The sequence below is a fragment of the Taudactylus pleione genome, unplaced genomic scaffold (assembly GCF_031769625.1).
Source record: "Taudactylus pleione unplaced genomic scaffold, aTauple2 ptg000341l, whole genome shotgun sequence".
In the NCBI taxonomy this organism is placed as follows: Eukaryota; Metazoa; Chordata; class Amphibia; order Anura; family Myobatrachidae; genus Taudactylus; species Taudactylus pleione.
The window spans coordinates 2878833-3023011 of NW_028284742.1; the positions used below are offsets into that span (position 1 = coordinate 2878833).

At 44.9% G+C, this 144179-nt stretch overlaps 2 protein-coding genes, 1 long non-coding RNA gene and 1 other non-coding gene across 5 annotated transcripts; 1 reads left to right on the forward strand and 3 right to left on the reverse strand.

Annotated features, from left to right (window-relative positions):
- The first annotated feature begins 20740 nt into the window (after positions 1-20740).
- GCLM (glutamate-cysteine ligase modifier subunit) lies at positions 20741-40643 on the forward strand. Its single transcript, XM_088443971.1, has 7 exons — positions 20741-21018; positions 26331-26396; positions 31374-31458; positions 34168-34224; positions 36476-36678; positions 37210-37324; positions 40052-40643. The coding sequence occupies exons 1-7, from the start codon at positions 20890-20892 to the stop codon at positions 40222-40224; spliced, it is 828 nt and encodes a 275-aa protein (XP_088300097.1). The 5' UTR covers positions 20741-20889; the 3' UTR covers positions 40225-40643.
- Positions 31126-54696, reverse strand: LOC148508848 (uncharacterized). Of its 2 annotated transcripts, none has more exons than XR_015869537.1 (4): positions 54448-54696; positions 52379-52548; positions 36555-36732; positions 31126-31428 (listed from the first exon to the last, which is right to left on the reverse strand). It is a non-coding gene; the product is annotated as an uncharacterized LOC148508848 (long non-coding RNA). The 2 variants fall into 2 exon arrangements; XR_015869536.1 differs by having other exon boundaries at positions 53135-54696.
- Positions 54468-54551, reverse strand: TRNAR-UCU (transfer RNA arginine (anticodon UCU)). The gene is given in 2 exon segments: positions 54468-54503; positions 54515-54551. It is a non-coding gene; the product is annotated as a tRNA-Arg (tRNA).
- A 37918-nt stretch (positions 54697-92614) lies between the features above and the next one.
- Positions 92615-105847, reverse strand: LOC148508850 (solute carrier family 2, facilitated glucose transporter member 1-like). Its single transcript, XM_088443945.1, has 9 exons — positions 105806-105847; positions 104866-104957; positions 99691-99931; positions 99292-99454; positions 97234-97415; positions 96386-96490; positions 95720-95821; positions 93586-93789; positions 92615-92656 (listed from the first exon to the last, which is right to left on the reverse strand). Exons 1-9 carry the CDS (start codon positions 105845-105847, stop codon positions 92615-92617), a joined length of 1173 nt encoding a protein of 390 aa, XP_088300071.1.
- Between the last annotated feature and the right edge of the window lie 38332 nt (positions 105848-144179).

Genomic DNA, 144179 nt, shown 5'->3' on the forward strand with positions numbered 1-144179 from the left:
AACGTACATTGTTGACAAGAGCTCTGACATGCCTGGGTATGGGGAGGCGGTGTGACCAAATCCGGAATGTGTGGCCATGCCCCCTCCCAAGAAAAACTTGAGAAACTGCTATGCACAGTGCACTAGTGGTTGGCTCCAGGAGATGGGAGGGACAATCAGTGCAATTGCCCCCACCTGTAACACTTATCTCTGCACACTACCGCTGACTGTGCCTATATCGGAGTGATCTCTCACTGCCCGATGTGCTGCTGCAGCGATAGTAGGCAGAACAGTAGAGGCGGTCACAGACCCAAGCCCCTTGTCAGGGTTCAGCCTAGGATCGGCCCTCTCTCACCTCCGTGCCGGCTTCCCCTGACTTCCTTGTGGTCAGACATCTGGTGCAATGAGGGGCGAGAGAGTATTCTGCCTTAGGTGCTTTTTGCGGACTCCCATGGTCGGCTGTGGTGTGTTGGGGATCGGAATTCTCATCTTGGGCGCCGCCATGACAGTTCCTATCATGTGACAGTCCTCCTAACCTGTAGTAGAATGATCTTCAGTCAGCTGACGCTGTGCACCAATCATCTGCTACACCTGGGTATAAATCCGCCTCCAGAACTCCAGGAAGTTGCCTGATCAACAGTTGTCACTCCTAGTTTACTAGTTGAGCTTTGTTCCAGGTTCCTTTGGATTCCAAGCCTTTGTTCCAGAGTTTCCCAGCGAGCAGGAGTGCGATCTACATCTCTGCCTGTGTGCCTAATAGCAGTGTTTTCCAGTGAGCAGCAGTGCTATTACATCTCTATGTGTGTAGGAGTTCCAGTCTCTCCTTTCAGCACCAGTGTGATTATTTTCTCTGCCTGTGCATGCTGTTTCTGTGATTTCAAGCCACAAGCTTATCCTGAGTATCTCACAGCTGCATCCCTTCTCTGTGATTACCAGCTACAAGTGTTCCATGTGAGCAGCAGTGTTAATTACATCTCAGCCTAGAGCTTCACTTTCAGTGACAGTGCTATAACATCTCTACCTATGTATTACTGCCAGTGTTTTCCAGTGAGCAGCAGTGCGACCAACATCACTGCCTGTGCATTAAGTTATCAGTGCCTCCTGTGAGCTACAGTGCAATACTTCTCAACCTGTGTATATATTACCTGTGCCACCCCGTGCTGCAAAAGTGCATCCACACGCCATCTTCCTGTGTATCCCTTGTGTTCTACTTGTGGTGCTAAAGTGTGTCAGCACGCCATCTCCCTGTGTATCCTTTGTGTTTCTCTCGTGTGCCACTCCACGGCGCAAAGGTGCATCAGCATGCTTTCTCCTGTGCATTTCTTCAAGTATCCTTCTAGTGCCATTCCACACGTTACTCCCTGTATCCTCTCAAGTGCCACCCAGTTGTGCTAAGTGTGTCAGTACTGTTTTCCTGGAATACTTTCAAGTATTATTTCTCTGTGTACTCTTAATGTCCACGGGTCTTGGATACCTGGTCAAAGGACCGCGACCTGCTTGCAGGGTGCAGCTAAGCCCATATCCCGCTCAGAGGGGTCACTGGTGAACACCTCCCTGCAGGTTAGATTCCGCACCTTTGACCAGGTCTCGCCAACGTCCAAGATCTGTGGACGAGGAGCTCTTGTATCCAGGCCTTCCACCCCGAAGCCTTCCAGAACTAGATCACGACCCCTCAGTAGGGGATTCTACCCCTGCAAACCTGATACCCCTAATGGACTTTTCAACCAGCCCGGGCCCTGGTAAGTAGTACCCACCCCCCCTCTCTGCATCCCTGTGCGTGTATCTATATATATTTGAGATTGCTGGTATACTATGTCATACATGTCGTTTAGGGATCATACAGAAAATGCTGTGCATACGAAAATTTACCCAATTTCTAGTGTGACATTGTCGGCAAGACAATTTGGAATCAAACAATTATTGGGTAGTGTATACGCTGTACATCGCCCATTTTTTGGATCCTTTTGGTCGGTCTGAATCATTCTACGTTGGGCATAATCTTGTAGTATGTACCTAGCTTTACTCTCTAGCTGTGTTTAACTCTCGGCCTGATGGTTCGTGAAACTTCATTGTGGCTGGAGGAATGATGTGGTTGGCGTCCCATTGCTGTGGAAAGTGTTGAATGTTAAACATGTCATTACTCCATGTCACCTTCTCATGGCTGCCGCTCCCTGCAGTTAAATCTGGTCATGGAGGTGTTGGGGGGGGGGATGACACTGAATCCGCCCCTTCCCCTGCCTACTCTTTGTTCAGGCAACCAGATATCACAGACACTCAGCTTGGTTGTGTCCCCTATCATCTTCACCATTTCTCTTATACCATATGTTACATTTACTCATTTTTCACAACTCGACCTTAGCTCAGATCACTCACTTAGTTTTTCATTCCTTTTTTCTTATCATGTAATCTATTAAATAATTCTTCTCCAGATATTATATTAATATCCATTCATCTACTATTATCAATACTATTTTTATATTCATTTTTTATCATTATGACATTTATCATCATTATTCTATCTATCATTTATATCTTTTATTTTTCCTCTTTTCTGTTGATCCTCATCGATATATATATATATATATATCTATGTAATCCAGTGTTTTCTTTCCCTTTCAGTTTCTTTGCACTAACTATACAGTTTGTGTCTTTGATATACATCAAATTATCCATAGTAGACCTAGGTGGTAATTTCCCCCCCCTTTTTTTACATATACTTTATCTCTGAACATCATTTTATGTTCGATTATTTCGGCTCCGATGGTTTCACAAATAAATATTTATTAATTATTGATTCCGATTGAGACTGATTATGTAATAATTTCCCCTTTCTGTTAGGCTATATTAGCTCATGTATATCTGCAGTTTAACGTAACCTTTCCCTTTATGTATATAACTTTACAAACATGATGCGTTGTTTACATATGCAAATGTTTCTGCTATTGACCTGGGTGGTATTTGTGATTGGATATGCTGCCTCCACCTAGGATTGGATCCCTCCCTTGTCAATCTCAAACATACCTTACTGATTGGGAGAGCGCACTTTATCTTCCAGCAAGCACGAGCAATCTCCGATGATCAGGTGATCAAGCTCCGTCTGCGAAACGCGCATCCTTCCTCCCGGCCGCACACCACTGCAGCAGCGGGATCTCCACTCCACAGTTACCAACTGCAGCTCCGTGCACATTTGGATTCTTCCTTCCGGCCGCACACCACTGCGGCAGCGGGATCTCCACTCCACAGTTACCAACTGCAGCTCCGTGCACATTTGGATTGCTTCTCCTGGTTACAGACAGCAGCGGCAGCGGGACCTCCACCCTACACTCACCACACTGCAGTGCCCAATACCTCTGTATTATTGACTATCAGGTACTTTTACTTACTCTCAGGGCACTCTCTCATCTGAGCTCCTGTCTGATTACTCCTCCTGCAATGCCCCTTTGGTAACAGGTGTGAGAATCGGCCACTTCTCAGACAGCAGAAGCGCTGGCTGTTGTTTCTTCTGGGGTAACGGTGTACACGCACTCTCTCATCCCCCGTTTGATTGACGGGCGACAGCAGAAGTGCGAGGGCACTTGTCTATATCCCAGACTTGCTTCCTTCATTTGGGTATTTATGCCCTTGCTTTAATTTGACTTATTTCAGAGCGACCACTATATTTTGTACAATGGTACATCAGTACAAGTGATTACTATTTACACCTTATCTGTGCACTGAATTATTGTTTTTACTATGCTCATTTAAACATAGAATTTGCACTTGTCACTTTGTAGAGCTTGTCATTTTTTGACTTTCGCTTTGTACATTTGTGTTACACAATCTAGGTCTGTATCGCTCTGTACTTTGGTGCATCAAATATCAGTCCAAAAGCTCAGATATCAAGCACATTGAATATGAAATTAACATATGTCACCTTATAAGCACAAGTCACTTTATATGTGATGTTGGGTTCTTCTCAAATTTTTGTATTTATTGTAAATTATTTATTATTTATTTTTCCATTCTTTCCTTTGAAGCTGCACCTGGTTACTATTTTCCCAGATAATTATTAATCAACATCTTAATTCTTAATGAAATAATATTGTTTATGATTTATGATATTCAAATAACTCATCTCTGGGATTTTTCTAGATGAACTGCAGTGTGAGATCCACGATATTTATATTTTCGCCATTAAATTTATGTTATGTGGATCAGCAATCTATTAATTAAGCTAACTTTACAACTTACTGTCTATTGATTACTATTATTACCTGTATTTTGCAGATGATCCGCAATTCTTTCAATATATTGACTAAAGTACATATATTGTTTTTTATTATTTATCTCTATTCTCATATATTTAAGAGAGAACTTATCTTATCTGAGGTTTCTTATTAAATGTTAAGTTTTATCGCATTTTTCATTTTTCATACATTTATCAATTAATTATTTATTGACTAAGAGTGCCCCAACAAAGGCATATTTGTCTTTAAAAAAATCCTTTTTGTTTCTTTGCAAAAAAAATTTTTTTTTTACTTCTACAAAGAAAATGTAACAACGAACCATTTTACAATGTTACTTACATTTACAAATCCTTATATTGCCTTTTTCTTTTCCCTTCAAAGCTTTATTTGGTACTTTTCTTTCTATATACTGCTTGCAGGCTTCCTCTTTGCAGTATCCAACAGTAGTTTCTCATCCTGTTTACGTTCCATCTCCCTTGGTATCGTTGTTCCATCTCCTTTAAGTCTTGGTGGATTCCTTCCCCTTGCTCCTCACTAATGTCTCCAAGGTTTTCAGGATGGAATTTCAAATGATCGTTCAGAAAGTGTACTTTCAAGCTTTCTATTTTTCTAGCATATTTTCCACTATTTGCTTGTAGTTGGGATTTTTAAAGTTCCCAAAGAACTTATTTACAATTTCCTTAAAAGCATTCCATGTCTCTCTTTTAACAGTTTCTTTTTTTTTTTTTTAATTGAAACATATTTTTTGTTATTAGTTTTCGAATGTCTGGGCCAACAAAAATGCCTTCTTGTAATTTGGTATCTCAGTATCTTGGAAACATCTTACACAGATACATAAAAAAAACTGCTTCACAAGTCCTTGTTTGATGTGAAGAGCGAGTAGGAGGGCTTTTTTTGGCAACCACCAAACTTTCCTGAATAGTATTTTTGCATCCATGTTAAATATCAGCCCTGCTTGGCCACTGGTTTTTGATCCAGTGTTGTTCCTTCACTCGACTGTCCCATTTGCACAATAAGCATGGGTACTTTGTGTATGTATAGTCATTTAAAATCACCACATATCATCCATCCATGACCGTAGCTTCACGAGAACTCAAGCAAAGGTTTTTTTCAGGTGCACATTGTCATTTACCGACCCTGTCTACTTTTTGTTCCAAAAAATGATCCCTTTACAGTACAGTAGATTTGTCAAATGATACAAAATTTTGTAAACAAAGGGACTAAAATTAAAACAATAGGTTTTAATTTGATCAATTTTGTGGAAAATGGTTTGGGATGGATTTAAAAAAAAGTGATTCCCAAACTAGGTGCAGTCCCAAATCCAATAGTTATACATAAATGCCTACTCTCTGGAATCTCGGGTGCTGCTCCTGGCCGGGTGTTAGAGCTTTCAAATCTCCCGGAGGCTGACACATGATAATGCGATTCACAGTGAATCATGTCATTGTAGCCAAACAGAAGTGCAACCGTGTCTACCACTACATAACTGAACCTAATGACAGGAGAACACAATTTATAATTTGCTATCTCAGTAAGAAACTTTTGGTTTGGGATATCCCAAAACAGAATCTAGGGCCCCATGCATGGGCGTAACTACCGTAGGTGCCAGGGGTTCAGCTGCTATGGGGCCCAGAGCTTTGGGGGGCCATCTTCCTTGTCAAAGTTATGGTGCATACACACAGTCAGATTTCTTGGTTGATTGAAACGATAACGATATCGTTTGATCATTTAAATCAACCTTTTTTTGCTCCCTCAAACGATGCGCGGGCACGGATGGTCGATATCGAACATTGCCCGTGCATGCAGGCCAACCTGGTCGATATCGACCAGGTTAGCCTGGCTACTATAGGGACCCTCGATCATTGATCGAGGGTCGTTATAGTAGTTGGGGGAATGGAGCATGTGCTGGATGTTCAATAACGATCATCCAGCAAATGCTGGTCGATCAGACAACGATATCTGATCGTTGTCTGATCTGACTGTGGGCCTGATTCAGATCCGGTCGCAAGCACTGAACGCTCGCAACCGGGTTGATGGTGACCCACAGCGCATGATGGAGCCGGCTCCGTCGTGCGCATGCACGAGACCTGGCTAGCGACGGGCACTCCGTCGCTCCGGGTCTCGCACCGAAAGCTCTCTGGGGCTTGCGATGGGCGAGACCCTACCACAAGGGTCCCTAACATACTAAGGCTCAAATCCAGAGCGCAGGACACTCCTAAACTAGCCCACCAAACCACCCCAAGGCACCGCTCTAATAAGAAAAGTGAAGTGTTAAGAACAGCCGTTGGCTGCATATAAAGCATAAAAATAAAAAAGTGAAATACATGTATGTAAAAGAAACAGACAGTGAGGTATTAAAATGTGTTAAAAGAAAATGTGTTATATTGCGGTGCCCTGAAGCAGATCAGCAAAGCAATCTAGGGGGACCCACACCCCAAAAATGAACCAAAGCTGCACTACACAGTCTAAATATTAGCAGGAGTTACCTATTATTGTGCCTCTGACTGGTGTGCATATTACATTGCCAGACTCCATGCTGTAACCAATGTAGTAGAGGTGCTAGTCTGAGTGGGAAGTGGCTCAGGCTTCCCAGGTGTGCAAATCAATGCACTAATTAGTTTACAAAGAAAATGGATCTCAGACTGCACATTCTGGACATATATATATATAATTGGAGGTGCTACCTGTGGAGACCATTGATATATACACAAAGAAGAAATACAGGTGCACAACTCCAAATTAACTGATTATATATAAATAAATACATTTTGCAGTAAATACAATAGAGGTTTTTGGCATAATCTTGGCCAAGGTTATGGGCCTGCCCACCATATTCGGGTAACCTCTTGTCGGGCAGGTCCCTAACATACTAAGGCTCAAATCCAAAGCGCAGGACACCTCCAAACTAGCCCAGCCAAACCACCCCAAGGCACCGCTCTAATAAGAAAAGTGAAGTGTTAAGAGCAATAGGTTTGCAGACTATGATGGTGAGAGATCGGCACTTGGCACAGATGTCGCACTGCTGTGTAGATTGTGTTCTCACATGTCCCCTCTACAGCAGATTCTTCTCATGTCCATCTGTGTGCCCTACATACCAACAGCTTTTTCCTCAAATGCCGTCACCTCAGCATGAGCTTATTCCCTACACTGCACAGGCTCCGTACCCTAGCCTCCTTCATTGCAGGGCCTGATTCAGAAGTGCGCGTTATTGTAGCCGCGTCTGCGTATTGTTACTCAGCAGAAATGCATCTTTATGCTAAATGCCGCAGCCGATGGGTTTCCTACTGAGACACCTATCGGCTGCGGTGCTAATCCTCCACTGTGAGCATTAAGACACACCATTGGTGGCACCATGAGAGATTGCACCAGCCCTATGGAGGTGCAATTTCTTCTTCTGAACATGGCTGCCTTGGTAAGTGCAGCTGTGTCTGGCTAGCCACCCCCGTTACCTCCCTGACATGCTCATATCACTGCATACAATCATGATTAGCATCTTAGAGTGGTAAATCATTGGGACAAACGCACACTGGGCCTGATTCAGAGCCGAACGCTCTGACCAGAGCGCTCGCTCTGAATCAGCGCCCTCCTCCCTAAAAATGGAGCGGCCTCTTTGACGCTCGCATAGCTGTGGGTTACCACCCACAGCTATAGCGAGTGTCCATGATGATGGTCGCGATGGTCAAGACCATCGCGACCATAGGGCTTGCGACGAGACCCCGCGGTAGGGTCTCGGTGACCGCAAATCCTGGAGTGATTTTGGCTCTATCAGAGCCAAAATCACTCCCACTGACATCACTAGTGATGTCAGTGGGGCCGGACCCAGACGGTAGGCGTTCCCATGGGAACGCCTCCGTCTGGCAGCCACGCCCCCAGCACGCCCACCAAAGGGGGCGTGCTGTCACTCACCATCGACAGCACGCCCCCTTTGGTGCGGGACACGGAGTGACGACTTCGTCGCTCGTCGGGTCTCGCGCATGTGCACGACGGAGCTCCCTCCGTCGTGCGCATGCGCACTTCGGCACCATCGACCTGCTTGCAAGCGAACAGCGCTCGCGAGCAGGTCAGAATCAGGCCCACAGTGATAATATCGTCCAACGTGGTCATCAGCAGTGTGCACCTGTGACACAAGCCCTGAAAAACAGACAAAATGGTTGTTCAGACAAATTGGTTAAAACACACAAATGTAACCAATTTGAACAATTTTTTTTTGTCCTTTTTTCAGTGTTCAAAACCATATGATCGACTGTCATTTGCTCCCATACATTACCAGGTTTTCATTCCAACCAGCCAGCTTGGACAGATATCTGACAGATAATTGGATGGCCAGCATTAGTGTAAGGTATGCTAGCCCTGTCGGAATGCCAGCGATTCCGTGCACCGGCATCCCATACCCAACCCCTCCTAAATGTCTCTCTGCACATTTTAAATCAGCCACACCTGCAGTGCAGCATGGTGTTAGCAAGATACTCAGTTACTGCTCTATCTTATTCTATTGGCAACTCTGTATCAGGCCCATAATTAGGTCATTCTGTTGGGGCTGGTGTCACCCCCCATCACAGCTCCTCTTCCTTGCAGTCAGCAATGACTTGGAGGCGGCCTCTGCACACGAACTCTCTGGGAGGTGAGCAGCATGTGGTAGAGTGGCAGCCGGATGTGCTGGCCTAGTGGTCTTACTTTGCGATGGAGGCCCCTCTCATGAAGTTCAAAGTTGATAATTGTGAAGGACTACAACTACCATCATGCACTGCACCAGCAGCATGTTATATGTAGGCGGGTATTTAAATATTGCTGATAGTAGGATCCTGTGGGAGATATATTCCACCACTGGGCCAGTACTTTTGTACCTGTGCTGTGCCTGTTATGTGGTGAGTGGTGGAGAATGCAAAGAGACATTGGACCTCATTCAGAGTCGGTCGTAAGCGGCCACTCAGTTGTACGCCTAACGACCGAGAAACTGAAAAAGGAAGCAATCGCATGGCCAGTCGGTCGCAACCAAAGTGACGCCCATTCCTGAACAATGCACCTCCTCTAGCTAGTGAGTGATAGCAGCTAGCGATCGAGTCAATCGTTGTCAGTCGCTGTATGTTAATTTTCTTCTGATGGTTGCGGCCACTTGTCTTGTATTGTTCAAATGTCATTTAGTTCATGCTGAGATTTTACTTGTAGTGCGTTTGTAAATAAAAAAGATTTTAAACCCGGATTCTGGAATAATAATGTTGTGTTGTTGTTAAATGCATGTTAAAATTAACAAAAAACGCATAGAATACGCCATCCCCATGAAATTTATTTATTCTTATTATTCACTAATGCTAACGCAGCTGAATCAATTACAAGCCAATTAGCAGTGTTATTAGCTTCAACAAACGATTATTAGCTGCTTGCATTGTGTGGCTCAAAATAGAAACATCAATCCTAACATCAGTAACATTCGATAGTATCGATTGTACTCTGAGGCTTGCGAGAGCACGTACCCAACCTAAAGCTGGACGACCAGCCAGGCCTCGTACCTGCGTCTTCAGACCACCAGCCCCGTCAACACCCACAAACGGCCTTTCATGTCAATCAACTCTCGGAAGCCGTACGATCTACAGCATTTTGGAACGCAAAGCCTCGTACGCACATGCGCACAACTAACCGTGCACATGCATGGTTTGCAAACATCGGATGCGTACCGAGTGGCCGCTTACGACCGACTCTGAATGAGGTCCATTGTGCTCTGTATATGTGAATGAGACCTATGGAAAGGTTACACCTACAGTATACAGACTGGTCCTTCCCGTGCTCTGTCCGGGTGGTGTGTTATATTCTTGGCTTTAGCGAGGAGAATGTATTGTACAGTGACACCACCTGTGCTAAGCTGGATAATAATGTGCAAAGCTGATTACACTTCCAGGTTTCAGACTCAGGGGCCTATCATGATGTTAATTATCGGTGTCCAAAGGGACCCCGATAATTAACATTCTAACTTGCCGCGGAATCCGGAGCAATTCATCATTACTCATGCGCGGTGACAGCTGATGCAAAATCAGCTGTCCCCCGCGAGCAGCTTCACTGCTCCTCTTTCGGCACGGGAGTGCGCATGTGTGACCTACAGGTCACGCATGTGCACAAGAGCCCCGACGTCCATGGGAAGGAGCCGGACAGGGGCAGAGGGACCCAAAAGGATCCCTCTTCGCAACATGGATCTCTTTCCCATAGCGAAGGAGTGGGTTGCGATCCACAAACGGGATGCATTCACCATTTGAAGATGGCGAATGCTCCCGCAGTTAAGCTCCAAAAATATAATACTTTCGGAGCTTGATGAATTCTGTCCCCATACTAGTGTACTAATGGGGACTAGGGCCATTCTGCAAGAGGAAGGTAAGTAGGAGATATCTGTGATACTAGTGTATGGGGACAGCGGGCCATTCAGGGAGAGGAAAGTAAGCAGGAGATATCTGTGATACTAGTGTATGGGGACAGCGGGCCATTCAGGGAGAGGAAGGTAAACAGGAGATATCTGTGATACTAGTGTATGGGGACAGCGGGCCACTCAGGGAGAGAAAGGTAAGCAGGAGATATCTGTGATACTAGTGAATGGGGACAGCGCGCCATTCCGGGAGAGGAAGGTAAGCAGGAAATATGTGATACTAGTGTATGGGGACAGCGGGCCACTCAGGGAGAGAAAGGTAAGCAGGAGATATCTGTGATACTAGTGAGTGGGGACAGCGCGCCATTCCGGGAGAGGAAGGTAAGCAGGAAATATGTGATACTAGTGTATGGGGACAGTGGGCAATTCCTGGGAGAGGAAGGTAAACAGGAGATATCTGTGATACTAGTGTATAGGGACAGCGGGCCAATCCGGGACAGAAAGGTAAGCAGGAGATATCTGTGATACTAGTGTATGGGGACAGCGGGCCATTCCGCTAGAGTAAGGTAAGCTGGAGATATCTGTGATACTAGTGTATGGGGACAGCGGGCCATTCTGCAAGAGAAAGGTAAGCAGGAGATACAGTATCTGTGATATCTCCTACTTTACCTCATTGAGGAATGGCCCGAAAACGTAATTTTTACAATTACAGGTGAAAATTTACATTTTCACCTGCTTTTGTAAAAATTAAGTGATGATGAATAGGCCCCTCAGTCTGGATGCATTAGCAGTGAGGGTAGAGAGGTGCAGTGTTAGACCTGGCCTCCAGAAGAAGTGAAATCTTACTATATGCACATCTTCTATCGAACTTGCTGTAATCTGGTTAAGGAGTATGCTATGTACTATAAAACAGTTTGTATGTAGGATGACCGGCGATTTTGCTTGGGTGTGGATCATTAGATCGGACATAACTTGTTCGACCATTAAATGGTCGACCACGTTAGTTCGACACGTAGTTTAGATAGACAAAGTATAGATCGACAGTAATAATAGTCAGACAGTAATATAGTCGAACGGGACATTAGATCGATATGTAATACAACGTAACACAACGTAGACTCCCCACTCCAGGCTGTACCCCAGTGGAGGAAGAAAAAAATAAAATAAAAATTATATATATATATATATTCCAAAAGGTGCGGCACTCATGGACAAAACTTCCAGACACTGGTAGTGAAATATTAACATTTCAGTTTATGTTACGGTCTTCTCCGCAGTTACATAAACTGAAACGTTAAAATTTCACTACCAGTGTCTGGAAGTTTTGACCGTGAGTGCCGCACCTTTTGGAACTTTTTCTACGCTATGCTGTGGGGGCACCCAGTAAAATTGATTTATTTGACCTAAGTGCCAGTCCTTTGTTATATATATATATATATATATATATATATATATAATAGATATATATATATACACAGAGGTGGGAGGGCAAAGTACACAGGAGAGCAGAAGGGGTACAGACATAGGGAGAGGGGAACAGGGGGCACAAGATAAGAGTACAATATATTTAATAAACATGTGCTAGCTGTGTAACAATACACCACAGCCTGCAACATCAGTATTATAACAGAATACCAGGGTTTGCTTCCTTAACAGGAAACTAGAGCCTGTCCCACCTGTATGATAGTTTTCTCCACTATTATTATAAGAGGACACAAGTCAGTCTCAGGGGCGTATCTTCGTATTGGCTAGGATGGCACTCGCCAGGGGCGCCGGCCGGTGGGGGGCGCCACCCGGCAGTGCCAGTCCAGGGCAGTAACTAGGGTGGTGCGGCTGCCACAACCGCTCATGCCCTGTGGGCGAAACCGGCCGCCACAACCCCCGATCACAGGCACTAGTTTTTTACATGTATACTGGTAGCGGTGTGCCCGGTTCCTCTGCTGCCGGACGCACCGCTACTAATACACTTTACATTTACAGCAACGGCACTGGCTGGGCAGCGCTGCGCTGTCTGTCCCATGTGCTCCGCCCCCTCCCCGGCTCGTTTCCTGTCTCTCCCATCCATTCCTGACCCACAGTGCCCTGCACCGCCGAGCAAGACCATGGTGCTCGGCGGGTGACTGCTCCTCCTACCTCCAGGACTGTCGGGACATCACGTCACACTTTGTGCCTGGAAGAGCTTTTGGCCCCATACAGGCTACAGAGGACCATGCAGGCTGCAGACAGAAAGAGGAGGCAGGTAAGACGGCGCGGGGCGAGGGGGTCTTGAAATTACAGAGGGGAGCAGGAGGTGGTGGAGGCAAGATTGACAGAGGGCGGCAAGAGGCTGGAAATACAAAGGGGGCAGGAGGCTGGAAATACAGAGGGGGCAGGAGGCTGGAAATACAGAGGGAGCAGGAGGCTGTAAATACGGAGGGGGCAGGAGGCTGTAAATACAGAGGGGGCAGGAGGCTGGAAATATAGTGGGGGCAGGGGGCTGGAAATATAGTGGGGGCAGGAGGCTGGAAATACAGATTGGAGGCTTGAAAAATAGGACAGAGCCTTGCCAGATAGGTGGCAGGGGCAGGAAAGACAGTAGGGGGCAGGGGTTGGAAATACAGAGGGGGGAGAAGACTTGAAAGACAGGTAGCAGAGGAAGGAAAGAGTGGGACAGGAAGCTCAAGTGACATGGGGCAGGAGGTGACACAGGGAGCAGGAGGCTGGAATGATATGAAGTAGGAAGCTGGGGGGGGTCATGGGGCAGAACATGATACAGAAAGCAGGAGGCTGGAGATGACACAGAAAGCTGGAAGGGACATGGGGCAGGAAGTTGGAGATGACAGAGCTGGAGGCGACATTGGGCAGGAGGTTGTGGAGACACAGAACGTTGGCGGGAACTTGGAGCAGGAGGTAACACGGAGCAGGAGGCTGGAGGTGACACGGGGCACAAGACTTGAGAGACACAGGGCATGTAGCTTGAAAGACACATGGATGAATTGGACACAGAGCAGGAGGCTGGAGTGACATGGGTAGGAGGCTGGAGGGGACATGAGGCACGAGTTTGGTTGAACCTCTGTTGTATGATAATGACATTGGTTATATTCCTACACAAACAGGCATCTTCCGGTACATGGGATTTCCTACATTAAAAGTGAATACCGACTGTCTGCCCAAGGAGGATCAATTTCTTCAGAGGTTCCCCATCGTAGAGAAACCACCATATAGGTAAGGTGTATTTTTAGTTAGTACACACATACACACTGTTCTGTCTGTCAAATCTGCTGCTGATCTCTCAGTCAGAAGCATCACTGCTGGACGATGAAGGAGGGGAGAGGGGGTGATCGCCACCCATACAGCCAACATGGTGTCACTTTACTAACTGCTAGCAGGGGGGGCGCGCCAGTCCCTTACTCTGCCAGGGGCTTTCGGAACCCTAGATACACCCCTGGTCAGTCTCCCCAAATAATCATAACAGGGCACTAGTGGGGGATGCAGTCAGGAAGCCGACGGCCGAAATGCCGACCGCTGGCTTCCAGACTGTCAAATCCCGGGAAAGTACTAATGACAGGCGTTGAAATCCTGATGCCTGTCATTAGACCTACGCTGGGAGCCCGATGCCCTGCATACCGAACGAAGGTAAGCCGGGCGCGGACAGCCCCGCGGGAGGGGGGGGCTTAGGTTTTAGGCTTAGGCACCCACCCCCTGGGTGGGTTAGGTTTAGGCTAGGGGGAAGGGGGAGATAGGCATCCCTCCCCGGGAGGAGGTTGGGCGCACCACCAGAGACTTAGGTTTAAGCTGCGGGGAAGGGGGGGTTAGGTTTAGGCACTTAGAGGGGGGTTAGGCACTAGGGGGAGAGGTTAGGGTTAGGCACCCCTAAGGGAGGGTTAGGGGTACTTACCAAAATCAGCTATCGGGATCTTCACCCCTGCCGGGCTTCCGCTGTCGGGAATTGAACCATGCGGCTGGTGGTATTACATACTGATTCCACTAGTGGGTACTGCAGCTGTATTATAACAGGGCACTTGAGATTCTCCCCTGTATAACAATAACATTAGGACACCAGGCTCTGCCAATGTGCTATAATAAAATGAGAGATATGGCAAGAACTTACCTTTGTTATCTCTCTTTCTTCGAGAGATAGGGCCCACTGGGAGACCTAGGGGGTTTAGGTGATTGCAAGAACAATCTGGGCACCACACAGTTAATTTTTTCTCCCAGGATGCAATCGGCCTCTCCCTATACCCCGCCCCCGGGCCAGAGGCATCTCAGTTCGTAAAAAGCTAAAGGCCCGGATAGAAGAAAGTCTGGAACACTCAATCACATTCTCACATATAGGGAGATGAAAAACCGGTGACCAGAGCGAAGCCCATCTGACGCAAGGAGTGTCAGGGTGGTTGCCCTGTGGACCCTATGGACTTCGAAGAAAGAGAGATAAAGGTAAGTTCTTACCATATCTCTCATTTTCTTCTTCAGGGTCCCTAGGCTTCACAGGGAGACCTAGGGGATGTCCCAAAGCCTTCCTTCAAGAGTGGGGACGCTCCTAATCTGACAGGAGAATCTGGCGCCTAAAAGGAAGCACCCTGAAAGGCGAAGGTATCAAATGCATAGAACCCGAGAAGGGTCTTAATGGAAGACCACGTGGCCGCCTTACAAAGCTGAACAGCCGAGGTGCCACAGCAAGCTGCCCACGGTGGACTCACAGACCGAGTAGAATGAGCAGTAACAGAAGGCGGTACAAGAAGGCCCTCCTGAGTGTAAGCCTCAGATATTGTCATACGAATCCACCTGGCCAATGTCTGTTTATTGGCTGGCCATAACTTCTTGTGAAAACCATAGAGGACAAACAAGGAGTCTGATTTCCGAAGGGAACTGGTACGGTCCACATAAATCCTGAGAGCAGGTACCACATCCAATGAGGCCTCACCTGCCAAGAGGTCTGGGGATTGAAAGGCCGAAACAATAATTTCCTCATTAATGTGGAAAGTAGAGACCACCTTAGGAAGGAACCTAGGGCGAGTCCTGGTGAAAAATCAGAAATGGGGAACGACAGGAAAGCGCCCCTAAGTCTGACACGCTTCTGGCTGAAGCAATGGCCAGAACAAAAACTGTCTTAGTTGTCAACCACTTGAGATCCACTGAGGCCAGTGGTTCAAATGGAGGTCTTTAGAGAGCCTTAAGGACAACAGCCAAATCCCAAGGAGCCACAGGAGGGACAAAGGGAGGCTGAATCCGCAGGACACCCTGCAGGAAAGTACGAATGTCCGGTAAAGGAGCAATCCTGCGTTGAAACCAAACTGATTGCCTTGCTGAAGGTGCATGTTTTGGCTCTAAGCGGAGACCAAGGTCCAAACCCGCTTGAAGTTCTAGGTATCTTTAATACCAGAGTGTCATAACCCCTGGGACAACACCACTGAAAATAAGTATGCCACATTCGGTGATATATACGAGCAGAGGCTGGTTTACGGGCTCCGAGCATGGTACTGACCAGAGAGCTGGAAAAACCTTTGGACCTTAAGAGGGATGTCTCAAGAGCCATGCTGACAAAGACAGATGACCCAGGTCCGGACATTGAGGCAACAGCAACAGAGTGTCAATGGAGAGACTTCAAAGATCTGAGTACCAATGTCTTCTGGTCCACGTTGAAGCCACCAGCAGGACCATTCCTCCCTCTTCCTTGAACTTTGGAATGACCAGAGGAAGAAGGGAGACTGGAGGAAACAGGTACGCAAACTGGAAGGTCTACTTTACTGACAGAGCGTAAACCAGGAGTGTCCCAGCATCTCTTGTTCTGGACCCGTAACTTGGCAGCTTGTGGTTGAGTCTGGAGGCCAAGAGTCCACTTCTGGAAGGCCCCACTTGTCCACTAGGAGTTTAAACACCTCTTGGTGAAGAGACCATTTCCCTGAAAGCACATTGTGACAGCTGAAAAAGTCTGCTTCCCAATTGAGGACCCCCAAAAGAACACTGCCGATATGGGTGGAAGAGGGCCTTCCGCTATCATCGCTGCCTGACTTCGAGTTGCTCCTTGATGATTGATGTAAGCCACTGTTGTGGCGTTGACTGACTGAACTTGCACAGGCTTTCCGTGAAGTACGAGTTTGGCTTGCTGAAGGGCCCCGAAGCTCCAATATGTTGATTGGTAGAGCCGACTCTGCTGTCCACCACCCGTAAAAGGAGTGTGGACCAGTCATTGTGCTCTAACCCCGGAGACTGGCGTCCGTTGTCAGGAGGACCCAATCTGGAATCCAAAAGGGGCGCCCCTTGGTGAGGTGACACGTCTGCAGCCACCAGGCAAGGGACAGATGCACCCATTGAGAGAGCACTATCGGTTGTGCCTTTTTCTGATGGGGTAATCAGTTCCACCTGGAGAGGATCAATTTCTTCAGAGGCCTGAAATTAAACTGGGAATATTCTACTACATCGAACGTTGATACCATGGACCCCAGTACTTGCATTGCTGAGTGGATTGACACTCGGCGACTGTGGAGGTGTCTGCGTACTTGCATCTGCAAAGTGGAGATCTTTTCTGCGGTCAGAAAGATTCTCTGCTGTTGGGAATCCAACAGAGCTCCCAGATGGAGCATCCTCTGAGATGGAGTCAGGGAGGACTTTGTCCAATTGATCAACCATCCATGAGCCTGAATCACAGACACTATCAGCTGTAGGTGGTGTTGACGTACTTCTGGAGACCCAGCCAACAATAAGAGGTTGTCCAGGTAAGGCAACAGTCGAACCCCTTGATGACGTAGATGGGCTGCCATGACAGCCATAACCTTGGTAAACACTCGAGGAGCTGTGGAGAGACCAAACGGCAGCGCCCGAAACTGGAAATGTTGATGCTGTATAGCAAAACGGAGGAAAAGCTGGTGAGGTGAAGCAATTGGAATATGCTAGTATGGATCCTGAATATCCAGCAATACCATAAAATACCCATGTTCCATAGCCAGTATAATTGAATAGAGGGTTTCCATCCTGAACCGAGGTACCCTGAGGAATCTGTTCAGGGACTTGAGATTGAGGATAGGCCGATAAGACCCGTTCGGTTTCTGGACCAGAAAGAGATTGGAGTAATAACTTGTTTCTTTTTGAGGAAACGGGACCAGGATGGCAACTCCTGCTTGAAGCAAGGATTGTATTGCTTTCTGGATTTGTAATGCCTTGTCTTTGTAATGCCTTGGCTTGTGCAGAAGAATTGCAGGGGAGGCCTTCTGCGGAAGGCAAAGGCGTACCCATGAGAGACCACTTCTCTTACCCAAGTGTCTGTTGTGGTCTGGCACCAGCACTGGGTGAACTGAAGAAGTCGGCCTCCCACCTTGGGATCACCCAAGGGGAGGGCCTTCCCATCAGGCTGAGGACTTGTCATCAGACTTGGCGGCAGGACATCTGGTACTCCAGGCCTGCTTCTTGGGCTTGGTAGTCTTTTTGAGGGCTGACTGTCTAGGAAAGGACTGACCCTTAGACTTACCCTGGGGCCGAAAGGACGAGGTCCGATATCCTGAGGTAGATGCCGAAGGCAGACACGCAGACTTAGTTGCTGCCAACGTATCCACAATCTTGTCCAGGTCTGGACCAAACAAGATCTTACCATTATGAGGCAAAAACTCTAATCCTTTCTTAGGGTCCGCGTCTGCTCTCCAAGAGTAACGGCTCGCCATAAGGAACGGCGAGCTTACACCGCAGTAGCCAAAATCCTGGTGGATAAAAGGGTGACGTCCAAAGCAGCCTCATTGATATATGTAGCCAAATCACGGAGGTTACCCACTAGAGTCACTTGATCTGTGGTAGCATCTGACGGAAAAGACTCCTCTAGGGAGTCTGCCCAGAACTCAATAGCCTTGGCCACCCAGGAGACCGCCATAGCTGGTCTGGAAACTGCTCCTGAAAGAAAATACATTGACTTTAAACACACCTCTACCTTCCTATCCGTGGTATCCTTTAAGGAAGAAATGGATGGCATAGGTAGAGTAGCACTTTTTATTAAGCGTGTCACATGAGAGTTCACCGCCGGAGGTGATTCCCATTTAGTACAATGTTCCTCAGGAAAAGGATAGGCATAAGCCAGGCATCTCTGAGGCTGAAATGGCTTCCCAGGCGATTTCCACGCCACTTCCATATGCTCCACTAGCTGATCAGATAAAAGAAATACTGCAGAAGTAGTCCTTATTTCTTTGAACAGAGCATGTTTGGACCAGGGAGCAGGAAGTTCATCCTCCTCTATGACTAGGGCTGAATAGATGTGATGGTATGAGCTTGTTTAGCCGACTTGAAAGCTGGTAAATAAGCAGCATATGTAGCGACAAACCAGGTGGTGAACAGGATGATAGAGAAGCACTTGCATGCAAAATCCTTGACGCGTTTCTCCGGGTTCAAGCGTCCCGGTTTCCTTCAGCCTCCGGTGCCGGCAGCTGTGTGTTTGTTTCAGCAGCTGATGAGAGTCTGTCAGACTCTCATCGGCTGCTGCTGTTGCTCCCACTGCGGGAGCCATCTTCCGGCTCTCACAGTGGGTAATGGGAAAGACTTCATGACGTCATGAAGTCTCTCCCATGATGCAAAGCGGCCCTGGAGAATGGTCAGGAGTAGCTGATAGCGGCAGCGGGAGCAGGAGCGGGGGGTTCAGGTAAGTGTTTTTTTTATTTTTATTATGTGTGTCTCTACTGGGGGGGGGGTGCAAGGGGTGATTACTACTGGGGGTACTTGAAGGGGGGATTACTACTGGGAGTACTTGAAGGGAGGATTACTACTGGGGGCACTTGAAGAGGGGATTACTACTGGGGGTACTTGAAGGGGGGATTACTACTGGGGGTACTTGAAGGGAGGATTACTACTGGGGGTACTTGAAGGGGGGATTACTACTGGGAGTACTTGAAGGGAGGATTACTACTGGGGGTACTTGAAGGGGGGATTACTACTGGGAGTACTTGAAGGGAGGATTACTACTGGGGGCACTTGAAGAGGGGATTACTACTGGGGGTACTTGAAGGGGGGATTACTACTGGGGGTACTTGAAGGGAGGATTACTACTGGGGGTACTTGAAGGGAGGATTACTACTGGGGGCACTTGAAGGGGGGATTACTACTGGGGGCACTAGAAGGGAGGATTACTACTGGGGGCACTTGAAGGGAGGATTACTACTGGGGGCACTTGAAGGGGGGATTACTACTGGGGGCACTAGAAGGGAGGATTACTACTGGGGGCACTAGAAGGGAGGATTACTACTGGGGGCACTTGAAGGGAGGATTACTACTGGGGGCACTTGAAGGGATTACTACTGGTGGCACTAGAAGGGAGGATTACTACTGGGGGCACTTGAAGAGAGGATTACTATTGGGGGCACTTGAAGGGAGGATTACTACTGGGGGCACTAGAATAGAGGATTACTACTGGGGGCACTAGAATAGGGGATTACTACTGGGGGCACTAGAATAGGGGATTACTACTGGGGGTACTTGAAGGGAGGATTACTACTGGGGGGGACTACTACTGGGGGCACAACAATGGGGGGGACTACTACAAGGGGGGACTACTAGGGGCACTACAAGTGGGGGGATTACTACTAGGGGCACTACAAGGGGGGACCACTACTGGGGCACTGCATGGGGGGGGACTACTACTGGGGGCACTATATAAGCTTACTAATGGGGGCACAAGGGGCACTGCACAGGGGGGACCACTACCGCCGGCACTGCATAGGGGGGGCGCCAGAAAACCTACTCGCTTACCAAAAAATTGGGGCTAGGGCCGGCCCTACATGAGTGTTACCATATGGGATGTTCAGTGAACTATTTATTATTCATAGCATATGATATATGTCAACTAATATATTTGAGAAAGCACTGCATGTTATTTCAGCACTGAAATTTTATATGTTGAATCATTTGTTGTTTTAATAAATTTTTAATATATATCAATATTGTGTGTTATTTCAAACATAGCGCTTCAATTTCATTTTTTATATCAGGGATCTGTACCTGATAATATGCAGCTCCTGTATGTGTGCAGCCTGTGTCACACAGCTCCTCCATGCTGCTCATCACTGCTGCAGCGGCACTGACTTTGACTCTGTCACTGGCTCCGCCCCAGCCGGTCACATGCTGCTGACTTCATCAAAGGTCCTTGCACATGCTGCGGTGCCCGGCGCCGGCAGCAGTCCCAGACAGCATCAGCGGCAGTGTTAGCAATGTGCGGGGGCCGGGGATGAGTCACCGTTACTCAGCACTTCTGCTGTGTGTGTAGCGCTGGGCTTGTGCCGAGTCATCGTGCTGCAGCTTTATAGCAGATCCCGGCAGCTGCTGCCGCTTCAGTAGCTGCTTCTCGTCCGCTGAGCGAGGAGGTGTATCCCCATCATCTGCCGGGACATGAGCACCACCGACAGCGGCGCGGCCATGACTCTGCTGGGTAAAGCCCACACTCTCAACCTGCACACCGGCAACCTCATGAACTGGGGTCGCCTGAAGAAGCGGTGCCCAATCTCCCCCAGTGAGGAGGTGAGTGCTGTACTCCAGGCAGTTGTAATGTATACTGACTACATCATCACAGTGTGTGGCCTTTAGCATTGCAATATAATTCTAGTTATTCATGTCTGTTTATTAATGTCATTGATAATCAATACGATTATATAGGGATAAGAACTAGGTTGCATGCCAGTGATACTTTGTAGGACAGTGGGTCATCTCCCTGCTGTGGGCTGATTTGCTTGTTACTTTTAGTTGGTAGAGATTTGTATGTCACTGGAGCATTCTACCACCTTCTGTTCTCTCTGCACATGTTACTATAATTATTTCCAGTCATAGTGATCACTACCTGAAGCGAACTGGTATGAAGTGCAGCCACATGTGCTGCAGTGTCATATAGCTATGTGCTGTAAAGAGCCATGCAAGAGAGCGAGGAGCCATGTACATGTTATATAATATGTACACATTAGCATAAGGATGATGCCATCTGCCAGGGAACACACACTGCGGTCTCTCCCTGTGCATGCCTGGTACAGTAACCACTGTGGTGGGTGGCTCCTGGTAAATTGATCCTAAACTTTAGTTTTTATAGGCAGGACTGAGCTCATTACATAGCACATTGCAACAAAATTATGTTTACTGGTGGGAGCCCCCATAAAGCAGAGACTCGGCAATAGGCATAATCACTGTATCCAAGATGTGTAGCCATTGGTGGAATTTCAGTACTGGAAACTTTATCATGGGGGAAAAAAAAAAAATATATATATATATATATATATATATATATATATATATATATATATATATATATATATATATATCTCCAGTCATGTCACCTAAAGATTGAATGTTGTTTTTTAGTTCATAATGTAAGTAGTCTGTGTTAGTGTTATTTGTCCGGCATGTATACAGTGTATATTTTAGAAACGGGAAGTAAATAGTTATCGATATAATTAAATTCTAAGTATTTGCAAGCTGTAAAACCCAACTAACAAAAGTGCATATCTGGTTTTATCAATACTTTCATAATGTCCTGGTGATTATATCATTTATTGGAATGTATCAGGTACTATTGTACTGTTTTTACAAAGGTCTTCTATTAACAAAAGCCTGTTACCTTGAGGGCACTAGTTTACACTTTGAATGTCTTATTCATACTGTGTTTATTAATTTACTGTATAATGAACTGGCTTTGCTGCATTTTAAAGGGAAATTATAGCACTTCCTGATCTTGTGCCTTCAGAAATGTCAGTAATCAGCAGAGTTAAAAATGCAAAAAATCCTGCTATGTAGGAATACTTGCCCCAGGAACCTGTGACATAAGCATAAACACTGTAAACTGATATACAGCAAGTGGAATGGGTCAGGTATGAAATGCAACGTCTGGAAAGCTGTCTGACTAAATACTGACACCGCGAGCCCGAACGCTGAAAATCCCGACTGGGGCCGGTAAGTACCCTAACCCTCACCTCTTCCCCCCCCCCCCCCCAACCCTAATCCTCCCTTAGTGGTGCCCAAACCTAACCGCCCTCCCCGCACCCTAAACCTAACCCTCCCACGGTGGTGCCTAACCTTAACCTCCACCCGCACCCTACACGTAACCCTAAGTCCCCCCTGGGGGTGCCTAACCCTCTCACCCCTCTCAACACCAACCCCCCCCCCACGGCTAAGCGCTAACAGTGGCCGGCTTTCCTTCATTCGGGAAGCACTCTGTCTAGATTCCGGTGTTGGGATCTAGACGGCCATCGTGATTTCGACGCCTGTTAGATTCCGGTGTTGGGATCTAGACGGCCATCGTGATTTCGACGCCTGTCTTTAGTCCCGCGTTGTGAATTTAGACGCCGGGATTTAGTCACAGCTTCCCGGCCGTCAGCATTTTGACCGCAATTCCTGTGGAATATGCAGTATAACATGTAGGCAGCATTTGATAGCGTACAATGTTTATTTTCACTCCCTTCATTACTTTGTCAATCCAGGATGACTTGCTGCTTTTAGACTTCTGAGTCACATCTGTTAGGCTGTTAATATTATCAGCGTTTCTAGACTGGATTTATCATTTATGATTCTGATCTTACCCATTAGTGTACTGTATATACAATTGCTAACAAAAATCAATACAAGAGTCCCAGACCTTATTCGCAAATAATTGTGCAAGTCAATACAGGGTCAGCTCTTGTGATTTTCTGAAAAACAATTTTTGTTGTATTGTATTTCTAACTAGGAATGTTAGAGGTTTACACAAATATTACGTCCGTGTATTATTAGAGCATCATTTCTGCAAGTCACTTGTATAGAAACTTTCCCACAAAGCGACAGTCGGCAATATTTCTATTTTCTAGCAAATTCTGAGGCCTCCTGGGTTATAATTTTCGCAAGGATGCCTGGCAACAAAAGGGCTATTGTTTGCCCAAATAATCAATTTATTTACTATTAAATTAGCAATTAGACTTTTATTTAAATGTTTTTTTGGTGGATTTTTTTAAATCAACTAATGTTAACACATACTTTTGACTTAAATAACAAAATTTTGAAGTGTTTCATGTATTGTGTGAAAACTTTTTGTTTTTTGTTAAATAGTACATTTTTAGATACCTCTTCCAATCATGTGGCTACCCGTATCCTACTCTTGACAATGTTTGCACAAAACAAATAAAAACTTCTCTATATGAGGCAGACATAGGCAGCCTATGTTCTCCTTTGACAACCTCTGGCCTCCTTCCTCTTATTTCTGAGGAAGTCCTTAGATCACAAGTAGGTAGGCTACATAAACTAAGGGATACTGTAACTGTGCAATAAGTTGTTGTTCTCCGTTACTTACATAGCACCAGCATATTCTGTAGCACTAAAATATACAAAAATAGTATGTACCTCCATGTTGTGTTGATTTTCATAGTAACTAGAATCCTTCCTAGCATAACATGTAAAGAAAATAGGCATAATTCCTGCAGAATATATAAACCAAGATATATTGCTTGTTGGCATATACTGCACAATCCAAGACCATTATTCAGGCGTTTCAGCGTCTGCTTACTTACAATCTAATATACTGTCTGGCGGCACACCCATATCCTCTGGCCCGATTAGTCAGACTAGTAGTCTCTGGTTTGTGGAAGGATATAGTAATTTGGGGGGAAGCCCACTTGGGCTCAAAGAAAATAGTCCGTGTAGGTGGCACCCTTAGCAGCCTCAATTATATTTCTTGACTGAATTCGTATAAGGTGCACCATAACCTAACATTTAACTTTGTTCAAAATTACAAATGAACAAAAGCTTGTATTTGTAAGGTATCCAGTTAAAAAAAGAACACTCAGAATCATTTGGTATGTTGCCCAGTGACTTATCATGAGCTGTGGTGTCTTTTCTTGAGAAATCTAAATTTACAGAATTGTTTTTAGAAGTTGCACGCTGCCATGTTTTCAGGAGGTCCTCCCACGTGCTCCGCCAACCTATAAATCAGTATTAAATGTAGGCTAGCACCAAAAAAAAATGGTCTTGTTGCTGCAGTCTGTTTATCAATCTATCGCTGTACTGTACAAGAGTATCATCCACATTAACAAACAAACTGACAAATGGTAATGAGTATATAGTAATAATTGATGTTATTGTTTATATATCAGTGTTCCAGCAATGTTTCATGTACAACATTTTAAAGTGGATCTGTTACCAACATAATAGTAGATGCAGCCGATGTGTTTGACCAATGGAGCATACTAATTTGCTAGAACTGGAAACATTACTGAGGCATGAGGCACTATGTGCCTCAGTGATATAGTCAGCAGTTAGTGAATTCCATTGTATGAATGGAGATATTATTTTTAGTTCTTATGAGATTACAGATTCCTTTCTCAAACTGTCTTGAGCCTCAGAGAAGTCAGGTTCTTTGTGTACTTTACCCCTGTGTTTACCGTCCATGTGATGTAGTCTATGCCAACATAAATTATAAACCCTGTTACACAACAAGAGGTAAAATATCTAGGCAAACATATGGGTGTCCAAAGACTTAAAATTACTCAATATTTTCAGTTCCCTGTTTCATATACAACTTTCAAAAAAAAGTGAACACAAAGCAGCATGTAAAAATGTGTTGCAAACTGGGTGGTAGATTACTGTGCATATTTGTATTTATCATTTAGGACATGTGTTTTATTTATGAGGTAGTAGTGTAATCGGCCATATGTTTTATTTTGGGCTTCAGTTATTTCTGAATGAAGGCGTTTAGCGTTACATTAGTCATCGATGCCTCATTCTCTTGTTTTGTATGTTTACCAGATACAAGAAGCAAAAACTATGGGATGAATGTTCAGCGTGACCCTCATTTCTTACCATCTTGCCTACTAAGACACTTCTATTTGCACAGTACAGTGAAGATAATTATATAACTTTGAGGCACTTGGTTTCTAAATATAATAACAAATATTTAGAATTTCAAGATAAAGGGGAAAAAATTCTGGCCACCACTGTAGTTAAAATATACCTGGCAGTCTTTCTTATTTGGCAAAGGCAGGAGCATGCACCGTTTTCTGCTCCTTGGCACGTGGGAGCTCTCCCATGAATTCTTACTATAGTATTAGAGGAGTACTTTCTCTTATTACCACAGATAAGTGGTGCTTAATCGCTGCCATTTCCTGTCCATAAATTCAGTAATGATCCCAATAATCATGCTTCCATAGCATGTGAGTGTTTATGTGATAGTAACTAGCAACCTGCATTACTCCATTCTAGTTAAGGAGTGATTAAATGTAAATAATGTGACTTGTATTGAATTGTGCTTTGAACTTTTGCAATCTGAAGCCCCTCCAACCAGTATCTTGCCCTTGACCTTAGACGAGCTATGGTTTGGACTCCCTTCAAGTGATCCTTTTGTAATCAAAAATGAAAGCAAGTGGTCACAAGGGGGAAGCTTAATTTCAAAGTGATGTGCCTCTGAGCCTCGCGGCAATGCCTGGCTGCGCACATATTGGGCCATATACACTAGTGCTGAAAGCGCAAGTTTCCCTCGCTTCTCCCGTGGCTGGACGGGAAAACTTGTGATTCTGTCAGGACGCGATGTGTTGTTCCGCTATGGCACAGCACGTCAATGTTGGGAATTGAATACCCTGAAAAGAGTGGGATCATATTGTCAATATTCAAATATATTACTCTCGCTTTTCACCATATACCGGATGTGTATAACCACCCTCTCTATATATCCTGTTTTGAGGTTTTCAGTTTGTTGTTGCAGGGATGTTACAGCAAAAGATTATTACGATGATAAGTGGATTGCATTCACCACATGTGCTGATTAAGCTGTCTAAGTTGATAACTGATATCATGTTTTGATTGTAATAAAATATATTTCTTTACAGTTGGGTGATTGCATAAGAACAACTCTAAATGAATGGAGCTTGAAGATTAACCCGGAGCTTGTACAGGTAATTATTGATTATCTTTAATCCCTTTTGCATGTATAAAATCTAGGACAATGTCTGCTTTTATTCAAAGTCATAGTGACCAAACTCTGAGATGTAGAAGTTAGAGGCTTTAATGTTATTTTTTTTCCTGCTGGTTATATTCGGGTATACCATAATCTGCCACTGTAGCACTCTTGCTCGTGAAGGTTTACCAGAGCTCTATACAACATAGTAGATAACATGCATGCACCATCGTCATAGTTGGGTTGCTCCTGTGCGATTTGGGGAGGAGCATTTTACCCTTCACCTTAACCCACCGCAGTGACACAGTGCTTATAAACATTGCCCTTATCTGGAAACATTCTACCATATGATGCCCCCTTCAGCAGTAATTCCAGACTGCTTATTCTCACTGGTGCTGCAATGTCTCCTGGCATTTTAACAACAAATGTTTAATTCATACATCCTATTTTTAGTGCAGTTTTCATTGACCTACAGTATAACGTAGTGCTGGACCAATTCAAGACCGAGAAAAATGCTTATGCTGACTGGGACATGTCCTGTACATGACAGAGTGCTGTTAATGCATCGTCCGGGAACTGTTAGGATTAGCTGGTAGAGCTCACACACAGCGTTTAATAACGCTGTGTCCTGAGTCGAGCACGATCAGTCACCAGATGCCATGGTGACAACATAATGGAGGATATATTGTGGCTCTTATCACAGTTGGGAATTATAAAACGCTGTGCCAGCAAATTCTACACAACAAGAACCAGTTCTAAAGATTTCCGACTGATGCAATGCAAGGGAGGGAGACAGTGCCATGATGTGAGGAGGAGAATGGAGACAAGTGATCAGCCATAGACCAAGAGTCAAGGTGCCTACACACATAGCGATGTGCTCACAATCCCACGATGTGTACGATTTCTCCTTGAACTCTCCCTGGGAGCTCCCCGGCAGTCGTGGGCACAATTTGGCCTGAAAAGCTGCCATGTGACACACGATCTATCGTGCCTCCTAAACTATCCAGTGCATCGTGACTGGAGATTGTCAGATCTGCTCTACAGCACGACAGATCTGAAGATGCGATGTGCGACCTGCGGGGACTCGCATCGGGAGTGGGGACTCACGATTTGGGCATATTTTTACACGATCTGCCGTTCCAATGTGTTGGAATCGGCCAGATCGGGTAAAATATCGCCATGTGTGTAGGCACCTTACAGTGCAACGAGCAGGGTCCCCAATAGCACTGATAGTGATGATAGGCTTCAAATCTAAATACAAAGACCACATATAGAGAGGATCCTCCACTCAAATGCCTACATGGTATTGTTGCATTTGATCACTGACTCGCCCTGTTCATTCCCTCCATGTCTTTACAAGTCAGTTACAGTTCATCAAATGTGCATTTAAAGTCTTCTCCCCTAGTTTCATTTAAAAAAAGAAAGTCCCTTTTTTAGCATCACTCTGAGATGAAACAGTTTTGTAGCACTATGGGCCATATTCAATTTGAGGCGAAAACGTAATTTTCAACTGTTTCAATTATCCCCATATTCAATTACAAAGACTTTTCGCCGGTGGGAAAAGTCTTTGTAAAAAAAAAACAGGGATATGTTTTCACCACTGCTTAGGTGGCGAAAAAAAATAGCGGAATTGGGGTTTAGGGGTGCAGAATAAAAAAACATAGCCTGCAGCCTTCGGAATGTCCCCTGAATGTAATGTGTGTCAACTTCTTTTTAAAAAAAAAAATCCTTAGGGCACTCCAAAAAAGGTACTTTCTTTTTGGGGACGAAAAATAAAAATTGGGGGACACACTTCAAAACTAGCGAAATAGCTTCAGGTCGGGTCCCCGAGTATACAGCAGGTGTTTTCTAGAATACGGGAGGTTACGGCAGGTGGATTTTTGAAGAATTCTAAAAAAAATAATTTTAGGGACTTAATATGCTCGCACCCATTTTCATGTACCCCAAATTTGATGGGACTAGTTATTTTTTCCCAAAAAAAAAACCCCTAAGTGCTACTCTTCACAACTTATTTTAAAGCCACATTTATGCAATTGCCATGCCTATTTAAAAACCATGACTACCTTCAGCAGACCAAATCGGGGGTACCCATAGTGATTCCCCATGTCAGGACATCTTTTGGGGGGTGATAGCATGATTTCCCCAAAAACTGACAGGACTTTTCGCTACTTACCTTTCCGCCGGGTCCCGTTTTTGCCAGATCCTAATCGAATTCGGGGATAAGTGGGCACGCGTCCGATACTTTATCCCCTCGTTAAACGGCGATGAGGGCGAAAAGTCAGACCTCGGACTTTTCACCTCAAATTGAAAATGCCCCTATGTGTAGAAGGAACTTGAGGTTTTCATGCCAACCCTGCTGGATGTATGGGTACCAAAATAAGGGTTTGATGATAGAAGTTGTAGTGGACCTGGGTTAGTGCAAATAGAGCACACTGTGGGCTGGGTCATTGGCTTTCTGAGGGGCACCTGTATTGCTTTGAGGGCGATGGAGTAGGTTGGAAAAAGGTGTTTGGGGAAATGAAGTGCTGGGGTGGTGAATTGTTTGCTAGTTAGCCTGCACACCCTTGCTAGCAGCACAGATCCTGGCTGTACCTTCCTTCTAGCCATAATTGGCAGGATAGCATAGAGCCAGCTTAGATCAATTCTATTTGAAGGTACGGTAAGTTAATTGCAAACTCGTTCTGTGTGTCCCTTCTGCTGTACATGGATAGATCTGCAGTATTCAAGGACAGCTCCTTCTAACATTTGCATGGCTTTGGTTGCTCTTATGCAAGAATTCTGGACCACATATTTGTTTTACCACACCTGTGGCCAGAATGTTGTGGAGCTTATTTCCTTTGAAGATAATCACATTATTTTTGCTGTAGATTGGAGAATTCTACAAATAACAACCTTTTCCTTTATTAAATACTTGTGACTGAAACTGCACCTTACTCCCAGGAAAGCACTTTATCAAGATTCTGCTTTACCACATGTCTAGACTGACTTTCTGCAATGTGTCTGTAATCACTGCCCACATCAGCCTTTGTACAATGTATTGAATTGTATAATGAAATTATTTATTACATTAACTTGAGTGAATGAACCCTGTATAGCGACACTTTACTTAGTATTCACCTCTATATGTGACATTCACTAGTGGGGAAAAGAAACTAATATGCTATGTGGCTTAAATGGAGAAATGTAGACTGAGCAATGCTAATACTTCATTATATTCTGCTCAGAACATCAACATTATATGAAAAATACTCTCGACTTTATATGCATGTGTAGAAGTGGTAACACACAGGCATCACTGAGGGAATCTAAAGTATAGGTAGAAATTGGAGTTGGCTTATCACTAACCAACTACTGTGGTCATGCAATCAGATTCTATCTGACTGTTTCATAATTGCTGGAAGAGTGCGACATAATATTGTAATAATTATTAGTGTGCACCTGCTCACTTTTTTTTTTTTGCATAATGTAATATTCCTAATGTAACGACTTAAGCTTTCAGGTATTGCGGTAATATACATGGTTCAGGGTTAACCTGATATTAAATTTCAGCTTCTTTTAAAAAAGTAAAGATTAGTAGAATATTACTTCCCCCCACAAAGTCTCTATGGCAGTGTCCTTATGGGTCTGATACAGGTCAGGAAGTTTATACTACGGGTGCTGAGCTGCTCTGTATATAGCTCATACCCCTGTATATGCATTTGCCAATAGAAGTAGGCTTGTAGAAGTGCACCGGTTAGTCACACTGCTGCCTACCAGGGTTGCAGAAAGTCGCCCTTCTGCTGTCCGTCTGCTGCAGGAGGGTAAACGAGAATGTGATAGACCTAAACAGTTTAATATGTGGTCCTAATGAAGTATATTAAGCTGCTTTCATTTATACAAAAACAATGTGCTAGAAGCTGCTCTTTGGTGTAACATAGACCTATTTGTGTATTGAGTGCCTCTGTAAAACTGATTAGCTGGAAAATAATAGCTGCCATTTTCTAGATGCCCACATAAAAATAACTGCACATTCTGTGTGGGTTAGTGTAGTGCTAAAATACACTGTTAAGTGAAAGACAATGTCACTGGTGAATAGCTGATATGTGCAGGGATTTGTCTCGGACCAGACAGTTGTTTTTACCAAAGCGATCCCTGGCGCACGTTTAGCTGACAGGAATTTTTGGCTGCTTCTTCAGTCCAATCTCCAACTTAAACGGTGTATGTTTTATGTACTTTGTGACATTTTCTCAGGCTTGTTTTTTTTTTGTATATGGTTTTTCTTTTCAATTTGATTCTGAGCACTGTAAACTTGCATTAACTTTTCCAAGCAGTTAACATTAAACACACCACACATTACTATGTAAAATAACATAGCCACATCACAGCTAGAGACTCTCTGGGGGAAATTTTCTAAGCAAGCGGTCGTGTCTCAACGCATTTCAGCAGGTAATCTAGAACTGAAATACTATTGAAGCCGCCGCTAGTAAATCTACCCCTCTGTTTACTATGTACTCTTTTTCGTCCTGTGTAAACCTTGCCACCTTATTAATGACTGTTGCCACCTAGTCAGCCCTTCTCACACTTATTTGGCCAATATTCTGCTTTTAAATGTTTATGGAACATTTTTTATCTATTTGTTTGAATTCAGAATGGTAAGTGTCCAAATCCTACTTTTTATAAGATCTTGTGTTCAAAAAGGAACACATTTTACATCACATTGCCATACATTTACCCACATAAACTTTGCATGGTTACAAAGCTCTTTTTTTAATTCAATGAATAAAAAAAAAATACACAGTAAATGGCGCTGACTTATAATGTGCAGTGACCAAGCCCTTGTGGCAGAAAAGATGTGTCCTCTACCTATAGCCACAGGCACCAGGTCAGCTGTCCCCTTCCAGTCATGTACATACCTATGGAAACTGTCACAATCTTTTGCACTTGGTGCGTTTATCATAAATTAGTATGTTTTTTTTTTTTCCTTTGCGTCCTATAGGAATCTCCGCGTACCCTGGAATGTGCTGTAACCCAGGCCATGGAAACCATAAACCCTGAAGAAAGAGAGGAAATGAAAGTGTCAGGTAAATAATAGCTATATATGGTTTATGCAATACTGTATATGTTGAGAGTTGAGTATCAGCTTTAAACCTGCAAGCTTGGACAGCTTATATATGAAGATTTACTATAGTGCCAGCGTAATTGGTTGTGCCTTAAATCTGAGAGCAAATACAATCTCTTATTTTTACTAACCAAACTGGCAACTGCCATGTTTGCGGCATTACCTTCATCTTCCTTATCATACATGAAATTCTTTTGGAATTTTTATTTTTATACACTCATTGTTGGGCCTCCCTCCACCCCTGAATGGATTAAGGTCAGCACTGTGGGCCACCAAAGAACATCCTTCTTTTTTTTTTTTTTAAGCCATTCCAGGGTGTTGTTGGGGTGTTGTCACTGAACCTCATCCTAAAATACCAGCTTCCCTTTGAGTGTTCAAAGTTGGCCAGTTCCTGCCTCTGAAAGCATCGCCATACTTCCTGCCAGGTATGGTGTTATCTGGCAGATTTGCAAGGTTTGATATGTGCCATACATACCCCTTGGCATTCAGGCAAAAAAAAAAGTTCTACTTCAATCTTGTCAGACCACAAGACGTTCTGCCACGCCTATGCAGTAGCTTCTACGTGGATTTTCAGGCAAGTACATGTTTTTTGTTCAGCCAAGTTTTCTTTCTAGCTGATGTGGGACACTGAAGTGATTTTTATTTTTTATTTATTTTTTTGCTATTGCACATGAATCTAATTCATACCATGCATGTGTCCGTACAGAGTCCCACTTGTAAGCTTGGCGCATGCAGGAAGAAGTGTATGGAAAATGTAGTGGGCTTTCCTGGCATTAACAAGGAGGTGTCTTAGCACACGCATGGATATGGTCCATCTTATTGGCGTGTTATGGGAATGTCGCGGGCGTGAATGTGGTTGTGTACACAGATGCTTGACCGCTCACATGGGAGGCCGTATGCGGACAGAGAAACTGCACCTGCCATAGGCTGGTGCAAGTTTCGATGGTGCATCTAAGGACGCCCCAGTCGATAAATGTATTGTCTACATACGCTGTGAGTGAGCACCTCAGTCATTGTGCATTCATACGCATGGATATATACCAGGGAAGGGCTTAGTAGAGGCATTTGCATGGATGGTGCTGCATCCGACTCCGAACCTTAATGCGATTGCAATAGGCTTTTTTTTTTCCTCTAATTCATTTTATATTTCTCCCATGCTGTAAGACCTAGGGATTGTTGTGTTGTACATTACCCCAGTGCTGATTTGAATTGAAATTCCAAATACGATACAAATTTATTTCTAATTTCCTATTACTCCTTTCTAGTAACTTTGTTTAAAGAGTTCTTAATTTGGTGGTTTTTCTTGCAAAAATAAAAATGTGAAATATGTTCAGTTGTACAGGGCCGCAACTAGGGGGGGGCTGGAGGTGCATGTGCACCGGGTGCGCCGCTGTACCCGGTGCCAGTGACCTCCAGCCCGGCTCTGCAGAGAGGCTCCAAGCCGGACGTCCGCTGGTAATAATTATTACCAGCGGGCGCCCGGCTCCTTCTCTGCAGCGACGCGGTATAGCCGGAGGCTGGAGTTCTCTCCCGAACTCCAGCTTCCAGCTCTCTCCACGGGCACTATGGGGGAGACATCATGACGTCTCCCCCATAGTTCCGAGGAGCAGCCAGCGGACCGGACGCGACGCTGGATGCAGGAGCAGGGTTCAAGGTAAGTATTTTTTTTTTTTAATAATAATAAGCTGCACTACAGGGGCATTATTATGGGGGCATGGGCATTATTATGGGGGCATGGGCATTATCACGGGGGCATGGGCATTATCACAGGGGCATTACTATGGGGGCATGGGCATTACCACAGGGGCATTACTATGGGGGCATGGGCATTACCACAGTGGTATTATTATGGGGGCATAGGCATTACCACAGGGGCATTACTATGGGGGCATGGGCATTACTAATGGGGCATGAGCACTACAGGGGCATTATTATGGGGGCATGGGAATTACCACAGGGGCATTACTATGGGGGCATGGGCATTACTATTGGGGTATGGGCACTACAGGGGCATGAGCACTACAGGAGCATTACTATTGTGGCATGAGCACTACAGGGGCATGAACACTACAGGGGCATTACTATTGGGGCATGGGAACTACAGAGGCATTACCACAGGTGCATTATTATGGGGGCATGGGAATTACTACAGGGGCATTATTATGGGGGCATGGGCATTACCACAAGGGCATTAATATGGGAGCATGGGCTCTACAGGGGCATTACTATGGGGGTATTAACATATGGGGCATTACTATGGGGGCATTATTATATGGGCATTACTTCAGGGGACATTACTATAGGGGCACTGCTGCAGGGGGAATTACCAGGGGGGGACGCCAGATTATTGTCTTGCCCCTGGTGACAAAAATCCTAGTTTCGGCCCTGAGTTGTAAATAATTTTATTTTTTTTGCACGGTGTATATACTATATAATACGTACATTGAAAGTGTCATAAACCCTTCTCAAACTACCTGGGAATCTCTGCCATTGGCAATAAGCTGTTTGCCACACCGGTGCATTCACATAGAACATGGTTTTGGTACATGCACTGTAATATTTATCATATTACTATATTATAAGCCTTACAAAGCTAGTCACTGGCTACATAGATCATTTTATATTGTATATGTAGCATTATATCTAACCAATGTTTTATTTCTCTCTACAGTAAAGCTGTTTGTCGTGGGTTCTGCTCTTTCATCCATCAGGCATGCTGTAGACATGGGTGAGTCCATTAAGAAAACTAACCAAGCATTGTTTTGAAAAGTGGCCTCTCTCCTGATTAAGGGTACTGTGCCTGCTGCCCATATATATTTACATTGTATGCATCAGCGGTGGCACTATGGGAACCGAAGGAATCTCCTTGCTAAAAATATGAAGTAGTGTATATGTTTTACTTGCATAATGAACCGACGATAATGAAATGCAATATGATAGTCCACAAAGCCGTTAAATGATTATTTGATAATGAACACACTGCTAAACTATGGTCTGGTCTTTAAGGTATAAAATACCACCTCTCATGAAAGAGCAAATATCTCCAAGTAGTGCCCCTCTCGAATATGTTTGCATGGCAATTTGTTGAGACATTGGAGTTCACACTCGTTTAGTAACCAAGTGGGAGATACCCTATTAGGCAGTCTCCTGCTCTTTGTATCTTTTGAAGTCTGATAAAGGGGCATATGTATCAAAGCTTGATGTGAGATATATATCACCAACCAATCAGCTTCTAACTTACATTTTGAAGGCTGTGTTTAAGAAATGTTAGTTTGGAGCTGATTGGTTGGTGATATATATTTCACAATTTTATCTCACATCAAGCTTTGATACATATGCCCCTTAGTACAATAAGGTCATAATGTAGGGAAAGTTCCTTCTGGTCAAGAGGTCTGTACATAACGCATAGGAAACAGGCTCCGCTGTCTTCTCATTTGTGGTTGTTTTCTTTGTCTAGATGGGTTTTGAGTTTAGCTCAATGTTCAACAAAGCTCGTGATTGACTATTTACTCCCAGTTTTCAATGGACGCACTCCTAAGTAAAGCTAAAGGGTTCTTATTTTGGATGCTTTCCTTTGTGCTGTAAAAACAGAGCTGCAGGCTTGACCTCATTTGAACCTGGACTGTTTTTTTCACTTAAACCCTAGTGTTCATAGATCTAGATCTGGGTGTGGTGATGTACATACACCACATTGAAAATAAACGGCTATTTGGCAGGCCATGAGGTTGGCTCCAGCACTAAAGGCTCGGTGAACACAACAGATTAGTAAACATATGCTGTCAATACTGTATACAAGTTCAGATTCCATAACCCTTCCTGCTGCCAAAGAGGTCTGCAAATTAGGGTGTTTATTGAGCCCTCGTGTAACCCGATGCCAAGTTGGGAACAAAGGTTTAAGCAGTTTCCTAGTAACCCCATCAAACAGGAATGAGAAACTTTTGGCACTGCTAGAGTTGCTGGGCTACGGGTTCCATGATGGTCATCTATTTACTAACGTACACAAGGCTGAGTCAGTCACAGGTGCCAGGTTGCCATTTTGTTTTCACCATAGACTGAGGGTGGATATTGTACTTAATATTGAATTAATGTTGTGATTTAGAAGTAAGCACTATGGAGGCACACAATCTCCACCGCTCTGTGTAGTCCTGTGGATAAAACTCTGCAGCTGAACTGCTAGGAATCTGTTTGGCTGTGTCTGTTGTTCAGGCTTTAGTTGGAGCATATTTGTTTTGTTCATAGGGCGTGAACTATGTGTGTCCTCATCTGACTTTGCATGAGATGTTTTTTACGTTTTGACTTGAAAAGCAGCTTGCACTTTGTATGCAAATACAGAAAGCAAATGCCTGCCGGGAAAATAATGATTTCTAACTGTGACCAATAAAAAAAGTGCGTTTTTCTTTTGTTTTTTTGTTTTGTTTTTTTCTCTTTAAAAATTGAGAAATTTCTGTACATCATATATATAACATTTTATCAACACATGTTGCTCCAGACGTGTGTGTGCCAAACTGTCATCAGTGCTTTGGACTTCTCCAGTTAATAAAATGTAATCTTTGTAAGAGTTTATGATTAAATCACAGACATTTCCAAGGTGGGTATTTCCAGTGTGTAAACAGTTTAATGTTTAACTCTGAAAGTTACTTGTAAACAGCGTTGGTAGCTTGTTTAGTCGTGTGTGTCAGCTTTTCTGCACGCTGTAGCTGGTAGTATTATTTTGATTAAATAAAACTGCAGGCTAGTAGCTGCCATGGTGTGCTGTGTGCGCAATAACCTGAAATCTGGTGAAATTATGTACTAAAAAACAAAACAATTGCATAAGATGCCTCCTATTTAACGTTCCTCTCCAAATACCAAAAGCTTTAGGAGGCCCAGCAAACTGCACATGTGTATTTTGCACCTCTGCAGTTATGACTGTTAAACTTCCGTGTTATTCCACTGTCTGATAATCTAATCACGTTTTAATTTTATTGTTTTTCCTGTAGCATGTTCCACCCTGGCTGTGGCCCAATTAGATTCTGTGATCATTGCACCACCCCCTCTGGAAGATGGAGTCATTCTCACCTTGGAGCATTTACAGCCTTACTGGAGGGAGCTGGAACGACTTGTCCAGGACAATAAAGTTGTTGCAATAGGAACATCAGATTTAGATAAACCACTCTTGGAACAGCTTTACCTCTGGGCACAGGTGAGGTGCAGCATCAGGGCTAAGATGGGACCGGTTTCTTTAGTTTTGAGTACACTGCAATAAATGAATATGTGGAGTTAAGCAGCCAGTTACGTTACAGCCCCTGCCACTCTCTATACCAGGGCATGTTCTTTCTTGTACGTTGGCAATTACAGTACAATACATTTGGTATTAAAAGAAACACAATGAATTAAATGAATCAAGTGTTGCCAGACTTTGAGATTATTTAACTGGCAGCCAGAAACCTTTTGGGTGGAGTAAAATTGTCCTGTGTTGCTCATCAGTGTACTACAATAATGTGAGCTGCAAGAGTTCCTGTACAGAATACACACTGGTACGGAGATTGAGGATAAATGCCACGGCTTTGTCACCTTTTTGAAGCTAGACCGTAACCTTTTTATTCCCAGCTACTGCATGGCTTTGTTTCTCACAACCAAGCAGCAGTAGCTGTTAATACTATTCTATATGAGCTACTGTAGGTAAGAATGATGACTGTACGTGTATGCTAAATGTTTTCCATATCTTTTGCAGGTCAAGCCAAATAGTAACCAAGTGAATCTTGCATCATGCTGCATAATGCCTCCAGATCTAACTGCTTTTGCAAAGCAGTTTGATATTCAGTTATTAACACACAGTGATTCCAAAGGTAACTGAGCAATCATGATTAGTGTGTGTGTGTGTGTGTGTGTGTGTCTCTGCACAGATCTGGTTTTCTAGAGCTTAGGCCAAATGAACGATTTTTATGGGGCTGAGGCAGTGTGCCTGATGACCACAGATGCGATTGAGAATACGAGCTGATTATAGGGCCTGGTTCAGGGACGCACACTAATGCCACCACAGCTGCACATTGTGTTTGCAGCTACTGTCAGACGATAGGCAAATGTAGCAGGTGGTGTATTGAGACGCCCACCAGCGGCTTAGCAGATCCAAGCAGGTGCGTACAAAGAAGCAGCATCGGTCGCAGATCTTTTGATCTTCCTCCTATGGTCGCACAAAATGGGAGCATGTACTGAGACTCCAGCGCCATGTTTACTGCGTGAGGGTTCAGACGCAGCCTGTAACACCCTCCCAAAACTGTCGCGACACACCTGCGTTTTTACCGCCTCTCCCTTGTTACTGAACCTGGACTGTTAATCACTTTGCCAATAAATCCTCACTGGAAGCGACATCAGTAATGTATATTGACACGTGCATAGGGCGATATAGGCGCATACAGTTTACAGTTAATCTATCAACTCTGTAAATATTGGCATTGGGTACAGCTCTGAATCAGGCCTTATAGCTTCCTGCCATATGAACAAATTAAGATGGACTGTATCATGCCACGGTATTGGACTGCTGCAGAGTAGTAATGGATTATTTAGTTGAATACGTATTGCTCAATATAATAGCTATTTGGGACTACTAGATTTTGCAGCTAGGGTGCATTGATAATGGGTACAGATGAAGGCCAGCTCACCTAGCAATGCTAAGGCCATCAATTTTCAGATGGAAAATAGCCTGTTTTTTATTTCACTTATTTGGCTACAGATCTGTCTAGAAAACCTATGGACATATTGAAACCTGTTGCTCTCTGATGTAACAGTGGCCAAAAATAATGAATCCTGGCTAAATAAATGTTTTCTTTGTTTCAATACACAATAACTTTGGGTAACATCTTATGCTGGGCATACACGGCAAGATAAAATGTCTGTCAGACCGACAGACATTTTATCTGGCCGGCTGCCAGCCGCAGATGTCCGCGACATACACTGTGAGAGAAATCTCAGTGTATAGCCCGACATCTGCGCTCCGCCCCCGGGGGAGGACACATTTCCCTGTAGGAAGGAACACAGGAAATGTCTGTCTGTCGGCCGCGCTGGGCATACACTGCCCGATGCGGCCGACAGTTACCAGGTAAATATTGCATCGGACGGGCATGCTGGACAATCCAGCATGCCCGACCAAGCAATATTTAACCCTCGGTGCCCCCCCCCCCCCCCACGCTACAATTATCGCGGCGATCCGCCAATATCGGGCGGATCGTCCCGATAATTGCAGCGTGTATGGCCAGCATAAGACACTTTTTCATAGCCATCTATCCCTAAAAAAAAAATAAAAAAAAATAAAATATATATAACTAAATATAATGATCCACTCTGTCTGGCACTCCAAATAAGAAATACGCAACATGCCCGGCGCCCTTCCTGGGTAATAATGATATCAAATGAATGGATGGCATTCGTAGCTTTCATAACAATGAAAATAAAACGCTAAGACCAGCGTTTAATCCGTCAACGTTTCGAAGTATTAACTCCTTTATCAAGACTTTATAAAGGAGTTAATACTTCGAAACGTTGACGGATTAAACGCTGGTCTTAGCGTTTTATTTTCATTGTTATGAAAGCTACGAGTGCCATCCAATCATTTGTTTGAGATATATATATACACACACACTACATATATACATACACTCGAGTGTAAGTCGACCCGAATATAAGCTGAGGTACCTAATTTTACCACAAAAAACTGGTCAAACTTATTGACTCCAGTATGAGCCTAGGGCAGGAAATGCAGCAGCCACTGGTAGTAATATCCCCCCCCCTGGTACTGCCTCCAGTAGTAACATCCCCCCCCCCCTGGTACTGCCCCCAGTAGTAATATCGCCCCCCTTGTACTGCCCCCAGTAGAAAATAGTGTTACATTTTGACACTCGTATTAACCTACCAGTATGTTTTTTGGATTGTGTGAGTTTACACGAACGGCCGGAAGAAATGAATACAAACCCCACACCGATGAGCAATGTTAAACTGGTGCACGAAGGGCCCACTGGGTGAATGCAGTAGTAGGGGCCCATGCCAGCCCCCAGTCTGAGATCCTTCTCTCCCAAGTAATTGATCCTCTAATTGAGTAACCATGCATTATTCAATGCTTAGTCTGGAACCTCACTCACAAGGGAGATGGAAGGGCCCTCCAGCAGTGGGGTCCACTGGGTGTTTTCCCTCTCCCCTGTGGGCCACTCTGACTCTGCAGATAAGGCCCGGGTTGGAATAAAATTCATGAAAACCGTGCTATGAGGCAGCAAGGCTATCCACTTGTAGAGCAATTTATTACTGAGGGCAGTAGGCAGCCACTTACTACAGTTGACTAGTGGCATAGGTGTAACTACCATTGGTGTAAGGGGTGCACCTGCTATGGGGCCCATAGTTTAGGGAGCCCATCTTCCTTGTCAAAGTTACATGTGTTTATATAAATTTTTCACCATTGGGTGGTACATATGGGCCCACACAAATTTTTGCTATGGGGCCTTCAAATATCTAGTTATGCCCCTGACTAGTGACCTAAACTTGTTACTTTTTCTAATCTGATTTCTCAATCTACATTCTTTTAACAGAAATTCTCTCTGAAGAAACTTTTCAAGAAGCTCTGAGAGAAGGTGTCCAAGGAACTCAAGTGGACGGGTGGTCACCAGAGTGGATCTTGCGATACTCTGTAATTGTTAAAACACGAGGGATCATAAAATCGAAAGGTTACATTGTACAGGCTAAGAGGAAAGCTCCCCATTAATGACCCAGAACTTCTACACAAACCAGACATGTTTTATCAGAAACACAGTTGTATTTGTGCGTGACTCGCTACCCCTGTGGCTAGAACAATGTTTACACACTGGAATCTATGCATGGATGAAGAAGAGATACAGATCTAAGCAATCAGCGCTTGTCTGAGGGACCACTGTGTTGCTATTTAGATTAATAGGTACCTCTGTTTAATGTTTTAAGTTTAAGAATGGCAGTCTCTTCCTTGTTCTGGGTGTTACATGTTGCTTGTTTATACTGTAACATCTTATGTGACGCATCTCTTAAGTGAAGTGATTAGTAGTTGCCTAACAAAAGTGTCCTATCGTAGATTTAAATCATGGTGTCTGGAATTTTAAAAGACTGTTTACTGTATCTTTGTTACAGAATGGGTTAAATCGTTAAATTTCATCCTGGGAATTTGTGGATTTTTTTTTTTTTTTTTTTACAAATACAATGAATTAAGCCAACATTTTGGTAAGTAATACCAAAATGATTGTTAAAAATTGTGTTAATTTTATATATCTTTTTATAGAAGTAGCTCCATTATGCACATACGATACCCCCCCCAGTCATAGCGTAAGTGGGCTGGCACTTTCTACTGGGTTTTCTGGGGATGGGGTCTTTGTGGCAGTACAATCCAGCCCTTGTTTTTAAGTTTCCAGTCAAATGTTGGTTCAGTGTAAACAAATTTTACATTTTATAGATAATGTTAGAAGACATACAGTAAATACTGCTTTTATATACAATGTAATCATTGTACTCTAAAGGTTAGTCAGGATTTATTGTATTGTGCTTATCTCTGTTCACAATTTAATATTAAGACTGGGAAGTGAAAACAAGTCTTCCACTATTTTATAAATGGCTTTTAATTTTTACGGCTTTGTTTTTCACTTTATTCCCATTACAGCCTATACTTGCTGGGAATAATTACTACGATGTCACTGGCGTGTGGTTTTAAAGCCAGCTTCATGTCAAAGAAATCTTGTTGTCCTTTTTTTTTTTTCTTTTTTTTTTTTTTTGCTAGATGACCACTGTCTGCTTGTGTGTGTGGTTATAGGGCCACCTCCATGTGCTCTGATCACTCAGCCACTCCCAGTGCTTAATTTGAAAATGGATCCTGTTTGGTATCCCAGGGCTTGGTGTAGACAGGAACTTTTCTTGCCCTCTGTATGTCTTTATTTCAAATAATGTTCTATGTTCCCATAACAATTCCTCAAGGACATGTGAGTGTGTATTTATGGGGTGTGGTATACTAGGACGTCGAGTTTGTCAACATACTTAGGGGTCTATTTACTGAGCAGTGTTAGGAGACAGAGTGAAAAGTGATAAAGTGCCAGCCAATCAGCTCCTAACTGTCATTTTTCAAACACCGCCTGTGAGATGACAGTTGGGAGCTGATTGGCTGGCACCTTATCACTTTTCACTCTGTCTCCTAACACTGCTTAGTAAATAGACCCCTTAGCATGACCACATTCATCATGTGGTCACTGCTCAAATGGCGGTGGCTTCCGAGTCACTGCAGTCGCATGAATTCCAGCTAAGTCATGTGACCTAGCTGCGTTCCAGTGAGTATCTGCCCCCTAGTGCCAATCCATAACCCCACCTTGTTGACTTTCCCTAACCTCTTCCACCTAATCCACCCGTAGCCTGCAGTGTCTTCCTCCCTCTTTCCCTGCCTGTATAATTAATATAGAACCACAAATGACCCATACAAAAAAATCGATCTAAACAAGCTTAGCATTAAACCTTGTTTTATTAAACGTTCTTTTGGAAGAAACAAAGTCAAGAAAATAAGCTGCTGTAATCTTTGAGTGAAAGCTGAACTGATAAATGCGTTTGGCTGTTGATTGCGAAGACTGGAACTCGCAATTCAAACTGATGATTATATTCCACTTAGGGGAGATTTACTTGACATGGGCTAATTTAGCCTCTGCAGACAGAACAATGAGGTAGGAATGGTTATATCGCAAAATGCTACAGAGATATGGGACTCTGGATGATCTATGCCAGTTATTTAGCATAATGGATCCGGCACTGCATTGTTTGTTACAATGTCACTGTTTTAAAGTTTAAATGGGCTGGATAGTAATGTTAATAGCGCTGATTCATGCTGTAAATAAACAATGGGTTTGGTAGTCATGCGCCACTAAGAATTTTAAGATTTGTAAATTTTTTTTTTTATTCTGAAAATATTATGAATGTGTATGTATAATATATACATGTCCTGCCGTTTAACATTACGTGGTAGAATATAACAAGAGTTGGAGACTCTTGATGGATTCTTTGTAAAGCATTTTGAAGTGGACCTACGGTATGTCAATGATTACATTTTCCCATGCCATAATCTCCTTGTTTATAGTTCTTCTTCTGTGTTCCGGAAATTATTTTCATTTTACAGCAAACCTATCTTTCTTAATATAATAATAGGGCACTTGTGAGTGCTGCTTTGGCGATTGAAATAAAACTGTAATTTATACCCATTCCCTTTAAATGCCTAAACTGACTAATTGGATTATTTATCCATGCTTAAAGGACACCATTGCCATCTTATCAGGGTGATCTGGTCCACTTCAAACAAAAATGCATTTTATTTATTTTTATTTTAAATTGTATATTTAATTGCTTAAGGGTAAGTTAGCATTTAATACCAATTTGTTTCTTTACAGCTGTATATATTTACACAATTGTACTGCATATAATATTTGCTTGATCGTGCGAGTTCTTTAAGTTTGAAGCTAGCCATACGCAATTACATGACTGTAAGGACTTGTATACATGCGTGTTTGTCCTGTACCCATTCTCTGCTGCCTTCACTGGTTGGTGAATTCAGCTGAACGAGCACTTCAAATAACGTTCAGTGAACCATATTAATACAATGCTAACCGTACACACACGAGAGTTAAGTTTGATCTCTGGACAGACTATGGCCCTAATTCAGAGCCGGACGCTCTGACCAGAGCGCTCGCTCTGAATCAGGGCCCACCTCCATTAATATGGAGCGTCCTCCCGGACGCTCGTATAGCTGTGGGTCACCACCCACAGCATATACGAGCGTACAGGATGATGGTCGCGATGGTCTTGACCATCGCCACTGCGAGCAACAGCCTGCGGTTGAGGTTTTCAACCGCAAGGCCAGGAGTGATTTTGGCTCTATCAGAGCCAAAATCACTCCCACTGACATCACTAGTGATGTCAGTGGGGCCGGCTTCAGACGGTAGGCGTTCCCTTGGGAACGCCTCCGTCTGGCAGGCACGCCCGCCAAAGGGGGCATGCTGTCAGTCAACATCGACAGCACGCCCCCTTTGATGAGACACTCAGAGCGAAGGAAAGTCCTTCGCTCTGCGCGTCTCGCGCATGACTGAGCTCCCTCCGTTGTGCACATGCGCTGTGCAGACCATCGACCCACTTGCGAGCGGACAGCCGCTCGCGAGTGGGTCTGAATGAGGGCCTATATCAGCTTGTACTGTTGTCAGGTCACTATGATCCATCCAGAATTTAATCTGTATCTGAACACATGTACTGGTCACTTATTCTAAATACGGTCCTGCAAGTCATATTTAAAATACCATTAAAGTGGGCTGGGAGTACCATAGGCGCATATAAGTGGACCTTTTAATTGCACAAATGATTGGTTGGTGAAATAACATTACATACTTGCTATTGCTGGCCTGTCTGCTAACTGCTGCCTCATAATTACCCAGGCATCCATAAACCATAATGGTGGCTAGATAAACAATACAATCTTTGCTAGTATATTGTTTGGTTATCCTGTAGAACATTAATTTAGAATTGCTAGGGAAATGATCCCTTCTGAAAATAATATTTTCAATATTTATGTTCTGTAACCTTTTTTCTTTTTTATATATATTTTCTGTTTAAAATCTACATCTCCCAGAATTAAGTGTGATAAAGAACACTGCAGTTTCATCTACAATTGGAGGCTTGCCCCAGGATGTGTGGATACTGCAAATACAAGGTCAAGACTTGAGTTCTATCACACAGTGTAAACTTCAATATTTGTAAATGTTCTGAATACACTTGTTTAACTTTCATGTTTTGTGACCCTATTATAAATACCATGATGGTCTTAGGAATAAGCAGTATGACATTCCTTGTTTAAAAAAAAAAAATAAGACAGCATTTCTACATTTCTGGTAAATTATCTATTATAGTTTTGTTTCTTCTCTTTGTTTTGCGGGTTTTGTCTCTAATAGGCAGACAAAATGCATGTTAGCTGTCACCTCTGTACAAGTTAGATGTGTCCTATAGATCACAGAATAGAGTATATGTTGACTGGATATACAGAATTCTGTTATTGCACTAATTGCTGTTTTGTTTTATATTTGTGGTAGGAATGTTGTAATTCCTTTTTTCTTTTCCTTCCTGTTACATAATAAATTCATGTTGGAACATACATCTTTGTGGACTTGCCAATATTCTTTTAAAGTGTATCTTCACCTACACAATATTGCCTAAACTGTTTTTAAACCAACTATATAAGGAAATACATACACATTATTTCATAGTAACGTGTTATGTATGTTTCCAATAAATAATTTAATATTTTACCAAAGCAAATTACTAGCATGTGGAGACAATAATCCCAGCTAATGTCTATATATTTCTTTTTAGTCCAGTCTATCTGAGCATGTGACAGGACTGTACATTGTCCTTGGTCATTTACTAATTTTCATACAGGATTAGATTCTGGTAAACTCTAGATCTGCTGCCCTCTCTTTCAAGGTATTACATTTGTGAATGTTAAGCCTGGTACACACTATACGATTTTTCGGACGATATGCCCGATTCCGACGGATCGGAACGACGTATCGTCCAAGTCGTGTAGTGTGTGTACCCACTATGTCGGCTGTTAGGCGCTGTCGTGGGGTCGTCAGCCGCATAGTCAGGTCGTCCCTACGTGCAGCTCAACCTGACGATGCAATTGACTACCCCATGCAGCGGGATGCGGCAGGGGCCCACATGTCGGGCACTGGATCATGTAGTGTATACCGGCCGCCCGATATGTCAGCCCGTCGGCGAGGGGGGTGGGTCGGCAGTCTCATCACTGTATAGTGTGTACCCAGTTTTAGATGTCATGAGTTTTACTATATGAAAGTAAATTAAAAAATTAGTTGTCCATTCCTCTCGCATGGTAAAGTCTCCCAATGGTACCGCCTACTAATGCATATGGGGTACACTAAGAAAATTGGATCACCAAAAAAAACCTGACCAGAGCCAGGTCGGAGTAAATCTTGTATAGAATAAATCTTGATTATCTCAACCGTCAACCTTTGAGACCTAAAAGCTTCCCAATAAGGTCTAAAGAACATCTATTGAGCAGGTTTTGTCTGGTATTGTAATGGTCCCCAAATTCTATCAAGTCTTTATGTATTGCAATTCCTTACAGAGTCGGGGTTTATTTATATAGAAGACAATAGATGATTAAAATGGTGGTGATTTTGTATGCAAGATCCTGAACACTCCAGTACCAGTGAGTTATTAAACTAAAAATTACCATCTAATTTTTAGGTTCAAAATAAAAGTTCACAATCAATTCGGTGAAGCCAAGTTTACAAACGTATAAAATTTGATACTTTTACATGTAAAATTGTAATTCAATATTTCACAGTATCATCCAATATAGAAATAGTATAGACTAGAGCAGTGTTGGCTAACCTTGACACTCCAGCTGTTGTGGAACTACATAACCCAGCATGCACTGCTACAGTTTTGCTGTTAGGGCATGCTAAAACTGTGGCAGGGCATGCTGGGATATATAGTTCCACAACAGCTGGAGTGTCAAGGTTAGCCAACACTGGACTAGAGGTTCCCAAAAGCGGTCCTCAAGGTTCCCCAACAGTTCAGGGTTTTAGAGATATGTCAAAACAGAAACCCTCAATAATGGTGCTGTAAAAAAATTTATAAAAAGTATCGCAGATGTGAAGGAGGTTGTCAATCCTCCTAATTGTATCCCAAGGATACTAAACAGAGAAATGGAATCGTACACAGCGCTGAACCATACAAATTAGTAACAATGCATATGGTATCTACTGAAAAATGTAATATAGCACATGTAAGAAATGAACAAAGAGTTTTTTACATCACAAGTTCTGAATAATGTATATAGAGATTAAGTGCAAGCCGCAATGAATAAAACAAATGACCTTTGTAATTGTAAAGCCAGCATGGGAAATCAGTCCTTATAAGCTGGAGTCCAGTAACTGTGCCCTCCGTTAGGGAGGTCACCTATAAAGCTTATCTGTTAAAAGGACGCAATCCCAATAGATGATTAATGCTGGTGGATGACAGATTTGATGTTTTGCCAGAACAATAAGGAGCTGAGAATGGTAGGGATAATTGCTCTTTGAGAGCCCTCACCGTGTGACGTGAGTCCTAAGCGGGTGAGAGGCCGAAGGACTCCAATCCTGCAAATTACATGCTGTGGCTGTATCTGTGTATGACAGCACCAACAGTGTATCCAGTGGAGATGAGTAGCGGCTCACAGCGTGTGCTCCGGACGTGGCTGACAGTGTTGCAATCCAATGTTAGGTCAAATGGGGCAGGTGATGTAGCCGATGTACAGAGACCCAAGCGGCTGAGACGATGGGTGTGATCACTCCAGTGATGTTCATACACAAAGCGGCAGTGCCTGACACGTTTCCCCATGACTCCTCCCACGGCTTCGTCAGAGGCATGTTTTATTCATTGCTATTTTTTATTGAGCTATATTAAATTTTTCAGTAGATGACATTTGCATTGTAATTTGTTTAGAGATATCCATGGTTGAGCACAGGTGACTTAATTAGTACCTCAGTGAAGATAGAATATTCAGCACTAAGCCTTTCTATCACTTATATTGCTTACTAGCTAGGATATATGCCCTAATCCTAGGTTTATAATCATAAAGTGAATCTCAACAGACTGGTGAATCAAGTACAGAATGTTTTTCTTTGATAATGAAAATTAAACATACAATGCATAAAAGACATGTATTCATACGCCAAAAATATACTTAGAGTGATACATGCATGAACAATATTAAAATGTCGCCTTTATATAGGGGTGCTTTCTGGCATATCCCGACAATGTGTCAATAGTTTATGTGAGCGCACTTCATTGGCTGTATTGAGACCCTTATAGAGTATAGGGGTTCAATGCTGGCGTGTGAGGGAGAGAATGGCTTCGTCCCGCATTCTCTTTCAATTGATGCAGTTCAGTTGTAGGGGATCGTGTTTGAGTCAATGGTTTGTTGTGGGATACTGTTGGTTGCCGGGGTCTCATGCTCAGGATGGAGGAGAACCACTAGGACTGGGGTGCAGGATCTCCAGACGGGTTGTGTAGGCTGTGGAAGGAGTGAGTGATATGTCTATTTAAAGACCGTACCCTGCACTCCGATTGTAAAGCCTTACAGACCCCTGTCTTGGGAGGGGAACCGCTGGATGTGACCGTCCCCGATCTCAGCCCGCTTACCCCTCAGTTATGGAGACTTACCTGTCTTCTTGTCACTGTGTGACCGGATCCCTCCTCCTCCCGTGCTCAGAGTCCTCTGTGGCGGATGCGGGTGCCCGTCTTCGTCGTCCTGGTGCTCTGTTACTTCCTGGTTCCTAGGTCACGTGTGACTCGCCGGTCATGTGGTGCGGGTCTCCGTATTAAGTGTCTCTGTGCTGGGATTAACGGGGATAGGATCAAATCAACAAAAAAACGGAAATTTACTAAGCTCCCGTGTTGGTCTGGATCGTGTTGTCTGATGGTGTATTTGATCGATCCTGTCCTTGTGAAAGCCCAGAGTTTACTGCCCGAGTGTCCCTTCCGAACAAGCAGCCTGCACGTATCTGTGAAATATGTGTAGGCTGCTTGTGTTACTGTAATGTAATGTGTAATTTTTTTTATAAATGACATGGGGTCCCCCCCCCAAAGGCATAACCAGCCCCGGGCTGCTCAGCCAGTCCTGGTTCCAAAAAACAAGGGGGGAAAAACGAGTAGAGTTCCCCCATATTTTAGGAACCAGCACCTGGCTGCTAGCCAGTCCTGGTTTTAAAAATAGGGGGGAGGGAATTGTGTAGGGGTCCCCCTATATTTAAAACCAGCACTGGACCAAAACCGACCGGGGTGTAATGCCACAGCCAGGGGACCCTATCACGGGGCTCACCGGCCAAAGCATCACCCCAAGCCGAGGATCTCAGGGGAGGTGGGGTCCCCCCTCTCCCGAACACCCCAGGCTTAGCGTAATAATGGTGTAAAGATACTGAAACTATTGTATTTTACAGTGGAACTACTGGTGCCGGCATGCCTGCCCTCAGGCACTTGTGGAACTAAAGTGCCAGCAGGCAGCCGGCACCCATACCCCCACTGTAAAATAAATAGTTTAAAAATAAACAACACACACACCGTCTAAAGTACAACTATCTACCCCACTCACACATACTTACCTGCTGCCAGCTGTTCTGTCCTGTCCTTTTCTTCAGTAGAATTCCAATGGGGTTACCTGGAAAAAAAAAATCTGATACTCGCCTCTATCCTCCACAGTACTATGCAAAACAAAAAGCTAATACCCATTCCAAGATGGACAAGTATAGGTATGTGAAGGGGTGCACATAACGATAAGAGAAGCGGGACGCTGCTCTCCACTACGACCTGTGTACAGTATTGCTCACTTCATATGGACATCAGTGTCTCAACAGCTTTGGAGCACAAGTAGATACTGCTCCTGAAGAGTGACATATACTATTAATACGACATCAGCATCTGCAGAACATGCAATCCATTGCGATATAACTATTGAATAACATACATTGTGTAGACCTTGCATTAGAACACATTGTATGCATGATATACTGTCCACAGAGACCCTGTATAAATAGATCTTGATTTACGATAAACACAGAAATAAAGTAATATTGACCTCAACTAGTTTGTATATTGTTCAATGGTAGGTGCAAGCATAGAGGGAGCAGAATATAGGTGGAGTAATCTACATTTTCATAACACGGGCTCACGATGGGGAGAGCGCAGTTAGTAGCAAAACCTTTTTTTTCTTAGGAACCAGGACTGGCTGCGTAGCCCAGGGCTGGTTATGCGTTTTGGGGTTGGGGGGGACCCTACATCTTTTTTTTTTTTTTTTTTAAATAACCATTTACACATGGTTTCCATGCTGAAACATACACAAATCTCACTGAGCTGTGTATGTTTCAGGGAAACTCGCAGCTCAGGAGGTGGTCTATTTAAAACTTTTATTGACTCCCTGATTTGGCTACAAAAACGGCTGAATAGAACAAAACGAATAATGGTAAATTCCTGTATTATGCTGAAGTGACTGAAAAATACTTCCGATTTGAGTCGATGGTGTATTCATTTATATTGAAAAAAAAGTCCAATTTTGCAGGATTAACATGGTCGAATTCACCCCCCTAAATGAAAAAAAAAAAAAAAAACCCAGATTTTAACAATAGTAAATTCCTGTGTTGGTAAAAAATGATATATACACCTGAGATTGCAATCTCAGACCAACATGAATCTTAGTAAATTTATGTATGTCCTGTCCTTTAGCGCCAGCATTGTAACCTATTAGTAGAGTGGAGCTGCCAATCAAAAAGAAAGTGCCAAATATCCAAAATAAATGCTATAAAAAATATTGGAAAGAAATTATATAGCAATCATATGACCTGCGCTCCTAAATAACCAAATTTCAATAATCGATCTGGGACCTGGAAGTCAGGATGGTATCTGGAGCTGTAGTCTCACAAGTCCAGTCACAATGTACCCAGAAAAATAGATATTGTGTCCGTGTTGTCCGCGCTCCCAGTCAGCCTCCTGGGTCTCCGTATCACCAACGCGTTTCGACCCCCTTCTGGGGTCTTTTTCAAGGTAAGTTCGAATGGCGGCTGACTGGGATCGTAGACAACACTGATCGATGCTTGGGAGCTGAACCAGTGAAGTGACCGGGACTTTTTCTGATGTTTGACATCACATGCTCCTTAAAGAACTGCCCGTTGACAGTTCTTGCACTGATCCGGTAAACGTCACCTTTATTGCCTCCTTGGGGATTCCTATGTTTTTTATTGCTTCTACATGTTTTTATGTGCATATATCTGTGTTATTAAATTGTACTTCACTATATGTACACTATCTATTTTTCTGGGTACATTGTGACTGGACTTGTAAGACTACCTTCTCCAGATACCATCCTGACTTCCAGGTCCCAGATCGATTATTGAAATTTGGTTATTTAGGAGCACAAGTCATATGATTGCTATATAATTTCTTTCCTATATAATTTCCATTGTGGTGGAGGTGTGGGAACTACCTTCTATAGAGGTCACCGACTTGCTGCTTTTCTGTGCACACCCACTTGCTCTTTTATCTGTTATATAAAAAATATTGCTGCACGCTCAAAAACAATCATTTGGTCCCATAAAAATGTATGAAAAGTTTTAATACAATATTAACATTAATAAGTCCATTAAACATTCAACAAATCAGCATATTCTGTTACAAAATAATACAAAAGTATAAAAAAGTTCATCCAGTTGTATGTAAACAGTGTTTCACTTTGTAGCAAACTGTTGCAGTCAGAAAAATGTGACTGTTCAAACCAGTGGTTCCCAAACTGCGCCGTGACACCCTGAGGTGCCTCGTGACACTTGCAGGGGTGCCTCAGGTTGGTGGTCCAGCACCAATTCAAAATATTCATTGTCAATGATATATAAATATGTGGTCAAACAGAAACGCAAACCTGTCCACTGCTGCTACTTTAGAGCGCCGTGATTCAAAAAAGTTTTGGAACCACAGGTTTAAACAATAAAAAATATAAAAGGATCCAAAAAAGTCCCGGTATGATGGAACAAAGGATCGTCTATTATTAGTACAGCTTGATTTTTGTGTCCGGCTGTGAGGTGCAGTAATACAACAACAAAAAAAAAGAAGAGATTGCCTTGTATACAGGCTACTCACAGCCTCAATCCCTCTCCGTGTAAGAGCCCCTGGGGGTAAGTATTCTGGATCCGTAATACAGTATATACTGTATCGCGTGGGGACGTAGTTATGAAGTGTACAAATGGCAATGTCCCAAATAGATGTATTGCGCTCTCTGGTGCACCAGAGCGGTGGATGCTAGTAGCCACGATCTTCTCTTACTGACCAAGGGTGTCGCTCGATATCTCCCTCACTGTGTATGGTTAATCCCGGACCATATGTGCGGTGTTTTGGGAAGGCTGGTAATGTGTTGTCTCAACTGTATGCTGATGCAGTTCACCTCTCCTCCATGCTGTATACTGGTTATAAACTGCTCAACGCGTTTCCGTGTCTCTGAACATCTTCGTCAGGAGCATGTAATGCATAGGTATGAGGAGTTTCCTTTTATAGGAATCTACATCTCTGTGATCCTTATGTAGATTCCCATAAAAGGAAACACCTCATACCTATGCATTACATGCTCCTGACCAAGGTGTCCAGAGACAAGGAAACTCGTTGAGCAGTTTCAGGTCAAAGTCATTAGGACCCCAAACCAGAGGCGTCACTAGGGTTGGTGTCACCCAGTGCTGTAATGCACGGTGACACCCCCCTCCACAAAAAAAAAAAAAATATATATATATATATATACACGGACCAAGATACATATATATATATATTATATAATAAATTGAATATGGTCCGGCACTCAGAGATATGCACAACTGCACTTGCCTGGGTGCACAACCAGAGGGATACTGCATGAGGTGAAAAAACAGCAGGCACTCAACAGGACTGTACAACTGATAAATAATGTGACCAGACGGAGCCGGTATGTAAGTCAATGTTTCAGCAGCATAACTGCTTTTATCAAGACATGTCTTGATAAAAGCAGTTATGCTGCTGAAACATTGACTTACATACCGGCTCCGTCTGGTCACATTATTTATCAGTTGTACAGTCCTGTTGAGTGCCTGCTGTTTTTTCACCTCATAAGTGATGATAGATATATATATATATATATATATATCTATCATCACTTATCTACAAACAAGCAGTGGCACTTGGTGTGATTCAAATGAGAAAGACAACTGTATTGATTTACATCAAAAACATGACTTCTGACGTTTTGGGGCTAGGACGCCCCTTTGTCAAGGTGTAGAGGTGAAAGAAAAAAGATAAAATTAACAGCTTACCTTAATATAGATGTAGAAGCCCGCCATGAATGTGAAGAAACGGAAGCTAGTGGACGCGCTGGCTTGTCCTGCATGTCTCACTTGGATGACATCACTGAGCTGGCAGCGTCACGTTGCTAGGCAGCCAAGGACGCCATCCGGGTAACAGCGTGTATCCATAGCAAAGTGCACTGTGAATTAAGCCAAAATTACAAAGCAGTATAGTAAGAGAAGTTAGCAAAGAGAGGTTAAAAAAGAGAAGTAATCCCCCGCGCTCGCAAAGGCCGTATTATCCAAAATATAAGGACTGGTGTACTGAGGTTATACAGGACGTGTCTCAGATGAAAACATGGCAAACGTCCTTGTAGGTTATAAAAGTGCAAACCTCTGCTAATAAGCATTGTAATCAGTTAACTCATGCTTATTAGCAGAGGTTTGCACTTTTATAGCATAGATAATGTGGGCAGAGGCACAATGTGGAGAGGCAGCACACAGAGGAAAAAGGGACAGGGGCATTGATAGGTAGGGGGCAGAGGCACAGATGGGGAGAGGGGCAGTCACAGATATGGTAAGGGGGCATAGGCACAGATATGGGGATGGGCAGAGGCACAGACATGGGTAAGGAGCAAAAGCACATATATGGGGAAGGGGCAGAGTAAAGAGCAGAGCAACATATAGGAATGGGGCAGAGGCACATATATGGAGAGGGGGCAGAGGTAGGAATGGCAAAGAGGAGGACAGTGGGACAGACTTTACAGGTGAGAAGGGCTGAGGTACCTTAGGCTAAGTGCAATGTGTGCACGACGGCGCTGTCACTTTCTCTCACATAAGTTTCTTCTTTGTGCAGTGCACTGCATGCACACTATGCCCAGCCAATGGGAGCAGGAGAGGAGAGCTGGACAGCTGTACAGGGCGGCAGACAAAGTAAACTAGCAGGTTGCTGTAATGGGGGAACTGCATGTGAGAGGGGGCCCGATTCTTCAAACTTCCCCATGGGGCAGGTGCCGATGATCCTGGATCCGGAGGGGTCGCGGCCAGTGTTAACGGGGGCGGAGCCTGTGACTAGGAGGCGGAGCCTGCGACTAGGGGACGGAGCCTTGTATGAGCCCTGGCAAGCTGCTGTAGCAGGAAAAGAAGATTCCTGTCTACAGCAGCACAGCGATTAGTGGCCTCTTGGGCTGCGGACCCGCTCCATTGGTAATCCGGCGTGCGCCGTGCGGGCAGGAGTGTGTGGCTTTTGGTGTCACCCTCTTGGAGGGTGACACCCAGTGCGGCCCGCACCCCCCTTGTGACGCCACTGCCCCAAACAATGCATGTTGCCCAGGTCTCCTCATAGAATCACTAGTGAAATAAATAACTCCACCTTTGGATTTTTTTTTGAATGCACCTGCTGGATGGACTGAAAAACATGAAACGCACACATTTTTGGGAGCCTCTCGGACATTCTGGGAGAGTAGGGAAGTATGTGATAACGATAATTCAGGTAAAAAAGAAGACTCTCATGTTTGGGGCACTTAGCTTATTAGTAAAATTTTACATGTTTTAATTAGTCACTTTTTGGCTTTGTTACCGATATATGTATAAGGTAAGTATTGAATCATCCATATCAAAACCAGGATTGAGAAAGGGGAGGGAACAAAAATAGACAGTAGGTGAAATATAATGTGGTGCATGTAACAGAATAGACAAGTAAACGTTAATTTCATTGGCAATAAATCACATATTTGTCCTTAGTATAGGCAACTCCTGAATCTGCTACTACCCACCAAGGAAGCTGGGCATCCCCCTTACCACAAAGCAGCCCAATACAACGCTTATGATGCACTGATAACGCCCATATTCTTTATTAGTTTGTATGCCTTTATTCACCAGTTCTCTGTAATACAGGGTGGGCAGCAGTAAGGCTCCTAAACAGCATCAGCGTAGGACAGACTGAGGGGAACGCGGTATACGTTAGCGATTTATCTGCCCAGCCCTGCGTCATAATGTGACGTCATATGTTATGGCACTGTGTACAGCACACACCCTGCTCGCTGTCAGGATGTATTACCCGGTATTAATTTACATGTCAATAAAAATATCTATTAGACCTGATGAAGTAAAATTACACCGACTCCGCCGGGACTCGAACCCGGAACCTTTGAATCGCTTCCCCGCTAGAAGTCCAATGCGCTATCCATTGCGCCACGGAGCCACCTGTTGGTCTCGCGGCACACAGCATACATCAGTGAGAGGTTACTGTATACTGACGTCACTGGAATGCACGGGTATAAAAGCCGCGGAGATAGGAGCCACACGGCGCTCATGAGGCAGAGCAGCGAGAGCTCTGTGACTGAAACGCGCTGATACAGATGGGAAGATATCATAACGAGAGAGACGAATTTCGCAACAGTGGAGGAAGCGCGCATGCGCTCTGGCCGGTTCCTCCTGACCTGAATAATAAGTAGCCCATATGCGCCTCCACACGCATGCGTGTTTATTTATAAGCACTAGAACTGTGCGAGATTTAATTCTCTCTAAAGAGAGGACATTTTGGTTTTGCTTATGCCATGATTACCAATAATCATGTTCTTCAGAAAAATGTCTACACATTCCAGACCTCTCGAGCTATTGGCTCTCTAGTGACCAGCACAGACGGTGTTATTACCCTGAGTAGCCGCTAGAGGGCGTGTGGTGTGTACTTTGGATCTGTCTGATTATTTTGTATTCATCATATATAATAAATGTTGTATATAATAACCGAAGGGGAATCCTATGAATAACTCTCTGCAACAGTTGCACGTTGTACTTCTGATGCTGCTGCTTTCATATGTTTTTTTTTCATTTAGGTTTCTTTTTTTTTCATGTCATAATATCAGTCCTTTATTCATTCGCTATTCATCTAGTGTCCCCTATTTTTTTTTGGCTAGAGTACTTTGTCAGCAGATTACATGAAACCCTTATATTAGTTTACTCTTACATGCTGTATGTTACATGACTGTATGTTTGTTAGGGATAGAGTGCCAGTGGGCAGTGGTGATTACATTCTTTGGCTTTAGTTGCATGTTCCTTTCCTTATTTTGCAGAAGATTACAGGGGCCCACAAGAAGGATCTTTTCCCTGGGATCGTTAATGATTTACAGGAGCCCTGGTGAGGATATTGGAGTATAGGGTCACATACTTTTTCAATAGAGCTCCCTACAGAACACACGTGATTTAAAGTCAAAGTGACAGGGACAGTCTTGTGAAAACTGGTGGAATCGGTATGAGTTACCCTAATCCCGACAGCCAGGGCCGGATTAAGGCCCACATGGGCCTGGAGCTGAAAATGTTCAAGGGCCTATACTGAGAAGGGGAGGAGCTGTGATCGGTGCAGTGTGGGTGTGGTCAGAGTCACCTTGGTGTATACACCCCCTACACTATGAACACAATGTATTCCTAACTACATAGAAATAGATAAATTGCATTTTTTTTGCGGGGGGACGGGGACTAGAAAACCTATTTAAATACTTAAAATTTATGGCCAGTTAGGCACTTGGTAATCATGCTGTCATGTGGATGGGCCTATTTTTTTGTGGAGGCCTGGAGCTGTAGCTCCATCCGCCCCATTGTTAATCTGGCCTTGCCGACAGCGGAAGCCCGGCAGGGGTGGAGATCCCAAAGCTAGAAAGGTAAATATTAACCTATTTTTACCCCCTAACCCTGAACCCTCCTTTAGGGATGCCTAACCCTCCCCCCCAAGTGCCTAACCCTCCCCCCCCCCCGCCCCACGTGGCTGTCCGCGCCCCGGCTTACCTTCGATCTGTAAGCCAGGTGTCGGGCTCCCGGCGTAGGTCTGATGACAGGCGTCGGAATTCTGACGCCTGTCATTTGTACCTTGCCAGGATTAGATAATCGTGAAGCCGGCGGTCGGGATTTCGTCTGTCTGCTTCCCGACTGCTTCCCGAACTGGTGTATGGGGGAGCCCTGAGTGGCAGACAGGAATTTATTCTGGTTATATTGTTTTATGCTGTGTACAGTACATAGGCAGCTGGCAGCTGCACAGTACAATCTGTGGACGATGCTCAGAAACTGGACTTATTCGATTGTTTGCATACATCTCAGGGCCAGCAACAGAAATCTTGGGGCCCGTTACACTGATATCTCTGGGGGCCCCCCTCGACCCCTCCTCCACACATCCCTCCTGCATCTATATCTATCTAGTAGTTTACATGGTTATATATATATATATATATATATGTGTGACCCTGAGCCCTCTGAATCTCGGGGGCCCCACAGGACTTCGGTGCCCAGCATGGGTGTACTCCTTGTACCACTGTCGCCGGGCCTGTTCCCACTAGAAGCACGCTCTCCGCTAATCGTGCCCAGACTGGTAGTCCTGGGAGGAGAAAATACCTCCCCCTGGGACTGCCTGCCCTGTGTATGACTGGCAGGTAGCACTTCCAATGGGAAGTCACTGCCAGCGAGGGGTGGATTGAGTTGAAAAAGCAGCCCAGGAAATTTATAGAAGCAGCCCTAATGGGGGCAGGGTTTGTTTAGGGGGTGAGGTCTTTCAAGGTGGACGGGACTGCCTTCTCATAGGGTCTGATTCAGAGTTGGACACAGTTGCGGCCTTCCTTGCATCTTTTGTTGCAGTTGTGTCTGTGACTTTATGCAAGTGCCGCTAAAATTCCCTTCTCTGTTGTACATCTGTGCGTCCAAAGGTGCAAGAACTGAGACGCCCACTGTCAGAGTCTACAGAAGCTGCAATAATGCTCTGTGCGTCTTTAAATGCCACCATCAGTCGCACCGCTGAAAATTCACCAGCCCTATGCTAGATGCAGATCATCCGACTAAGTATGATCTCCAAAGTGAGCAATTCAGCATCTCTGTGTACGCAACCACTTTCATCGACATGTCACTCCTATAACACACCCATACTCTGTTACATCTGCGTCTGATTAGCCAACTCCCTGTAAATCGCCCAGGAATGCTCAACACATTTCTAATACACTACACCATTTGGTCCGTGCGCCTGAATCTGTACTGTGACTCTGTACAAACATCATTTGGACGCATGCGCAGTGCAACTCAGCTGCATGCGCAGACAAATGACATCGCACAAGAAAAAAATTAAACACTTTGGCCCCCACAAAAGCAAATTAACACATTGGCCCCTACAGAAAACAATAAAACACAGTGGCCCTGATGTCAGTAGGGCCGCCCACAGACGGCAGGCGTTCCTGCAGGAACGCCTCCGTTTGCCCAGCCACCCCCCCCGCCTACATTACGGGGCGAGCTGTCGATCAACATCGACAGCCACCCTGTTTGTTGCGGGCGCCGGAGCGAGTGCTTTTTGCGCTCGCTCCGGGGCTTGCGCACGCCCAGTGTGCACGCCGCACGTGCGCACTGGCCAACCATCGACCCACTTGCGAGCGGGTCTGAATCAGGCCCAGTGGCCCCTACAGAAAACAATAAAACACATTGGCACTCACAGGATAGAAAATAAAACATACATAATTGTCCCAGCCCCCCCACAGAAGACTGACCTGTCTGCAGTCCCAGCTCCCTGCCACTGAGAGCAATGTGTGTTCAGATGTTTAGCGGTGCTTGGGATGGCAACAGCACCAATACAGGAGCTGCAGGATACCCAATAAGCTGGGGAGGGAAATGGGGGGTATGGTGGGTAGTGTATGGTGTATGTTCCAAATGCAGTGGGGTTTAGTATGTTTAGTATATATCCCTGGGCTGGGGGGTGGGTTTGGGTATTTATGTCACTGGGGCCGGGGGATAGTTAAGGTCTATGGGGGCGGGTGGGCGTTTGTGGGTAGTGTTTGTCCCTGGGGCTGCAGGGGGGGGTGTGGGGATGTAGGTGGCAGGGTGGGAATTGTATGTACCTGGGCTGGGAGATTACTGTATGTTTTTGGGTGGGGAGTGTATGTCTCTGGGGCCAGGGGGTAAGGTGGGGAGTGTATGTCTCTGGGTGTGGGGATTAGGGTGGGGAGTGTGTCTCTGGAGTGAGGAGTAGTGTATGTCCCTGGGGCCAGGATAGGATGACAGATGGGGTGTGAACATTGCAGAAATGGTGTGACAGCTGTGGTGGGGACAGTGCTCAGATGGGGAGACAGCTGGGGTGGGGACGGTGCTGAGATGGCGAAGGAGCTGTGAAAGGGACGATGCTGAGATGGGGTGACAGCTGGGGTGGCTAAAGTGTTGAGATAGGGTACAGCTGGGGAGGGGACAGTGCTAAGATGGGGTGAGAGCTGGAGTGGGGACAGTGCTGAGATGAAGTGAGAACAGTGCTACCTACGCTATTACAGTAAGGAACACTCATTTCTGCTCGCACCTCCATGCGCTGCTGGCAGAAATACGCGCCACCTCACATGTAAAAGAATCAATTGTTACATTCGTCCCATACATTTTCTTTCTATTAATACTTTTCTAATATTGGCACTAGGTTGGTCAGAGAAGGTGTTCTAGTTGTATTGCTTTGCTTAGGGGCCCTGTCGCTGGAGTGGCCCACCTGACCAGCATCGCTATACAGACTGGTGGCAGCAGTGCCCTCACCAACCACTCACACCAATGTCACTGTGTGCCCTGTGCACAGACTGCTATGTATCCTATCCTGATCAAGTGAAGGCGAGCCCAAAGCACCTCTCCCCCCACCCCTTACCAGCCGTGTGCATGGTGCCACACCTGTCTCTTGCATTGATGATGTCAATAAATGTTGTTTTTGCTATTGCGCAGCTTTAACTTGGCAAATCAAGATGAAACAAAATGCAGGTTATTTGTATAGATGTGCGGTTCGGTTCTCCAGAAATCCAAATCCACCCGAATTTCGTGAACCTGGGTGAATCCGAGTCGCGGTTCTAATCTCCTGAGAAGATCCGGGTAAATCTGTGTCGCAGTTCTGATCTTTTTGTGGTACGGAATTTGGATTTTAAATCCCAATTTCGGGTTTTGGATTGCATAAATTATATGATTTTAGCTGTTTTTAAAACTGTTTATCTATTTTTTATTTACAAAAATCCAGATCCGAAACCAAAACACTTGAGGGTGGTTTGCAAAACCAAATCCAGATCCAAAACCTTTAAGGAGATACAGATCCAAAACCAAAACACGGGGTTCGGCGCACATCCCTAGTTATTTGTAGGGGTTTCCACTAGAAAATGATGCAGTTTTGCGCTAACTTGGTACAGACACACAAAGTTCTTATGAGTATAGATTAATATTTTTTTTCCCCCTAACTCTTCTTTTGCAGGGGATTGTACACTTTTAGTGATTACCTAGATTTAGTCATCACCTTACTGGAATATTAGAGCCCGGGTTCAGGCGTGCATGCAGGGGGGGTTTCCGAGTACCTGGAAACCGCCCTGGCCCAGTGTCTGTCAGGGAACACAGCTCTGTGTTACCCGGATGAGCGTGGAACGCTGAAGCCGTCGGGAGAAGATGCAGAAAGCTGCATCTTCTTCTGTATAACCCCTGAAAACAAGCATGAAACCCAAGGCAATGAGCATGAGATCCCTGGCAATGAGCATGTAAACCCATAGCATAAAACCCTTGGCAACGAGCATGAAACCCCTGACAACGAGCATGAAACCCCTGGCAACGAGCATGAGACCCTTGGCAACGAACATGAAACCCCTGACAACGAGCATGAAACCCCTGGCAACGAGCATGAGACCCTTGGCAACGAACATGAAACCCCTGGCAACGAGCATGAGACCCCTGGCAACAAGCAGGTAATTGAAAAGTAATTTGAAGCCTTACTATGGGGCATAAAATGGTGTTGGGGCATAACTGTATGTGGCATAATGTGTAATGGGCATTACAGTGTGTAGCATAATGTGTACTGGGCATTACTATAAGGAGGAAAAATTATAATGTAAACTGTCTATGGGGGGTGGAGGCGCATTTTTTAACTGAACGCCTAGAAACGGGCCTGCATTAGTATTAGCAAAATGCCATGGGGGGGAGGGCGCCAAAGACTGGCAGGTGGCGAGCAAAATGTTAAGTGCCCAGTTTCTCCATCTAAACATGACCTCTGTAGCTGCGGCTCTGAATCTGAGAACACAGCAGCTCTCACTGATGACCCCACAACACTCCCATAACATGCCCATGAGACACTCCTTTTGCATTCACTTCAGGTCACCGCCCAGGAACGCCCATCACTCCACCGCTCCATTTGCAATACCATCTGATCCGATCACACCAGCATCATTGTGTGTACTCTCAGGGTAACACATTCGCCGTACTGGCTTTCTGAAGTTCTAGCACATGTGCAGTTGCTACAAATCACATTGTGCAAGTTTTATGCCCAGATGCCTTGTGATTTATATTATTTATATTAAAACACTTGAAGTACACAATAAAGTGTATGTTGCAGGCTTATTCTGGTTAGACTTTTTTGTCATTGGCTCCGTAACTAATTATTAGGAAACCCCCCTTTCAAAATCCTGCGTTTTCCACTGGGGTTACCGCTGCTGGGAGCAAATGAAATCATGGCAGTTTATCCAGCAGCTATAACCCGATGACTCACTAGAGATAACTGTGCTGGTAGAAATGAAAGTGGAGGATATCTTTTGATGAGTGGACGTCTTTTAATAAAGATAAATTAGATCAATTATTTCTATAAAATGCCAACATATTACAACATATTAAAATTCCCACAGTAGTTTAAATGGACTGCTAAATCACCTCTTTTCTCTTTGCTTGAGATTTGAAGATTCATATGTTGCTTTATGTTAAGAAAGAACTACTGGTCATATTCACAAATATACTGTAGTTGGAATTGTGTAAGTTTATCAAAGGAAGGTGCAGTGACCATCTTCTACAATGGTAAAGTGTTGAGAGCAATGGCTTTCACTCATTTCTATACAATATATTGTACATACTGGTTTTACATTGAAACTTTTTGTTGCTGTTCACTTGGATGTTTTAATAGTATATTTATTCTGACATATGAAGCCCATCTGTCTGCCCCAGCTGTTGACTAGGATTCATGCTGCAGTATGATGTAGAACAATGACACAAACGTTTTTAAAGTAAGTGTTTTGTAACATAGAAACACAGAATTTGTCAGCAGATAAGAACAATTTGCCCATCAAGTCTGCACCCTTTCTAACCTTATGGTAACCTTAACCCCTATTTGATCCTTTGTTCTTTGTAAGGATATCATTATGCCTGTCCCGAGTATCTTTAAATAGCTCTACTGTAGTCTCACCCCATCTTTGATGGGACGCTATTCCACTTATCCCCTACCCTTTCTGCCAAGTAATTTTTTTCTCAAATTTCCCCTGATCCTACTCTCCCTCTAGTATCAGTTCATGTCCTCATGTTCTAATACTCCTCTTCCTTTGAGGAAGGTTTCCCTCCTGTATCTTGTTCATACCCTTGATATGTTTGGAAGTTTCTATCATGTCCCCCTTTTCCCTTCTCTGCTCTAAACTATACATATTGAGATCTTTTTTAGGGACCTATTCATCATCACTTAATTTTCACAAAAGCAAATTTTTACCTGCAATTGTCAAAATTTAGTGTTCGGGCCATTCATCAAGAAGGTAAAGCAGGAGATATCACAGATATCTCCTGCTTACCTTCCTCTTGCGGAATGGCCTGCTGTCCCCATACACTAGTATCACAGATATCTCCTGCTTATCCTCCTCTTGCGGAATGGCCTGCTGTCCCCATACACTAGTATCACAGATATCTCCTGCTTACCTTCCTCTTGTGGAATGGCCTGCTATCCCCATACACTAGTATCACAGATATCTCCTGTTTACCTTCCTCTTGCGGAATGGCCCGCTGTCCCCATACACTAGTATCACAGATATCTTCTGCTTACCTTTCTCTCCCGGAATGGCCCGCTGTCCACATATACTAGTATCACAGATATCTCCTGCTTACCTTCCTCTTGCGGAATGGCCTGCTGTCCCCATACACTAGTATCACAGATATCTTCTGCTTACCTTTCTCTCCCGGAATGGCCCGCTGTCCCCATACTCTAGTATCACAGATATCTCCTGTTTACCTTCCACTTGCGGAATGGCCCGCTGTCCCCATACACTAGTATCACAGATATCTCCTGCTTACCTTTCTCTCCCGGAATGGCCTGCTGTCCCCATACACTAGTATCACAGATATCTCCTGCTTACCCTCCTCTTGCGGAATGGCCTGCTGTCCCCATACACTAGTATCACAGATATCTCCTGCTTACCTTCCTCTTGCGGAATGCCCTGCTATCCCCATACACTAGTATCACAGATATCTCCTGTTTACCTTCCTCTTGCGGAATGGCCCAATGTCCCCATACACTAGTATCACAGATATCTCCTACTTACCTTCCTCTTGCGGAATGCCCTGCTATCCCCATACACTAGTATCACAGATATCTCCTGTTTACCTTCCTCTTGCGGAATGGCCCGCTGTCCCCATACACTAGTATCACAGATATCTCCTACTTACCTTTCTCTCCTGGAATGGCCCGCTGTCCCCATACACTAGTATCACAGATATCTCCTGCTTACCTTCCTCTTGCGGAATGGCCTGCTATCCCCATACACTAGTATCACAGATATCTCCTGCTTACCTTCCTCTTGCGGTATGGCCCGCTGTCCCCATACACTAGTATCACAGATATCTCCTACTTACCTTTCTCTCCCGGAATGGCCCGCTGTCCCCATACACTAGTATCACAGATATCTCCTGTTTACCTTCCTCTTGCGGAATGGCCCGCTGTCCCCATACACTAGTATCACAGATATCTCCTGCTTACCTTTCTCTCCCGGAATGGCCCGCTGTCCCCATACACTAGTATCACAGATATCTCCTGCTTACCTTTCTCTCGCAGAATGGCCCGCTGTCCCCATACACTAGTATCACAGATATCTCCTGCTTACCTTTCTCTCGCGGAATGGCCCGCTGTCCCCATAAACTAGTATCATAGATATCTCCTGCTTACTTTTCTTTTGCGGAATGGCCCGCTGTCCCCATACATTAGTATGGGGACAGTATTCATCAAGCTCCGTAAATATAATATTTTCGGAGTTTGACTGCGGGAGCATTCGCCATCTTCAGTTGGTGAATCCTTCTGCTTCGGCATCACAACCCGCTTTTTACCTATGGGAAGAAGGTCCGGGTTATGAAGAGGGATCCTTTCGAATGCCTCCGCCCCTGTCCGACTCCTTCTGCCGGACATTGGGGCTCTTGTGCGCATGCGTGACTTATAGGTTGCGCATGCGCACTACCGTCACTGCACCGACAGTGAAGCCGTTCGCGGGTGAGCAGCTGATATCGCATCAACTGTTACCATGCTGGAGCAATGATAAATTGCTCAGGCAGCCACGGCAAGTTAGGATGTTAATTATCGGGGTCCATTTGGACCCCGATAACTAACATGATGAATAGGCCCCTTAGTCTTTTTGGACATATTTTGTGATGTAGGCCATGTACCATTTTAGTTACCTTTTTTGTACAGTTATGTATTTATATCCTTCTGGAGATGTGGCCTCCATAACTGAACACTGTAATCTAGATGAGGCAGTACCAGTGACCTATACAGAGGCATTATTACTTCTTTCTTCCTGCTACTGATTCCTCTGCCTATGCAACCAAGCATCTGACTTGCCTTTCTCATTGCTTTGTTGAGTAAGTTTAGTTACCACTAAAGTCACCTGAAATAGTGACTCCTAGATCCCTTTCCTACTAAGTAGTTTCCAATATAGTGCCATTAATAATACTATATTTAGCCTTTGGGTTGTAGAGTTCTTTAATATGGGATGAACTATACCTAATCTTGTACTTCCAGTGTTGGGTGTATTATAGTGTCTCTTATTGTACAACAGACAGTCTTTGTAAAGGTTGAAATACTTTATTTGATGTTATATAGTAGTGGATTTCAGACTCCATTTACAGTCCTTGAAAGGAGCGGTTTATTACAAAGTGGACGGATCAGGTTAAGCAGTGGCATAAATTCATCCCAGGCACCCGGAGGCAAGTTATAATTTTGTGCCCCCACCCCCCTACCCAAAAAAAGATATGGAAGAGGTGCCATGTATTGGGCGGCCGTGACAGTGCACTCTGTGTACAAATTTACAGCCCTAAGTGGGGTGAATATATTGTGGGCAATGGAGGAGGTGCCCCTTCAGTGCTGGCGCCCGGCGGCAGGCGCCTCCATTGTCTCCCATAGTTCTGCCCCTGAGGTGAAGGGCTTATTTTCCCTAAATTTGCATGTCTAATTGTCAGGAGTTTTTATAATGAGTACCTGTTCAATGGTTAGGCTTAAGAAAAGAATATACTATGGGGCCCATTTATGAATGATCGCATTTGCAATGCGATCTGGGCTGGGCTGCCGTCAGTGGAGGACTGCCGGGCCCGTAGTCCTGGTCCCGGAGATAGCAGGGGGCCTGGGTGGCAGCGTTGCATAACTGCAGATATGCACCGGCAGCCAGGGATAAGCAGCTCTGCCGGCGGCACTTCAAATATGGCACCGGCCGCGAGCCAATCGCTGCTCACGGACCGGCAGCCAATCAGGAGCATCGCATTCCAGAAGTTGGTAAATTTGGTAGCATTGCATCCCCCATAGAATCCTATGGGAGGAGCGGCTGCCACCGGGAATGGAGGGATTGTAGCAGGTCTCGGAGATATGTGCTGCGGTCCCTCCTTCATACATCTGAGGAGCCACAAATCTGCAATGATAAATGGGACCCTATGAGAGAATACATGCACACACACTCTCGCAATTTGATTTAGTGGATGTTACTCACCACTTACAGTACTGCTCACTTACCTGTTGGTGGCACTGTAGTACTTTGTCAGTTGTCACACCGTTTATTCTAAGTTACAGGTAATGGGGCTGATTAAGAATTGGAGCAAACCTTACCTACCTGCTGGTGCAAAGCTACGGTACTCTGTGCTGCAGGGTGAGCTATAAAATGCACAATGTGATTTTTAGGAGCGGGGATAGAACATCTTGGCCGGACTCTAAAATGTAGTTTGAAAATAGAGCTGGGGAGTGTGTGTGCAGCATGCAAGAGCTTCCAGTATCTGCATTGCATTTGTACCCCGTCCAGTGCAGCATGGTTTGCTCAGCTGCACCTATCAAGTTTGAACAACTATTACAACAGAGTAACCAGAGCAGTTGCGTAATTAGGGGGGGTCAAGAAGGGTGTCTCTCCCATAATGCAGAGCGGGCCGGCCCGGGAGGACAGAGCAGCGGACAGCAGCGGGAGCAAGAGCCGGAGCGGGGATTCAGGTAAGTGTTTTTTTATTCACTTGTGTGTTTGTCTGCCCTGCTGGGAGGGCAGTGGACTACTACAGGGGGTACTACTATTGGGGGCACTGCTGGGGGGGACTACTACAGGGGGCACTGCATCGGGGGGACTAACTACTGGGGGCACTACTGGGGAGGGGACTACTACTGGGGGCACTGCATTGGGGGACAACTACTGGAGGCACTGCATCGGGGGACCACTACTGGGGGACTATTACTGGGGGCACTGCATCGGGGGGACACTACTGGAGGCACTGCATAGGGGGGACTACTATTGGGGCACTATATAAAGGGCACTACATGGAGGGGGCATAGCATAGGGGGGGCTACTACTGGGGGCACTATATAAGAGGCACTGCATAGGAGGATCACTACTGGGGGCACTTCACAGGGGGGACTACTACTGGGGGCACTATATAAGAGGCTTACTACTGGGGGCACTAGGGGCACTTCACAGGGGGGACCACTACTGGGGGCACTGTATAAGGGGCAATGTATAGGGGGATCACTACTGGGGGCCTGCATAAGGGAGACCACTACTGGGGGCACTGCATAAGGGGCACTACTGGGGGCCTGCATAAAGGGAACCACTACTGGGGGCACTGTATAAGGGGAACTAATGGGGTCTGCATAAGGCGGACCACTACTGGGGGCATTGCATACTGTGGGTACTGTATAAGGGGCACTTCTGGGGGCACTGCATAGGGGAGACTGCATTAAGGTGCATATGGAATGGAAAGGACTGTTCCCAGAGTGACGAGAAAGGGGTGTGTCATGTTGACATGCCTCTTTTTTCAGTGACCATGCCCCTTGTGACCACACCCATTTTTCGCTGTGCGTCTTCAGCGCGTGCACATAGGGGGGGGCTCCATTTTTCAATTTGCCCTGAGCTCCAAATACCCTAGTTACGCCACTGAACCAGACAGAAAAATACATTTAGAAACTGCAAAACCATTGATAAAATAGGGTTTCATGTTGCAGACCTTCACCCAGTGTTATGGGTAAACACATGGATTCACAAGATCGTGGCATGTGGTGGAAGTCTGCACCAGCTGATATGAGGCCAGTGATTGGAGATGTTCCTAATGCTGGACATACACTGACAGATAATGTTTGTTAGACCAACAGACATTTTATCTGGCAGCCTGACACCCAGCATATATCATTGTCAGATATTTCAGTGTATCGCCACACTGTATCTGGTTCCCCTCCTGGGGAAGAGACATTTTCCTGTTCCTCCCCTGTGAATAAACATGGGAAATGACAGTCGGCCATGGCAGTGCCTACACTGGCAGATGCGGCCGACCAATCATGGGATATATTGGACATGCTGGGCTTTTCCACATGACTGACCGACCGATAATTAGTGATCTGTCGTCAAAGACACTGTACAATTTTCTGGCTGATTGGATGGGCGAGATAATTGTATAATGTATGCCCAGCATTAGCTAGTATGGATTACAGCTCTTCCTCTGCACATGCTACTCCCCCTGCTTTCCTCACTGTTTAGCTCATTGTTTAGGTTTTGCATTCCAATTCCCTCCAACAGTGTGCATTGCTCCATCACCCCTCTGCGTATCTATGGGCCTGATTCAGCAAGGATCGCAACTGTGATTATGCACGCAATCAGATGATTTTTGCATTCGGCACATGCGTATCTGGACGGCGATTGCAGCGACTATGCAGACCCATCACAGAGTGATTGACAGGAAGTACCGTTTGTGGGTGGTTGTGCCAAACACAGGCGTGCCAGTGAGCTTGAACGCTGTTGCAGGAACGTGCGTAAATTAGGCACTGCGGTGCCATACGCTGTACTCACAGCGTACGACGAGTTTAGCAATCTCTGAGTAAGGTCAGAGCTTGTACAAGTGTGCGTGAGGCTGCGATTGTACTCGATGTTACCGATGGTTTCACAGTCTTGCTAAGTATCACAGATGTGTGTAAAGTAAGGATGGCGTCCTTATGTTGTGCTGCAACGGCATAGCGATCGCAGTGGATTAGCGTATATTTGCAGTGAGACTGCGTGCATAGTCGCCATTGCATTCGCAGTAGTGATCCGTAATAAATCAGGCTCTCTGTCACCTCTTTATATGTGTCAGTGGTGTAAATTCATCCCAGACACCCAGAGGCAAGTTATAATTTGGTGCCTCCCCCGTCACAGCCGCTGACACTGTAATATAGCATTTCGCATGCAGATACACCCGCAGTAGCACACACAGAATATAGGCATGCCACATATCATTTTAATCAGTAACAGCTGATGAATAAGGCTCATTCTAAGAGAAAAAATTGCACAAAAAGATGTTTGGCGCTACCGAGTCACTCTGCCCTCACTCATTATGTGTAACGCGACTTGTAGCGCACAGAGGATAGATGTATGTGGACACATCTGTATGCAATAGTCAAAGATAAGAGTGACCTGTATGGTGCAATTAGCATGAGGCTCAGGTGGCAATTCAATTGTTTTTTAAGCCGTGATAATTAATGGGCACCCAGTGTTGCAATTCAGTTGTTGTGGGCGCTCATTAATTATCGCCCTCTTTGCCCCGGGATTAGCCGTGTAAAACAGCTAAACCCATCTAAAGTTCTGGTTAGGTTACTATACGTCAGCAATAGTCTAAAATTATATGTGTACAATGGATGTTCATATAGATTATATAGACATCTCCCTTTCCATCTGCCCCCTTCATCACTTTTCCTCTCACCTCCTGGCTCCCTCTCTTCTAATACTTGCTCCCAACTTATTTCTCTCTCCTCGTCTCCTAGATCTACCACCGTCGACACTGTCAACCACCCACTCCTCCTTCACACCGTCCACCCATCGGCGTATGTGTCTCATATGCAGTTGCTAATATCAGCGGTGATATATAAATGTTTTGATCGCGGCCTGACATAAGGACGCATACTTCCCCTTACTCACATCTGTATACTTGGCCAACATAGAGAAACAATCTGTAACATTGAGTAACATCGAACCCATACGCACAATTAATGAAGCCCAGATCTCACTCAGGAATTGCTTACTTCAGTGCGCACTATGAGTCCTCAGGCGGCGTCTGGTTTCGCAGTGGCTAACTTATGCACGCCCATGCAATGGTGTTGAAACACACTGGCATGCCTGCGTTCAGCCGACCACCCCCGTCACCACCCACAAACGGCACATCCTGTCAATCACTCTGCCATGGGTCTGCGTAGTCGCTGTGATCGCAGTTCTGATCACAGCATCCGGCTCACGCACACGCACTGTAATGCATATGCATGCGCAGTGCGAATTAATTAACTGTGTGTGTATAAGCAACTGCGTTCCTTGCTAAATCAGGCCCTCTATCCTTTATTGGTTCTCCTCCTACATCTCCAAATGATCCTTCTGTCTCTAACTCAACCTCTCCCTAATTTCCTCTACCAGTAGGTGTCCCTCCTTCCTTGAAAATCTAATCCGCTTCTTTGGACTCCAGTACCAAATCCTCCTCTCCTCCCCTGGCCTCTCTCCCTCTGTCCTCACTTGCATCTCTAACTGCCGTTCTGCCATCTTATCCTGGATGACTGAGTGCTTCCTGAAACTTAACATGGCTTAGACTGAACACATTGTTTTCCCCCCTTCCAGTTGACAATATCACCCTCTCTTCTGTCACCCGTGTCTGTCTCTAGGATCCTCACTCCAGAAGCCACTAAAACCCTTATCATGCTAGGGATTGATATCGGAAGCCCCTCATCAAATGATGGAATGGGCTTCGGACATCAAATGGTGTGATGTGATGGTAGCTACCAATTACATCAAAAGAATTTGATATTAAATGCTTTGCAATGTTTCATGCATGTGCAATGATCATGTTTTGCGCTTGCATAATACCCCTGCCACGCGGCCGCTAAAGCTGACTTGAGGAGGCGGAGCAGGACACGGCTGCCAGTGAAGCCACGGACACGTCGGACAGTGTCATATCTGCTGCTGTAGGGGCAAAGGCTGCTCTCTGATTGGCTATCTGAGATAGTGAGAACCAATCAGAGCTAGCAATGTGTCTGTTGCCAAGAAGCAGCCTAGAGAGGGGAGGGATGGAAGCAGGTCAGGACTGAGGCAGATAGAAAACCTCCAACTAACCCAAAATGCAGAGAGCAGCAGCCAGGAAGGAGCCAGGGGCGGCAGAGCTCTCAGGATTAATAAGAAAAAGCTTACCATCGGAAATCCATTCCTTCCTTACCATGCGATCGCGGCAAACATCGGAATGCTGCCATCAAATGGTAAAAATACTGCAATTGAAAGTAAAACATTGATGGTCTGTAAACATCGACCATGTATGTCCATCCCTATATCATGCACTCAACATCTTCCACCTTGACTACTGTAACCATCTCCTTTCTTGCCATCCTTTATGCCGCCTTTACTCTGCACTAAGGGCCTGATTCAGCAAGGAACGCACGGATGCAGATCATGCAATCGGCCAATTGTTGCGTACTGCGCATGCGTATGCATCACATTGCACGTGTGTGAACTAGATACTGCGTTGGGTACTGCGTTTGCAGTACGCAGACCCAGAGCACAAGGATTGACATGAAGTGCCGTTTGTGGGGGGTGGTCAGGCAAATGCAAGCGCTCCTCTGCACTTGGACGGCGTTTTAGGAGCGTGCATATTTAAGCCCTTGCGCCGACAGATGAAGCCTGAGGTCTAGTTACACGCAGGAAGTGGCAGAAATCCTGTGCATAGGGCCTGATTCAGAGCCGGATGCTCTGACCAGAGCGCTCGCTCTGAATCAGTGCCCTCCTCCATGAAAATGGAGCGTCCTCCTGGACGCTCGTATAGCTGTGGGTCACCACCCACAGCATATACGAGCGTCCAAAAAGATGGTCGCGATGGTCTTGACCATCGCAACCATCGGACTTGCGACGGAGACCCTGCGGTAGGGTCTCCCTGCCACAAGCCCTGGAGTGATTTTGGCTCTATCAGAGCCAAAATCACTCCCACTGACACCACTAGTGATGTCAGTGGAGCCGGCTTCAGATGGTAGGCGTTTCCATGGGAACGCCTCCGTCTGGCAGGCACGCCCACCAAAGGGGGCGTGCTGTCAATCAACATCGACAGCACGCCCCCTTTGGTGCGAGACCCGGAGCGATGGGAAGCCCGTTGCTCCCCGGGTCTCGCGCATGCGCACGACGGAGCTCCCTCCGTCGTGCGCATGCGCAGTGAGGAACATCGACCCACTTGCGAGCGTACTGCCACTCGCGAGTGGGTCTGAATGACCCCCATATTCAGGTCAACCACTGTTATGCTAATGAGTTCGATGGTTCTCGATGATACCGATGTTTCTGCTGTCTTGCGTGTTAGAATAGGACGCACGTTAAGGGAAGTGGGAGGTATTGTGTAGTGCTAGGCGTCTGCTTATTCTGTGTCCGTATGCATTTATTAGCATATACTCACAGCGGACTGGTGCGTGCGTCTGCTTCCGTGCGTTCCTTGCTGAATCAGGCCCTAAATCCTCAATACTTCTGCTCATCCGTAAAACACACCTTTTCACTATGACCATATCGACCATCACCCGAGCGGTCGTTAGAGCTGTGGGTGTAAACCCACAGCCTAACGACCAAAACAGAGGCGGGCGGTCAGGATGCAAGCGGCCGCCCAGTTTCTGAGCAACCACTTGCATCCTCCGACCGCCTCTGAATCAGGCCCACAGTCTCCTATAGGGTAACATAGCCCCTATATATAGGCACACAGTCCCCTATAGGGTAACACAGCCCCTATGTACCGGTAAACAGTCCCCTATAGGGTAACCAGGCACACAGCCCTTATGTACAGGCACACAGTCTCCTTAAGGGTAACACAGCCCCTATGTACAGAAACACAGTCCCCTTTAGGGTAATACAGCCCCTATGTACAGGCACACAGTCCCCTATAGGGTAATACAGCCCCTATGTACAGGCACACAGTCCCCTGTAAAGTAACACAGCCCCTATGTACAGGCACACAGTCCCCTATAGGGTAACACAGCCCCTATGTACAGACACACAGTCCCCTGTAAAGTAACACAGCCCCTATGTACAGACACACAGTCCCCTGTAAAGTAACACAGCCCCTATGTACAGGCACACTCTATAGGGTAACAGCCCCTATGTACAGATACACTGTCCCCTTTAGAGTAATACAGCCCCTATGTACAGACACACAGTCCTCTATAGGGTAACAGCCCCTATGTACAGGCACACAGTCCCCTATAGGGTAACACAGTCCCTATGTACTGTAAACAGTCCCCTTTAGGGTAACCTGCACTCAGCCCCTAAGTACAGGCACACAGTCCCCTATAGGGTAAATACAGCCCCTATGTACAGACACACAGTCCCCTTTAGGGTAATACAGCCCCTATGTACAGGCACACAGTCCCCTGTAAAGTAACACAGTCCTCTATAGCGTAGTGCAGCCCCTATGTACAGACACACAATCCCCTATAGGGTAATACAGCCCCTATTTACAGGCACACAGTCCCCTATAGGGTAATACAGCTCCTATTTACAGGCACACAGTCCCCTATAGGGTAATACAGCTCCTATTTACAGGCACACAGTCCCCTATAGGGTAATACAGCCCCTATGTACAGGTACACAGTCCCCTATAGGGTAATACAGCCCCTATGTACAGGCACACAGTCCCCTATAGGGTAATACAGCCCCTATGTACAGGCACACAGTCCCCTATAGGGTAACACAGCCCCTATGTACAGGCACACAGTCCCCTATAGGGTAACACAGCCCCTATGTACAGGCACACAGTCCCCTATAGGGTAACACAGCCCCTATGTACAGACACACAGTCCTCTATAGGGTAACAGCCCCTATGTACAGACACACAGTCCCCTTTAGAGTAATACAGCCTCTATGTACAGGCACCCAGTCCCCTATAGGGTAACACAGCCCCTATGTACAGACACACAGTCCCCTGTAAAGTAACACAGCCTCTATAAACAGACACATAGTCCCCTATATAACATGGATAACAGTCAATGTTGGAGCAGCTCCTCAGAGTCACCGGCCTACCTGGCTGTAGATATGATGCTCCTGTGCTGGGGGTATCAAAGATCCTGCTGTGCTTGGAGTCAGTCAGCTAGCCTCTCACTCCCTGGGCCCGGTAACTGCCAAGCCCCGCCCCTTCCTCTCACACAGGCCCCGCACCCAGACTGAACGGAGCTCTTGATTCAATCTGGAGAGAGGAGAGCAGGAGGCAGTCTGTAACAGCCTGGCCCCAGAACACTGTGCATTATACACTGGGGACAATCCTTGAGGGAGGCAAAGTCATGGTGGCCAATCCACCACCCATGCAGCGTACTCCCACCCCCGTTCGCGGGTCCCGCTAAGAACCGCCCCCGTTCAGGAAGGGGCGTGGCCACAACACAGTGGGGCCCACCGGGGAATTACCCGATTCCCCGGCAGCCCAGTCCAAGCCTGCCTAGATGGACCACGTGTTTGTGCCGCCCACTCGTATCTCTTAGCATAGTCATCCAGCTACCTCGGTGCAACCTTTTGGATATAAAAACACTATTGTGAGGTGTGAGGTGTTCAGAATAGACTGGAAATGAGTGGAAAGTAAGGTTATTGAGGTTAATAATAGCATAGGAGCAGAGAAACCCACAAATTCTGTGATTTTAGCTGTTTTTATGCTTTTTTAAAAAAAAATACAGATCCAAAACACAAAACCCAGAACCCAAAACACGGAAGGGTGGTTTTGGCAAAACCAATCCAGATCCAAAACACAAAGAAAGATCCAGATCCAAAACCAAAGCACAAAACACGAAAAGTGGCCGGTGCACACCCCTAGTTCATATATGTATCTGTAAATCTGACTGTGATACTAGCCAGTGCCTCCCCAGCCACTTACCTCACTGCATGTCACTGTAGCACTCCTTGGCAGGGACCGGCAACAGGCAGAACTCCAGGGGTCTCGTCTTCCTGGCGTTGGAGTTAATCAGCAGACAGAGGGCCTGATTCACTACCATACGCAACTGCGTATGCAATAGCGATTATACACGCAGTTCAACTGCGATAGTATGCTAATGCATTGCGATCGTAATGCACTCACAGCATAACATAAGGACGCCTACTTTACTTACCGTAGCACACATCCGTAATGTTTAGCAAGACTGCGAAACCATCGGTACAATCGAGCACCATCGCAGCCTCATGAGCACTTGCACAAGCCTTGACCTTACTCAGAAATTGCTGACAACCACACACGCTATGAGACTTAATACTGCGTATGCCATCACAGTGGATAATTTATGCAGGTCCCTGCAACGGCGTTGAAACGCACTGGCAGCTCCTTGGGGAGCTTCTACTTATTCCCCTGCTCCCTCTCAGCACCGCCTCTACAGGTCCGATTCGCACTAGTGAGTGGACGGGGCCCCAGTAACAGCCTACCCAAGGGCCCTCTGCTTTGTAACCCAGGGGCCAATAAACAGGCAGGGATATTTTGGGGTTTCAGCTGTTGGTGATCAGCCCCGGAGTCGTGCAGTAGAAAAGGGGTCATGCAAAGTTCAGCATCCCCTGCCTATGTAATGAATGGGCTGTGTTTTACATACACACCTAGCTATGGGGCCAGTCCTAGGCTTAGTAAATAGACCACAAATAGAGATGCCAGATGGATAAAACAGCAAGAACTTGACACGTTTCTCCTGGTAACATCACTGGCCACAATACAGACATCTCCGCTGGTGGTCCATGTTCTATGTAGCTCGGTAGAGTGAATATAGTGGGGCCCCTGCATCACATGGATACTTTTCCCTCCCAACGAGTTGGAGCATAGGCTAAACAATTTATTAGCCTATTGTTATCGGATATACCCAGAAACCGAACCCTATACATGGACCATGGCTGTTGGCTTTATCAGGGTTTGTGAGTATTATCATAAGTGGACACTCTTATTTCGGATTGCAGGAGGGTCCATAAGTAACGACTCATTCCTATTAATATATATGATAATAAGTTTGTGATTGCCACCTTCCACTGTACACACAAAAGGAGGCTGATATAGAACAGGCATAAATCACGTTTACCACCTCAGTGGTTGGACTTACTATATACACTTTTAAAGAAGCTGTTTTCTGGAGCATTTTTAAGGATTTTATTGAGTGAAAGAGATCTGCAACTATCTTGCTATTATGCTTTTATCTGATACAATTGCTTAGTACTCTGTGAATGTTATGCGCTACTGTTTATGTATAATAGGCATTTAAGGGTAAATTAAACGTATTTTGGAAATTACATATCTGTTTTTCTTTTGCTTTGTTTTTATAGTCTATAATAGTGACCTGATTATATAAGACAGCACTGTCATATATTTTGTTTTGATACATTCATTACTTTATAAGTTGATTTTGGATTCACCAGTGTTGAATCATAAATAAACCTTTAGTACATTCCTGCCTATAAACCTCTAAGATTCACCTGCCTAGAACCTCTGAGACAAAACCTGCCTATACCTTCTAAAACCACAAGATGTCGCTAATTAGCGCTGTATTTAATTATACCATTAATAAAACTCTAAGACAGTTGAATAGCGGTCCAACGCGCTAAAGATTATTATTCAGGTAAAAGTAAAGATGTTACCACGCTATGATCTAACAATGAGCGCAAAATAAATTGTACAAACATTAGGTCATAAGGTACAGTCAATACATACGCGTGCGCTCTGGGACCAGATACCGGCATCAATAATGAGACCTCCGTCGAACAGCATAACAGGAACACTGCAGACTGGCATCTTGTTTCAGAGCACTCACATATATACCCGTACTGGGATAAGCAATACAATAGAATACATTGGCAGGTTCTCATTGGTTCCTCTTCTTGCTTCTTCCATTACGGTACAATTCATAGGTCAGTGCAAAGACACAACCCAGCCTCCAACAACCTGATTGTGTCCACTTTCCCGCTGCATAATAAATCTAGTCTAAACTATGGCACACAACATTTCAAGAAGTTATTCTCTCTAACATTCATATTTCATAGCCGCATGTTCTGATCTTCTCACCGATGCCACCGGAACGCTGTTGAAACAGAGTAGATCAGTACGGCACCAAACACAGTCCAATTGTCATTTACTAAGCCATAGTTACAGAAAACATTCATTTCTCTATATACTGACATTGCATTTAAACCAAGTAATAATTATCCTTTTTGCGTTACGGGACCATTGCTTTTAAATGTATGTAAGCGGGGAGAAACAGCACTGAATTGCGTTGTGCGTCTGAGGGTCGGTGGGGCACTCAGCAAGCAGCACTAAGCTGGAAGGGCATCTATGTGTGTGTGTGGCCATGCTAGTATGATTTTGGGAAGGATCACTAAAAAGCTGACTGTGTTCTGTTTAACATTGTGTGTATGAGTTGCAGGGGATTTTGCTACTTTTCAAATATAAGTCTGTGTGTGATATTATACACGTAAGTCCATGCATGATGGACCACATGCACACACATACATACATATATATATATATATATATATATATATACACATAAGCACACATGCATTTTTCTGATGTTTTTGAACTGCAATTGCAAAATGTGTTTATACAGTGAATTTAGTTCTCATACAGGGTGGAGGCTCCCAGCAGTGCAGTCGGAGCCCCACTCTTTATTCTGCTTGTTTTGGTTGTGGGGATGGACTCTGCATGCGTTTGAGGGAAGGCTGACTATCTATTTTTTTTTACAAAATAGTGCTGTGAGATTTTATCATGTTGGGAAGTAATTTTTATGTGTGCTGAAAACTGTCAGTATGTGTTGGGGAAGATTATTAAAAAGCTGTTCATGTTACTTTTTAGCAACTGTGCGTGCTGAATAGCTAAATTGCGACTTTTTAGCAATATGGCGCTGTGTGTTGGTATTATGTATTTTTGGCAAGATGGCGCTGTGTAAGCTTTCTTTTTCTAAAATGGAGTCTTGCTGCCATTCACAAGATGTCATCTTTCAGGTTTTCTAGATTGCAAACAGATTCTGTCTTACCCAATTATCCGGTTTCGACAGTCCACCCTTTGATAGCCAATCAAGCGCTATCACAACCTATTCTGAATCTGTTTAGCCATGCATGAGAATATACCGTTCAATGTTATTATGGTATGACACAGTGTGGTCATTTGAACCATTCAGATAATGCGTCTCCGGGAGGGACATAAAACTGCCCTCATACGCACACCGCGGATCCTTAAGGGATCATGGGAAAGGTGTGGGGATGCACCTATCCTATAAGGGGAGCCTTGAAAGGGTTGGGACTGCATTACCTAAGTTGGCTTAAAACAACATAAACGGTATATCCATGCACGACCACTCAAACTCAGGCTACATTGTTATACACTACATCATAACTTAGGATTGTAATACAGTTCTTCCTTAGTATTGTTATTCCTATTTTCACAACAATTTACTGTACTGAAATTGGACCGGCACTCCCCTGGTTTGGTATAGCACTCCTCCTCTCGATTTCACTCCATTACACCAGCATCAGCTCCCGCCTCCTCCATCTATCCTCCGTCACAAGAACCAGGAATCTCCAGATAAACCAATCATGATGGAAATTCTGAAAGAAGAGTACACACATGAACACAGCAGAATGGTTCTTTTGCTGTGACACTGATCTACAATTTTCTTTTAGCTCAGGTTTCTCACTGTCACCTTTTAATTTTCCCGGAACAGGTTCGCAATTGCCAGATCCTCATTATCTGCTTCAACTCTGCCCTGTTTCTCCACCGGTTGATTAACCTTTCTGCAGTGAATGGCATGGACCCAGGTATCTCTCTCGGCCACCTTCAAGGATGTGGCACTCATCAACAGCACCTGGTACGGCCTCTCCCATCGATCTATTAGGCAACTTGAGCATAAAATTTTTTGGATCATAACATATTCTCCAGGTTTTACATCATGACAGTTTATCTCTGGCATATCGGGTGACAACAATTTCAATTTCTGCTGTTGTTGCTGCAACTGTTTGCTCATTGTTATAAGATACTTAACAGTGACCTCGCTGTTACTCTTCAGGTCTTCCTGTGGGTTTATAATTAAATGAGGTTGTCTACCAAACAGTATTTCAAATGGGGACAGATTAAGTGGAGGCCTAGAACTTATGCTATGTAGGACCAAAGGTAGTGCTTCTGGCCATGCTAGTCCAGTCTCAGCCATGATCTTACTTAATTTGTTTTTAATAGTGCCCTTCACTCTCTCCACCTCGGCACTGGCTTGGGGTCGATATGGGGTGTGGAGTTTGCTATCAATACCCATCAATTTACACATTATCTGGAAGACGTCCCCGGTGAAATGGGTACCCCTATCACTTTCAATCATTCTAGGGATACCATATCTGCATACAAATTCCTGTACAATCTTTTTAGCAGTGAATACAGCAGTATTAGTGGCCGCTGGGTATGCCTCTACCCAATTAGAAAATACATCGGTACAAACTAACACATACTTGAGATTCCTACAGGGTGGTAATTGGATGAAATCAATTTGTATTACCTGGAAAGGACTGTCAGTCGGGGGAATGTGGGATGGTCCGGTAGGGATCGTTTTCCCTATGTTCTTCCTCAAACAGGTCAGACAGGACATTGCTCTATTTTCTGCTTGTGAAGAAAAACCCGGTGCGCACCAATATGCCTTCACTAACTTACACATACCTTGTTTTCCCAAGTGAGTCAGTCCGTGCGCTGCCTCTGCCAGGCTTGAATAATACACCTTAGGTGCCACCGGCTTACCTTGTCCGTCCCTCCAGAGTCCAGAGGGCTCTTGCCCACATCCCTTAGACTTCCAGGTTGCTTTCTCTTGGGTAGAACACAAATTTTGCATCTCAATTAATTTCTGCATGTCAACTGTTTGGAAAACCATTACTTGTTCTATGGGTACATTTGTTTTTAAACCTGCTGCCCACTTGGCAGCTTCATCCGCCCTGTTGTTGCCCAATGATACCGGATCTTCCTCACATGTGTGGGCTTTACACTTTATTACTGCTACCATTTTGGGCAACTGAATTGCTTTTAATAATCCTTTTATGTGTCTGGAATGTGCGACTGGTGTGCCTGCTGCTGTCATAAAATTTCTCAGACGCCATAGAGCTCCGAAATCGTGAACCACTCCGAACGCATACCTAGAGTCAGTGTAAATGTTGGCAGATTTGCCTGCTGCCAATTCACACACTCTTCTCAGTGCTACTAACTCCGCCACCTGTGTCCGTTTGTCTATGGCAACTCCCATCCGTGTAAAGTGTCACATCTGCATTCTCTAAAGGTATGTCATGTATGTCAGGTCTAGCGGTAAAGGTCTGGTTAAGATAATCCATACAATCATGCGTATCAATACCTTTGCAAAACTCACTTTCTACCTGAGACTCATCTTCCACCCTTTGTGCATTCTTATGCACATACGGTAAGTACGTTGCTGGATTTAACGTATTACACCGCTTTATAGTGATGTTTGAGGGTGCTATTAGAGCTAGTTCCCATTTGGTGAATCTAGCTGAGGATACGTGTCTGGTTTGGGCAGAGTTCAACAGGGCAGACACAGCATGTGGGGTATAGACAATCATATCATGGCCCAATACCACATCCTCACTTTTGCTGACCAATAGAGTCATTGCTGCTACACTTCTCAAACAGGTTGGGAGTGATCTCGCCACAGTGTCCAATTGTGCACTGTAATATGCTACGGGCCTACTGGCATCCCCATGTTTTTGTGTAAGGACACCTGCAGCACAACCATCAGCTTCCGTACAATACAAATCAAAAGGTTTTTCATAATCAGGTATTCCCAATGCAGGAGCTCTTGTCAGACTATCCTTAAGATTAAGGAAAGCCTGTTCTGATTCCTCTGTGTGTATGACACGATCAGGCTTTGAGGAAGAGACTAATTCCTGTAAAGGTAAGGCCAAAATAGAAAAACCTGGGATCCACATTCTACAATATCCACACATTCCCAAGAAGGTACGGATTTGCTGTTGGTTATGTGGCAGTGTCATGTTTTCTGTATAGCCTGGATTCTATCTGTAGTGAGATGTCGCAGCCCCTGGGTTAGGCAGTGTCCCAAGTATTTAACTCTGGATTGGCACGGCTGTAGTTTGTCCTTAGCAACTTTGTGTCCTGTTTGTGAGAGATGAACCAACAAAAGTTTAGTATCATTCAAACATGACATAAACGAGTCAGAAAATAGCAATAAATAGTCTACATATTGAATTAGAACAGATCCATTGGTGGGTTGAAAAGGCTGTAAACAATCGTGTAATGCCTGGGAAAAGATACTGGGGCTGTCTATGAAACCCTGGGGTAATCGTGTTCATGTGTATTGTACACCCCTGTATGTGAATGCAAATAGGTACTGACAGTCAGGATGAAGAGGTACAGAGAAGAAAGCAGAACAAAGATCAATGACAGTGAAATGGGTTGCATTTGGTGGAATTTGCATGAGGATGACAGCTGGATTCGGCACTACGGGAAATTGGCTCTCTACCACCTTATTAACCCCTCTAAGGTCTTGTACCAGCCTATAACCCCTCCCACCAGCCTTCTTCACTGGAAAAATGGAACTGTTGGCTACACTTGCTGTACGGACTAAAATTCCCTGCTGCAATAACCGCTCAATTATGGGATACACCCCTAACTCTACCTCCTGTTTTAGTGGGTATTGGGGAATTTTTGGGACTTGCCTTCCGCTTTTTACATTTACCATTACAGGGCTTAAGTTTGCCATTAATCCAGTGTCCTGTCCATCTTTAGTCCAAAGGGAATCTGGAATTAGGGACAACATTTCATCTACCTGTGATGGCGTTTCATTTAAAACTGTAGAGTGATACATTATCCTTTGAGGAGTGTCTAACATATCCCGCACCTCGTATTCCATTCTCTCTGGGATATCTAAAAATACACCATCAGGGGTGCAATATATAACACATCCCATCTTACATAACAAGTCTCTGCCCAGTAGGTTAGTAGGAGCTGCAGCAGCCAGGAGAAAAGAATGCCTGGTATGCAACGGCCCAATAGTAACCTCTGTGGACATTGTTAAAGGATAATGTTCCACTTTACCTGTTACACCCATGGTTGGTACTGTCTCGTTGGTCACCTGCAAATTAACGGGAGATTTTAGCACCGACCTGGTCGCCCTTGTGTCTACAAGAAAAGGATATTCAGTACCAGCTACATCAACCATCATGACCGGTTCTTCCCTAGTACTTCCCGTTAACCTGACCATCTGTAGACTACAGGTATGACCTGACCCCTAGCGTTGGCTACCATTCTCCAATAACGCATTTACGGCTACAATTGGAGCTGGTGCCTGCTGAACATTTGCTGGCCTCTGTGCATATCCCTTATGGGGATATCTAGGTCTTCCCTGATGTGGGATCCCTACTCCTTTTACTGTACAGTTTCTACTTAAGTGTCTTGTTTGTTTACAGTTAAAACAGGTTCGTGTTTCGGGTGAAGACATGTGGTGTTGTGAGGTTTGCGCAGAGGGTAAAGGTGGTGGATATGGGTAAGGATAGGGAGGGTAAGAGTATTGTGGGGAATAAGAAGTTGGTGGATAGCCTGGGACCTGTGGTTGCATCGGGTTAGTGGGATAGAGTTGTGTTTGTTGTTGAGTGGGGTTAGTGAGAGCACATACTTGTTCAGAAGTGAGTGTGTGTGCAAGTGCAAGTGTGTCTGTTGGCTGTGATGTTACCGTCATTCCCTCCAGAGCTTGTATACTGACAGCCATTAGTTTCTCGCTCTGGGCTTCTCTCTTTTTGGAGATGTTCTTATCATGTTCAATAGCGGTTTCTATGACGGTATCTATTGTAAGTCCCCGCCAGCCAGGCTGTGAGGTCTGAACCCGAGTTTTTAAAGTCTCTTTCAGACCGTCCACAAGTACCGTAACTATCATCCCCCTGTGGTGAGTGCTATCTTTAATATCCTCTATCCCAGTGTACTGGGTGATAGCCTGCAGAGCCCGTTCGCAGTAATCTTCTGCAGTCTCACTCTCTTTTTGTTTAATGGTGAAAATTTTGTTCCAGTTAACTACTACTGGAAAATATATACCTAATTGAGTTACAATACGGGAAATGTTACCTTGGTTTACTTGATCTGTTAAGGGGACGTCACCATCCAATACACAATCCGTGATAAATTTTGTCACGTCGGTATTGCGTGGCAGACAGGCCCTTAACACCACACGCCAATCTTTATTAGTGGGTTCATGTGAACTACCCAGATTTCTCAAAAATCTTTGACATTTGGCTAATTCCTTTTTGGGATCGGGGAAATCATTTATGATGGAATTTAGTTCTGCTCTTGTCCAAGGACAATGCATTACTACTTCCCTCGTAGGCACTAGACTGTTTGCGTCTGCATTTCCATTCGGAACAATTATTGTTCGAATGGGATGCAGACTGGTAGCGCTGCTACCTTTGACCTGTTTACCTGGCTGGGGGTTTAATCTGCTGCTGCTACGTATGGTATTAACAACTTCCTCTACGGGTGCAGAGTGTGTTAACACTTTCCTTGCTGTTACCGATGGAGATGGCGGCACCACCAATTGTGATTGTGGTGATGCAGCATCTATCATTTGCACAGCATAGGAAATGGCAGACATTACAATAGGCTCATCATCCATATCATAAACATATTCTTTATAATTGCTTAAGAGAGGGTACAAGTTGCTTGTTACATTTTTATGTTTTTTTTTTACATTGACTGCACCTACACTCCCATCCGCATATGGCGGCGGTGGTGCATGTGAACCATCTGTACTACCTTCTGCGACGCTACCTTGCAGTGTGTGCGCACTATCAAGCGATGCATCCGCGGTGCTATTTAGCATCGCCGGCGCATTGCCTGAGACTGTGCCCGCGACGCCTGTTTGCGTCGCGGGTACATTCTTCAGCCACATTTCCCCCTCGTGCTGCCACAGTTTTAAACATTCAAAATATTTAACATTTTTCTCTCGGGAGCGCATCAAACTGATGTGATCCCGGACATGGTCTAACACATTTTTATCAAAACTACCAATTCTGGGAAACAGTCTAACATTCTTCCTCGTCATATTAAACCATAAATCACAATACCTTATTGCATAAGTACCGTACTTGGTATGCATGATACGACGGGCCGATCCAATCGGCACCTCCATTAGCAGCACATCATTGCCTAACATCTCTACTGTTTGCGTGGCTCCCATTCTGAGACAACTCCTACGCTTTTCAATAAAGATTTAAGCCGGTGAAAGACAATCAAGACACTTTCACTTACCTGTGGACGATTTAAGTCGGCAGCGCCCACACACCTGGATAAGATTTAGTAAGGCAACTTCCACACCTGGATAAGATTTGAAAAAGGCAACTTCCAGACCTGGATAAGATTTAGTAAGGCGACTTCCAAACCTATGAGAGTTTATATGTCGGCTACTCTCACGCACCTCTATACAACAAAGACAACATGTACACCTGCTACTGTGTATAGAACGGTAAAGCTGCTTACCGAGCGGCTAGACTAACCCTTGCACCTAGCCTTTAAGGATCATACGATACCCTTAACTTTGTTCAACAAGTATTCACTGTTACACACTTTTTTTCCTGCGCAGAAAAATACACGTTTAACCCAGATATTGGTAATAGAAAAAAATGTAAACCTCAATGGCTTTGTTCAAACACGTGGCAGCACAACCGGAAGTGTATACGCTGTTGTGCGACCAGTCGCATACACAATAATGCGACTACCACACAAGCGTATAATGACTTTTTAACTGCGTACGCAAAAATGCGTCTCAGCCGCGTACTCAATACTGTGGCACCCCTCTAAACATAAGGTTCTATCAACAGAGGAAAAAAAACCTTTTTTTCTCTCTTGTCCCTGGATTCTGATCAGCGCTTCCTCTACACAATAACCGGCAGTACACTCTCAGCAACACTGTGGTAATGAAAGACTAATGCGTCTCTCAAAAGGCGCCTCCACCCTTTTGCTGAGAGAGAACTGACCGAGTGTTACCGTGTATCAGATAACGTGATAAACCTACTAGCCCCCAACTGTTGAATCGTAAATAAACCTTTAGTACATTCCTGCCTATAAACCTCTAAGATTCACCTGCCTAGAACCTCTAAGACAAAACCTGCCTATACCTTCTAAAACCACAAGATGTCGCTAATTAGCGCTGTGTTTAATTACACCATTAATAAAACTCTAAGACAGTTGAATAGCGGTCCAACGCGCTAAAGATAATTATTCAGGTAAAAGTACAGATGTTACCACGCTATGATCTAACAATGAGCGCAAAATAAATTGTACAAACATTAGGTCATAAGGTACAGTCAATACATACGCGTGCGCTCTGGGACCAGATACCGGCATCAATAATGAGACCTCCGTCGAACAGCTTAACAGGAACACTGCAGACTGGCATCTTGTTTCAGAGCACTCACATATATACCCGTACTGGGATAAGCAATACAATAGAATACGTTGGCAGGTTCTCATTGGTTCCTCTTCTTGCTTCTTCCGTTACGGTACAATTCATAGGTCAGTGCAAAGACACAACCCAGCCTCCAACAACCTGATTGTGTCCACTTTCCCGCTGCATAATAAATCTAGTCTAAACTATGGCATACAACATTTCAGGAAGTTATTCTCTCTAACATTCATATTTCATAGCCGCATGTTCTGATCTTCTCACCGATGCCACCGGAACGCTGTTGAAACAGAGTAGATCAGTATGGCACCAAACACAGTCCAATTGTCATTTACTAAGCCATAGTTACAGAAAACATTCATTTCTTTATATACTGACATTGCATTTAAACCAAGTAATAATTATCCTTTTTGCATTACGGGACCATTGCTTTTAAATGTATGTATGCGGGGAGAAACAGCACTGAATTGCGTTGTGCGTCTGAGGGTCGGTGGGGCACTCAGCGAGCAGCACTAAGCTGGAAGGGCATCTATGTGTGTGTGTGGCCATGCCAGTATGATTTTGGGAAGGATCACTAAAAAGCTGACTGTGTTCTGTTTAACATTGTGTGTATTAGTTGCAGGGAATTTTGCTACCTTTCAAATATAAGTCTGTGTGTGATATTATACACGTAAGTCCATGCATGATGGGCCACATGCACACACATACATATATATATATATATATATATATAATTATATATATATATATACACATAAGCACACATGCATTTTTCTGATGTTTTTAAACTGCAATTGCAAAATGTGTTTATACAGTGAATTTAGTTCTCATACAGGGTGGAGGCTCCCAGCAGTGCAGTCGGAGCCCCACTCTTTATTCTGCTTGTTTTGGTTGTGGGGATGGACTCAATTGTGTAGCTCCATAGCTAGGCTACATTACAATTGCCACAGCTCATATATTCTTATGTAAAAATGCTCATAGCACCACGGTATATTGTGTCGTGTTATGGTATAGTTATTTTCTCCAGGATGGGCTTTGTATAGGATTCCAAATGCTAATAAGTTAGTGTTTATGTGTTAAACACTGTCTGCATGCGTTTGAAGGCTGACTATCTAATTTTTTTTACAAAATAGTGCTGTGAGATTTTATCATGTTGGGAAGTAATTTTTATGTGTGCTGAAAACTGTCAGTATGTGTTGGGGAAGATTATTAAAAAGCTGTTCATGTTACTTTTTAGCAACTTTGTGTGCTGAATAGCTAAATTTGCGACTTTTTAGCAATATGGCGCTGTGTGTTGGTATTATGTATTTTTGGCAAGATGGCGCTGTGTAAGCTTTCTTTTTCTAAAATGGAGTCTTGCTGCCATTCACAAGATGCCGTCTTTCAGGTTTTCTAGATTGCAAACAGATTCTGTCTTACCCAATTATCCGGTTTCGACACCAGTATCCATCGAGAGGGATAACAATGAGAACCCAAGGACAATTCCATCTTGCACCTCTTTTCTTTGCATTATGCACTGTTTGGGGGATTGCTGACTGTCTTTTTGCATAGACAACAAACATTTTAATAGTTTATTAAATTACTATCCTGTCTGCCACTGCAGAGCCTCTACGTTTCCTAGATGTGCCATGTTGGAAGTTGAACTGCCAGAGACGCTGAAATCTTCAACATGTGGTTGCAGAATGCCGAAAATGTGCAGAAATGTTTATTGCCACAGACAGCATCTCCTGCATGTCCCTTTCATTTAACAAAAATTCTGAACCACCAAGTTTATTTTGTGGGCAAAACATGTGACATGTTTACCCAGTTGCTGTAATACTCTCCCCTCGTCCATCATAAATTGGCTTCGGAATCAAAAACTTAATTAAATGTATAAACTAATCAATCCCTCCTTCCTTTCCTTGCCTTCAACTACATACAGTACATACTTCATCTCCCTCATGCCTCTTGATTGGTTTCTTTGTATGGGGTCATATAATTTATCAACTGCCATCCTGTCTGCCACTGCAGTGCCACTCTGTTTGCTAGATGTGCAATGTTGGAAGTTGAACTGCCACGTATTTGTGCCGCCCACTGCCGTTGCTTAGCTTAGTCAGCCAGCTAGCTCGTTGCAACCGTTTGGCCTAAACTGGATGAAAACAATATTATGAGCTGTGAGGTGGTCTACATTGGCTTCAAATGACTGGAAATTAATGTTATTGAGGTTAATAATATTGTAGGAACAAAAACCGGACCAAATTATGTGATTTTAGGTGTTTTAATCACTTTAAAAAAAAAAAAAAGAGATTCAAAGCCAAAACCAAAACACGTGAGGGTGGTTTTAGCAAAAATCTTTAATTCTGTGGTGCTTTACAGAGAGTATTTCAGTCATTCACATCAGTCCCTGACACTGTGGAGTTTACAATCTATGGGCCTGATTCAGCAGCATACGCAATAGTGGTTATGGATGCAGTCGAGCGAGTGTTTGCCATTGCGCATATGTACAAGCCACACTGCGCGTGCACAGCGATCACATTGTGATTACCGATGCATAAAGGAATGCATCGCAAAGTGAGTGACAGGCTGTCAGCATTTGGGGGTGGTGACAGGGGGTGGTCAGAAAAACGCAGGCATGCCTGTCCATATGAATATCGTTTGATGGGCGTGCATAAATTAGCCACTGCGATTGCATACACAGCATGAGTACTCACTGCATGCTACGAGACTTACAGTTTCTGCGACTGGCCAGACCTGCTGTAAATGCTGCGTGGCGGGCCGATGAGTGTCGATGGTACCGATGTTCACACAGAAAAGCGAGGTTGGACGGATATGAGAAGGCAGAAGTGGGCGTCTTTATGCCAGCTGTGCTGTGGCAGGCATTAGTATATTTTTACAGCGTTCCATAGGAAATTGTAGCTGCGTAGGCTCCTGAATGAGACCCTATATTCCCTATCATATGTACACTATGGATAATGTTTTTTTTATCCAGAAGCTAATTACCCTACTCATCTGTTTTTGGGGTGTGGGGGGAGACCGGAAGACCTGGGAAAGCCATGACCAGAAATTGATCTAATGACCTCAGTGCTGTGGGGAAATAATGCTAACCACTACGCCATCCATGCTGCCCCATTTGCCACTTCATTCTAAGAATTGTCTATTCAGATCCAATATTCAGGAGGGCTCCTAGGCAGGTAGCATGATTTCATTGTGGAGTGCAGGTCTGTTTTGCTAATATAGCTAATCTCTCTATATATAAATATCTGTCTACTAGTATGATAATACTGTATAAATATTTGTATATACTCTGTGCTGCTGGGGAACCCTGCTCTTTCCACCAGATAACTCTCAGTCTGTGGCTTCGTGATGTCTCCATTCCCCTCCTCACATCATATCACTGCCCCTGTCACATGCAGCCCTGTCCTCACTGACACATCACTCATCTCCTGATTTTCTCTGTGCTGCTGGGGAATCCTGCTCCTTCCACTATATAACTCTCAGTTAATGGCTTCCTGCTGCCTCCATTCCCCTCCTCACATCATGTCACTGCCCCTGTCACATGCAGCCCTGTCCTCACTAACACATCACTCATCTCCTGATATACTCTGTGCTGCAGGGAATCCTGCTCTCACAAATGGTTTAAGCAGCAAGCATGTTAAAGGCTAAACCAAGCTGGTTTAGCCTTTAACATGCTTGCTGCTTTAAAAAATACAGGCATACTCTCATATATTCCCGCAGCAGTGCAGGCTCACACTCTATTATATTTGGCCCTATGTTTCTTCAAAATCAGAGAAAATGTCTTACTCTCCCATCTGTTGTCACCATTTTGTCCTTCTCTCTCTTCTGTTCTCACCATTGTGTCCTCCTATCTCTTCTGTGGTCACCATTTTGTCCTCCTCTCTCTTCTGTTATCACCATTCTGACTTCCTCTCTCTTCTGTTGTCACCATTCTGTCCTCCTCTCTCTTCTGTTGTCACCATTCTGTCCTCCTCTATCTTCTGTTGTCACCATTCTGTCCTTCTCTCTCTTCTATTTTCACCATTTTGTCCTTCTCTCTCTTCTGTTGTCACCATTCTGTCCTCTTCTCTCTTCTGTTGTCACTATTTTGTCCTTCTCTCTCTTCTATTTTCACCATTTTGTCCTCCTCTCTCTTCTGTTGTCATCATTCTGTCCTCCTCTCGCTTCTGTCGTCACCATTCTGTCCTCCTCTCTCTTCTGTCGTCACCATTCTGTCCTCCTCTCTTCTGTTCTCACCATTCTGTCCTCCTCTCTCTTCTGTTGTCACCATTCTGTCCTCCTCCCTCTTCTGTTGTCACCATTTTGTCCTCCTCTCTCTTCTGTTGTCACTATTCTGTCCTCCTCTCTCTTCTGTTGTCACCATTCTGTCCTCCTCTTTTCTGTTGTCACCATTCTGTCCTCCTCTCTCTTCTGTTGTCACCATTTTGTCCTTCTCTCTCTTCTGTCGTCACCATTCTGTCCTCCTCTCTCTTATATTGTTACCATTCTGTCCTCCTCTCTCTTATCTTGTCACCATTTTTACTGCATCATACAAATAGTATTGTTCACTATGGCTTATACTATGTTTTTCACAGTCAGAGAAAATGTATCATAAATATGATTTGGGCAGCTCTAACCAAAGAACAGCATCTACCAATATGACTAAAGTAATGCAAAGCTAATACTTAATCTTAAGAGATTTTTAAGGTTTTTATTTTATTCTATTATTTATTTATTTTAATTATTTATTTGTTTCTTTTTAGCCACATTGTTATGGACTTGAAAGTGATGTATTTTTTAAACAAAAAAGCATAAATGTATATTAATGACTCACAACACAACAGATATGTATGTTATGCTATGTTAACAAAACACTCACAATATTTTTTTTAAATAAAATAGAAAACAATTTATTAAATGTCACAAATGCAATTCAACTGATTACAATAAGTCTGTTTGCAATTTTATAAATCATTAAACATACTGTAATAAATATATGCTTTTTGGTAATACAAAATAATTTTGGAAAAACATTTTTAATGTTACTATAGATTTTTCTTTTTAAATAGCTTGGTCCAAAGAATGGTGAGAGCTAACCAGGCTCAGATTATCCATGCGTAGAAGGGTTAATACAAGCCGAGGTCAGAGCCGGAATATCTGTCCGTAGAATGGTGAGAGACAGCCGTGGTCTGAGCCAGAAAATTTGTTTATAGAATGGTCAATACTAGCCAAGGTCAAGTTATGAAGCAAACATGGGCCAGAGCGGCACAGGAGCTGTTAACACTGGCACCAAAAATAGAGTCCAAAGCCTAGATAAAGGGTCATTGTCCAATCATAAGGCTGCAATAAACTGAGTGGATGATCATGTGTGTCACGTTTAAGGTGTTTAGATCTGAATCATGACCTATGCACTGGGCTGATGGGTTGTAGCAGAATAGTGGTGTAGAATCAGTGGTCTACACATGGGTGAGACCCATGTGGTAAATGCCTGGTGCCTTCGGAGAGGTCAGTGATACCTGCAAGGCTCCCAATCTGCCCCATGGAACCAATTTAGTGGAACTCAACCCCTTACATTGAATGTAGGGATAAGGGGCTGGAACCAGTGTTTAAGAACTCCCTGAGTATTCCCTTTGCAGCTCTTTCTTTGGTGGTCCCCGTGTTGTGCTATCATGTGCTGCAGTAGCAACAGAGCAGACAGATGTCGAGGTACCCTGACATCAGATGCTGCTTCTATCTATTTCTGAGAGCCATTGTGCCCGCTCTCTCATTCTCTGTTCACTACTGTGTATAACAGGTAACAGCAGAGGCAGCGACTTATAAGTGCTCCACTCTTTTACCTATACCACTACTTTGACAAAAGGCTAAACATGTTATCTGCTAAGCAATATTACACTGTTAAATGTGATAAGTGTTCTATGTTTGTTAGCAAATGTATGTATACTGATTAAGCATCACTCCAAAAGAAACACATCCTGATTATAGGCTACTCTCCTGGTAGGCCAAAACCTAGGAAATACTAAAAACATGCATTATCTGCTACAAACAATCTTTTGTGAGCTAAATGGCATGCTCATAGAATACTGAATATATGCTTGTGATTTACCCGTGACTCGATATTGAAATATGGTATGCACAAACCAGGGATATAGTGAACACATGCTTTATTTGCATACATTTGGTCCTATGTGGTTTAGAAGTACCTAATAAGAACTCTATTTAGATACAGACTCTCATTACAGGCTATGCTTTGGTATGCTTAAACCTGGGAAATACTGAATATATACTCTACCTACAACATATGGTTTAGTGTGATTCTTTTATAATTCACATGATGTACAGTAATATGGTACTGTGAGGGAGATTTAATAAAGCTTGGAGAGAGATAAAATTAGAGATAAATAGCACCAACCAATCAGGTCCTAACTGCCATTTTTCAAACACAGCCTGTAAAATGATAGTAAGGAGCTGATTGGTTGGTGCTATTTATCTACAATTTTATCTCTCTCCAAGCTTTATTAAATCTCCCCCTGTATGTTTAGATCTGGGATAGTCTGAATACATGACTCATGATTTTTCTATGATTCATAGGACTAAATATGAAATTCTCAAACTTGAGATATACTGATTACATGGTCTATTTGCAACATATGGTTCTATGTGATTTACCAGTAAATTTATTGATGACCCCATGCTGCTGATTAACTTTCTTATGTATATTCATTGAACAACCTAAACCTTATAGACTCTAAGGCAGTGTGTAACGTGGATATTTTGTTTTTGTTTGTGCTCATTTGATACCTACGTAGTAACGTGTAAATGTATTGCACAATCATTGACCCTGAGAGACAGATTACTTGCTAATTTTGCTATATATTGGTCAATTTGTGAGTAGGTGTCTTTTCTTTTAATCTGAGTGTCCTTTGAATTTCTATATATTCTTATTTCTGTCACATATATTTTCACTGTCTCTCACATATATCATATTGTCAGACCGCTATGGCATTTAGACAATCTTTCTGATTTTACCAATACAGTAGGACAAGTAGCCCATGGTTATGCTGAGATTACTGTCAATATCTTGATTAATTGATGTTACTCATTGAAGTGCAGTGAGAGATGCACCTGGAGACCTGGGAGCCTGTCTCACACCCTACTCACTGTAACTCTTAAATAAACAAAGAAGATAACAGTGCTAGGCCCCCCCACCCCCACCCCCAGTACAACTAAGGGGGCAGGACAGTAATTTAGATAATCGGTAGCCCTTCTGGATCCTGCAGACCGATTATCATAGCCGGGTGACCGGAGCCTCAACCCTGAAGGATGAGCCTAGGTCCAGCACCCAGTTCCCAACAATCTACAACAAACGCTGTAACAGAAACTCGGCACGACCCCCAACACTCTAGGAGAGGACCTACAGAGCGACAACCGCCATCGATAGATGGTATAGCAAGTAGTGAGCAACAAAGTAGATTAAAGAGATGCAATTCTGATTATAATTAATGTAATGAATTACAGAAGTACAATGAGGATAAAGTCCAGTTGAACCTGCAATGAGCAGGAGAGATGTACTCAGGGGACTTGCTAGTAGATGAAGTCACTGTAGCAGAAGACTTGGCACTGTAAGCACTAGGAATGTCTTTGTAATGACCAGAAGACTTCAGATTACCACAAGCTGGAACCACAGATTAACTCACACACTTGGATGATAGATGAACCGGGTAACAACCGGACGTCGTAGATGTGGAACCAGAATGGAGAAAAAGATGTAGCGTGCCCAATTCATGGAACCAGAGGTTTGAACCGGACTGGGACCAGAGGTAACAGTAGAGTGGCCGTAGTGGAACTGGAATCTTGAACCGGACTGTGACCAGAGAGAGCGGCAACCAGGGTGGAGCTGCAGGCTTGGACCAGAATGGAACCGGAGATAGCAGCAACTAGCCAGAGTGGGACCGTAGGCTTGATCCAGAGTGAGACCAGTAAGAGCAACAGTAAATGAGCCGGACTGCCGATGCTTGAACACGGGCTGGTAGGTCCTGGTTGGAAGCAGCATACAGCGCAGTACTGCAGAGTGAATGGAGTAGACTCAGAGGCAGCAGCTTGCAGGACTCCAGTAGCGCAGGTTCAGGCAGTGGATCAGAGGTAACACTTACTAGTGAGTGAGATTACTCTAAGGTAAAGAAGCACATTGTCAGGGATACGATGATGTGGTCATGTGAGCGCAGGAGACAGGTAGAGACTGGACACTGGTGCTCACCTGATCAGAGACAACATGGCTGTTCTCATGAACCTCAGGGTGTGGATTGATAGCACACTGGGACAGAATGGCCCACCTTGGTAAAGCACCACCAGACAGGGTAAGAGTGACCAAAACTGCCAGAGGTGAGTGACCAGGACATCTCTGGCTGATGATAACACCCTTGTTCTTCATGGGTCCCTTCCACCACCTACACATCTGGCTTGGGCTGCCTATGGTCTTCCTTTGTCTCAGCATAGCAGAGCCCAGTATACAGAGCAGCTGCTACCTGGACTGTGGCGAAGATGACATATATGTAGGGTCCCAGTGAGTCCTGCAGGAAGAATAGTAATAATGAGAGTGGGGCTATGCTCTACATTACACACATCACTTACTTACACTTGGGAATATAAATATATCTATAGAGGATAGGTCATATAGAGGTTCCATCTTTAGCAAGACACAACTGGCAGCTCTACAGGGAAATACTCAATTATAATACATGTGACAAATAGCAGTAAAATTAGTAATAGAGAAAGTTTTTATGCATAAAAATGTAATATCAAAGTTACAGATAAGGTAACCAGAAAAAGCTGCACAATGTCACAAATAAATCACGTAGGCATCAGATGGACTGTAACCCTAGCGCTGCTTGTATATAGCGTATATCTGGGCCTACAGGTACGGAACAATGTAATTTCTGCTGATTCTGCGCTTCCACCAGAAAGGAATAGAATATAGAGCTTTACATGTAGAATTGGGGAGCTAATTGGTTTTACCCATATGCACATTGGTTATTACATATTTATTATATTAAAGTTATTTTATAACTAATTTCACTTCTTTCACTTCTCTAATTTCATTCCTAATGTATTACCTTAGATGGCAGATCCACACAGCTGTAGCCACAGTAACAGGTGACTATACAGCATGGAAAAGTCGGCATGTAAAGGTCTATCTAGGAGGGCTCACTGCCAGAGACCTGAGAGTCTGACTCTACATAGAACAAACACATCTGTGGACTCACTTATACCCCTTTTTCACCAAACAAATAACCTGGGTTACTGCTGAGGAAACCTGGGTTTATGTTTGGTGTAAAAGGGTCTAAGAAAAATAATCTGGGTCATGTTATCTGTCAATCTGACCCTGGTAGCTACCACGGCCGAATCTGGGATGGACCCGGGTAATATTGCGGTGTGAATGGCATGGCGGATTGGCTGGCTTTAGATTACATCAGCTCCAAGCATCCACTGTAGTGCTGGTAGAGCCAGGTCCGGTGTGAATGGCTGGACCCAGGAATAACCGGGTCCAGCCGCCGGTGTGAAAAAGGTAAAACCTGGCTGCGACCAGGCTCAGTGTCCCGGGTTGGAGCTGGGTGATTGGTGGAAAAGGGGTATAACTTACCATGAGGCTTTGGAAGCTGATGACTATAATGAACTTCATGAACCAAGTCCAGCTGCTGGTCACCGCCATGGCCATAGGGCGTATGGCTGGGATGAATAGTTCTGCTGCTATGTACGATGATATGGGCCCTGGTCCTATTTGATAGGCAAATACCAAAAGGTACAATGCCACTAGCAGCAGGTATTTCATCCAGCTTAGACTTGGCTGTGAGAGACACAAAATCATTAAAATAAGTTATAATAACTACTCACTGTGTATCTTCATCTATTAATTATTTATTTTTTTCTACAACATTTAAATTTAATGCTTCATATTCTACTATTCCCCTCCTCAAATCATGTCACTGCCCCTGTCACATGTGGTCCTATCCTCACTGACACATCACTCATCTTCTGATATTCTCTGTGCTGCTGAGGGACCCTACTCCTTCCACTATATTTCTCTCAGTCTGTGGCTTCCTGCTGCCTCCATTCCCCTCTCACATCATGTCACTGCCCCTGTCACATACAGCCCTGGCCTCATTAACACATTATCCATTTCCTGATATACTCTGTGCTGCTTGGGACCCTGCTACTTCCACTATATAACTGTCAGCCTATGGCTTCCTGCTGCCTCCATCCCCCTCCTCTAATCATGTCACTGCCCCTGTCACATGCAGCCCTATCCTCACTAACACATCACTCATCTCTGTGCTTCCGTTTTATAACTTTCATGGGTCTTTTGCTCTCAATCTATGAAATAAGGTGATTTAGGGCCGTATTCAATTAGAAGCGAAAAGCAGAGATCTGCAAAAAAGTATCGCCGATTGCGACTTTTCACCAGTCGGAAACTTATCTCCGTATTCAATTCCAAATATTTTCGCGTATTTGGAAGTCAATGCAATGTAATAGATGAAAAATATTCGCTCTGAATTGCAGGAGAAAAGAAGTGCATTTATTTTATTTTGGGGTGCAAAAGTGGGGAAACCACTCAGAACCCTTGGGACAGCCCCCCAAAGGACAAATGCATCAAAAAATCCCTTAAAAAAAAGTGAGGAACACCCCTAAAATAAGTAGTTTGAATTTGGGGGCAAAAAAGTACAAAGTGGGGGTAGAAACATAAAAAGTAGCAAAATAGACTTTTTAGGGCTCTGCAAGTATGGGTGTGGTGTTTTTTTGATTGCAGGTGCTTGCTTCAGGTACGTTTTTGATGTTTTTTAAAATATAAATTTAAAGACTTTAAAATATGCTTACACCCATTTTCAAGTACCCCAAATTTGACAAGACTACTTATTTTCACCAAAAAAACTGCTTAATGCTATTATTCACCACTTGTGCAAAGACGCTAATTAGAAGCAATTGTACCAACTTAAATACCCCAAATAGCTTTATTAGGGGTATTCGGGCACATCGATATTGATCCCCAATTTTAGTGCATCTTTTTGGGGGTGACAGGCTGGTTTCCCCAATTCTGTCAGCACTTTTCGCCTGTTTCACATTCACCGGGATGCGTTTTTGCGTCTTTTGGAATTGAATATGGCGGAGAGCGGGGATGCGCACGATAAGTTTCCGCGTCCAAAAGACGTGATGTAGGTGAAAAGACCGGCAGGCGGAACTTTATCGGGTACGCAAAACTAATTGAATACCGCCCTTAGTGGGAATTTGAGGCCACTTTAAAAAAAATTATCTAAGAAAACACTTTAATTAAATTTGTGGTGCCTAAACAAACGAAAAAGTAGATTATGGGGTAATTTGAGGCAATTTTTTGTTTAACATCATTAAGCTAATTGAAAACTTCCAAAATGCCTAATTATTGGGAAGGAGGGAGAAATTCGTTGTACAAGGGGTCCTGCACTGTTTCCCTGACTTTGTACCTTAAAATAAAGATTTCCCCTACCATTTTACACCCTCATGGTGGTGCGCACAAAAAAAATTATTTTCCTATGGAAAATGCGAGTTTGGAATTAAATGACACCAGCAATATGCAGTGTGAGTTTGCCATGAAAACAACTCGCACAAGCAAACTCGCACCTAATTGTACTAACCCCATAGTCTCTACCATGTAACCTCCTCCTGCAGTAATGTGACTCATAGCTTCTATTGTACTATACTGTCCTTGCTCAGCAATATGTGATGTGTTCTCCTCTATGACTCACCAATGTGGCCCCTGATACCACCAGCAGGATATTACAGGAAGCCAGGGCAACTTGACCGATCATGAGCAGGGTCTTCCTTCCCGCCTTCTTCACCAGAAGAACCTAAATAAAGACAACAGATATGTTTTGCATGTTCTAAGGAAATGTCCTTCTTGATGATGAAATACTGGTCACCCCAAGGTTATCTCTGTAACGCAATCTGGTCCTGATCTGATTTGTGTCATTCTAGTTTCCCCATGAATACAGCAAAAACAGAAACATGCCAACAGCTGGAGAGAGAGAGAAGGACATGCATGTTCTACTGCTGGAAACATGGTTCCCTGTACCTGTGGTCCCATTTAGCACTCTGTACAAGCCAATGGCTGCTTTAGCACTCTGTACCAGACAATGGCCCCTTTAGCACAGAAACAGGGAAAGAGATGTACTAGTGTAGGCCAAATTCACTTAGGGTGTGTACAAGTGTTCGAGGCTAAATCAGAGGTGGACACATCTGCAGGTATCAGTGTTGTCCAGGGACAGTAACAATCTGGTAATAAAATCAGATGTTCCCACAGTACAGAGTCTATCCCATATATGACACATACAATGCAGCCAGGCACTGCCTCAGGTCATTACCCCTGGGTGTCTATATTGAGGGATCAGCAGAACTGGTGCCCCAGCACTTACACATAAGATGATAGCAATTATGTTGATGAGACCCAATGACAATGCAATCTCCTGGGCATGAGGGAGGCCAGCGCTGTGCAGCATCTTAGTGGAGTAGTAATTAATCTGAAAGAACAAGTTGACATATTATGAGTACACAGACCTCCCAACATGAAGAACGTCCGAATGTGCAAGAACTGAGACGCCTACTTCTAGCGCCCGTGCACATGGTAATACCGACTGGTGCGTCCTTAGACACCATGCTGATCAAAGGCTATAATGGACTTGGACAAATTAGGAGTTATCAACAACACTGTCCTTAATTTGGGCCTGTGACACCAAATAACAACTATCAATCGATTTCTCCAATCAAAATGGGCATTGTGACTACTTCCTGTCAGTACCGTATCTAAGGGTCTGGGCCCCCCTGCAAAAGGGGAGACTAAGGGGTGTATGTAATAGCCAGGAGACTGTAGGCATCGGCATGTCCAGTGTTTATAAAACATTGAGCAGTAGTACACAGGACTCAGCAATGCCTGCAGTCCGCAGGTTATTACATATACCCCTAAAACTCTACTCAGCTGCACTTTTGGGTCAACACATTGTGGAGGCTCCGTGATGGAGCCCAGAGCCAGGAGCTTAGGGCAAAAAAACCAAGACAAGACTGGGGTAATATCTAGAAAGCCTTTCCTAGCATCTGATGGCCATTGGTGCTCAGTGGCTAAAATCTGTGAGTGACTGAGCCGGATGGTCCCCCATCCTCTACAGTGCACCAGCAAGTGCCATTCTGACCAGCCGTTACAGCCCATATCCCATTTCTTTAACTATTTCTCATTGTCACTATAGCAATTCTCCTAGGGAGCACTTACTCCACTACAGCCAGATAACTGTGTGCAGGCAGTGATGATGAAGGCCCTGGACACTGGCTTCTTGTACTGAGTGAACAGCTGGCACAAGGTCACTTCTTGTTTCCTCATTATCTGGGTCACCTCATTCCACAGATCTTCCACCTCCTCCCAGATGTCTGATGTCCCCCGGAGTCTCTGCAGCCCTAAGAGACAAGAACAGCTTCTGGTCACTGTGTCACAATGTTCCGGTACATGGGTTATCACACTAATAGCTGTATTACTCCTACTATCATGATGCACCACTACATAGCAAAGTTCCACACACGTATGTGTCATTGTACCATTGTTATTATACACATTACATACAATAGCTCTCTATCCCACTGCATAGTTATCTCACATGCTGCATAGCTGGAGGCTGCACAGACTTGTGGTTACTACAGTATATATAGATGCAGACCGTCCCACATAGCGGGGTGCAGGTATGTATTATGGAGGAGACCATAGGAACAGTGGCGTAACTAGGGTATTTGGAGCCCAGGGCATATTTGAAAAGGGAGCCCCCCACCGATGTGCGCGCCTTTGGCGCGTGCGGCAAAAAAGGGCGTGGTCACTTAAAAATGGGGCATGTCAACATGACATACCCCTTTATTTTCACACTGAACATTCCTATCCATATGCACCTTAACCCCAGTAGTACCCCTTATATAGTACCACCAGTATGCAGTTGTGGACCCTCTTATGCAGGCCCATAGTAGTGCTCCTTATACAGTATCCCCAGTAGTGGTCCCCCTTATACAGCCCCCAATTAGTTCCCCTTACTCAGTACCCCCAGTAGTGGTCACCCCAAATGCAGTGCCCCATGTAGTGTTCCCCCTTATGCAGTGCCCCCAGTAGCAGTCCCCACAATGCAGTGCACCCAGTAGCGGTATCCCCTTACACAGTGCCCTTTATATAGTGCCCCCAGTAGTAGTCCCCCCCCTATGCAGTGCCCTTTATATAGTGCCCCCAGCAGTAGTCCCCCCATGCACTTTTCCCAGTAGTGGTCCCCCTTATGCAGGCACCCAGTAGTGATCCCCCCTATCCAGTGCACCCTGTAGTGGCCCTTCCTATTATTGCCCCCAGTAGTGGTCCCCCCAATGCAGTGCCTCTAGTAGTAGGCCCCTTTTATAATGCCCCCAGTGGAAGTTCCCCCCCCCCCAAGTAGTAGTCCTCAGTAGATGTTCCCCCTCCTGATTAAGTGCCCCCAGTAGTAGCCCCCCCAGTAGAGGTCCTCCCAATAATGGTGCCCCCAGTAGTAGCCACCCCTCCCCCGTTGTGCCCCCACCCCCAGTAGAGGTCCCCCCAGTAGTAGCCACCCCCCTCCCCCGTTGTGCCCCCAGTAGTGCAGACAGGTTTAAAAAAAATATATATAAAAATATACTTACCTGAATCCACGCTGCTGCTGCTCCGGTCCGCGACACCGCTCCCGCCGCCGCCGCCCACCAGTCCTCCCGGGCTGGCGCGCTCAGCATTATGGTACAGACATCATGATGTCATGAAGTCTGTCCCATTACCCACTGCAGGAGCCGGACGGAAGCCTGGCTCTTGCAGTGGGTGCTGCAGCAGTCAATGAGAGTCTATCTGACTCTCATTGGCTGCTGTTTAACACACGCATCGCCGCCAGTGCTGGCGGTGATGTGTGTGTTATGCACAGCCTCAGCCCGCCTCCTAGCGCTATTGGGCAAGCACTCAGGGGGAGGGAATGGGCTCAGCTGTGCAGCACAGGACCGGCGCTGGAAGCCTAGCGCCGGTCCTGTGTAAATGTGTAGCGCTGACCGCACTCATTGCGGTCGGCGCTACACTGGCTAACTAGGATGGGTGGGCCGGTACCGTGGCCGGCGGCGCCCCCCCGCATCGCCAGTCCCACGGTGCCCAGGGCACGCACCCCGCATGCCCTGCCCTAGTTACGCCACTGCATAGGAATCCTACTGAATGACTGACTTTCACCCTTTATCACTATCACATCACACCACACAGCTATATGTCCCCGTATCACCCTACATGGACATATTTACTGATTAGTAACTTCTGTATTACCCATTACTGCTTCTTCTTCTCTCCTGCAGTTGATGAATAGATAACGGGGACTCTCAGGACAAAAGGGCAGGGTCACAATCTGCACAAGGCCAGGAACTGCTGACATGCTGAGCATTAAAGGCCACCACTTATCTGTGCCCAAAACGCTTTCCAGACTTGTCACCTGCAGGAGAAAGGAGAGTTCTCAGCCAATCAGACAACAAGGCACATAACACAAGACATGTGATGATCAGGAGATAATTACACATTGCATACAAAGATCAGTACAGAATGACAAACGTCCACCGGGGTCACAGTATGTACATGATGTCAGTACTTCCATTATATCACACCAGTCATATACACAGACTACTCACTGTGACAAAGTATTTTCCTCAGTTATTATAGAAGGTGCATTACCTGCCCAATGCAGATGCCAATGGTGAAGGCCAATGGATGGATGGTGGAGAAGGCTGCTCGGAGGTTAGTGGGTGACAACTCCTGAATGTATAGAGGTGTCAGGGTCATTGTTAGGCCACAGAAGAGGCCTATTAAGAAGCGACCCAGAATGAGCATCTCAATGGAGTTTGCTGCTTTGCAGGATCCCATCAGCAGCGCAGATGTCAGCGAGAACGCGTTGGTGACCACGATGGAAGTCCGTCTAAATTCAGCCATAAAAGAAAGAATATAAGGAGAAATGAGAAGAGGCCGCTGCACCAGAAACAGGCCACAGGATAAGTTTTATATTTACATATATATTGCACAATTTACATATGTACTATATATAGAGCACTCATTGTGCACCAGACAGCATTGTATAAGGTTACACAGATGGCACTGAGTAACATCACACAGACAGCACTGAGTAACATCACATAGACAGCACTGAGTAACGTCACACAGACAGCACTGAGTAAGGTCACACAGACAGCACTGAGTAACATCACACAGATAGCACTGAATAACGTCACACAGACAGCACTGAGTAATATCACACAGACAGCACTGAGTAACATCACACATACAGCACTGAATAACATCACATAGACAGCACTGAGTAACGTCACACAGACAGCACTGAGTAAGGTCACACAGACAGCACTGAGTAACATCACACAGATAGCACTGAATAACGTCACAAGACAGCACTGAGTAATATCACACAGACAGCACTGAGTAACAGCACACAGACAGCACTGAATAATGTCACACAGACAGCATTGTATAAGGTCACATAGACAGCACTGAGTAACATCACACAGACAGCACTGAGTAACATCACACAGACAGCACTGAATAATGTCACACAGACAGCATTGTATAAGGTCACACAGACAGCACTGAGTAACATCACACAGACAGCACTGAGTAACATCACACAGACAGCACTGAGTAACATCACACAGACAGCACTGAGTAACGTCACACAGACAGCACTGAGTAATATCACACAGACAGCACTGAGTAACATCACACAGACAGCACTGAATAATGTCACACAAACAGCATTGTATAAGGTCACACAGACAGCACTGAGTAACATCACACAGACAGCACTGAGTAACATCACACAGACAGCACTGAATAATGTCACACAGACAGCATTGTATAAGGTCACACAGACAGCACCGAGTAACATCACACAGACAGCACTGAATAACATCACACAGACAGCACTGAGTAATATCACACAGACAGCACTGAGTAATATCCTATTAACATAAAATATTAATGACTTAAAAAAGAGTAGAACTTACCTCCCATATTTATTTGCCATCCGAGAAGCAAAGTGAGCTGATATAAAGGCCCCAAAGTATAAAATGCTGACCGTCACGGACCACAGTATAGTCAGGGTTTGCGGTGAAATATGCTTCCCATAATGCGTCCAGCATGAGCCAATAAAGAATTGCTCAAATAACTGGGGAGAAAGATTCTATTATTCTGAGGAACTAAACAGCAATACATGCACATATTCCATTTATTACAGCTTGGAATCAATTCTATATGGATCTCAACTACCTAGTAACAGATACCACCCAATGTGCCCTGCAGACAGTGGGAACACATCTGTCTATGGCAAAGGTTCTCCTGTGTGAGATTAGTGACTACAGGCCCAGGAAGGATTCAATAGTAACAGTTACAATGAAAAGTTATTTATATTAATTGTTCCAATTGGGGTTTTTCCTCTTTTTTTTAACAGAAGAATCAATTTTGGATTATGTAAATTCATGCCGGCTTTTACCCAGGATTTACTGTGTAACTGCAGTAACATCATGTTCCCAGGAGCTGGCATCCCCTACTCATCTTAGTAATTAGTGTTTCAGGTTATCAACAAGTTTTGTTATGTACTAACCATTTAGGTTTGATACCCAGGGTCGTAGATGGGTATAATACACCCTGTGCAGCGAAACCATTAATAGTTTTTCCCACCGATGGTCATCCCTGCTTTATTACTAGCGGGCAATGGGCCAATTAGAGGTGGGGCTGAGAATTTCTGAGTTGTGTGAGGGGGCAAAGCTACAGTAGGTTCTGGGTCTCAGCGCAAAGCAGTAAGAAAAATACCCATTGAGGGTTCTGAGCTATCAATGGTGAAGAACCATTGGTTCTCCATCATCGATGGCAAAACCATCCACCATCGGTGGTTAACTGTCGTAGATGGTTAAGCCTCAATGATTGATGGCCATCTCTATCCTAAGGACGTATGCAACAGTTCTGCCGCAGTTTTACAGGCTGCAGGGTGCTATTCCATGCCACATGCAGGTGCCATGGGTCAGCGATATTGCTGCCCGAGGCTGGAGGCAGTGCTCGCACACCCCTAATTATGGCCTTGCTGATACCTACCCACAATCTTAACCCACATATAATAATAATTTGTACACATAAACCCCATATGATTTTCTACATATTATTTCTTCCATATCCTGATTCCAATTACATTTATCATAATTCCTGCTGAAAATGATTAACACAAGAAAAACTGAAAGAACCAGTGATTGTGCTGTTTTCTCACAGAATGTGGGGAGTTGAGGTTTCCTGAGTGGTATCCAACCTGCAACGATCCCAATACTGCACAAACCACGGAGCTGACCAGCATCCACGTGACTCTATGCTGAGGAGGAAAAGGACAATCGTCACAGCAGCCATGACAGGAGATATAACACAGGGAGAAAATCTGGTGCAACTATTCCACATTCATTTGCATTTTGCAGCAATAATGCAATAAAATAAAATGTATATCCTGATGCCGCCATTATGGAAAGCTACACTGGGAAATTTCATGAAATAATATAAAGTTGGATTATGAAGATGAGATGAACTAGGTGCAACCATTAATCTGACTCTATATATATTGTGACTCATACAGAGAAAGCACCTAAGGAAGGAAACCTCAAATACAACTATTACACTGCATGGCGCCTCCCTCCCTACACAGGCCCCGGGAGAGAGGGGGACTGGGTACTAATTACCAGTGTGCTGTCTCTTTTCTTTCCTGATGGGGAGTGTGACCACACCTCCTGGATTTGGCCACTCCCCCTTCTGTACCCAGGCCCCGTGGCTGTCTCAGTGGCCCTGCCCCTACATTCATATATATGGGCACTGGCTAGTTTTACTGTTACACATCCTATTGGGTCTCCATAAGTCCTACTTCTATCTGCTTGCTGAGAGTGAGAGGTGACTAACACATTGCAGAACACAGGTACCTGTAAGCCTGGAGATTTCTCCTCCATATCTCCGGGTAATTAGTGTATCCTCCGCTCTTCTCCCTGTTACACAATGGAAGTTTGTAGTTACATAAAGTCATTAGTTGTTACACTTAGAGCAAAGCTGCTTTACTGACATTTCCTACAGTGATCAGATGTCTGGCTAGCATGAGAGAAATCAGCTATGAGCGACATCACAGTAGGAGACACAATGAATAGGAAATCTACCAGTATAAAAAGAAGAATGTAAGGTGGACTGTACCGTCCTTAGTGATATTGGAATTATAGATACAAGTTCTTATCAGGATAACAACGTGGGTGACATTGATCAATAAATATTATGTGTCAGTCAGATTTTTCTTTTCTAATATAGAAGGATCCCAGCTGTATATGTCCCTTGTAATATGCATACATGCCATTACCAATAGATACATCTTATATAGATAGATGGATAGGATGCTGGATCAGGCAAATGCAGAATACAAATGTCAGCCAGGGAGAGATGGGAAATTAGGTTACTGACCGACCGGCTCCATTTAGTAACAAGTTTATCTTCTACAAAAGGCTGAAAAAGCTCCAGCAGTCCTCATTACATATTGTAATAAATAAAATGATCTTCATCACAAGAGACAATGGGACTGATTGTGATTTGGGAGCAAAGCAAAAAAAAATAAAAACCAAGTAACTTGGTATCTGGAACAAACCATTTTGCGATACAAGTGGAGCAAATACACTTATTATTATTGCATGCAGGATGAATACAGTACTGGCTGCTTTTTGCATGTAGCCCACAAATGCTGGACAGCTTTATTTTTTCCCTACAATGTAGATTTGAGCTTGGTGGCCGGTCCAAGAGATTTGCCCCTCTTGCGGGAGGCTGGGAGCACCACATGATTTTCGGAGCCTCCCGGCCATTCCAGTAAGAGTATTCAAGTATGGTATAATAATGTAACAACACATAGACAGCAATCTACTATAATAAGTTTATACATTATAAATTCCAATCACAAAACTTCAGTTTCCTAACTATGTGATAAACAGCCAATCTGCTGAGAGTTACTGGCTGAAGCCAATGGCATCACTATGTAAATAAGGATCATATGGATTGCAGCGTTCTCTATAGTGTAAGTATGGCCACTGCCACTGCTGACTCTGGGGACCAGATAGGAAATAATATTACACTCATTTATTGCTTTCACACACTCGTACAGATAAATCTGCATATAATATATTGTAAGGAGAACCAGTCTGCTACACAGAATGGAGGTGACTAATATTCATGCGTTACTGGTATAAAGGTCTCAGGGAGCATTTGCCGATGAACAGCTGCACCTAAGCGCCTTCACGTGCAATTCTGTCTCTAAGGAGCATGGCGCACTGCAATCGCCATCATGACAACGTCACTGAATATAACATGCTTTAGGCCTTGTATACTGCTCTTCAATATTCACTTACTAATCCTAGTGAATAATACATGGTAAGGATCACATACAACATGCAGAGAAATGGGATTATATTGTGCTGTTAGTCATTACTGAGAATGAGAACTAGGAGAATTTCCAGGGACAAAACGTTCTATGACAATCCCTTAAATGTTGGGACTATCCCTGGAAATTAGGGACAGTTAGAAACAATATAGACACCAAGTGCATTGCTCGGTCACAATCTGATGGATACTGGCATTGCCCATATTCCATGCAACAAGTTCACCTAATGACACCACTGATGATCTTTAAATAACCAAATTCTTCCAAGTTTACCACATACAGATTTATATAAGAGCTGGTGATAGATGAAATACTGACGGATTGGTTATAGCAGGAAATATAACATGACAATTTCTCAGGCTATAACCAAGACCCGTCCTCCCCTCCCCCCCTCAGCTACCACTCACCTTACTGAGCGCAGCAGCGATGCTGGATGTTGAGCTGATGCTGCCTGGATCAGTTTCTCGCACCGGAGGATATAAAATGTCGCCTTTACCTTCTATATAATAACAGAGGGCAAAGCTAAATGCCAATAATAATGAATCTGGTGAGAGACAAATGAATGCCTCTAAACAGTCTGAGCAACTAGATCACCAGTGACTCTGGGTAATGTCAGACAATGTCTATGTTACAGCCAGAGCCACTGTGATGTCATGCACATGACATCACAGATCCTCATCTAAGCAGGGCTCCTGTCTCCTGTATAGAGGAGGGAAATATACAGAGCTTATAGGATCGGCTTGGTTTGGGTTTACTTTATATCTCTATACGATTTATATAATACATGTAGGAATAATTATACTCTGCAGAGAACCTCATCTCCTATATCCGTGCTTATTGCTGGGGGGACGCCCATCACAGCGATTGTTACATTTAAATTATGTTTCATAGATTTCCAGCTAGAAAATAGGGACAAATGAGGCCACATATCCGTTATTATGTAGCAATAATATTTTAATCAAGTAAGTTTATTGATTTTTCACATATACAAAAAAAACACAAAAAGAAAGTAAAATAAAACTACATAAACAAGAAACCACAAAAGAAACAATAGCATATAAGGGAGCACATGTGCATATAAACATCACAGAATGGCATATGAGCAGTACATACATAAAACAGACACTGATATCAGGCAGAAAGAAATGACAGCATCAAACAATATCACTAAAAGTATATATAATATAATGTAGCGATAATATTTAATTTATTTATTAAGGTGATACATTAATGAATAATTACATTAATAAGCCAATATGATCTATTACTTATATTAAGTTGCTAATATGAAATGATTGCTATTAGAGCCAGTAAGAATGTAGTTATGACGGGGGAGACAATTAATACTTTATGGGCCTGGTTCTGAGTCACACGTAATTTGGTCGCCATTATAAGCGCGTCCAATGATCTGACATCTATGAGAACATGTGGCTGTATGCTGAGTCAGTGCTGCGGTATTTATCATGGTGACCTATCACACTGTCCATCCAGCATGGAATACCCCTCACCTAGCAGTCCTTGGCCCTCATTCAGAGCCGTACGCTCTGAGCAGAGCGCACGCTCTGAATGAGGGCCGTCCTCCATAATTATGGAGCGTCCTCCTGGACGCTCGTATAGCTGTGGGTCACCACCCACAGCCTGTACGAGCGTGCAGGTTGATGGCCGCGATGGTCTTGACCATCACGACCATCGCCACTGCGAGCCGGAGCCTGCGGTTGAGTTTTTCCTTGGGAACGCCCCCATCTGGGAGGCACACCCCCGGCACGCCCACCAAAGGGGGCGTGCTGTCAATCAACATCGACAGCACGCCCCCTTTGATCAGACACAACGAGCGAAGGAAAGTCCTTCGCTCGTCGCATCTGGCGCATGCGCACGATGGAGCTCCCTCCGTCGTGCGCATGCTCAGTGCAGACCATCGACCCACTTGCGAGCAGACAGCCGCTCGCGAGTGGGTCTGAATCAGGCCCTTTGTGTGCACTGTGAGGAAGCCTTTTAGAGATTGTCTAGCTTGAATGTGATTAGCCCGGGACACGTGTGAATAGAATAAGTAAGTGCACTGCTGGGGTCCTTTTATATATAATTTGTAGTCAGCAAGGTGGACTCTTCTCCAATCGCCTGGGTGTTTTTCTATCGACTGTCTGCTTGGAGTGCCAAGACAGACCCCGGAGCAGTCACGCGCTGACATCCCCATCATTTATATGTGTGAAGTAGGAGGAGCTAAGCTAATATTATGTAACCAATCACCAATCAGAGCATTTAAATGTTAATAACAGAAAGGGACCTAATGGTGCATACACACGGTCAGATCTGTCAGAAGAACGACGAACGATGAACTACGAACAATAAACGATGAATCATTTGAACAATTTTACCAACGATTTCATGAACTACCAACTACGAACTATTTTTGACTGTATTAACATGAATGAAAATCTACCAGATCTGACTGCAAACACATCAGATGTCAGATGTCATTATCTGACAAACGGGAACGCGTATGCAGGGAAACATGTCAGTTTTACTTTCAGATATGAACGATTAAATGATTTTTAAAATTGTTATTGTACAAATCTGAAAGAAAATCTGACCGTGTGTATGCACCATAACTCCTGTGGCATCATCAGTCCATGCAGTGGCTTTGGGGCCTGCAGTGAGCGGGGGAGCCAGAGGATATGTGTCATTTCACCCTGTTAGGACTGTCCATCGCAGAGAGTGCCCAAACTAGCAGATCAGGGGCCTTTAACTCACTGTCAGGCCCAGAAGAGCCAGAGTAAGACCCCATAGGGCACTTAGGGATTAATAATGGGGCAGATGGAGTTCCAAGTCCCCCTTTGAAAATAGGCCTACAGAAGACTGACAGGATTAACAAGAAGAAAACCTTTTTCCTGTCATAGGCTGCCAGCAGCCGTCCTCCCAGGGCCCACCTCTTACGACCCCTGCACCGCACTCTCACCTGTCAGTGAGATCAGTCACAGTGAGACAGAAAGGCAGTGTGGTGGCCACGCCTCTTCCCCAGGTCCTGAGCCTGTCAGTCACAAGCTCCACCCCCCCAGACTACAGGAGGAGCTGCTGCTGGATGGAGCCTGGTCAGTTATTTCTACATAATGCTTCATGGTGAGGAGAATCGATTAATGATTTGTGTGTGTGTGTATATGTATGTATGTATGTATGTATGTATGGATGTGTATGCATACCTATGTGTATGCTTGGGTGTAGGGATGGCCATCAGTGGGGTGTCCATCACTGGATACCATCGATGAGCCCATCACTAATAACCATCAATAACCCTAAAATGGTTTGCACCCCCTCGATGGTCACCACTGTCGGGGCATGTCGGGCCAAGGGCCAATCAAAAATGGGGGCGGGGTTTAGTGACTGCCAGGGATAGGGCTAAGCTTAATCCTGAACAGAGAAATAGAAAACAATAGTCACCAATGGTTCTCTGCCATCGATGGCAAAACTAGTTGAGATCGGCAGAGGAGCTCGCAGTCTGCTTCGTGCAAGATATTGAACGCAGCACGGGATACCAGTGGACCAGCAACACAGCAGCAAGATTCGGTGAGTATACAGAACATTTACTGCACATTGCATTATAGTGTCCTAAGTTCCCTGATGCTGTGCTATCTGTAATTTTGAGGTGGAGAGGAGGAGCAGACGTGTACAGCATTATCCAACTGATTGAAACAAGATACTTTTATTATATAAGTGAAACATCATCTGGACATTATTGGGACATATATAGAGACTATCCTTAATAGGACGAACACCAAGCCTACAGATACTGCACCCAGTGTTAGTCTATATATTTAAGAACACCCTCCCTACAGATTATTTTTCGGGACTGAAATTCTCTGTTGAGGTCATTTAACATATATTGGGCCAATACATTATTATAACAACTGCATGTTCAAATATACAGACACACAAATACCAATCCCCATTAACACGATTCTTATTACCCTGGAGCGCTTGGACACAATTTTTTCATAAATCTATAAGCTTAATCCTGTACAGAGAAATAGAAAACCATAATCACCAATGGTTCTCTGCCATCGATGGCAAAACTAGTTGTCATCGGCCAGGAACCATCGATGTTTTCAAAACATCGATGGCCATCCCTACATGGGAGTAACTTCCATAGCTGCAAGGGGTGCATATGCTATGGAGCACAGAGCTTAGGGGGGACTATCTTCCTTGTCAAAGTTACATATGTTATATACTGTACATTTTTCACCATTTGGTGATACAGATGCGCCCATGATGCTGATCGCACTATGCTATAGTGGGTCCCCGATTGCGGGAGTGCGTCTCCATTCAAGCATAGGGAGACGTGAAAGCTCATCCCTGATCGTGGGAGTTATATCCTATGGAGATGCGAATGCGCATCTCCGATTGCGAGAGTCCATCCCGCGCCACGTATAGCGCGATTCACTGCGCTATGGACAACAATGTAGCTGGGCAGATCTGTACATAGGAGCCCTCACAAACTTTTGCTCTGGGGCCTTCAAATGCCTAGTTACACCCCTGTGTGTATATGTATACGTATGAGTGAGTATGTATACGTATGTGTGTGTGTATACTTGTGTGTGTTTGTGTATGTGTGTGTGTGTTTCCAGCGCCAGGTCTGCTAACCGCGCATATGCAGGCAGAGCGTGCTGAGGTGGGATCATAGGACCTCTCTCCTGGATATTTTTGTGCAGTGTACCCTACAGTATAGGCTACAATGTCTGATGCTATATGTAGATGGCTTTAGTTACCGGGGCCAAGTAATGGGATGCTTCACATACCGGGGTTTGGTAAATTTGGCAATTAAGCAGTCCCCATTGAAATCTATAGGGGCTGCTTTTTCAATAAAAATTGGGTTCCCCCATAGATACAGTCAGGGGATCCTTAATATTTGTGGGTACACCTTCAAACCGAACAAAATCAGAATGCCGGCTAGGAATTTATGATAGGCGTCAAAATACCGACACCGGCATGCCGAGGACACCATCCTGAACTAAGGTAAGTCCGGGGCGCCCTTAGCGTTAGCCGCCAGCATTCCAATCCCATTCCTCTGACACCATCCTAAGATAGTGTCAGCCATTGTAGCCCCTAGGCTACAGATCCCACATTTTACCAGGCGTTAATGGCAGCTTGCACATGTGCATTCTAATGACCGTACATGTGCAGTAGCATGCCGGGGGTCCCCCAGGAGAAAGTAAAGCGATCGTATCAGCACTTTATTTTACAGATCAGAAGGATTCGTCAGGATGAGAGACAAATGGGGGAGAAAGAAAGAGGGAAAAAGACAGAAAGGAGATAAGAGAGGGAGACAGAGGGCCTGATTCAGACCCGCTAGCTAAGCCGCGATCGCACACTATGGCTGATAATCGCCCGTCTGCATATGCGTCGCAGTGGGGCAGTGGATGTGTGAACGCAGGTATGTCTGGGCGTCACAACGGACTTTCATTGGCCGTGCATAATTAGCATGGAAGCGTCATTGTACACGTCAACTGGTTGTATTTCAGCCTGCAGTGAACGCAGTGCTTGCGGCGGGGTAGGGTCTACCTCAAGGGCTGCGAGCAGCTCCGATGGCTCTCGATGTTACTGAATAATCATACACTTCCTGGAGATGACGTGCTAAGAAAGAAAAGTGGGCGTCATTACAACGGCGTGCAATCACTCTGCCGTCTCTAAGACATAGATGGCGTCCTTAAGCCTGGCCGTGCGATCGCAAAATTTGCATACCCGGCCCCTGACAGCTGTGAGAGTGCCCTGCATTGCGTCCGGGTCTGAATCAGGCCCAGAGAGAGAGATGGGGTAAGAGGAAAAATATGGGAATGAGAAAGAGGAAAAGAAAACCTGCAATGCTGGGTACAACAACTAGTAACATATACTGTATTAATAAAATGTAAAAAAAATGTTGCAACATCACAGCTAATAACATATATATTAATTAGAAATGAGCGTTTGGTTTCCGTGACAGCCGCATAGCCAATAAGATGTCGTTTTTGAGATTTGAGATTCGAACGTAGCGAGTAAAGCAGAACCCCTCATCTCTAATATTGATACCAAACACTGCAATATACAGTATGTATAACCAAAGGGGAATCCTATGAATAACTCTCTGCAACAGTTGCACATAGTACTTCTGATGCTGCTGCTTTGATATGTTTTTTTTATTTAGAGTTTCTTTTTTCAATTCATAATATCAGTCCTTTATTCATTCGCTATCCATCTAGTGTCCCCTATTTATTTTGGCTAGAGTACTTTGTTAGTTAGCAGATCACATTAAAACCCTTATATTAGTTTACTCTTACATGCTGTATGTTACATGATTGTATGTTAGGGATACAGGGCCTGATTCAGAGCCGGACACTCTGACCAGAGCGCTCGCTCTGAATCAGGGCCCTCCTACATGAAAATGGAGCGGCCTCTTGGACGCTCGCATAGCTGTGGGTGACCACCCACAGCTATAGCGAGCGTCCATGATGATGGTCGCGATGGTCAAGACCATCACGACCATCGGGCTTGCGACGGAGACCCTGCGGTAGGGTCTCGCTGCCGCAAGCCCTGGAGTGATTTTGGCTCTATCAGAGCCAAAATCACTCCCACTGACATCACTAGTGTTGTCAGTGGGGCCGGCTTCATACGGTAGGCGTTCCCATGGGAACGCCTCCGTCTGGCAACCATGCCCCCGGCACGCCCACCAAAGGGGGCGTGCTGTCAATCAACATCGACAGCACGCCCCGTTTGGTGCGAGACCCGTGGTCGCCGGGTCTCGCGCATGCGAACGATGGAGCTCCCTCCGTTGTGCGCATGCGCAGTAGGGCACCATCGACCCGCTTGCGAGCGTCCTGCGCTTGCAAGCGGGTCTGAATGACCCCCAGACTGCCAGTGGGCAGTGGTGATTACAGTCTTTGGCTTTAGTTGCATGTTCCTTTCCTTATTTTGCAGCAGATTACAGGGGCCCACAAGAAGCATCTTTGCCCTGGGATCAATAATTATTTACAGGAGCACTGGTGAGGATATTGGAGTATAGGGTCACATACTTTTTAAATAGAGCTCCCTACAGAACACACATGATTTAAAGTCAAAGTGACAGGGACAGTCTTGTCTGGTGTATGCGGGAGCCCTAAGTTGCAGACAGGAATTTATTCTGGTTATTTTATTTCCCAATATATTGTTTTATGCTGTGTACAGTACATAGGCAGCTGGCAGCTGCACAGTACAATATCTGGTGGATGATGCTCAGAATCTGGTTTTACTCCATTGTTTGCATACATCTCAGAGCCGGCAACAGAAATCTTGGGGCCCGTTACACTGATATCTCTGGGGGCCCCCCCTCGACCCCTCCTCCACACATCCCTCCTGCATCCATATCTATCTAGTAGTTTACATGCTTTATATATGTTCTACTATATAAAAATGAAAATTTGTCCTCCTGTCATTCTGTCTTTCTATACAAATCCACAGTTTACAAGCCAAGATCGTGAAATTTTACATACGAGCATTTTAAAACACGGCAGAGGCAACTAAAAAAATTTGAAATCGAAATTAATTACTGTTAATTGTCAAATAATTAAAAAACACAATTTGTGCATAACATTCGCCCTCTACAGGTCAGGTAGGGAATTAGAAAAGGATTTAGCCCACAGTTTACAAGCCACGATCTCTCATGGTATTACACCTAAAACACCAAAGAATAAAAGCATTGTCCTGTTTGGTTTATTGTTAGATGCAGATTTGGACACCATTCTTCTTGGCCCATCTGCAAAGTCAATAATAAAAATATTAAAATTTTATTTTATGTTTCATTTCATAATATGATTTTATAACTAGGGGTGTGCACCGGCCACTTTTCGTGTTTTGTGTTTTGGTTTTGGATCTGGATCTTTCTTCGTGTTTTGGATCTGGATTGGTTTTGCCAAAACCACCCTTCCGTGTTTTGGGTTCTGGGTTTTGTGTTTTGGATCTGTATTTTTTTTAAAAAAAGCATAAAAACAGCTAAAATCACAGAATTTGTTGGTTTCTCTGCTCCTATGCTATTATTAACCTCAATAACCTCAATTTCCACTCATTTCCAGTCTATTCTGAACACCTCACACCTCACAATAGTGTTTTCATGTCCAAAAGGTTGCACCGAGGTAGCTGGATGACTATGCTAAGCGACACGAGTGGGCGGCACAAACACGTGACCCATCTAGGAGTGACACTGCAGTGGCAGACAGGATGGCAGTTAGAAAAACTAGGCCCCAAACTGTACATAATGCAAAGAAAAAAAAGAAGTGCAAGATGGAATTGTCCTTGGGCCCTCCCACCCACCCTTATGTTGTATAAACAGGACATGCACACTTTAACAAATCAATCATTTCAGCGCCAGGGTCTGCCACACAACTGTGGCTGAAATGATTGGTTCGTTTGGGCCCCCACAAAACAAGCTGGCAATTAATGTGTCCCTGCACAAACTGGCTCTACGGAGGCAAGATGTCATCCTCATCCTCCTCATCCACCGATTCCTCACCCTCTTCAGTGTGTACATCCTCATCCTCACAAAGTATTAACTCGTCCCCACTTGAATCCACCACCACAGGTCCCTCTGTACCTTCTGGAGGCTGGTCTCCCTGGAAGAGCTGATAATTCATTTTGATGAACATCATCTTCTCCACATTCTGTGGAAGCAACCTCCTACGCCTTTCGCTGACAAGGTTCCCGGCTGCACTAAACACTCTTTCGGAATACACACTGGAGGGGGGGCAACTCAGGTAAAATAGAGCCAGCTTGTACAGGGGCCTCCAAATTGCCTCTTTTTCCTGCCAGTACAGTTATGGACTGTCTGACATGCCTACTTGGATGCTGTCACCGATGTAATCCTCCACCATTCTGTCAATGGTGACAGTATCATATGCAGTGACAGTAGACATGTCAGAAATTGTTGCCAGGTCCTTCAGTCCGGACAAGATGTCCAAACTTGGTCCTGCCTGCCCTGCATCACCGCCAGCGGGTTGCTTAGGATACCTAAGTTTTTTCCTGGCAGCCCCAGTTGCGGGAGAAAATGAAGAAGGAGCCGTTGACGTGTCACGTTCCGCTTCAGCTGACAGTGTGTTCACCAGCAGGTCTTTGCACCTCTGCAGGCTTGTGTCGGCCGGAAAGAGAGACACCACATAGGCTTTAAACCTAGGATCAAGCACGGTGGCCAAAATGTAGTGGTCTGATTTCAACAGATTGACCACCCTGGAATCCTGGCAAAGCGAATGAAGGGCTTCATCCACAAGTCCCACATGCCGAGCGGAATCGCTCCGTCTTAGCTCCTCCTTCACTTTCTCCAGCTGCTTCTGCAAAAGCCTGATGAGGGGAATGACCTGACTCAAGCTGGCTGTGTCTGAACTGACTTCACGTGTGGCAAGTTCGAAGGGCTGGAGAACCTTGCACAACACGGAAATCATTCTCCACTGTGCTTGAGTCAGGTGCATACCCCCTCCTTTGCCTATGTCATAGGTGGATGTATAGGCTTGTATGGCCTTTTGCTGCTCCTCCATCCTCTGAAGCATATAGAGGGTTGAGTTCCACCGCGTCACAACCTCTTGCTTCAGGTGATGGCGGGGTAGGTTCAAGAGTGTTTGCTGGCGCTCCAGTCTTCGGCACGCAGTCGCTGAATGGCGAAAGTGGCCAGAAATTTTTCGGGCCACCCAAAGCGTCTCCTGCACGCCCCTGTCGCTTTTCAGAAAATTCTGCACCACCAAGTTTATTGTGTGAGCAAAACATGGGACGTGCTGGAATTTGCCCAGATGTAATGCCCGCACAATATTGGTGGCGTTGTCAGATATCACAAATCCCCAGGAGAGTCTAAGTGGGGTAAGCCACTGGGCGATGATTTCCCTCAGTTTCTCTAAGAGGTTGTCGGCGGTGTGCCTCTTACTGAAACCGGTGATACACAGCGTAGCCTGCCTTGTAACGAGCTGGCGTTTCTGAGATGCTGCTACTGGTGACGCTGCTGCTGTTGCTGCGTAAGGTGATACATCTACCCAGTGGGCTGTCACAGTCATATAGTCCTTAGTCAGCCCTGTTCCACTTGTCCACATGTCCGTGGTTAAGTGGACATTGTGTACAACGGCATTTTTCAGGACACTGAGGACACTTTTTCTGACGTTTCTGTACAGTCTCGGTATCGCCTGCCTAGTGAAGTGGAATCTAGACGGGATTTGGAACCGGGGACACACTACCTCCATCAATTGTCTAAATCCCACTGCACCAATGGCGGATACCGGACGCACGTCTAACACCAACATAGCAGTCAAGGCCTCAGTTATACGTTTTGCTTCAGGATGACTGCTGTCGTACTTCATCCTCCTCGCTAAGGACTGTTGGAGGGTCAATTGTTTAGTAAAAGTAGTGGTGTTCCTACTTCCTCTCTGGGATGATGAACGACTCCCAGCAGCAGCAACAGCAGCAGCGGCAGCAGTAGGCGTAGCAATGCAGGATCCTCCAGAGGAATCCCGGATAGGAGAGTCAGTCATGCCAGTGACATGGCCTGCAGGACTACTTCCGATCCTGACTAAGGAGGAAATTGACGAGGAGGGAGTTGACGGTGTGGTTTGCAGGCGCTTGGATACAACAGGACAACGGGATTTAGGTGTCCCTGGACTGCTTACGGTCTTAGCCAAAGTTTCTGAACTTGACAGTAACTTTTTATGAACGCGCTGCAGGTGCCGTATAAGGGAGGATGTTCCTAGGTGGTTGACGTCCCTACCCCTACTTATTTCACCTTTACATATGGTACATATGGCAAGACAGTTGTTGTCCGGATTTGGATAGAAATATTGCCAGACCAAAGAGGTGGAATGTTTGGTCTTCTGCCCAGGCATGACCGTGATGGGCTTTTTCATCCCACGGACAACAACTGTCTCCCCCGGAGCCTGATTTAAACAAACCACATCACCATCAGAATCCTCCTCGCCAACTTCCTCCTCAGCGCCAGCTACACCAGTATCCTCATCCTGTTGTACTTCAACAGTGACATCTTCAATTTGCATATCAGCAAGTGGACTGTGGGTGCTCCTTTCAGCACTTGCAGGGGGCGTGCAAATGGTGGAAAGAGCCACCTCTTCCCGTCCAGTGCTGGGAAGGTCAGGCATCGCAACCACCACCACACTTGGACTCTCCTTGGGGATTTGTGATATCTTCTTAGAAAGCACAGTTCTTCGCTGTGCTTTTGCCAGCTTAACTCTTTTGATTTTTTTAGTGGGAGGAGGGCTTCCATCGTCATGTGAAGCTGAACCACTAGTCATGAACATACTAGGGATCGACCTTAACCGTTCCTTGCCACTCCGTGTCGTAAATGGCATATTGGCAAGTTTACGTTTCTCTTCAGCTGATTTAAATGTCTTTTTCAAGGTCATTTTCCTGAACTTTGCCATTTGGGATTGTATGTGCCCTCTACTATGACATTGGGCATCGGCCTTGGCAGACGACGTTGATGGCATGTTATCGTCTATGTCATGACTAGTGGCAGCAGCTTCAGCACTAGGAGGAAGTGGTTCTTGATCTTTCTCTATTTTATTTTTATCGGAGAAAGTTTGGTCCTCCATTTATGTTATATCGATTTGATATATACGTGCGGCTAAACACAGAAAATAATTTTTTTTTTGGTTTGGACTGGAGTGTACTTTCAGGGGTTACAGCACCCTTTAACGGTCAAGCCAGCCGGCCCTTTACTTATGACACAGGCGCACGCTTGGCACTACTTTGTTGATGCACGTGCGGCTACTGCGCACACAATTCACAAACACAGAAAATAATTTTTTTTTTGGTTTGGACTGGAGTGTACTTTGGGGGTTACAGCACCCTTTAACGGTCAAGCCAGCCGGCCCTTTACTTATGACACAGGCGCACTCTTGGCACTACTTTGTTGATGCACGTGCGGCTACTGCGCACACAATTCACAAACACAGAAAATAATTTTTTTTTTGGTTTGGACTGGAGTGTACTTTGGGGGTTACAGCACCCTTTAACGGTCAAGCCAGCCGGCCCTTTACTTATGACACAGGCGCACTCTTGGCACTACTTTGTTGATGCACGTGCGGCTACTGCGCACACAATTCACAAACACAGAAAATAATTTTTTTTTTGGTTTGGACTGGAGTGTACTTTCGGGGGTTACAGCACCCTTTAACGGTCAAGCCAGCCGGCCCTTTACTTATGACACAGGCGCACGCTTGGCACTACTTTGTTGATGCACGTGCGGCTACTGCGCACACAATTCACAAACACAGAAAATAATTTTTTTTTTGGTTTGGACTGGAGTGTACTTTGGGGGTTACAGCACCCTTTAACGGTCAAGCCAGCCGGCCCTTTACTTATGACACAGGCGCACTCTTGGCACTACTTTGTTGATGCACGTGCGGCTACTGCGCACACAATTCACAAACACAGAAAATAATTTTTTTTTTGGTTTGGACTGGAGTGTACTTTCGGGGGTTACAGCACCCTTTAACGGTCAAGCCAGCCGGCCCTTTACTTATGACACAGGCGCACGCTTGGCACTACTTTGTTGATGCACGTGCGGCTACTGTGCACACAATTCACAAACACAGAAAATAATTTTTTTTTTGGTTTGGACTGGAGTGTACTTTCGGGGGTTACAGCACCCTTAACGGTCAAGCCAGCCGGCCCTTTACTTATGACACAGGCGCACGCTTGGCACTACTTTGTTGATGCACGTGCGGCTACTGCGCACACAATTCACAAACACAGAAAATAATTTTTTTTTTGGTTTGGACTGGAGTGTACTTTCGGGGGTTACAGCACCCTTAACGGTCAAGCCAGCCGGCCCTTTACTTATGACACAGGCGCACGCTTGGCACTACTTTGTTGATGCACGTGCGGCTACTGCGCACACAATTCACAAACACAGAAAATAATTTTTTTTTTGGTTTGGACTGGAGTGTACTTTCGGGGGTTACAGCACCCTTAACGGTCAAGCCAGCCGGCCCTTTACTTATGACACAGGCGCACGCTTGGCACTACTTTGTTGATGCACGTGCGGCTACTGCGCACACAATTCACAAACACAGAAAATAATTTTTTTTTTGGTTTGGACTGGAGTGTACTTTGGGGGTTACAGCACCCTTTAATGGTCAAGCCAGCCGGCCCTTTACTTATGACACAGGCGCACGCTTGGCACTACTTTGTTGATGCACGTGCGGCTACTGCGCACACAATTCACAAACACAGAAAATAATTTTTTTTTTGGTTTGGACTGGAGTGTACTTTCGGGGGTTACAGCACCCTTAACGGTCAAGCCAGCCGGCCCTTTACTTATGACACAGGCGCACGCTTGGCACTACTTTGTTGATGCACGTGCGGCTACTGCGCACACAATTCACAAACACAGAAAATAATTTTTTTTTTGGTTTGGACTGGAGTGTACTTTCGGGGGTTACAGCACCCTTTAATGGTCAAGCCAGCCGGCCCTTTACTTATGACACAGGCGCACGCTTGGCACTACTTTGTTGATGCACGTGCGGCTACTGCGCACACAATTCACAAACACAGAAAATAATTTTTTTTTTGGTTTGGACTGGAGTGTACTTTCGGGGGTTACAGCACCCTTAACGGTCAAGCCAGCCGGCCCTTTACTTATGACACAGGCGCACGCTTGGCACTACTTTGTTGATGCACGTGCGGCTACTGCGCACACAATTCACAAACACAGAAAATATTTTTTTTTTTGGTTTGGACTGGAGTGTACTTTGGGGGTTACAGCACCCTTTAACGGTCAAGCCAGCCGGCCCTTTACTTATGACACAGGCGCACGCTTGGCACTACTTTGTTGATGCACGTGCGGCTACTGCGCACACAATTCACAAACACAGAAAATAATTTTTTTTTTGGTTTGGACTGGAGTGTACTTTCGGGGGTTACAGCACCCTTAACGGTCAAGCCAGCCGGCCCTTTACTTATGACACAGGCGCACGCTTGGCACTACTTTGTTGATGCACGTGCGGCTACTGCGCACACAATTCACAAACACAGAAAATAATTTTTTTTTTTGTTTGGACTGGAGTGTACTTTCGGGGGTTACAGCACCCTTAACGGTCAAGCCAGCCGGCCCTTTACTTATGACACAGGCGCACGCTTGGCACTACTTTGTTGATGCACGTGCGGCTACTGCGCACACAATTCACAAACACAGAAAATAATTTTTTTTTTGGTTTGGACTGGAGTGTACTTTGGGGGTTACAGCACCCTTTAACGGTCAAGCCAGCCGGCCCTTTACTTATGACACAGGTGCACGCTTGGCACTACTTTGTTGATGCACGTGCGGCTACTGCGCACACAATTCACAAACACAGAAAATAATTTTTTTTTTGGTTTGGACTGGAGTGTACTTTCGGGGGTTACAGCACCCTTAACGGTCAAGCCAGCCGGCCCTTTACTTATGACACAGGCGCACGCTTGGCACTACTTTGTTGATGCACGTGCGGCTACTGCGCACACAATTCACAAATACAGAAAATAATTTTTTTTTTTGTTTGGACTGGAGTGTACTTTCGGGGGTTACAGCACCCTTAACGGTCAAGCCAGCCATCCCTTTACTTATGACACAGGCGCACGCTTGGCACTACTTTGTTGATGCACGTGCGGCTACTGCGCACACAATTCACAAACACAGAAAATAATTTTTTTTTTGGTTTGGACTGGAGTGTACTTTCGGGGGTTACAGCACCCTTAACGGTCATGCCAGCCGGCCCTTTACTTATGACACAGGCGCACGCTTGGCACTACTTTGTTGATGCACGTGCGGCTACTGCGCACACAATTCACAAACACAGAAAATAATTTTTTTTTGGTTTGGACTGGAGTGTACTTTCGGGGGTTACAGCACCCTTTAACGGTCAAGCCAGCCGGCCCTTTACTTATGACACAGGCGCACGCTTGGCACTACTTTGTTGATGCACGTGCGGCTACTGCGCACACAATTCACAAACACAGAAAATATATTATTTTTTTAGCACTTGGGGGGAGCACCCCTGATGGACAGAGCACCCCCTGGACAACACTACAGCACTCCTTTAGGACTGGGACACTGCACAGGACTTTGGAGTGGACACAGCCCCTATGGAGAACTGACTGCACAACACAGTCCAGCCAGCCCCTATGGACTTTGAAGTAGTGGACACAGCCCCTATTAACAACAGCAGCACAGCACAACACAGCCAGCCCCTATGGACTTTGAAGTAGTGGACAACAGCAGCACTACACTACACTACACTACACAGCCCTAACTCCCACCCTCCCTCTTCACTGTCCACAGCCGAGTGAGAAAATGGCGCCGACGCGGGTACCTTATATAGGATCCAAAACCCGCGAGACTCGGAAGGCGGGATGATGACGTTTTGCCTCGATTTCAGATCCGAGTCAGGCGGGAAAAGTCGAGCCTGACTCGGATCAGACTCGGATCGGGGGGGTTCGGGGGGGTTCGGATTTCAGAAATCCGAACCCGCTCACCCCTATTTATAACATGCATTTTGCTACATACTAAGGAATTATGGAATTTTATTCTGTAGCATATAATCTAAGTCTCTGAACATCATTTACTATGGCTCTCGCATGGAGTTTACAGTACCTTTTAAATGCTGTATGAATTTATTAGGGATGAGCGGGTTCGGTTCTCAGAGAACCAAACCCACCCGAATTTCAGGGATCCGGGGCCTGCCCCGGATCCGTCACCCGAGGCAAAACCTTGCGATGCCACTGTCTGGTCGTGAGTTTTTGTATTGAGCGGGCTTAACGCTGATTGGCTGAGAGAGCCGTCTGTCACGGCTCTCAGCCAATCAGCGTTAAGCCCATTTAATATGCACACAGGAAGCAAAAGAAGATGGCGCCCGCCATCCCTTGCTGCCTGACACCGTCAGCACCCCCTGCTGCCGACACCGCCGGCACCTCCACTCGCAGCATCTTCCACTGCCGACACCACCACAGCCGACACTGCCGTCACCCCTGCAATGCTGCCCCACATACTCAGGACACCCTTAGCGACCCCCACACTGCCGACACTGCCAGCACACATGCACTAAGGACACCACTGGCTTCCCCGCTCTGACAACACCGCCGGCACCCTGCATTGAGAACACCCTTGCACTGCCAACACAGTCAGCAAACCTACACTGAGGACACTGCTGGCACCCCCGCACTGCAGACATCACCGGCACCCTGCATTGAGAAAACCTCTGCATTGCCGACACAGTCAGCAAACCTGCACTGAGGAACCACTATTGATATTAAGCCAGGCTTATTATGAGTCTGAATATGGTAAAAATTGATATCTGCATCCATGAGGAGAGATCCCTCTGATTTACAGTCAGGCCCATAAAGATGGCAACTATACTGGGATGCAAAAACTCAGCTCTGCAGCACAAATTTTTATTTATACTTGCTCATGCATCAGCTTACACAACTAGATGGTGTCAACAGTGGCGACCAAACTTCTTTGTCTACCTCCTTGGTTGCTGGACCGCACTATGGAATGCACAGAGGCTACTTCCGGTTCATTCCTTTGTCAGCCCCTAAAGCAAATTCAAATTTTGAATGCTTCTATCTCTGAAGTTTGCTTTACACCATTGCAGGTCCTACTTCCTTCAAAGACCTTAGGACTGTGGATGGGGAAGTTTGTCACACTTTGAGGCCTGCCTAAGGAGAGGTTTGTTGGAGGAAGTAGTATAAACAAACATTCTTACTGGGTCCTCCAGCTGGTATATTATGAAACTCTGCACATATTGAACATATTTAACATATTACATACAGGTCTAGCCTCCAGTTAAATATGTTCAATATGTGCAGAGTTTTATAAGATAGATAGATAGATAGATAGATAAATAGATAGATAGATAGATAGATAGATAGATAGATAGATAGATAGATAGAAACTGGAACTATGGAAAATGTGAAAAGGGGGCACTTACTCTCATATGTCAATATCCAATATCAATACTAAATAAAAAGTAAAAACACCCTGTCATGTATGTTACACTTACCCTCATTAACAGCCACTAGGACAATGGAGGTGCAGAGCTGCAGTTCACAGCATAGCTTGAAGTGGTATGTGCTGTCAGTGTGCCCGGCGGTGGTGGCTTCTGCTCCTCGGTGGATGGATCTCACACAGCGGCAGTCCAGGGACAGAGGGTAGGGGAGCCAAAGCATTATGCGCCAGCTACGGACCCGGTAACGGGGCCACTGGATTTAACTTTGGGGGCGGAGCTTACAAACAATACACACCAGGTGCGGCTGCCGGGGGGGAATGGTCAATTTATTGTTTAATAATAGCTGGGGACCCGTGGCAAATGCCGTTTGTGCCCCTGAGCCCACTGAATCTCGAGTGCCCCTCAGGACCTCGGGGCCCAACATGGGTGTACCCGTTGTACCCCCCTGTTGCCGGGCCTGTTCCCACTTGAAGCACACTCTCCACTAATCGCACCCAGATAGGCAGTCCAGGGATAAGAAAATACCTAACCCTGGGACTGCCTGCCCTGTGTATGACTGGCAGGTAGCGCTTCCAATGGGAAGTCACTGCCAGCCACAGAGTATAGCCATTGCAGTCACTGAGGTGGCAGATTTTACTGGGGTGGCTGCAGCCCCTAGGTAAAACCCGCCACTGGTTGTGTTGCATGTCTTTGTTGGAGTTACTTTTTATGAGAAAATCAGTGCTTGCTTATAGCAGCTAGAGCAGAATGTGCAAATATGCAGAGGGCAGATATATATGCACTTATCAGGTCTGTACTTGCACTTATCATGAGCCTGACTCTGAGCCGAACATAATGCTAATATTCAAGCAAATAGTCAATGCTTCAGACGCACGCTTGTACATCAGGGCAAGGGCTTATATTAGCATTAGCATACATTTGCAGATCTTGGCACAAGGGGACAGGTAAGAGATGCCAGTGCTCAGGATTCTGGCAGTCAAAATCCCGATGCCGGCATCCTGACAGGGTTAGGATACTGACCGATGGTAGGTATCTTAACCCTCCACCTCTCCTTAGCCTAACCCTCACCCCTAGTGCCTAAACCTAACCTCACCCTCCCCGTACCCTAAACCTAACACTCTCCCCCTAGTGCCTAACCCTAACCACCCCCCCAACTCTGCTACTTTCCAACGGGATGCTAGCACCAGGATTCTAAGCATCGACATCCCCTGCGCTGGGAGACTGAACATATCCCAGCACAAGACACAAAAGCTGAATCAGCCCCTATATGACATAATGCAGGGCCGCAACTAAGGGGGGGCTGAGGGGTCATGTGCACCGGGCGCCATCCTCCAGTGGCACCGGCCACACACTTTTCTGTGCCAGAGGTCTGCAGATAGAGACCTCCGGCAGTGGTGTGCGCCGGACATTGAAAATCAGCGAAAGATCCCGCCCTCCCTCCTGGTGTCAGAAGTTAGGGTAAGCGCTCGGGGGGGGGGCGGAGAGGGAGTGAGAGGGGCGGCAGTGCCAAATCTGTGCATCTGAGATTTGTCTGTTTTTGTGCCTGCAATTAGTCTCATCAGGTAGCACCTCCCATTATATTTATATATTACAGGGTGTGCAGTCCAGAAATCTTTCCCATATACTCCATTTAATGTGCTTTATTGCACACCTGAGGGAAAGGAAACGCCCTCAGTCTGGATTAGCATCTCTACCTTATTGGTTTAAAAGCATGGAGTCTTGTAATAGATATGCACACTGGTATTAGGCACAATTCTAGGTAAGTCCTACAAGTTTTATATACTGTAGTGCAACTTTGGTTCATTTTTGGGGCGTGGGTCCCCCTGGATTGCCTTGGTTGATCTGTTTCAGGGCACCGCATTATAATAAATTTTTCTTTTATAACACATTTTAACCCTTCACTGTTTGTTTATTATACATGTACCTCACTTTTTTATTTTCATTCTTTATATGCAGCTGTGGCTGCTCTTAACTATCTCTTTTACACTGCACTTTTCTTACTATGGCGGTGCCCTGGGGTGGCTTAGCTGGGCCAGTTTGGGGGTGTCCTGCTCTCTGGATTTGAATCCTAGTATGTTAGGGACCTACCCTAAAGAGGTTACCTGGATGTGGTGGGTAGGCCTATAACCTTGGCCAAGATTATGTTAAAAACCTCTATTGATTGCAAAATTCTATTGCATTTATATATTATTAATAATTTGGAATTGTGCACCTGAGATTTGTCTGTTTTTGTGCCTGCAATTAGTCTCATCAGGTAGCACCTCCCATTATATATATATTACAGGGTGTGCAGTCCAGAAATCTTTCCCATATACTCCATTTAATGTGCTTTATTGCACACCTGAGGGAAAGGAGATGCCCTCAGTCTGGATTAGCACCCCTACCTTATTGGTTTAAAAGCATGGAGTCTGGTAATAGATATGCACACTGGTATTAGGCACAATTCTAGGTAAGTCCTACAAGTTTTATATACTGTAGTGCAACTTTGGTTCATTTTTGGGGCGTGGGTCCCCCTGGATTGCCTTGGTTGATCTGTTTCAGGGCACCGCATTATAACACATTTTTCTTTTATAACACATTTTAACCCTTCACTGTTTGTTTATTATACATGTACCTCACTTTTTTATTTTCATTCTTTATATGCAGCTGTGGCTGCTCTTAACTATCTCTTTTACACTGCACTTTTCTTACTATGGCGGTGCCCTGGGGTGGCTTAGCTGGGCCAGTTTGGGGGTGTCCTGCTCTCTGGATTTGAATCCTAGTATGTTAGGGACCTACCCTAAAGAGGTTACCTGGATGTGGTGGGTAGGCCCATAACCTTGGCCAAGATTATGCTAAAAACCTCTATTGATTGCAAAATTCTATTGCATTTATATATTATTAATAATTTGGAGTTGTGCACCTGAGATTTGTCTGTTTTTGTGCCTGCAATTAGTCTCATCAGGTAGCACCTCCCATTATATATATATTACAGGGTGTGCAGTCCAGAAATCTTTCCCATATACTCCATTTAATGTGCTTTATTGCACACCTGAGGGAAAGGAGATGCCCTCAGTCTGGATTAGCACCCCTACCTTATTGGTTTAAAAGCATGGAGTCTGGTAATAGATATGCACACTGGTATTAGGCACAATTCTAGGTAAGTCCTACAAGTTTTATATACTGTAGTGCAACTTTGGTTCATTTTTGGGGCGTGGGTCCCCCTGGATTGCCTTGGTTGATCTGTTTCAGGGCACCGCATTATAACACATTTTTCTTTTATAACACATTTTAACCCTTCACTGTTTGTTTATTATACATGTACCTCACTTTTTTATTTTCATTCTTTATATGCAGCTGTGGCTGCTCTTAACTATCTCTTTTACACTGCACTTTTCTTACTATGGCGGTGCCCTGGGGTGGCTTAACTGGGCCAGTTTGGGGGTGTCCTGCTCTCTGGATTTGAATCCTAGTATGTTAGGGACCTACCCTAAAGAGGTTACCTGGATGTGGTGGGTAGGCCCATAACCTTGGCCAAGATTATGCTAAAAACCTCTATTGATTGCAAAATTCTATTGCATTTATATATTATTAATAATTTGGAGTTGTGCACCTGAGATTTGTCTGTTTTTGTGCCTGCAATTAGTCTCATCAGGTAGCACCTCCCATTATATATATATTACAGGGTGTGCAGTCCAGAAATCTTTCCCATATATTCCCATTGGAAGCACTAGGGCTATTTTTCTGGAAAAATAGGTTCAGGAACTGTGGGTGGAGCTACTGGGGGTGGAGCTATAGAAAAACAATTATATATGATAAATGGGGAAAGGATATACAAAGCCACCCACCAAAAAGGAAAACTAGTTTATAACCTATCGTCACGTTCTTTGACAGCTACAGAGGAACATGTTTTAAACAAGGGTTTATCCTTCGTACCTACACAAAGTCATAATAAAATTAATTGGCAAGTGGATCTTCACAGAAAAAGTCGTAAATTAAGATTAATGGAACACTTCCAACATCAATCACAAAGTAAGATCACTGGTCCTTTGGACCCAATCTATACCAAAAGAACTAAATCTAACTACGATCCGCCACCGACTAATGCATCCATTAAGTCGTATATATGACTATTGGATGACTCTATACATAAGTTCAATGCAGAAAGCCCCAACATCCATTGGAATTTATCTAAGGCGGAAAGGTCAGCATTAAAAGCTTTAAGTATGGATAAAAGTATCATCATCAGGCCGGCCGATAAGGGAGGGGGCATAGTGATCCAAGACCCAGCCATACAAATCAGAGATTATTAGACAACTCTCTGACCCTAATATGTATACCAAACTTATTGACAATCCAACGTTAAAATTTCACCAAGAACTTAAAAGTGTGCTTGTTGATGGCTTGGACCGCAAATTAATTTCTCAAAAAACCTTTGATGCATTAAATCAACAACACCCTATTACTCCGATATTATACACAGTCCCCAAAATCCACAAGGACCTTGAACATCCTCCAGGCAGGCCCATAATCTCAGCCCGTGGGTCCATGTACCAACCAATATCACAATTCTTGGATGTACTTATTCAGCCTCACGTGATGAAACAACCCACATGCTTGAAAGACACTACATCTTTTCTACAACTCCTGAGAAATATAGGTCAGGTACAGGACCATGTCATCCTCTGTGTCTTGGATGTACAGAGTTTGTACACATCGATACCACATAGCAGCCATGGAGTACTTTATACAAAACCTGACCACCCCTTGAAACTTGGATGTAAATCTATTTATGTCCCTCCTTAAACTTACCTTAACGCGAAACTACTTTTCTTTTGATGGAGCATATTACCTACAGCTCTCAGGGTGTGCAATGGGGTCTAATGTGGCCCCATCGTGCGCTAACGTTTTCATGTTCCAGCAGGAACAAGATCTCTTTTTTTCATCAGAAGACATTAAGCGACATATCATTTTATATTTCAGATATATAGATGACTTGTTCTAATTGTGGTTGGGTGGCAGTGATAGTTTTGAATCCCTTATGCAACATATCAATGAGTCTTCATCCTCCATCAAATTTACATATCGGTGGAGTAGAGAGAGCATAGACTTCCTTGATGTGATGGTACATATCAACAGTGTCATCATCTCCATCTCAGTGTTTCAAAAGCCAACGGACAGGAACACCCTTTTGGAATCAAGTAGCCACCATCCACTATCCTTAAAAAAGGGACTAGCATTCTCTCAGATGGTACGGATAGCCCGGATCACAAGTAACAAAGACGAACTATCTGTTAAGTTGGATGAAGTTGTGACCAAATTTAGAAATGGGGGATACAAATTGCAACAACTCTTAATCTCAAAAGACAAAGTACTATCCTTGGATAGAAATACTTTATTGATATCTAAAGATCGTTCCACAGACACACAACGCGTCCCCTGGACTACGTCTTTTACAACTTCAAACACAGTGGTCCCTCGTGCCACCAAAGCACTATGGCCGATAGTAGCAAGTGATTCAGAACTTCCAATTATTCATAACAAACGTCCAATGGCGTGTTACCGTAGAGGGAAAAATTTACGTGACTTCTTGGTTCACACGGACATCACAAACTATGACCCCAAACCAACTTTGTTCTCTATTTCCAAAAATCCAGGGTGTTATAAGTGTCCGTCGTGTGTTACCTGTGGCTACATGCAAACTGGTGATTCATTCAAGCATCCACACACGGTCAAAATGTATAATATACGATATGTACTGAGTTGTAATTCTCAGTATGTTGTTTATATTATATATTGCCCTTGCGGTATTTTTTACGTGGGGATGACTACCCGCACATTTCAAGAGAGGATGGCACTTCATAGGTCATCTATACGTGCAGCCTTAGCTGGGAAGGGCATGGACCACCCGGGAGCCCGGCATTTCAAGCATATGTGGCACCAATTAGCATCACTTCGATACAAAATTATCGATCACATGCCACCACTGAAGAGAGGAGGTGACAGAGGAGCAGCATTATTAAAATTGGAGGCACAGTGGATTTTACATCTTAACACAGTGCAACCCAAGGGTCTCAACAAGCGAATCACATGGAATGCTTTTTTTATAAAACAGTGATTGTTCTGACTGTTCCTGCCAAAAGTTTCCTTCAGGGATATTCCTCTTTTCTACTTAATTCTTTCAATATTTGCAGAGCTTGTTTTGATTATTTCCATTATTATATATCATTTATAGTGTATCAATTTCCCCTAATATGTTTATTTTTTCTCACTATGCTTTTTTTTGCTATTGTTCGTTGTTTTCCGAGGGGTTTGTGGGATCTATATTTTATGCACCACATTGTTTTCTATGTGGTTACTATGAGTTTATTTCACTCAGTATATATATATTCAACAACACTCAGTGGTTGCAGATTTTTATTTTTATTTTTCCATATGGATTGGGGGGTCTTAATTTCTCTTTATTCAGCATATGTGCTAGTTTCTTTGTCTTTTTCTTTTACCTTTTATTTAATATCTAGCACCTTTCACGTATTTCTGGTGTTAAAGTCCACAATACTTTTTCTGACTCCTATCCGTACAAGCGCTTAGAGTTGTCATGGCAGCCCCCAAAGGTGAGCAGCGGTGACATAATACAGACGCGCCGCTCACCCTCCACCAGCGTGGGTACGGAAGCTGAGTTCATGCACCATTCACAACTAGTCGTGGGGATATAAGGTAAGATTAATTTTATTCTTATTGTTTATGTATAACCGAAGATGGGGCGCTAGTTGCTCTGAAACGTCGCTGTTAATAAATTTTCTATATTAAGTCCAGGAGTGCAGTGTGGTGCAGTACGACTTCCATGGTACCAACACCTATGTTATATGATAAATATTATATATACATACATATATAGTAATTAGAAAAGAAGGCACTCAAAAGAGAATTTAAAATAAAACTTTTCTTATGGAAAATACATTTTGGCCCAGGACATTACTTCATAGTTAATGAGAAGTTCAGGAACTAAGGGCCTGATTCAGAGCCGGACGCTCTGACCAGAGCGCTCGCTCTGAAGCAGGGCCCTCCTACATGAAAATGGAGCGGCCTTATGAACGCTCGCATAGCTGTGGGTTACAACCCACAGTTGTAGCGAGCGTCCATGATGATGGTCGCGATGGTCAAGACCATCGCGACCATCGGGCTTGTGACGGAGACCCTGCGGTAGGGTCTCGCTGCCGCAAGCCCTGGAGTGATTTTGGCTCTATCAGAGCCAAAATCACTCCCACTGACATCACTAGTGATGTCAGTGGGGCCGGCTTCAAACGGTAGGCGTTCCCATGGGAATGCCTCCGTCTGGCAGCCAAGCTCCCGGCACGCCCACCAAAGGGGGCGTGCTGTCACTCAACATCGACAGCACGCCCCCTTTGGTGCGAGACCCAAGAGCGACGGAGAGCCCGTCCACCCGGGTCTCGCGCATGCGCACGACGGAGCTCCCTCCGTTGTGCGCATGCGCAGTAGGGCAACATCGACCCGCTTGCGAGCGTCCTGCGCTCGCTCGCGGGTCTGAATGACCCCCTAAGTTTCTGCTGAAAAATAGCCCTGGGAAGCGCTCTCTGCTAGCTACATGTTGGACGGTCAATCCCAGGGGGAGTTTTGTCACTGCAGACTGCAAGTACAGAAAGCACTTCCAATAGGAAGCCACTTCTGCATTGAGTACACCAGCGCTAGCTGTCTTCTAGGGGAAGCAGTCAATGTAGTCCCTAGAAGCTGGGTATTGTGTCCATTTTTCCCTACCTTCCATGCAGAATGGACTGCTGCCCGAAATGAATAACACCTGGGCATCCCCCCGCTCTCCATAAGTTAGGAGCCGCCACTGAATTAGAGTAGCTAAAAAAAATATACCCGAAATATACTCAATATACCAGATATGTTTACTATTCCCCAGTGCACAGACTGGACTCCACAATGCTGACACATTGGTATCGTATCAACAGCTGACAGACCGAGTGTCTGTTCAGCGCTTAGTTCACAACCACTTTCTAAGTCTGCACCTGCTTTGCATGTTTTGATAGCCCATATAACATGTAAGGGGTACAATACAATTACCCAGGTATTGTATCCACAGCTGTCAGACCGAGTGTCTGTTCAGCCCTTACACTAGTTCAGAACCACTTTCTAAGTCTGCACCTGCTTTACATGTTTTGATAGCCCATATAACATGTAAGGGGTACAATACAATTACCCAGGTATTGTATCCACAGCTGTCAGACCGAATGTCTGTTCAGCCCTTACACTAGTTCAGAACCACTTTCTAAGTCTGCACCTGCTTTACATGTTTTGATAGCCCATATAACATGTAAGGGGTACAATACAATTACCCAGGTATTGTATCCACAGCTGACAGACCGAGTGTCTGTTCAGCACTTACACTAGTTCATAATAATTTTGTAAGTCTGCACCTGCTTTACATTTTGGATAGCCGTCATATGTAAGGGGCATTATATAATTACCCAGGTCACAGGCTTTATTGATATATATGTGATACCTTGTACAGAGCCGGCCCTAGCCAATTTGGTGCCTTAGGCAAATTTTTGACTGGTGCCCCCCTAGCATATAATCCCACCACCAATCTTATTGTATATACGCGGACGCCAAAAATAACACGTTGTATATATACACAAACACATTATATATTCATATATATATATATATATATATATATATATATATATATATATATATATATATACGAAGAAAAAATGACAGTGGCACTCAGGGTCTTTAAAAGATATCAACGTGGTATATTCAAAAAAGCATCACAGCGTGCATCCACTCACCTTGACAAAGGGGCTGTGGGCCCCGAAACATTGGATACATGCTGTGATGCTGTTTTGTATATGCCACGTTGATATCTTTTATAGACCCTGAGTGCCGCTGTCATTTTTTCCTCATCCAAATAATTTCTACAGAAGGCACCTGGGTGTCTATATCCAGGTCAGAGGAGTGCCAGTCACATACAAACACACACACACACATATATAATATATACCCATACATATAAACACACACATATATATATTCCCATACATACAAACACACATATATATACCCATACACACATATATATACCCATATATATACTCATACACACATATATATACCCATACATACATACAAACATACACATATATATATATACCCATACATACACACACACATATATATACCCATACATACAAACACACACATATATATATACCCATACATACACATATATACCCATACATACACATATATTTACTCATACATACAAACACACACACATATATATATATACCCATACATGCATACACATATATTTTACCATACATACAAACACACATATATATTATACACATACATACAAACACACACACACATATATACCCATACATACAAACACATATATACCCATACATACATGCAAACATACACATATATATACCCATACATACAAACACACATATATATATATATATACCCATACTTTACATACAAACATACGGGGGGTGTGCACCGGCCACTTTTCGTGTTTTGGTTTTGGATCTGGATCTTTCTTCGTGTTTTGGATCTGGATTGGTTGTGCCAAAACCACCCTTCCGTGTTTTGGGTTCTGAGTTTTGTGTTTTGGATCTGTATTTTTTTGAAAAAAAGCATAAAAACAGCTAAAATCACAGAATTTGTAGGTTTTTCTGCTCCTATGCTATTATTAACCTCAATAACCTTAATTTCCACTCATTTCCAGTCTATTCTGAACACCTCACACCTCACAATAGTGTTTTTATGTCCAAAAGGTTGCACCGAGGTAGCTGGATGACTATGCTAAGCGACACGAGTGGGCGGCACAAACACGTGACCCATCTAGGCGTGATACTGCAGTGGCAGACAGGATGGCAGTTTGAAAAACTAGGCCCCAAACTGTACATAATGCAAAGAAAAAAAAGAGGTGCAAGATGGAATTGTCCTTGGGCCCTCCCACCCACCCTTATGTTGTATAAACAGGACATGCACACTTTAACAAACCAATCATTTCAGCGCCAGGGTCTGCCACACAACTGTGGCTGAAATGATTGGTTCGTTTGGGCCCCCACAAAACAAGCTGGCAATTAATCTGTCCCTGCACAAACTGGCTCTACGGAGGCAAGATGTCGTCCTCATCCTCCTCATCCACCGATTCCTCACCCTCTTCAGTGTTTATATCCTCATCCTCACAAAGTATTAACTCGTCCCCACTTGAATCCACCACCACAGGTCCCCCTGTACGTTCTGGAGGCTGGTCTCCCTGGAAGAGCTGATAATTCATTTTGATGAACATCATCTTCTCCACATTCTGTGGAAGCAACCTCCTATGCCTTTCGCTGACAAGGTTCCCGGCTGCACTAAACACTCTTTCGGAGTACACACTGGAGGGGGGGCAACTCAGGTAAAATAGAGCCAGTTTGTACAGGGGCCTCCAAATTACCTCTTTTTCCTGCCAGTACAGGTATGGACTGTCTGACATGCCTACTTGGATGCTGTCACCGATGTAATCCTCCACCATTTTGTCAATGGTGACAGTATCATATGCAGTGACAGTAGACATGTCAGAAATTGTTGCCAGGTCCTTCAGTCCGGACCAGATGTCCAAACTTGGTCCTGCCTGCCCTGCATCACCACCAGCGGGTTGCTTAGGATACCTAAGTTTTTTCCTGGCAGCCCCAGTTGCGGGAGAAAATGAAGAAGGAGCTGTTGACGTGTCACGTTCCGCTTCAGCTGACAGTGTGTTCACCAGCAGGTCTTTGCACCTCTGCAGGCTTGTGTCGGCCGGAAAGAGAGACACCACATAGGCTTTAAACCTAGGATCGAGCACGGTGGCCAAAATTTAGTGGTCTGATTTCAACAGATTGACCACCCTGGAATCCTGGCAAAGCGAATGAAAGACTTCATCCACAAGTCCCACATGCCGAGCGGAATCGCTCCGTCTTAGCTCCTCCTTCACTTTCTCCAGCTGCTTCTGCAAAAGCCTGATGAGGGGAATGACCTGACTCAAGCTGGCAGTGTCTGAACTGACTTCACGTGTGGCAAGTTCGAAGGGCAGGAGAACCTTGCACAACACGGAAATCATTCTCCACTGCACTTGAGTCAGGTGCATACCCCCTCCTTTGCCTATGTCATAGGTGGATGTATAGGCTTGTATGGCCTTTTGCTGCTCCTCCATCCTCTGAAGCATATAGAGGGTTGAGTTCCACCGCGTCACAACCTCTTGCTTCAGGTGATGGCGGGGCAGGTTCAAGAGGGTTTGCTGGCGCTCAAGTCTTCGGCACGCAGTCACTGAATGGCGAAAGTGGCCAGAAATTTTTCGGGCCACCCAAAGCGTCTCCTGCACGCCCCTGTCGCTTTTCAGAAAATTCTGCACCACCAAGTTTATTGTGTGAGCAAAACATGGGACGTGGTGGAATTTGCCCAGATGTAATGCCCGCACAATATTGGTGGCGTTGTCAGATATCACAAATCCCCAGGAGAGTCTAAGTGGGGTAAGCCACTGGGCGATGATTTCCCTCAGTTTCTCTAAGAGGTTGTCGGCAGTGTGCCTCTTACTGAAACCGGTGATACACAGCGTAGCCTGCCTTGGAACGAGCTGGCGTTTCTGAGATGCTGCTACTGGTGACGCTGCTGCTGTTGCTGCGTAAGGTGATACATCTACCCAGTGGGCTGTCACAGTCATATAGTCCTTAGTCTGCCCTGTTCCACTTGTCCACATGTCCGTGGTTAAGTGGACATTGTGTACAACGGCATTTTTCAGGACACTGAGGACACTTTTTCTGACGTTTCTGTACAGTCTCGGTATCGCCTGCCTAGTGAAGTGGAATCTAGATGGGATTTGGAACCTGGGACACACTACCTCCATCAATTGTCTAAATCCCACTGCACTAATGGCGGATACCGGACGCACGTCTAACACCAACATAGCAGTCAAGGCCTCAGTTATACGTTTTGCTTCAGGATGACTGCTGTCGTACTTCATCCTCCTCGCTAAGGACTGTTGGAGGGTCAATTGTTTAGTAAAAGTAGTGGTGTTCCTACTTCCTCTCTGGGATGATGAACGACTCCCAGCAGCAGCAACAGCAGCAGCGGCAGCAGGAGGCGTAGCAATGCAGGATCCTCCGGAGGAATCCCGGATAGGAGAGTCAGTCATGCCAGTGACATGGCCTGCAGGACTACTTCCGATCCTGACTAAGGATGAAATTGACGAGGAGGGAGTTGACGGTGTGGTTTGCAGGCGCTTGGATACAACAGGACAACGGGATTTAGGTGTCCCTGGACTGCTTACGGTCTTAGCCAAAGTTTCTGAACTTGACAGTAACTTTTTATGAATGCTCTGCAGGTGCCGTATAAGGGAGGATGTTCCTAGGTGGTTGACGTCCCTACCCCTACTTATTTCACCTTTACATATGGTACATATGGCAAGACAGTTGTTGTCCGGATTTAGATAGAAATATTGCCAGACCAAAGAGGTGGAATGTTTGGTCTTCTGCCCAGGCATGACCGTGATGGTCTTTTTCATCCCACGGACAACAACTGTCTCCCCCGGAGCCTGATTTAAACAAACCACATCACCATCAGAGTCCTCCTCGCCAACTTCCTCCTCAGCGCCAGCTACACCAGTATCCTCATCCTGTTGTACTTCAACAGTGACATCTTTAATTTGCATATCAGCAAGTGGACTGTGGTTGCTCCTTTCAGCACTTGCAGGGGGCGTGCAAATGGTGGAAAGAGCCACCTCTTCCCATCCAGTGCTGGAAAGGTCAGGCATCGCAACCACCACCACACTTGGACTCTCCTTGGGGATTTGTGATATCTTCTTAGAAAGCACAGTTCTTCGCTGTGCTTTTGCCAGCTTAACTCTTTTGATTTTTTTAGTGGGAGGAGGGCTTCCATCGTCATGTGAAGCTGAACCACTAGTCATGAACATACTAGGGATCGACCTTAGCCGTTCCTTGCCACTCCGTGTCGTAAATGGCATATTGGCAAGTTTACGTTTCTCTTCAGCTGATTTCAATGTTTTTTTCAAGGTCATTTTCCTGAACTTTGTCATTTGGGATTGTATGTGCCCTCTATTATGACATTGGGCATCGGCCTTGGCAGACGACGTTGATGGCATGTTATCGTCTATGTCATGACTAGTGGCAGCAACTTCAGCACTAGGAGGAAGTGGTTCTTGATCTTTCTCTATTTTATTTTTATCGGAGAAAGTTTGGTCCTCCATTTATGTTATATCGATTTGATATATACGTGCGGCTAAACACAGAAAATATTTTTTTATTTTTGCTGGAGAGTAGTGCACTTTGTGGGTTACACCAGCCTTTAAGAAATGAGCCAGCCGGCTCTTTACTTATGGGACACAGGCGCACGCTTGGCGCTGCTCCTTTGTTGATGCACGTGCGGCTACTGCGCACACAATTCACTAACACAGAAAATAATTTTTTTTTTGGTTTGGACTGGAGTGTACTTTGGGGGTTACAGCACCCTTTAACGGTCAAGCCAGCCGGCCCTTTACTTATGACACAGGCGCACGCTTGGCACTACTTTGTTGATGCACGTGCGGCTACTGCGCACACAATTCACAAACACAGAAAATAATTTTTTTTTGGGTTTGGACTGGAGTGTACTTTGGGGGTTACAGCACCCTTTAACGGTCAAGCCAGCCGGCCCTTTACTTATGACACAGGCGCACGCTTGGCACTACTTTGTTGATGCACGTGCGGCTACTGCGCACACAATTCACAAACACAGAAAATAATTTTTTTTTTGGTTTGGACTGGAGTGTACTTTGGGGGTTACAGCACCCTTTAACGGTCAAGCCAGCCGGCCCTTTACTTATGACACAGGCGCACGCTTGGCACTACTTTGTTGATGCACGTGCGGCTACTGCGCACACAATTCACAAACACAGAAAATTATTTTTTTTTTGGTTTGGACTGGAGTGTACTTTGGGGGTTACAGCACCCTTTAACGGTCAAGCCAGCCGGCCCTTTACTTATGACACAGGCGCACGCTTGGCACTACTTTGTTGATGCACATGCGGCTACTGCGCACACAATTCACAAACACAGAAAATAATTTTTTTTTTGGTTTGAACTGGAGTGTACTTTGGGGGTTACAGCACCCTTTAACGGTCAAGCCAGCCGGCCCTTTACTTATGACACAGGCGCACGCTTGGCACTACTTTGTTGATGCACGTGCGGCTACTGCGCACACAATTCACAAACACAGAAAATTATTTTTTTTTTGGTTTGGACTGGAGTGTACTTTGGGGGTTACAGCACCCTTTAACGGTCAAGCCAGCCGGCCCTTTACTTATGACACAGGCGCACGCTTGGCACTACTTTGTTGATGCACGTGCGGCTACTGCGCACACAATTCACAAACACAGAAAATAATTTTTTTTTTGGTTTGGACTGGAGTGTACTTTGGGGGTTACAGCACCCTTTAACGGTCAAGCCAGCCGGCCCTTTACTTATGACACAGGCGCACGCTTGGCACTACTTTGTTGATGCACGTGCGGCTACTGCGCACACAATTCACAAACACAGAAAATTATTTTTTTTTTGGTTTGGACTGGAGTGTACTTTGGGGGTTACAGCACCCTTTAACGGTCAAGCCAGCCGGCCCTTTACTTATGACACAGGCGCACGCTTGGCACTACTTTGTTGATGCACGTGCGGCTACTGCGCACACAATTCACAAACACAGAAAATAATTTTTTTTTGGTTTGGACTGGAGTGTACTTTGGGGGTTACAGCACCCTTTAATGGTCAAGCCAGCCGGCCCTTTACTTATGACACAGGCGCACGCTTGGCACTACTTTGTTGATGCACGTGCGGCTACTGCGCACACAATTCACAAACACAGAAAATAATTATTTTTTTGGTTTGGACTGGAGTGTACTTTGGGGGTTACAGCACCCTTTAACGGTCAAGCCAGCCGGCCCTTTACTTATGACACAGGCGCACGCTTGGCACTACTTTGTTGATGCACGTGCTGCTACTGCGCACACAATTCACAAACACAGAAAATTATTTTTTTTTTGGTTTGGACTGGAGTGTACTTTGGGGGTTACAGCACCCTTTAATGGTCAAGCCAGCCGGCCCTTTACTTATGACACAGGCGCACGCTTGGCACTACTTTGTTGATGCACGTGCGGCTACTGCGCACACAATTCACAAACACAGAAAATAATTTTTTTTTTGGTTTGGACTGGAGTGTACTTTGGGGGTTACAGCACCCTTTAATGGTCAAGCCAGCCTGCCCTTTACTTATGACACAGGCGCACGCTTGGCACTACTTTGTTGATGCACGTGCGGCTACTGCGCACACAATTCACAAACACAGAAAATCATTTTTTTTTTGGTTTGGACTGGAGTGTACTTTGGGGGTTACAGCACCCTTTAACGGTCAAGCCAGCCGGCCCTTTACTTATGACACAGGCGCACGCTTGGCACTACTTTGTTGATGCACGTGCGGCTACTGCGCACACAATTCACAAAAAAAGAAAATTTTTTTTTTTTTGGTTTGGACTGGAGTGTACTTTGGGGGTTACAGCACCCTTTAACGGTCAAGCCAGCCGGCCCTTTACTTATGACACAGGCGCACGCTTGGCACTACTTTGTTGAAGCACGTGCGGCTACTGCGCACACAATTCACAGACACAGAAAATAATTTTTTTTGGGTTTGGACTGGAGTGTACTTTGGGGGTTACAGCACCCTTTAACGGTCAAGCCAGCCGGCCCTTTACTTATGACACAGGCGCACGCTTACCACTACTTTGTTGATGCACGTGCGGCTACTGCGCACACAATTCACAAACACAGAAAATAATTTTTGTTATGGTTTGGACTATAGTGTACTTTGGGGGTTACAGCACCCATTAACGGTCAAGCCAGCCGGCCCTTTACTTATGACACAGGCGCACGCTTGGCACTACTTTGTTGATGCACATGCGGCTACTGCGCACACAATTCACAAACACAGAAAATAAATTTTTTTTGGTTTGGACTGGAGTGTACTTTGGGGGTTACAGCACCCTTTAACGGTCAAGCCAGCCGGCCCTTTACTTATGACACAGGCGCACGCTTGGCACTACTTTGTTGATGCACGTGCGGCTACTGCGCACACAATTCACAAACACAGAAAATAATTTTTTTTTTGGTTTGGACTGGAATGTACTTTGGGGGTTACAGCACCCTTTAACGGTCAAGCCAGCCGGCCCTTTACATATGACACAGGCGCACGCTTGGCACTACTTTGTTGATGCACGTGCGGCTACTGCGCACACAATTCACAAACACAGAAAATAATTTTTTTTTGGTTTGGACTGGAGTGTTCTTTTGGGGTTACAGCACCCTTTAACGGTCAAGCCAGCCGGCCCTTTACTTATGACACAGGCGCACGCTTGGCACTACTTTGTTGAAGCACGTGCGGCTACTGCGCACACAATTCACAAACACAGAAAATAATTTTTTTTTTGGTTTGGACTGGAGTGTACTTTGGGGGTTACAGCACCCTTTAACGGTCAAGCCAGCCGGCCCTTTACTTATGACACAGGCGCACGCTTGGCACTACTTTGTTGATGCACGTGCGGCTACTGCGCACACAATTCACAAACACAGAAAATAATTTTTTTTTTGGTTTGGACTGGAATGTACTTTGGGGGTTACAGCACCCTTTAATGGTCAAGCCAGCCGGCCCTTTACATATGACACAGGCGCACGCTTGGCACTACTTTGTTGATGCACGTGCGGCTACTGCGCACACAATTCACAAACACAGAAAATAATTTTTTTTTGGTTTGGACTGGAGTGTACTTTTGGGGTTACAGCACCCTTTAACGGTCAAGCCAGCCGGCCCTTTACTTATGAAACAGGCGCACGCTTGGCACTACTTTGTTGAAGCACGTGCGGCTACTGCGCACACAATTCACAAACACAGAAAATCATTTTTTTTTTGGTTTGGACTGGAGTGTACTTTGGGGGTTACAGCACCCTTTAACGGTCAAGCCAGCCGGCCCTTTACTTATGACACAGACGCACGCTTGGCACTACTTTGTTGATGCACGTGCGGCTACTGCGCACACAATTCACAAACACAGAAAATAATTTTTTTTTTGGTTTGGACTGGAGTGTACTTTGGGGGTTACAGCACCCTTTAAAGGTCAAGCCAGCCGGCCCTTTACTTATGACACAGGCGCACGCTTGGCACTACTTTGTTGATGCACGTGCGGCTACTGCGCACACAAGTCACAAACACAAAAAATAATTTTTTTTTTGGTTTGGACTGGAGTGTACTTTGGGGGTTACAGCACCCTTTAACGGTCAAGCCAGCCGGCCCTTTACTTATGACACAGGCGCACGCTTGGCACTACTTTGTTGATGCACGTGCGGCTACTGCGCACACAATTCACAAACACAGAAATTAATTTTTTTTTGGTTTGGACTGGACTGTACTTTGGGGGTTACAGCACCCTTTAACGGTCAAGCCAGCCGGGCCTTTACTTATTACACAGGCGCACGCTTGGCACTACTTTGTTGATGCACGTGCGGCTACTGTGAACACAATTCACAAACACAGAAAATATTTTTTTGTTTTGGTTTGGACTGGAGTGTACTTTGGGGTTTACAGCACCCTTTAATGGTCAAGCCAGCCGGCCCTTTACTTATGACACAGGCGTACGCTTGGCACTACTTTGTTGATGCTCGTGCGGCTACTGCGCACACAATTCACAAACACAGAAAATCATTTTTTTTTAGTTTGGACTGGAGTGTACTTTGGGGGTTACAGCACCCTTTAACGGTCAAGCCAGCCGGCCCTTTACTTATGACACAGGCGCACGCTTACCACTACTTTGTTGATGCACGTGCGGCTACTGCGCACACAATTCACAAACACAGAAAATAATTTTTTTTTGGGTTTGGACTGGAGTGTACTTTGGGGGTTACAGCACCCTTTAACGGTCAAGCCAGCCGGCCCTTTACTTATGACACAGGCGCACGCTTGGCACTACTTTGTTGATGCACGTGCGGCTACTGCGCACACAAGTCACAAACACAGAAAATAATTTTTTTTTTGGTTTGGACTGGAGTGTACTTTGGGGGTTACAGCACCCTTTAACGGTCAAGCCAGCCGGCCCTTTACTTATGACACAGGCGCACGCTTGGCACTACTTTGTTGATGCACGTGCGGCTACTGCGCACACAATTCACAAACACAGAAATTAATTTTTTTTTGGTTTGGACTGGACTGTACTTTGGGGGTTACAGCACCCTTTAATGGTCAAGCCAGCCGGCCCTTTACTTATGACACAGGCGCACGCTTGGCACTACTTTGTTGATGCACGTGCGGCTACTGCGCACACAATTCACAAACACAGAAAATATTTTTTTGTTTTGGTTTGGACTGGAGTGTACTTTGGGGTTTACAGCACCCTTTAACGGTCAAGCCAGCCGGCCCTTTACTTATGACACAGGCGCACGCTTGGCACTACTTTGTTGATGCTCGTGCGGCTACTGCGCACACAATTCACAAACACAGAAAATCATTTTTTTTTAGTTTGGACTGGAGTGTACTTTGGGGGTTACAGCACCCTTTAACGGTCAAGCCAGCCGGCCCTTTACTTATGACACAGGCGCACGCTTACCACTACTTTGTTGATGCACGTGCGGCTACTGCGCACACAATTCACAAACACAGAAAATAATTTTTTTTTTGGTTTGGACTGGAGTATTCTTTGGGGGTTACAGCACCCTTTAACGGTCAAGCCAGCCGGCCCTTTACTTATGACACAGGCGCACGCTTGGCACTACTTTGTTGATGCACGTGCGGCTACTGCGCACACAATTCACAAACACAGAAAATAATTTTTTTTTTGGTTTGGACTGGAGTGTACTTTGGGCGTTACAGCACCCTTTAACGGTCAAGCCAGCCGGCCCTTTACTTATGACACAGGCGCACGCTTGGCACTACTTTGTTGATGCACGTGCGGCTACTGCGCACACAGTTCACAAACACAGAAAATAATTTTTTTTGGGGTTTGGACTGGAGTGTACTTTGGGGGTTACAGCACCCTTTAACGGTCAAGCCAGCCGGCCCTTTACTTATGACACAGGCGCACGCTTGGCACTACTTTGTTGATGCACGTGCGGCTACTGCGCACACAATTCACAAACACAGAAAATCATTTTTTTTTTGGTCTGGACTGGAGAGTACTTTTGGGGTTAAAGCACCCTTTAACGGTCAAGCCAGCCGGCCCTTTACTTATGACACAGGCACACGCTTGGCACTACTTTGTTGATGCACGTGCGGCTACTGCGCACACAATTCACAAACACAGAAAATAATTTTTTTTTTGGTTTGGACTGGAGTGTACTTTGGGGGTTACAGCACCCTTTAACGGTCAAGCCAGCCGGCCCTTTACTTATGACACAGGCGCACGCTTGGCACTACTTTGTTGATGCACGTGCGGCTACTGCGCACACAATTCACAAACACAGAAAATCATTTTTTTTTTGGTTTGGACTGGAGTGTACTTTGGGGGTTACAGCACCCTTTAAAGGTCAAGCCAGCCGGCCCTTTACTTATGACACAGGCGCACGCTTGGCACTACTTTGTTGATGCACGTGCGGCTACTGCGCACACAAGTCACAAACACAGAAAATAATTTTTTTTTTGGTTTGGACTGGAGTGTACTTTGGGGGTTACAGCACCCTTTAACGGTCAAGCCAGCCGGCCCTTTACTTATGACACAGGCGCACGCTTGGCACTACTTTGTTGATGCACGTGCGGCTACTGCGCACACAATTCACAAACATAGAAATTAATTTTTTTTTGGTTTGGACTGGAGTGTACTTTGGGGGTTACAGCACCCTTTAACGGTCAAGCCAGCCGGCCCTTTACTTATTACACAGGCGCACGCTTGGCACTACTTTGTTGATGCACGTGCGGCTACTGTGCACACAATTCACAAACACAGAAAATATTTTTTTGTTTTGGTTTGGACTGGAGTGTACTTTGGGGTTTACAGCACCCTTTAATGGTCAAGCCAGCCGGCCCTTTACTTATGACACAGGCGTACGCTTGGCACTACTTTGTTGATGCTCGTGCGGCTACTGCGCACACAATTCACAAACACAGAAAATCATTTTTTTTTAGTTTGGACTGGTGTGTACTTTGGGGGTTACAGCACCCTTTAACGGTCAAGCCAGCCGGCCCTTTACTTATGACACAGGCGCACGCTTACCACTACTTTGTTGATGCACGTGCGGCTACTGCGCACACAATTCACAAACACAGAAAATAATTTTTTTGGGGGTTTGGACTGGAGTGTACTTTGGGGGTTACAGCACCCTTTAATGGTCAAGCCAGCCGGCCCTTTACTTATGACACAGGCGCACGCTTGGCACTACTTTGTTGATGCACGTGCGGCTACTGCGCACACAAGTCACAAACACAGAAAATAATTTTTTTTTTGGTTTGGACTGGAGTGTACTTTGGGGGTTACAGCACCCTTTAACGGTCAAGCCAGCCGGCCCTTTACTTATGACACAGGCGCACGCTTGGCACTACTTTGTTGATGCACGTGCGGCTACTGCGCACACAATTCACAAACACAGAAATTAATTTTTTTTTGGTTTGGACTGGACTGTACTTTGGGGGTTACAGCACCCTTTAATGGTCAAGCCAGCCGGCCCTTTACTTATGACACAGGCGCACGCTTGGCACTACTTTGTTGATGCACGTGCGGCTACTGCGCACACAATTCACAAACACAGAAAATATTTTTTTGTTTTGGTTTGGACTGGAGTGTACTTTGGGGTTTACAGCACCCTTTAACGGTCAAGCCAGCCGGCCCTTTACTTATGACACAGGCGCACGCTTGGCACTACTTTGTTGATGCTCGTGCGGCTACTGCGCACACAATTCACAAACACAGAAAATATTTTTTTTTTTGGTTTGGACTGGAGTGTACTTTGGGGGTTACAGCAACCTTTAACGGTCAAGCCAGCCGGCCCTTTACTTATGACACAGGCGCACGCTTACCACTACTTTGTTGATGCACGTGCGGCTACTGCGCACACAATTCACAAACACAGAAAATAATTTTTTTTTTGGTTTGGACTGGAGTATTCTTTGGGGGTTACAGCACCCTTTAACGGTCAAGCCAGCCGGCCCTTTACTTATGACACAGGCGCACGCTTGGCACTACTTTGTTGATGCACGTGCGGCTACTGCGCACACAGTTCACAAACACAGAAAATAATTTTTTTTGGGGTTTGGACTGGAGTGTACTTTGGGGGTTACAGCACCCTTTAACGGTCAAGCCAGCCGGCCCTTTACTTATGACACAGGCGCACGCTTGGCACTACTTTGTTGATGCACGTGCGGCTACTGCGCACACAATTCACAAACACAGAAAATCATTTTTTTTTTGGTCTGGACTGGAGAGTACTTTTGGGGTTAAAGCACCCTTTAACGGTCAAGCCAGCCGGCCCTTTACTTATGACACAGGCACACGCTTGGCACTACTTTGTTGATGCACGTGCGGCTACTGCGCACACAATTCACAAACACAGAAAATAATTTTTTTTTTGGTTTGGACTGGAGTGTACTTTGGGGGTTACAGCACCCTTTAACGGTCAAGCCAGCCGTCCCTTTACTTATAACACAGGCGCACGCTTGGCACTACTTTGTTGATGCACGTGTGGCTACTGCGCACACAATTCACAAACACAGAAAATAATTTTTTTTTTGGTTTGGACTGGAGTGTACTTTGGGGGTTACAGCACCCTTTAACGGTCAAGCCAGCCGGCCCTTTACTTATGACACAGGCGCACGCTTGGCACTACTTTGTTGATGCACGTGCGGCTACTGCGCACACAATTCACAAACACAGAAAATCATTTTTTTTTTGGTTTGGACTGGAGAGTACTTTGGCGGTTACAGCAACCTTTAACGGTCAAGCCAGCCGGCCCTTTACTTATGACACAGGCGCACGCTTGGCACTACTTTGTTGATGCACGTGCGGCTACTGCGCACACAATTCACAAACAAAGAAAATCATTTTTTTTTTGGTTTGGACTGGAGTGTACTTTGGGGGTTACAGCACCCTTTAACGGTCAAACCAGCCGGCCCTTTACTTATGACACAGGCGCACGCTTGGCACTACTTTGTTGATGCACGTGCGGCTACTGCGCACACAATTCACAAACACAGAAAATAAGTTTTTTTTGGTTTGGACTGGAGTGTACTTTGGGGATTACAGTAACCTTTAACAGTCAAGCCAGCCGGCCCTTTACTTATGACACAGGCGCACGCTTGGCACTACTTTGTTGATGCACGTGCGGCTACTGCGCACACAATTCACAAACACAGAAAATAATTTTTTTTTTGGTTTGGACTGGAGTATACTTTGGGGGTTACAGCACCCTTTAACGGTCAAGCCAGCCGGCCCTTTACTTATGACACAGGCGCACGCTTGGCACTACTTTGTTGATGCACGTGCGGCTACTGCGCACACAATTCACAAACACAGAAAATAATTTTTTTTGGGGTTTGGACTGGAGTGTACTTTGGGGGTTACAGCACCCTTTAACGGTCAAGCCAGCCGGCCCTTTACTTATGACACAGGCGCATGCTTGGCACTACTTTGTTGATGCACGTGCGGCTACTGCGCACACAATTCACAAACACAGAAAATAATTTTTTTTTTGGTTTGGACTGGAGTG

What these genes read in the sequence shown, in the direction of transcription:
- GCLM (XM_088443971.1), top strand. Translation starts at nt 20,890, where the DNA reads ATGAGCACCACCGACAGCGGCGCGGCCATGACTCTGCTGGGTAAAGCC. An exon ending in CAGGCATGCTGTAGACATGG is followed by an intron (nt 34,225 to 36,475) that starts GTGAGTCCATTA and finishes TTTTTCCTGTAG; the next exon opens with CATGTTCCACCCTGGCTGTG. An exon ending in AACACACAGTGATTCCAAAG is followed by an intron (nt 37,325 to 40,051) that starts GTAACTGAGCAA and finishes TTCTTTTAACAG; the next exon opens with AAATTCTCTCTGAAGAAACT.
- LOC148508850 (XM_088443945.1), bottom strand. Translation starts at nt 105,847, where the DNA reads ATGGCGACCAAATTACGTGTGACTCAGAACCAGGCCCATAAA. An exon ending in AGAAGAAGAAGCAGTAATGG is followed by an intron (nt 97,416 to 99,291) that starts GTAATACAGAAG and finishes CTTGTCTCTTAG; the next exon opens with GGCTGCAGAGACTCCGGGGG. An exon ending in TCAGCTTCCAAAGCCTCATG is followed by an intron (nt 92,657 to 93,585) that starts GTAAGTTATACC and finishes ATTTCCCTGTAG; the next exon opens with AGCTGCCAGTTGTGTCTTGC.